Genomic DNA, 144,179 nt, shown 5'->3' on the forward strand with positions numbered 1-144,179 from the left:
AGGTACACTACATATGCGACACACTTTAAATAATAGATCTTAAGTTTATAAAATTTCTGTGATTTTAGTTTAGGTATAAAATTATTTTATAATTTTCAGAAACCGAAAGCCCCCATTTTCACATAAATTTGGATCGTCCCATACTACTAATATTTGTCATGAAAATATTAACTACGAACATGAGCGATATTTATAGTGTGCTGTTAACTACATCGGAATCCGTAAAGAAAGTGTTGCACTAAATTATATTATTTTCTTTCATATATGGATTAGAATTGAAAACAGAAATATATTGTTGATTATATGGTGTCACATTACGTTGATTATCATGCATGAGTTCTATTTAGAAGCAAACAGTAAAATTTATACCTAATTAAAATAAGGTTTCCTTGGAGGTAAGAAAAATAGCTGGATCGAAATATTTCGGAGAGTGTCAGATTATATAAATGCAATATACTGAACTGCATCCAAAACTAAGCTTTGAAATTCATCACACAAAAATATGAATATCGTTAAATATCCTTGTATTCTACATATGGTGTGGTTTTTCTTGAGTAGTAAACCGTGGTTGTGCTTTGTTCGATCTCCAGAAATGAGTGTTCTGAATATTCTCGCATCTCAAAGCACATCTTTCGCACATCATTACAAAAACGAAAACAGCGATGTTCAGGTTCAGATGTTGCTACCTGTACTACACCAAACCGGTGACTTGTTTCCCATCTTCTATCGTGAAAGAGACACATGGAAGGTATAACTAAGTAAATAACTAACATTAGAGTAAAAGCTAAGTAGAGTGTTAAGGGAAATAGTGATAATGATTCAGTTGTAAGTAAAACAAGTCAGCAGTAGTATAATAAGGAAATGTTTTTTGTCCAACGAGGAAAGTGTTTGTAAGATGGCTTTACTGTGTGTACTGATATGCTTCTCAAGTGCATGCGATCCACATGAGACCGAACTAACGAGGTACTTCGGGCATGCGCAGAAATTCGCAAGCAGATGATAGCAATTTATTTTACTTGCAGCGTAATCAAATGGAAATGTTGAAAAACGTATGCTTGCAGAGTCTTGAAGAAGGCGCTTATTACCTAGCACAAAGGTAGGCAGAAAATTTAATGACGCGATTTTCGTGGCAGGGTACACGCATATTCCTCTGTCCTTTATGTGTCGTTCCCACAGAGGCCTTGAGGGTAAGATTAGACTGATAAAAGCAGGCACAGCAATATATAAGCAGTCTCCATGCCTGAACGAAACGGAAGAAACTTCAGTATATAAAAACTCAGCACATTGCACATACCGTTTAGCTGAGGAGGTATGTAGATACAGATTCAGTACCGGCTTGAATGATACCTTCGTAAGCAGTCTTTCGCATAGATGTGGTCACCTTCTCAGAACTATTCTAGCGTCTTGCATCTTAGCGTTTATGCACCTCATCCTACTTCACTGTGACATGTGTTGCACTTAAGATATTTGCACTTAAGTCATTATTGATGCTAGATATTTGCCATGGTTAGAGAGACTATTTGCTCCAGTTTCTACACGTTAACGTACATTCATTTATATTGAGTGTCGACTGGAAATCTGTGCAAATAACGTCGCTTTACTCCAGATTTTACTGATGGTATTATCACTTTCTACTAACCAATTATGAACACTTCCTAATGGTACATCACATGCCACATTCTCACGATCAGTTACGACATAAGCGATTCTGTGGACAGCAGTACTCGGTATAATCTAATGCTGCATGAATCTTCCAGAAGAACGTACGAACGCAGTTAGACATTCTTCCTGCAGTACACAATTCGCGCAACTGAGAATATGTTAATATGGTAGTACGCGTCCTTCGAGGAGTGTTGTAAGAAAACAGAGCGATTTATGCAAAAATAAGTAACCAGTACACTTCGAACACACAATACTTTTACGTCATAAACTGTTTTATATATAACACTTAAGACAACAATAGTGCTGTCATAAAATATTGTGCTTATCGAATAATATATCATTTTCATATGTAAACTATATGCCCGACAGTCGTTCTAACTTTAACATTATATGCACTACATTTTGAGTTTCCTCAAGAACGTTGATTCCAACGCACTGCATCGCTGCAAAACATAGTTTCTAAACCACAGGAATATTCATGAACGCCAAGGCAATGAACTATTTTTAAAGACTGAAAACAGTCTGTTCCTCTAATATAGTAATTGAATGCACCTCTCAGATATATCAATAAATTTTTTACAAACAGAAGAAAGCGTACAACAAGTACCTGTTTTGTCTTCGGATTTCCCGGTATTATACTATATTTTACAGTCTAGAATAGTGGAACTCCACCTAATTTAAAAATAGTTCTAGATTTCGTGCCGGTAAATATTACAACGAGGCTGGCGAGACACAAAAAATCGGAGAAGCACGGGTAGAGCTTGCGCTCTGAGGGTTCCGTGCAAACTTAATTATGTATACAGATAATAATAATATTTTCGTGTGGCTCAATGGCCTGGTGCAAGTGTTCGTAGTGGACGTCACTTGAGCGCGACTTGCGTGTCCCTAAACTACCCTAGTTATCCAACCGGGGAAAGGGGCCCTACATTTTAACGTGGGATCCGAACCACGTGTCGTTTCTGGCGACTTCTCGCATCGTTCAGAGGTGAGGGTTCCGTTAAAACAAAGGTCAAAAAATCTTTTTTCTGATCGTGATTCGTTCCTGTGAACTCTCAGTTTGCAGGCACGCGCTTTATCGCTGTTACACCACCCCCGGTATGTATGTACCTGCTTCATCTATAGGTTTTGAAGAGTGAGTTTGCGAGTATCAAGGTTTATGACGTAAATGGACGCATCTTCTGATTTCGTTGACGTAGACGCTTAAATTTTCACGAGACCGAGGGACAGCAGACTTTAATATGTGAGATAAATTTCAAGTAGATACCACTATCTGTTCCAGAGAAAAAAAGTCTTAACTGTCGGACAGACAAATGACAAACGGGCAATCAAGTGATGCTATAAGGTTTCCGTTTTTAGCGATTGAGATAAGGAACCCTAAAAAGTCTCTTACCAATTTTGTCTGTTAAGCGAAGCCTTAGTCTGAAAAAGAACCTCCGTATTACCTACTTGAAAAGTTCTGCGAAAATTGTGCTCTGAGGTGCGAAAATATTCGGCAATGCCTTCTATGAAGATAAAGCGACAAGGAGAAACAACCGCACCCGTGTTATAGGTTCAGGATCGAATAAAGCATTACTTAAAGAGTCATTCTTTGACTTTCCAGCTTAACAGAAAGGCCTTATACACGTATAGAACTAAGATATTTATTTTTCTTTGTAATTTATTACATAGCCTTCTGCTAGGTGTATTTCAATATTTTGTATTAATATAAACTGATACTGACCGAAAAACTTCAATCCTAACCTTTTCTTCCTCATGAAAAGCATGGTTTAATTAACTTACTATCTGACTTACAGTTAGAATCCGTGAATGGTTACCGCCGTCTATGACAGCACACATTCAGCTGTCCATTTCAGATTCAACCATTCAACAATATAACAAATAAAACATTTGAAACAAGAAAAAAGTTATGATTTGGTGCAGAAAACGCTACAGAAATTTCGAGGTAGCGTTTAGTTAACACCACAGGAAAATTATTTGAACCTTTATATATATAATCTGTCGATGACAAAAATTCCCGGAAAGAGAAGGTCAGAATTTAAGACAAAATTGGGGTGTCGGTTTCTAATAAAAATATAGTAAACTTATATCAAAGGAAACATCACATGAACTTTAGGTATGAAAGATCGAATATTTAATGTGCGTCGGTTGACAGAGTGGCCACGATATGATACAATGAATAAATTCACTCGTTTTTGAGTTAAATACACCGTTTATCACAGGAACTTAGGCGCGGAGCGTTTCTTCATTTTGTAGTTCCAATAACAAATCTTACGGCCAACCAAACTTAGGGCGAGAGGAAGAGAAGAAAAACAGAACCATAAAGAGACTCACGTGAAGTAACAAAAGAAGATAGGGAACTAAAACGCAACTACACGTCTTGGAACCGGTCTTGAGATTTCAAGGTGTGACATACAGGAAGTAAGTGAGAAATTAAGGTAGTGGTACCATAACGCCAACAGGTAACCCATTACATTATTTATGAAGGTGGGGATATAAATAGGTTCTCTAATGGGAAATGTTATTACATAGTTGAGTGCTGAAAACACAGAAAGCTTTGTAGTAGTCACTAATGAAATGAGAACAAGGTCTACGTAGTTAAACATTTAGGAACAAAGTATTTCACGAACGTTGTTGTCGCAGGATTTCTAGGGCAGTTATGTGCGGGTGATTACCTCGGAGTAGACTGGGCAAACGTGGCGGCTTGCCATCGCAGTTTGGGAGAGTACTTTAATATTTATAGAATGGAATATTCAGATTTTCTAAAGACAAAACGAAAACTATGAGAAGAGCGAAGGTGACATTGCTCAACTGCCAGACTGCTTTTCCCACTGATTTGTATCTAATAGATGTACACAGGATGATTGAAAAGCCATCACCCATTAGAAAAAGTCTGCACTGGTGTTTAAATAGTCTTAGACCATACGACTTATCCGTGGACAAGACAACGATTATTCGAAGCACAAAATTATAGTAAAAATGGGCTCTGAAATGCATACCTTAAGAGTTATGACACTTTATCTTCGATACCGTGAAACGAATCTCTTTTGCTGCAAGCTTCTTGTTTTCTATATTTTGGTTAACGGTTGTATGGACCAAAACAAGAAAATATTTTCTGGTAAAAGCAAACTCTAAAATGCGTATCTTAAGAACTATGAGCACTTATTCACTGGAAGAGATGTGTTTCACAGTAGCGAATATGAAGTGGTTCTTAAGTTATGCATTTAAGAGCCGATATTTCCTGCACAAATTTTTGATTGTTTGGATCCGTACTACCAATCCTGAAAATGTGGAAAATAAACAGTTTACAGTAGAATAGATTGTTTTACGTTATCGATGATGAAGAAATTCCCATAGGTCTTCCGGTGCGCATTTTAGAGCTCATGTTTACTCTAGTCGAGACAGCGTAAGATGGTCCCTGATAGCTCTCAGTACTGTCGCCAGCTTGAACTAAAGAGCGCTAACGGCTGCAAGTGAAAATAATAGCAGTCTACAGAGCTGTGACAACAATGAGGCGTTGTCATAGAGACCTTCACAAAGTCCCATTACGTTATCGGTTGAGGAAGGACGTCGGGGACCAACGTAGGCCGACTCAACTACAGACCTTCTTGCTTCTAACGATTGTTCTGTCATATCGCTGAATACGATATTGTCCTATGGGCCAAGAGTATTGAATTACACTGCAGATTTTGTCCACATATATACACGAACTCTGCAAGTATTTAGTAATGTATAAGTAAAGTATTTTCAGAATATCTTAATATTTCAACTTTAATATTAACATCTTCGGAACTTAATGGAAGTACGTACAGTAAATATACAAGGATGTATTTACCTTCAAATATATATATATATATATATATATATATATATATATATATATATATATATATATATATATATATAGAGAGAGAGAGAGAGAGAGAGAGAGAGGGGGGGGAGAGAGAAACTTTCCAACTAACATAACTCTACGAACCTTGGGGCATACATAGAAAGAACTGCAACAGAATAGTACAAAAAGACAACTGAAAGGCATACGCAGTGAGAGGAACAGAAATGACCCTTTTATTCATAGGCAACCATTACAAAGAAGAGCCTGTAATTGATGATGGTGTTCTGGACATTACAAAAGGCGAAACATATTTCTTAATAGGATGTGAGACCACCACGGACGACAATGTACGATCTGCAATGTTCTCCCATGTTGTCCTCAAGCTTGGTAAGCAGCTCTTGTGGTCGGGCGTTCCCACCAGCGCAGTTGACCACTGCTGGTGGACTGGATTTAAGTCTGGGGAACGGGTAGGTCACTCCATTCGACGAATACCTTCTCTTTCCAAGAGCTCCTTCACCTGCGCATTTTCAACCACGAAAACGAAGACAGGGCCGAATGAACATCTGGAGTACAGTGTCTCAATAGCAATGACCAGTGAGTACCGTGTTCAGAGATTTAGATGTTGATACGTCAATGCAACATTCCTCCCTACACCATAGCACCTGGACCACGTTTGTCAACGTTCCTGGGTGCGTTACGTCTTCCCACCTTTAGTAATATGAGGCCACGTTCAGCATTGTCGAACATGGTCATTTTGGTGGTCCTGGTGTAATGATGTGGAGAGGCATAATGTTATAAGAGCGAGGTGACATACATTTGGGATTCATGTCCTTAACAATGCACCGTTCTGTAATTGCCACCATGTTCTCTTCTCTGTCTCACCTGTGGAATTAAAGCATCCACCCAAAATTAGGCGTTGTACTCAAATAGTTCTTTTTGGATTATGCTGCTAGACACTGTCTCAAGTAACTCCAAAAACTCGTACATGCAGATTCTCTACCCAAAATTAGGCTTTGTACTCAAACAGTTCTTTTTGGATTATGCTGCTAGACACTGTCCCAAGTAATTCCAAACACTTGTACATGCAAATTCTCTATGCCTTATTAATTTAATTCAGTCCACTTGATGATATAGGCATACTAATCGGAAGAAAGTAGTCGGAACAACAATAAATGTGACATCTTGGATATTCGGGAATCCAGCCGTATGTTCGCGTCGTTCTCGCACGATATTTCAACAGCGTGCCTCGCTGTCTTCTTCAGGTGCTACCTGACACTGGTCCTTTGGTCGATTGAGTCCAGATGTCAACAGATCGCCGGGAAAGCATGAAGAATTACAACAATAAATGTAATTGGTTGCAGTGATTTGTATTTTTAATTGATCAGTATATGTTCCGTAGTCTTTAGCAAGTAGTAAGAAGATTTTGTTTCTAACTGTGCATCTACTAAAAACTGTGTAGCTGAAAAAGAGAAAGAACGAATTGACTGTAGACGTGAGTAGGCACACGAGTATACCGTAGAGCACAAATAAATTTCAAACGCAGCTTCGCAAAACCTGTAGCAATGGCATGTACGTCATCATAGCGAGTACCGTCAATATGATACATAGAACCAAGTAACTGAATTTTTGTCTTCAACGTTAATGTCTGTCAGTTTATAGTAATTTAGACAACAAAACTTGCAGAAATTAAGCTGCCAAGCAACATACATAGATTTCATCGACATTTTTCAGTGAGAAAATGTCCCACGATAAGTATCGTATATTGTTAAATCTGTACACGTTACCTCAAATAGAGAAAAGCTCCCGTTAGTTTCAATGATCTGATGAAACTCAGAACTCATGAACAACATGAATAAAAAAGCAACAAAAATATAAAATATGTAGCAATCCGCAAATACATCTCCACGAAACGTGTTGATTCATTTTTACTTACTCTGGGTAGTAATTCATAAAAATTAAACGAGCTAATGTTGTATCCAGTTAAGTATTTAGTAATGTATAAGTAAAGTATCTTCAGAATATCTTAATATTTCAACTGCAATATTAACATCTTTGGAACTTAATGGAAGTACATACAGTAAATATACAAGGATGTATTTACCTTCAAATTTGTATTGCACTGAGATTTCCTGCCCATTAGCACTACGAAAAACACCTTCTTCACATGTAAAAATAGTTCCTTAAACAGAGAACACTAAAACTACATGCCACTTTAAGATGTTCTGGATTCACTTTGACGTGATCTATAATTTCGTGCCATTGCCACACAGGTCAAATTCAGTAATAATAAAATAAGTAAATAGGCAAAAATCTCAAATTTACCTGGAAATAAGTATACATGAAAGTCTGTACTGGAGTTATCATTTGAGAAACCGAAAGGCGGGTAGGATAATGTAACAACACTTATATTTTCGTAGCAAGTCAATTCTGTTTAAATATTTTATTTTATTAAGAAGAATAAGGTGGTGAAACATGCTCCAAAAATTGACGAGGTGTACTTTTTAAACGTCTTACCGACGGATAGGTCATCATACGGGGAGTACTAGTTGAGCAACGCATAGTGGGTGAAGGAATCGACCATGGACCTCACGAGGGGGCCATCCCAGCAGTCGCCTGAGTGAAACAGTAGAGCCTCCATCAGTATGGGCACCATATTTCGCTCAGTCCGGCGCCTTTTAGACTTTGGTTCACGAAAGTCGTTAAATAATAAAATTATGGGTGGCTAAAACATTATCCGATGAGCCAGCTACACACAGCTGAATGCTGGTTATGGAAATCGACCAAATCGCGTAAGTCGGGCATAGCTGTCCCTGAATCTCTATTCAACATCAATGGAAACTTAAAACAGGCTACACTTGGATTATCGTTCGTAATAAATATTTGATAGACCAACATATGTGATTTATCAGCTTGTAATAACTGCAAATCTGACCACAATGACAAATGACCATTTAGCTGTCATTGTACTGTCTTAGTTGTTAAAGGAGACACGGATTGCACGTTTCTCCTTCTGATTGTTTACCCACGTATATAATTTAAATAAGAAATTACGTTAATGAGAGTAGCAACAGAGATACTAACTAATTTGTGTCATATAAGACATAGAACAGAAGGTGATGGGGGAGTCATCTTACCATCAACAGCCCATACACAAGTCACCTGAAACGGCTTACTATGGTCAAGCCGAAGTAAACACAACCAACCAATGTAAGTACATCTACATAGCTGCAAATGTAACTTGCATTAAGTTAGGATTCATCGAACCACTTCCAGACTAAGTCTCTACAGTTCTACTCTCGAACAGCAGGCGGCAAAAACGAACGCTTAAATCTTTGAGATCTGATTGTACCAGACTGACCATTTATCCCTAGGTATTCGTAGATGAGCATAAATAAAATATTTTGGCATTCGAAGAAGAAAGTTGAAGATTTATATTTAATGAAAATAACTCGCGGCAAGGAAAACCATCTTTTTTTTTTTAAGGATTGTCGGTCCAACTTGTACATCGTACGTTATATCCGTGACACTGCCTCCCCTGTTTCGCGATAATACAAAACGAGTTGTCCTTCCATAAATTTTTCGACGTCCTTCGTCAATACTATCTGATACTGTTCCCAAAGAGCGCACCAATACTCAAGGGAAGGATGGACAAGCGTACTCAGAGTCTTTAGTAGACCTGTCGCATACTCTAGGTCTTCCGCCAATAAAAAACAGCCTTTAAATTTGGGCGATTTATCGTGTAACCGATTTTAACGGATTCGTTTTAGTATTCATGTGGGTGACCTCATACTTTTGTTTACATTCATTGCTACTTTTCACACCATACGGATATCTTGTCTAAGTTATTTTGCAATTGGTTTTGATCTTTTGATGACTTTAACAGACGGTATACGACTACGTCATCAACAAAAAATTTAAGAGGGCTACTCCTATTGTCTTCTAAATCGTCTATATAGATAGGGAACAGCAGAGGGCCTCTAACTCGTCATTCGGGAACGACAGATGTCGCCTGTGTTTTACTCGATGACTTTTCATCATCTAATACGAACATTTCAAGAGAAACACAGTTTCTTCTTATTTCTTAAGACATACCAAAATAAAAATGTAGATGAATGTTCGTTTGCAGCTGAACTAGCTTTTTTTTCATACTGTATGTTTCCCATTTATTGGCAGAAAATGTCATTGCAAAACGTTGTTTCCTGTACTTCCGTTGCGGGCCTGGTGGCCGAGCGATTCTAGGCGCTTCAGTCTGGAATCGCGCGACCGCTACGGTCGCAGGTTCGAATCCTGCCTCGGGCATGGATGTGTGTGATGTCCTTAGGTTAGTTAGGTTTAAGTAGTTCTAAGTTCTAGAGGACTGATGACCTCAGAAGTTAAGTCCCATAGTGCTCAGAGCCATTTGAACCATTTTGTACTTCCGTTACTCTCAAAACGTGTTTCGACGTAACAGTGACACATTAAGAGTATTCTCTTTTCTTACTGACTTATCGTTTCCAGAAATAGTACATAAGACAAAAACTTGCTCGATTACGCATTAAGATTAAATAAAGTTTTTAACTTAAACTTTGAATAAGAAGCATCAAGTTTGGCTGGTAGCCTGTTGTAAGTTTCATCAGATTTCCTTTCAAATTTAAGCGCAGTATTTGAAACCACGACGAATTATTTACGCTCTTCATAGAGAGCCTAATGCACCTTTAATAAATAATATACGAAGCGTAAGGAAATAGAAACATCGTAGAAAGATAGCTTCCAGCTCATTGGTGACTTATCTGAGTAGTATACGACGACTTAATGAATTATTGTGTCGTCCCTCCCATCCGCAGTTCTTTCCAAATGTCTGCAGAAGCACAATAACTGATGAAACTTCCTGGCAGATTAAAACTGTGTGTAAAGCTTGGAAGGTAGGAGAGGAGATACTGGCAGAAGTACAGCTGTGATGACGGGGTGTGAGTGGTGTTTGGGTAGCTCAGATGGTAGAGCACTTGCCCGCCAAAGGCAATGGTCCCGAGTTCGAGTCTCGGTCCGCCACACAGTTAAAATGTGCCAGGAAGTTTCATATCAGCGCACACTTCGCTGCAGAATGAAAATTTCATTATGTAGACAATAACTGATGTAAGACACAAAGTTTTAATACATGTAGCTTCTCACCTCCACAGCAGTTATTTCTATACGCGGATGCCGTGGAGGAATTCGGCAATGTTAAGCTTAAATAAACAAATAAACCTCAACGCATGACATAAAGTAAAATGTTGTAAAAGCGTAGATAAGGAAATAAACTCCCCATTTTATATTAACCATTATTATAATCTCTGCATGACCATTCAGAACTGGATAGTCATGGGTTATCAAGGCCTTTTTGTCTTTCAGTCTGTCAGTACATGAAGCTTTTACACTATCAGACCGTACTAATGATTTCTTCCACTTCGTTTGCTCTACGAGCAAGCTGTAATGTTTATGTTTCCGGCACGATTTTCGCATCTACACCTACACGGATGCCACTTTGAAGAGTGCGAGGAAAGCTTTTAGTTACGTTATGTAGTGATGTAGACATAAAATAAGCTAAAAAATAATGCTGCTCAGAATAAAATAAAGTAATGTGGATCGATTTTAATTGGATAGCATTGATGTCCTGTGCTAGAAAAGGAGGAGCCCAACCGGTGATTAATAGGGAGAAATGAACGTGGCTCATGCCGCTCGGATAGCAGTCAGTATCTGTAGAAGTGTGTGGTATACGCTCGCCACCCTGGCAGTTAGATCAGCTAGATGTTTAAAAAAAACCGCACAGGTTCTGAAGCGAAAAAAATATCGACTAAAAAAGGTGTGTGAAAGCTGTGGGCCGCTTTGTTATGCAAAGAGCACATTGTGGCCGCAAACGTGGGGAACGAGGTTTCGCCGGGGTCCGCAGTTCGACTCCCCTCCACTGCACTTTTGCGCGCCGCCATGTTTCTACAGCCGCGTTCACAATTTGCTGCCACAAACTGCACTCGCGCTCACGCCCTTTTTTCCTACCCCTCCGACCCCACCCTCCCCTCCTCGTGCAGTAGTGCAACAAGCTACTGCAGTAGCTACAAATACTCCATTGCAAAAAAAAAAAAAAAAAAGTCGCATATGAAAAGCAAAAAAATTATTCTCGCGGGAAACATTGTTCATTAATTTTGTATAGACAGACCGCTGAATATAGTTTTATTGATTCGCTGCACTGGTACCTGGTGACTACGTGCCCTTCAATTACGGCATAAACGAAGAACAGTTGTTCGATAAGAGACGACAAGTTCTCCATCCACGTCTGGTATCAAACATAATTTTACCACATATTTCACAGGAATTGGGCAAACGGACGACAGCAGGATATCGTACTTTACCACAGTGTGCGTCACATTAACGTATAGTCGATACGCAACACATACACCGAGGAAATCATTTAGTAGATATATTTTAATCACATAGGACGCACATCGAGAAACTTTGCCTAGATTCTATCTCACTTCCAAAAAAATCTCTGAGGTGGACTTGCAACGTTTTCTTAGTGTGACAATCAAGTCTGGGCTACTTCTTTATTACAGTGCGGACATGACGAGCCTTTAAGCCTTAAGCATTCCGTTTCTCGAAAAGTATTCGTTTGTCTCTGAGCAGGCTTCCTTTCAAGGAAGCATCAGAAGCCTACACATAGAAAGAGTGGTGACGTCACGGCCACGTGGACGCTCTGCAGCACACGTGCTACGAGGGTGATGCTGAGAAGCCAGCCAGCGAGTAGTGTCTATTCTATCTTTCTCAGAGGAGCACAAACTGCGAATAGACTCTCGCTGCATTAATACGTGGTAAAAAAGACAATCTTCACGAAACGTGATCAAATTCTTACGCGCACTACCTCTCAGAACATATCATGTCCCACCGAACGAAGTGGTTGTAACATTTTCCTTAACTCTTCCCGCCTAATACTTTTTCCCCCTTTCAGTATTTTTATGTCATCTGCTTGTCTTGCTTAGTCTATCAATGCGTTGTATATTGACTTTATACGGTTCTTTTCTAAGTATAACTTCTACCACAGCACGCAGAAAAAATTCATTCTTACCGCTTTAGCATTATTCTCATTTTTTGCTATCTGATTTCAGGTATAAATTGTTTGTATCCCCTAGAGATGATTCCTGACTTGTATCGTCGTTATCATTATTGTTGATTTTTGTATAGTAATACAATTATAATTCGATTTAACTCTTTTTTTTTTACTTTCACCAGCAAGCTACGCATACCCGGATCCGGCTTTCATGACAAAATAGCAGCATCAGCCAATATTTCATCGGTTTCACTGAATGAAAAGTTTGTTTTTCGCTAGTAGATGTACTTTTGTCGTCTTTGGTTTGAGGAACCGTTTGATGCAGCTCGCCACGGAAGTCTATTCTGTTCAAGCCTTTACTTTTATGCAAGATCACTGCAACACTCATTTGAATCTTCCTGCAGTCAGGACTGTAGTCAGGTCTTGGCCACTCACTACAACAATTTTTACTACCCCCCCCCCCCCCCCCCAATCATTACCATATGGCAAGCACTTGTTGCCCCAGGATGAATTGTGAACCGATCGCTTACTTTAGTTAAGGTGCACCACAAATTTCTTTTCTCTGTCAGTTTCGATTCAGTGCCTCTTACTTAGTAATTCGATCTATCCACATGAATTTCAGCACTTTTCTGTAGCACCACATTTCAAAAACATCTGTTGTGTTTCTGACTGATCTCTTTACTATCCACTTTTCACTTCTATACACGGCTACACTCTAAAGAAATAAAATTCAGGAAAGACTTCCAAACACATGTATATTCAGTATGACAACTTCCTCTTTTACGGAAACCTTTTTCTCGCTTTTACTATTCCACGTCTTATATCCTCTTCGTTTAGACCGTAGTCAGTCATGTCGCTCCAATATTGTAAAATACATATACTACTTCTACCGCCTTTTTTCCTAAGTAACTCTTCTCATCATCTTGCGACATTCAACAGCACGTAGAAATTTAAAAGTTGCATAACACTGTACTATCTGTAACAATATTATTTTTTTATTGCAGACAGCACAGTATTGTGCATTTTTTTAAACAAATAACTCTTCTCAGTATAGCAAGGTTTGACTCCACTACATTAAGTTACCTTTTTTTCTTTTTCTGATGGTCATCTTTTAATTTCTTTTCAAGACATAGTCCAGCCTGTCCAACTGATCATCTACGTCCTTTGCCGCCTCTAACAGAATTACAATAAAATCGTCAGACTTTAGCCGTTTCGAAATTTCTCCTCGGCTTTCTTTACTGCTTGCTCAGTGTACCGATTGACTAACACTCGAGAAAGGCTACAGATCTGTCACAATCCCTTCTCAACTACTACTTCCTTTTCACATTCTCGAACATTATAATTCCAGCTGATATCTGTACAAGATGTACATAAGCCAGTCTGAATAGTTGATCAGGTTGCAGTACACTGAATGTAAGTTTCGACACGGAAACACCAGACAACAGGTACGTATGTAGTCGAATCAAAACAGTCAACAAGTGACGACAGACATATCTTCGAAGAGGACAGCAACGCACAATTAAAACATAACTCGAAATATGTTTTCCTCGTTTTGCCAAATATAATTCATTGATAAAATTTCCCCTCTCCTAAAGTGATGCAAATGCTTAGACATGTTGTAGCTTCCTGACAGGAGATTGGATCAGACAGAGAATCTCCTGGAACAGTTTTTTATGGTTTTAAAACGCTGTTCTTGCGACAGCGAGATTTCAGATGATAAAAATCACTACTTCTTTTCAGTTGATTGGTACTTAAAACACATCGTTATATGAATGTCAACATTCATTCATTGTTTCATGAATTTTAAAGAACAAATATCGTTAGGTACCCTTCCCTTTTCTGTATGTAGAGTCTGCTGCGAGACGTAGATCATAAAAATATAGCGACTAAAGACCGCTGCGACGATGTACACCTATTATGTTGCGTATTCCAGAAGTTAGCGTCATTTCTCTGTACTTAGAGAGCATAAAATCTTAATATTTTTATGTGCTTTTCAGTGAACCTTAACTTGCAGGTCATAGAGCCTTCTCTGTTTTAGGAATTTTCAGGACTTTACAGGTTAAGGTTATATTTGTTAAAAAATTCCATATTTATTTTTAAAATTAGTACACAAGTATATTATTTTGATGAAGAGAATTGCCGAATCAATGGATGATGGGTGATGGTATCTGTTAAACTGCTCTAAGAAATTTGTTATTTTTCTTTTGCCTATATACAAAGATAAGTTGGTTTGTATGTGCATTCTTTACCGCGTAATATTTACAGTAAGAGGTATGTAGTACAAGCATTCGCTGAAGATGGCTAAGGAATGATACGTGACAAAATCTCATGCGAGCTATAAACTGTTTATTTGCTTTAAATGCGTGGAACCAAGACTTTGAGGGGAAGTTCGGCTGTCGGTAATATTTCTCTATACTATGTTTCGATACTTGATATTCGTCTTATTCTGATAGAGGTAGAGTGATATTTTCAAATGATCCGTTCCGAGCGGCGGTTTTTGCTAAATTTCTACTGTTTAATTTATTTAGTGTTATTTGTCCCTTGATACATGTCGTCTTCTGCAACAGTTCAAAACACGTCTATGATCACGTTAATTTAAACGGTTTTTTGCTGTCATCGTCGCCTTCGTTCTCCTTTCATCCAGGGTTAGGTTGGGTTGTCTCATTTATGGTATTCCTCTTTTGCCCTCTACAATTCGTTATATTTTTGCATTAGGATTATATTGCCTGTTTATATTTCTGCTGCGTTAAGGTCAAAATTAAAACCCGTGAAGTGAACGTCATTGTTGTTAACTTACAACATTCTGTCTGCGAGATTACTCTGTAGACTTGTACTGAATTGATTTCTTACTTGCAAAGAAATTAATCATCGCGTTCTGCTGTGATGACTCCCTGAGTATTTTTGGACAGATCGTACGTTATGTGGGCATCGGTATCATTATCTAAATGGTTTTTGATACGGAAACAAAGTTTCAGACAAACTAGAGCTCTATCTTGATGTTAAAGTAATATTTTTGGGCTAAGCAGAACGATCGATACTTTTTACGATATTCAAGTGCACCAGAAACGATGTAGTAATGAACATCAGTTATTGTTTGAAACTAAATTTTCTTTGGAAAGAGCCGTGACATATTGCAAAAGTAAGAACAACAGTACACTTTTCCATCCAGCACTACGCAACTAACACAGAGCTATTACAGGAACAATACTTTGTGTCCCATGTTTCGCACATTTCCCGTACAACTTTGTGAACTTCGTATTTTTGTTATATATCCACTTAGTGACACAGTTTTCGAGGTCACAAAACGACATGGTACACTGAGAAATGAATATCCACTTATTTTTTGCCAACTATTGTGGATGATATATCGGAAGCGTGAACCTCAGAAGAAAAAGTTGCTTCTAGTACATTGCGCTTGCGTAGTAAATTATTGGACGCCTTCGGGAGCATAAACCTTTGATAGAGTATCAGACAAATTTTCTAGACAATGAGCAGTCGTTGCACTAAAAGAGCATATCTGAAAATAAATTAATAACTGTGGTATGTATGTAGTCCAATGATAATATAAGATTTAAAACAGTGTACATATGTTTTGACTAGATCAAGCGATAACAGAAGGCATTAGATAAGCACAAAAATTTGTTAATAATCCACGGTAAAGAAGTATCTGAAATTAGCGCAAAAGTAAAATGTGCAACCGTTACTTTTTATTCTGCATGAATGTTACCACTTGTGCCACAAGAAATCATACATAAGAAACCAATGAATACTGACTCACCAACTGTTCGTAGAGTGACAGCGCACATACTGACAGATTATCTCACCGTAACTAAATTACTGATAGTCAAAATGTCGTTGATTGTTTATGCAGTGCATTACAAAACTAATGAGTTATATGGTGATATGAGCAGACCGAAGGCTAAAATAATGCTTGTACAAAGATTCTCTTACCTGTATCTACTGTAACTTCTGTACCCTTACCTTGCTGTAATTATGTCATTTTTCTACCTTCTCAATTCCAACCGATAGAAGGTATTGCGCTGTAAGGGATGCAATGCCATGACAGTTCCATTTAGGTATTCTCGCATTAATTTTCATGTTTTCATCACTTTTTTCCTCACAGTCGTTCTGTACTGGCAATGAGATGACAAACACCTGTCTAGAACACAAGACACCACACACAGTTAACCCTTAAGTAGAAAATTGCTGAAAAAAGATTCATACCACTACATTTTGGATTATTTATGTTAACAATAGAAAATTATTCATAGTTGAGTGACTAACTGTTATTTAATATTATTCTTAAAATAGATATACTGTGAAAATAAGGCATGATTACGAATCACAATTTCAAAATCAGTTGTCATATGTTCTTTTTTGTCTGTTAGGATATACGTTCTTTCTGTTCATCTGTACTCTGATATCTCTTTACTGATGACGTTACACTAAAATGCATTCTTTTCAAGAACAAAAACTCAGGATGATTGGTCTCAGTATTTCAAATATTCTGACTCTCACAGATTTATGCAAACAAATAGAAAGACACAGAACCGTATTGTTTTTTCAAAACATTCCTGCGTGAACGTATATGAATGGAAACACATGTCGTATGAAATTTCCGACGTAATAAGATAACTATTGAATATTTAAATATTGTGTGCAATCTATTTCTCCAGTTTCCTGTTCGGAAACAATTCATTTTTCTGTCTAGAATATCGTACATTTCCATCCGTTGGATTTAAAAAACGTTTACATGGAATGATACCTACGATTTATGTCTGCTAATATTATACTGAAAACGTCAGATGGTAGATAACTCCAAAACATTAAAAGGAGGCAAATACGAAGATGAAGAATAGGAAACCAGAACCAACCAATTCACTGTGTGGTTCACGTCGCTAAGTTAGCGCAAAACAACTCGACCTGTATGAAAAAAAAAAGAAAACCAAGACCTGGCACTTTCTTCGCTCAATAATTTCACAATGTGAGCCCTGTCATTAATTATTAAGTAAAACGAGATATTCTTTTTAATTTAATAATGTGGAATTATGTATGAGACCTGCCATCTAGCGGCTATCGCAAGCCGTACTAACTACTAAGAAATAAATGTGTACTGTAATTTTATTATATATTTCTATTGTTTGTTTAATTGTAGAACAACTTAAATAGCACTAAGTGACTCATTTTGCTACCACGTGCAGATTAAAAATTTGCGTTTCCTAAGACATTAGAATAAGCAATTACAAACATTTTGACTATTTTACCTTAACACACTAATCTGAGTAAAATAACTGCACGAAAATCAAAATGTCTTTTACTGATTGCATGTAGCCACCAGGCATTGTGCACATTCTAACAGTGTTAGCTGACTACCGGCAGCCGTAGTTTTGTTCCACAGTTTTCTCGGTGCAGTAAGAAACGTGCAGCACAGTGTGTGCCTCAACTTCATACTGTCTTTTGATTAACTTGTATTAGCTTTCACAGCAACGTCGGGCTGCATGAAGACTTGCAGTCGCTAGCCCCAGTCAGTCATCTTATAGGAGACTCGACGAAATGTTCACTCCCAGCACGCTTCGACGCAGCCATATGTTATATAATAGAGTTACGTATTTATTTAGTTTGCTAATGTAACGCCATTCTACATTTACTCGAACAACATTTCCTATTTTTGTGGAAATATTGATAAGGATTAATCAGTCTGAACCAGTACAGCCATTAAAGAGCTTATCTGAGCGCTGACTGAAATAACTTTATAATTTTACGTCCACATCCTTACACAATCCGAACCTGTATTCCACGTTTAATAACTTAGGTACTGACGAAAAGCTAAACTTTTAATGACTTGGGTGCTGACGGAAAGATAAACTCTTAATTCCTTCCTTCTAGCTCAATTTGCTGACACGTGTTGAGTGCATTACTTTAAAAACATAATTAACAAAAATAGAGGACCTATTCAGGTCGACAGCTACTTTTTATTCAAATAAGTAAATGAACTAAGAACGTATAGATCGCAGGATAATTTCAGTCAACGTATCCTGTATTTGTAGCCTACTGTCCTGAAATTGTAGTTGCTAGAGTAAAATTTCAGACGTCGCGTTACAATCTTGAATTATGCCACGTATATAATCCACAATTGTGTCAACGAGATAAGAGATAGAAGGAAACACAAAACCTGTTTCAAAGAGTATATTTGCGTACATAGTTTTGGATACTTCGTTTTTATTACCGTGAAGTATTTTGTTATTGTGTTTTTCCGGTTAGGGAATATTGAGCATTCTTCACTTATCACGCATTATAAGACTATGCTTTTATTTAATAAAGAATGTGAATCCAAATAAGTGTGTAAGATGTTGCCACTTTTTTACTTGTCTATATATTTGGTATCAGAAGTAACGTACTCATAAACTCGAAGGCTGTTATAGCAGACATACGGATTGGGTTCCTACTGGGTCGGCTAAACGCGGATAGGATTCTCCGGCTGAACTATCTACCGTTTGTCTAGTGTGCTACACTGGATGAATGTAGACTTCAAGTGGTATCTCACAATAGTGTAGGGTAATTATGGTTTCTCACATGCACCTTAACTTCATAAAACGCAAGCCGTCTAAGTAGGAAACACAACTTAGTCATTCAGAAGGAGATATAACTTCCAGTACGGTCTTTGATTAAAGTGGTGTTGAAATTACAAGATTGGCAACCGGCTATAGAAGTATGATCATGCAAAGTCGAAACTACGTAAAAGGAAACTAGAGAGAGGACTTATCAACTAGAAATGAAATACTGAGCTATCTTGCCTTTTTGTACTAAATATAGAAGTTGAAAACAGATCTGGACGGGAAAACAGTGTCTTTTTCTCTTTGATTTTTTTAGTGCTACTAAATTTTGTCTAAATTTATAAATACTGCATATATCAGTTACTTTGTTGTCTTCATTTTTATTCCGAAGACTGGTCTGACGCAGCTCTCCATGATTGTCAATCCTGTGCAAGCCTCTTTATCTCTGCATTACTACCTCAACCCACACCCATTTGAACATGTTTAGAGTATTCAAGTTTTGGCCTTCCTTTACAATGTACACTTCCCCCTTCAACCTCCCCCCTCTAACCATCCATATTCAGCATTCTTCTATAGCACCATATTTCAGAAGCTTCTATTCTCCTCTTGTCTCAGTTGCTGATCGTCTAGGTTTCACTTCCATATAAGGCTACAGACAAATATCTTCAAAAAGGAGTTCCTAACACGTAAATTTAAGTTAGCTGTTAACAAATTACTCTTTTTCAGAAATACTTTTCGGTCTGCATTTCATATCCTCTGTTTTTTATTTTGTCATGTCAGCCTTGTGGAGTGGCACTTAATATTCTGTTCATAAAACATTTTTGTTAACCTCACCGTAGTTACTCGTTAATATAAGCAAGTCAGTACCAAAGTATCGCAGCCTGTAAATGGTCGAGGCAATGCGTCTGTGTTACTTCAAAGTGAGAACCTGAAAGTTGATGTGTGTGTGTGTGTGTGTGTGTGTGTGTGTGTGTGTGTGTGTGTATTTGTTGGGTTGTGAATCCTTCAGCATCAGAATCTAACTCGTCATCTGTCAGAAACAAAATACTGTCAAAACGAAAACGAAACTCATGTTAGGGATATTAAAAATATAGATAACGAATCTTTGGATTTGCAGCCAAATCTCTTACAGAACATGGTTTTTACTGCACGGGAGTGGTGCATTCTCTGTGGTATACTCCTTGATGCGGGTTACACAGATGCCGAAGTTAGGTACTTCATGACTTCTACGTATCAACAGGGATGGAAAAGTCAACATTACAGATGCTAACATAGATATGTATCTTATTGTATGGTTACGAGAGAACAGATAATTGTTAGAATAAATAGAGATTCTATCACTAAAGAGAAAAAATAGAAAATAGAGAAATAGTTGTTTTTCGGTGCGTTTGACGTTGAAGTAACAAGCATACTAGGGAAAAAAATAATATTTTTGTTAATAACATACATAGAATGAGAGAGAAAATAGTTTCAGATTTATAGAGAAAAATAACAGAAGAAGTCAGTAGTTCCATCTAGTGATCGGCAAGCGATAGGCTTTCCAAAACGTATGGCATTTCCCATCTCTTTGCAATTCAGAAAGAACTTTCTTGGTCCACAAACCGTCTATTCGCTTCACTACATGTCCCACCTTTCTCTATTACACCTTAATTGCCGTCGCAGTTACGTCTTCCTCATCAGTCCGTTCCCTCATCGATTAAATTGTTTTAAATATTGGATGAACTATTTGACGATATGAAATTTTTATAGTCACTAAGGATCAAGATTCTGAAGTTTACTGTTGTAATGTCATTACTGTACACGAAATAGGCAATGACGAGTAATAGGTTTCAGTGGATACAACGTGTGTAGAATGTAAAAAAAGAGGAAGTGTGTTATTAAGACAAGAGGCTGGTGCAGTAAACATTAAATTTTCATACGACCTAGAAAGAAACTGTTTGAACTGAAATTAATGGAGAGACGAGTGTGAAATACGAGAAAGTAAACCATATCTGCCAATGCTATCAAGTGTGCAAGCTATTTCGCGTAGAAATAGTATACGACCGCATTTCTGCTGAATGTTCCACAGAAAAAGAAAAGGTGGATGCTGGACAGAAACACAGTAGCTGCTGCTGATTATTATTATTAGCAGTTGCAAGCTACGTAAGCTCCTTGCTGCTGATTTAGGAATATTTAGCTAAACTTGTCTGTCATAAGGTGTTTCTCCAATTCTTAATTTGCAAAAAAATTTGGTCCTTTCCACATCAACTAACAATCTCATATTCGACTGTCCTGAAGGCATCCTTCCTTCTGAGAATTCTTCTCCCACAGTCTTGATGAAATGGCGATCTCATAACATGATCAATCGAATTATGACTTTTTCATCCCTTACATTATTTATAGTACTGAGGAAAGTTCTTTATCTTGGCTCGGAAGGTACGAAAAAAAATTTTCTATTGACATTTTAATTGGAAACCAGTTCCTCTAAAGGCTTCGGTTAACTACGATTTGACAGCTGTAATTTCTTTTATCGTCTTCTAAGAGAACTCTGTCATCAGTTTGGTAACAGCTGTCCCTACTCCGCAAAATTAGTGTGGACGCGATCGGACACAGGGCATATTTGCAAATCTCCCGTTTTCTTAATTGGTTTTTTAGTCACTCGGTGCTCACTAACTCTCCTAATATGTAAAGTATCTATCACCATTCCACAATGCAACATAACACCTGATACATCCAGCATTTGGGCTGCACTTATGCATAGCGCTAAGTCTTTCTGCACTCCATTTTCTTCCTTCCACTCCACCTGCTAACTTCACTTTATTATTATTCCTAGTTCTTCTCCAGATTTGATTCCTGCTGTACTGCTGCCACACAGTTACGGTAGTACGCTATTACTCAAATTCGGCAGGAGATGACTTACAAAGTGTTCAGGAAACTGACATTACTGAAACACCACCTAAAAACTACTGTATCCACTCAAATCTCCCTTATTTCAAGGACCCAGGAGAGAAAAACCACAATGAAAAACGCACCACATTGTAGACTTGTAGAGCATCTCCAAGAATTTATATTCCCGCATCATAAGTGCCAAGTATCGTCGCCAGAGTGCAATATGGTCGCATGAAGTGAAAATGGCGACTCCACTGCAGCGCATGCAAGCAGTATTGTGGTTTGCAGAAACAAATTCGCCCATCACTGAGCAAAGAAATTATTGTCGTGTGTATGAATGTGATCCACCTGATGAGAAAACAATTAAGGAATGGTATAGTAAGTTTCTGGCAACAGGAAGTGCCCTGAAACATTCTGACAGAGTACGTTACGAAGTTTTAGAAAAGACAATGGAGGACATCAGACAAACGTTTCTCAGAAACCCACGTAAATCAATACGTCATGCACCTAGGCAACTTTATGTACCTCAGTCAACACTGCATCGTGTAGTTCACCAGCATCTTAGTATGTGTGCTTACAAAGTGCAAATTCTGCAACATCTGAAGCCGAACGACAAACCACGCCGACAACAATTTGCTGCAGATATGCTACATTGATATGGATGCCACCTTCATGAAAGATGTTTATTATTAGATGAGGCAGCCTTCTATCAGGAAGGGTTCATGGGCGTAATGTTCGGATTTGGGGTTCGAAAAATCCGCACGTTGTCATTGAAGATGTTTGTGATGCCCTAAAGTGAATATCTTGTGTGGGCTAATGCATGACAGGATTGTTGGACCATTCTTCTTTGCGGAACAAACAGTAAATGGGTCAGTGTATCTGGACACGTTGGAGTAGTTTGTGTACCCTCAGATCAAGACATGCAACCCACCATTTTTCAACAAGATGGAGCTCCGCCGCATTGGTCAACGGCTGTTCGTAAGTTCCTGGATAGGAAATTTCCCAATCGTTGGATCAAACGCGGAGGACCCATTGCCTGGCCACCGCGTGCACCTGTCATTATGCCTCTTGATTTCTTCATGTGGGGATTCGTGAAGGACCGCGTGTATGCGACCAAAGTGGTTCATATTCCTTGCGACTTCATATCACTAATGCGATTGCAACAGTAACATAGGAAATGTTACAAAGAACTTGGCAAGAAACTGAATATAGACTGGATATTCTTCGTGCTACAAATGGTTCACATGTAGAGGAGTACTGATCATAAACAAATAAATTCTTTCACATGCTATACAATGTGGTGCATTTTTCACTGTCGTATCTATTATTGTTTTTCTTGCATGGGTCTTCAAAATCAGGGAGGTTTGAGTGGGACACCCTATATTATCATCATTTTTATTGTTAATAATATTAGTATTATGTACAGCTCATGTACCATGCATACCGTAATTTTAGCTGGTTAAGGATATCTGGATATAAGACGCGAAATAAATGCATAAATAAATATTGGATTATGTAGTTTTTTATTTTATGCCTTCTTTTAACTACATTTAACAGCTAGGAAAATCTTCTTCTACCAGTCATAATTCCTTGATGTGTTAAACATATTTTGTTTAACCCATGTGCACACCGGCTTTTTCACTGATAATGTCACGACTGACTCATGCAGAAAAACTCATGGAACATGGTATTAACCAGCCCTTGAGGCATTTGTGTGGTCATCTCTGGTCAGCTAAGATGGAAGATACGAGAATGTCTCATATAATGCAAGAATTATATTCGAAGCTGACAGTGAGAACCACTGGGACTTCACTTTCCGTTAAGCATAAGCAACAATGGGAATGATAAGTAATAACAAATTTGATTGCATGACCTTACTGACACACAGTTAAACAGTAAAGAAAGACAGCTGTTGGAAAAAGAATAAAAATACATTGCAAATTCAGAAATACATGAAGGTTACTTAGAAAATCTAATTATAGAAACAGAAAGTGTTTTGACAGGGGAAGATAAGAATGAGGACAACAATACCAACACTGCACTAACTAGAGAACTAGCAAAAAAAGAAATCCACACTATAATGACCAGCATAAAGACACAACAACAGAAAAACAACGAAAACACAAAATCTGCAACACTCAGAAAACTTAGGAGAAAACTTCAAAGTGAAAATGTTATAATTTCAAAAGCAGACAACGGCAACACGGTAGTACTGCTAGACAAAGAACAATACATTGCAAAAAAAAACATAAGAGTTCATCTCACAAAATAACATTACAAAATTAAACTCAGACCCAACAAACAGATTCCAGGAAAAAAAAACACTGAGAAATATTGCCACGTACTGGATAACACAGAGAAAAGAAAATCGACATAGATCAATCCCAATGATCATCTCCACCGAAGCCAACCAAAAATGCACAAACCGAATCTTCCTGCAAGGCCAACAGTAGATTTCAGAAAGTACCCCACAAACAAGCTTGCAGGATACATGTTAAAATTACTGTCTGAAAATTTCAAAGTACAAGAAGACAGAACCATTAAAAACACTACACAGCCAATACTACAAATAAAAGACATAAAAAACCCATACACAGCAACACTCCTCCCATTTGATATAGAAAGCATGTACCCCCACATACCAGTACCAGCAACAATAGAAATCATAGATAAGAACTTGAAAACTTATAGTCAATTCCCCAATGAATAGATTGAGGAAATGTGCACATTAATAAAGCTCTTAACAGAGCAAAATTACTTCCAATTCAGTAATGACAGTAATGAATTTTATTTACAAGAAGATGGATTGCCAATGGGGACCCTTCCCCCCTCCCTTTCTGGAGCCTTAGCAAATATTTTTGTAAACCACATTGAACAGATAATTTTCGCAAATATAGCAGCAACATAATACAACAAATTATATTGGTTCAGGTATATGGATGACATCCTTTGCTTAGTAGATGAACCGCAAACAAAATGCATAAAAATATAAAATTTACAATTGAAAGAGAAGAGAGCAACCAAATTAACTTTCTGGATATAACAATCAAGAAACAAAACAATAAGCAAATGTTTGAAATTTACAATAAACCCACAGCAACAGACATTATCATTCCCCAATCCTCGAACCACCCACACTCACAAAAGCAAGTAGCAGTTCGACACATGCTCCATAGACTCAACACAGTGTCACTTACCAAAGAAGGCTACCAAAAAGAACTGGACGTAATAATGTAGGTAGCACAAAATAATGGTTACAATAATGACATTGTCACAAAGCTAAACAACAAAATTAAAAATAAAATCAAATCAGAAAGCACCAAACCATAGACAACAACACAACAGAACCAAACACAAACATACAGTCCCACAACAGCTACGCAGGATAATCAGAGAAAGATGAAAGAAAACACAAGATGGTAAACAACGACATACAAACACAATCTCACCCATAAAATCAACAACACTTTCAAAAGACAGGGCATAAACATAGCATATACAACAGACAATTCCATACAAAAATACATCCGAAAACTGACAAAAAACAGACATATACCAGAAAGCAGGTATATGTCAACTCCATTGTAACACTTATGAAGGTAGATACATAGGACAAACAGGTAGAACGTTTGATGTCAGAAACAAAGAACACGTGAGGGCCTGGAAATACGGGACAAACCACTCCACATTTGCAGAACATCTAAGAGAACAACACTAGAGAAGATGACATGAAAATAGTTAGAATCAACAATAAAAAACACTTCCTAACCCTGCAAGAAAATTACCACATACAGAAAACCAAAGCCGAAAGGAAACCCTGTTTGAATGATCAAGTACACGTGCCAAGCAATTCATTATTTACACACTAATAGATAAAATAATAGAATAGCGCTCCCAAAGAGGATTAATATAATAATACTATCCAATATAATAATAATACCACCCAACATGTTTACACTCACTTATCCATGAACCCCTCGACAGAATATTAAAACGAAAAGTCAAATCAGATGTCACCAAAGCTTTGAACCACTCGCTAACAACTAGTAGAACACCATACAATTCAAACCACCAACTTCCCCCCCCCCCAAAAAAAACAACCTCTTCAGCTCTAACTCTCTCTCTCTCTCTCTCTCTCTCTCTCTCTCTCTCTCTCATAAACACACATGATATAAACATCATGAATAGAAGTTAATTTTGAAATTATACTTCTTTAGGTTGAAAACAAGTAGGTAAACATGCTAAAGGGGAGGAATCACGTGATAGAGTTGCAATATTTACGTTGTGAAAAGCAGTGTCCGACGAGATAGTTATATCGAGTGGCAAAGGAACAATAGTACGCCAGAAAAAAGAAGGAGAAACATGGCGAACAGTGTGAAGAAAGTCAGAACGCAAAATTTTGCTTATATGTCAGTAACAAAGTGGTAGTGCGACCGCCAAACCAGATGAGAGGAAACGCAGATTAGAAAATCTTAATTAATTACCGTTTGATATAAAAATCGTGATGTGAAGTGTTTAATAATCTAAAACTAACAAAGTTGCATCGTTATAGATCCCACTGATAATGAAAGGCGAAACGCGTCTGGGATAAATAAATCTAGTGGCAGCAGGAAAATGCGGTTTTATTTACAAAACAAGAAATAATTTTGAATAAAACATTTCTCAAGTCATAAATACAATAAGTTTGACGCCAGTCCCGGCATTTCTTAGCATGCAGTAATTCCTGCTGTGTAGCTGTATTTGCCGGTAGCGAAAGAATGCATCCATTTCACAAGCCCGCAGGAAGGAGCGGTGTATGCGATGGGATACTCGGAGAAGGAGTAGGGTTAGTGGGGAGGGGGGGGGGTGAGGGAAAAGGGTGGGGGGGGGAAGGAGGAGGGGGAAGTGTGACAACGAAGATACATGGCTTCAGCAGACATGTGGGCGAATGTATGGCTAATATAGCGTCTGACAAAGTCTGCAGGGAGGATGTGGCATGTGGGATATCGTCAGTTTACTAGAAGGTTAGTGGGTGGCATCTAGTCTGGTTTTCTATGGATTCAAGAAAGACTTTTCAGTAGGCACAAGAGTAGTTGTGGATAACGTTTGGATGTAGACTGGGAGCAGGTGCATGAGGATGAAGTAGAATGTAGGAAATATGTAAAACAAGTGGGCCACTTCCAACTGGACCGAGGACTTCTGCAGTGAGGTGTCCATGGAAACTGGGAGATGCTAGGACGATATCTGGAGTGGTGGTATTTTCAGGACAGGTGTGCTGCTGGATCAGGTCAGTGTCACCTTGGAGAGTGTTTGTAAACTGAAGTCACTACTGGATATCTCCAGGGGATCTACTATGGATGTTGAGGTCAGAAGCAATATTATAGGTGGAAAAGGTCAAATCGATGTGGGTTAGGAAGTGATAAGGGATGGGGTCATTGGGTGAGATGTAGATGGTGGCATCAGTAACAGTTACGGTTCTGAAGAAGAGGGTAAAGATATGATGTTTGGTGGGAATATTGGCTAAAGTTTGTAACTGAATAGGGATGTTCTTGTGGTGGCTTAAAGCAACTTCACTTTAGGCTAGGTAAAGGGGATTAGCTGTACAGTAGAGGGTATATGGAAAGTCTCGAATATTGTGATAGGGTTGGATGAATGTCTCATTAAGGATGGAGGTATGGACATTATTCTGGGACAGAACATGCCTTAAAAGAGATATGTTTGTGGATAGTTAACAAGTGTTGTGGTACACGATCTGTAATGCTATCACAGATGAGAGGCTTGGCAGTGGGTTGTGTGGGTGAGAGGTGGAGAGATTTTTAAACAAGAATGGCGATATGGGTTAATACGAAGTGGAAGTTCTTTCGGAAGTAGGTGGCTTGGATAGTAACGCAGAATACAGAGTGGGCGGCAAGAGAAATTTGTAGGAGGGGGTGCAGTAGTTGGAAGGGGTAGATATTTTGGAGGACCATGGTGATGCATCTGATGACATCTTCGGCAGTGGGAGGTGGGCGGTGGTAGTTATTGGGATGGTCACGATTATAAGTAGATCGGAAGGCCGCAGTCAATTCTGATTTGAAGGATGGGGCTTGGCTATGCGTTTGGCTGAGCAAGTGCGATAGGTGTCTTGCAGGTGTTGCTTGCGGAAGGTGAGACGAGGCTTGGACTTTGTTTGAGGAAATGCGAGGCTTTACAATAAGAACAGTTGGGAGAGGTATTTGCAATTGGGAGTGGGGTGGTTATTATAACTGAGGCACTTTTGGCAACGGTAGGACTGTGGAAGGGATTTGGAGGGTTTGACTTTGTGGCAGCGACTGTAAATCAGACACTCTTCTGTAACGAGGTAATCGATGGAGGGAGCAGACTCACTTAAAACGTGCAGGAGGAAGATGGTGCCTAAGTCGTTGTAGACGCAGAGGGCTGTGCGCATTTTTGTTGCAGGGCGGGAATTGGGTTCGGAGATCACCTCCTCTGCCGTAATCTCAGGGCCAACCTTCGTTACCATCGCATTGTGGGTGGGGAGACGGTGATGAGGTTGGAGTTGTTTGGCTTAGGAGGTAGTGCTGAAGGGGCTAAGGGAGGCATGTGGGACGAAGTTGATTCGTGAAATTTTGAGGAGGAGGTTTGTGTGGAAGTTGGTGTTTATGAATTTAATAGGGACTGAATTTTTGTGGGGGAGGTGTGAGACATATTTCTTGATTTTAAGAGTGAAGGATTTGGCATTACGGATTCTGGCACCAGGCTGGGGTAGATGCGAACAGCTAACAGCCAAGGAAGGGAAAGACGGTGTGGAGCAGGTGTCCATGTGTTCAGTGGAAAAGGGTGTTCTTCATTCCACAACTAGATTCAGCTTTTTAAACAATTATCACACCGTCGGGTCAAAAGTATCTTGACTAGGTCTGTTGATAAAATACCGATATAACGATATACCGATATTTTCTCCAGAAAAAAACTAAATACTTCGGCGATATTTTCTTCCCCAATATATCGATATCAAAATGGCGATATCGAGTGGCGATATTTTTGTTTCATATTACACTTTCCCCGCAACTGTCGGTATATATTTCAAATGCTTCTTTTGAAATTGTAATAGAATATAATTTCACTTTCACTATGTGGAGGAGGCTCACTACTTTTTGAGCTTTCATCACGTCCACTATTTCTCTTTGACTGTATGAAGCAAGTATAGTAGTAAAAAAAAAAAAGAAATAAAAGGTCCACAAAAATCCAAATGACAAGATGGTCCTTGCGGCGGGTAGAGATATGTGGGGAAATGCTGGCGTAATCGACGCTCCGCGCCACCATCAGAAACTGCAACGTTAAGCTTCACTACGCAATATTCCTACACCAGCGTCAAAAAAGTTTGTTTCGACGCGTAACCAATGAAAAATTAAGAAAATCCCGTATGAGATATTACCTGGAATGAAATATTACATAGCAATGCACGATGTACTAAAATGTTAATTAACAACACAACAGTCGACCAAAAAAGTATTCAAATATAGTAAATTTCATCATCACGAAGTCCCCTTATTGACTTACAAATTTTTAAGTTAAGTGATGTTCCTTCAAGTCTTGCTCTAAGGGGGATAGACAGACTGCTAGCTTTTTGGTGTACAGCATATCTAATAATAAATCAGTACTTAAACAGACAACTCTAAAAGCCGCAGTATATTTATGATGTGCAGCCGATATTGTTATAGGCCGATATGTCGATGTATTTCCCTCGATATATCGAACTGTTTGTCGGGGGCCAATATTGATATTTTTTAAATATCGGTATATCGGATTCCTGATATTTTTAAAAATATCAACAGTCCTATTATGGACACCACTATATGTCACGAGAGGCGGATATGACAGTATAGACGTGAGCGGGGAGTATTGTGTTCCCAGTAGAGACGCAGTAACCTCAGAATGGTTCGGTCGGGAGAGCTTAGTGAATTAGAAGAACGTGACTAGTCATTGGATGCCACCTGAGTAACAGTCCTTCAGGAACATTTCAACACTTCTAATGCTACCCAGGCCGACTGCTGATGATTTGGTTTTTAAGAGGAAACGCGAAGATGCAAGCAAAGCTAAACCCAGACCACGTGAACTTCATTAGTGACGGAGAGGGACCATCGAGCGTTGCGATGGATGATTGTAAAAAAATCGTATGAAGTTGGCAGATGGAACCACTCCTGAGGAACAAAGAGGTACCAACAGTCCAGTGTGTAGGGAGCAACTTGGCATAAGCTGCACTTTTCTCCTGCCCAGAGTCCCTACCATAATCCAATGGGCGACTCCGCTTCAGCTCCCAGCGTCCAAACCTCCACAGACTTTCAGCCGCCTCACTAAAAGTATCCCCAGCAGAGTTCAAATCTCATAAAGACGAAAAGTGAACACACACCGCATTTTAATGTCCACTAACAGTCGTCCGGGTAGTACTGATGAGAATTTAAAACTGAGTCTTCATAAATAGCTCAGTTTTGTCTCTTTTGCGCCTGATGATTCCGCAAAGTTTGGAGAGGAATCTGTCAGCAGCTTAACATACTTCACTTATTTTCATTCGGTAATGCCATATGAATTATTTTTAGGGTATTTTATCTCCAAGAAAGGTTTCCTGCTAGGCATGCCATAAGAATAACATATTGTACTAACCCATGACTGGCTTGCAGACAACTGTATGACTTAAAACGTATTATAACACTAGCGTCATTATATACATATTCTCTACGTAAATTAGTTGTAAGTGATTTATTACGACTCAGATGAAATAATATCGCCCATAATCAGAATACTATAAAAAATACTGACCGCCATTAATCTCGATAAGAACTTACTTTAGCTTAGAAAGGGGAGAATAAATTTGCTTCCAAAATCTGTTCATTTACCCAGTGACATTCAAGGCTTACAGAGGAAACCTAAATAGTACCGTGAAAGTATATAGCTTCTTATGATCATCTCCCTCTATTCCGACAAAAAATTTCTCATCCCAATTCACTCTTCACGTATCGATCAGTATGTAAATACGTATGCCATAATGCCAGTGAAGGAAATCTTAATATGTTCACGTGAAGTATTCGATAAGATCACAGAATGAGGTGAGGATATATTTTCAGATCATATATCGTAATACTGGAGACAATAGCACGCTCAACCTGTGCTGCAATTACTGAACTAAATTTAGTCTGTGTTCGATATTCGATAACAGCGGTGCAATTTAGATGAAGCTGCCATTTGCAGCGTGAATTTCCAGAATTTTAATCTAAAACGGGAATATACGCTTAATAATTATTCAGTAATGTTATAACACTTAATAAATTCAAATTCTTTCACATTTTGTACCATCTTCGACATTAAAATTAAATGAAACAAATATTTTTTTTAAAATTTTTTGTCTATTGGAGTATTATTTTTTCAGTTGTGCGGAAATGTTACGATCGACTACGATCATATGCTCTTCCTGTGCTGGTTAAAATCTGAAATTCCCGTTAGACGGCATGTGTGGGTTGCAGCATAGTATCAGAATGTTTATGTGATGTAAATTCTACTGTAACTTTTTAATTTTCAGAGTAATCTGTAAATTCACAATTCATCACTGCTAGTTTCCGTATTTGTGGCAACCTGTTAAATGTGCGTGCCAAAGCCCTGTAGCTTCGCAGTCTCGTGGCAAATGTACCTAAATTTTCTAAAACACCGTTCGGAAAGGGTGTCGCCCTGGGCATAAAAATATCCCTGAACTATGATATCATCATAGAAGGGAGGAAGTATAGAGACGTTGCTAGGCTGTATTTTATCCTGTGGAAAATTTCGCCGATAGTGACAAGATCGCTCACCGACGACCCCTTCAGTAGCGGACAATGTAAATTATGATGTTAGCACGTACCGGAATCTGAAAAAGAAAATGTGTGCGTGAAGGCCTGAAATCAAATGTTCTTGCATAAGTGGTATCTCTGGTAAGTGCCATGGTTTAATACCGCATATGTATGGACTATTTTCAAATAAAAGATTGTAAAGAGGTTTTAAATTGAGAAAGCGAAAAGAAACAGTTCAAGAAAGCAACATTTCTGTTTACACAAGGAATAGGCCCACCATATCTTTCATAATAAAGTTATCTGACGAAGAAGACAGTGTGACGTATCTCAAGCAGCGAGGTAATCCTCTCGAAAGACAGCTGTACATGTTACTCTATCGCCTGCCATTCTCTTATAGTGGAAAATACTTGTACTGCAACATATTTTTCCTAACAGTTGCGACAATACTGATACAGCTTTGGAGAAACAGAGTTTACATAACTGTCTGGCCACCCTTATTCTAGGTTAGCTTGTGTTCACTAGCTCGCGAGTTCTGACAATATTTCTTGAGATATCCTAGTGAAACAAAGCTAGTGCACATACGAAATAACATAGATGGTTGCGTTGCGTTACGTTACCCTTGGTTGTCAACTATCTTTTAATTTTGTTAAACACCAGAGCAACTAAATGGTCGATGGACACTGTTTCATAAAAAATCTTTTTCATTCAGGCTACATATACCGTATCCTAGGTACAATCTGTTACTTGAGCCGTGTCGTGTATTACTGTAGAAAATGTATAATAATTTGAGGTAAATAATCATTTTTGATGCAATTATTAGTATCATATACTTTTTTACATTAGTCTTACACATTAAGATCATAAAATTTTGTTGTATTAATGTTACTCGCTGCTGTCCAGTAAAGGACTTTACTAGAAATAAACATATAAGTAAATGTGTGTGAACTAACTGCGGTCAATGGTGACTCTCCTAAACAAAATAAAATCAAAAACTTTTACTATACGTTAAATAATTCTAGAAACTTTACATTTCTTCAGAGTGGAGAACGATCCTTTTTTTAAGTATTGTAATTTGATTTTATCGTCCTTCACATTGTTTAAAATTGAAGACAGGCTCCACGTGTACACGAAAGCAGGACAAAACGCTTATCACGCTTTGAATGAAGTGGGAAGCTATGCAGTCGTCAGAAGAAAGATCTGATTATCTTAATTTTATTACAAAAAATTCCTACAAACCGATGGAAGAAAGCAAGACTAGTGTTTATGTCAGTGCGGCGTCATTGTCATTAGAGACGGAGAATGAACTTGTATTAGAAATCTTTGGGGAAGGCAAATGACTTTAACTGTTTCGAAAGAACTATAGTGGCTTTTTCCCTTTCTCAAACTGCAGAAAACCTAAACCAAATTGTTCGAAGTGGAATTGAATCCTATTGTTCATGTACCTGAGTAGGTGCCTATCAATTTGCGAAATTGGAGTGCCATGAAATCAGCACTCTACTCGTCTTATCGTCAGTGCCAGCATTCTAAACGGAAGCGACACTTCTTTTCAAAGAGCAGCTCATTTTTCCACACGAAGCTAAATGAATCCCTCTTCCGTTTGTCCACCGAGGAAATATCTGTGACAGTGGTGGTGATCGAAGTCTGGTTTTCCACGCGCTCCTAAGGAATCGGGGTGCTCAGTTACCGAAGAAGTTTTCTTCCGTAATGTCCATACTACAGTCCAGAAACTTGTACAACATCCTAAATACTTTTATCGCTACAAGTTTCTTCTGCAGATTCTTGGTGTTATTTTTCACCTGCTGAAAATAATTGGAGCGACTCTTTAAAGATGGACGACTTTGAAGGTATTCTTTACAGCCGATTTCAAAGTTTTGGAATTGATGGCATGTCTACGCATATCTCAAATTCAGGTTACCAATTCGATGAGGCAGATGAGCTAGGGCTTTTATGGAAAAGCAGTATGCAGTGTTTTTACTATCAACACGTACCCGGAATCGACTCGACTGCCTGTGGTTGTCTTCTAGGGATACATCTCATGTAATTTTTAATTTTACTGGAGAATCATAAAATTGCTAATTTGTAACTATATCATATAAAATGATTTTTTCCCCATTTGCTGTCAGTCTGTCTGTACGTCCGTCTGTTAAGACCCTTTTCTCTCAGAAGCGAACAGAGGTAGACAGTTGAAATTTATATCAAATGTGTAAGGCCCGTTGACAGTGTAAAACATTTAAGCGTCTACGAAGTCATTGCAGTCACAAAATACGGCCATCTATTAAGATACCTTTCTCTCAGCACTGGGTAAATGTATCAAATTGAAATTCATGTCAAATACTGGGGTCTACTGCAGCTCGCTGGTGTAAAAAATTTGAGCTTGTAAGTCAACGCAGTTAAAATATACGGCCATTTTTGCCATGTATTTTGATAAATGTACAATCACGCATCAGAAACTAGAGATGAACTGTCTACATACATAATTAAGTTCGTACAGAACCCTAAGAGCGCGAGTTCAACTTGCAAGTATCCTGTTTTATTGGTTTTATATTGACTACTCGGATTGTTACAGGCTCATTGTGTGCGATACATCTACTTTGTGTTTTCATTTAGCTGGAAAATTTAATGTGTCTCTTTATCACAGTCTTCGTCTCTGATTGTTTTACTGTTGGTTTTATTTACTGAGTATAACTGTGTTTCCTTCGTACGTTGCACATGTTGTTGAATGATTCGCTGATGGGCTTTGAGATTTACTATGGGATCCATTTATTCTGAATTTTGTAAACATTCAGATGGCATAGATTATTTTTATATTTACTTATTGCAATACCTAAAAGAAAAATATGCGTTTATTCTTTCCATTGGCAGCTCTTAACTCTGCGTTGTCGCAGACCCTGTTTTTGATATTCTGAACGCTTTTGTAATTTTTTTACATATTATTCTGCCTATATCTCATAGACTAATCCATACCAACTTTTCTTTGAAGGTGATTTATGGTATTATAATTACGAAAGAGACCAAGAGATGAATACACGAAGCAGATGCAGAAGGATGTAGGTTGCAGTAGCTACTGGGAGATGAAGGAACTTGCACAGGATAGAGTAGCATGGAGAGCTGCATCAAACCAGTCTCAGGACTGAAGACCACAACAACAACAACAATTATGAAAGTATTAGAAAGAAATGTAGCACTTGCGGAGATCTGGCACTAGACTGTTTATTGCTGATAGGTGAGCAGTTAAGATATGTTAGTGATTTTCGTGAAATAGTTATTGTTACGCCTGTGTTATAAAAATTCTCTTTGGTGTGTGGATTCTGGCCCATCGTCTGCTTTAAACAAAGGTGAATTGTTTGCTTCGTTAGTCTATCATTTTTAACGTAAAGTATAGACGCACGTGAAAAAAAAATGAAACACTGAAGGTAGAAAATCTGTACCCTACTCTCCTTATAAATTTCTGACAACTTTGGACAAATATCAATTGACGGTGAACCCTCTATAACATGGAATATTTTTAAGATATGAGGTTATATATTAGCTATTCGAACGAAACATGCAGAAGCTATCTAACATAAAAGGTGTAAGCGTGTAAACAAACTCGTACTGTAGAGCAGGTAAGCTAAACATTTCATTTTACCATATTGTACAGCAATTACTACCGTAATAGAAACAAATCAAAGCCATCTCTGATCTATGTCACGAAAGTTTCACGTTGCTCTTGTTCTTTTAACCGTTTATAGTCTCACGGTTTGTGCTGGGAGTAAATTTATCATTTTTTCACAGAAATACGGTGTAATTACTACCGTGAGTATCCCTCTTAACCGTGCTGTCAGGCTGCAGCATTTTCAGCTAAGCCATTTTCTGTACACTCGACACATTCTAGGTCGCCCGGCAACTGCATATAAACCGTAGTTTTTAATATCTGTCATAGGCATACGAATACTTGGGAATGAATTCATCATATCTACTTATTTCAGTATTTTGTAAAGAATTAGAGGAAACATTCTGTAAGAATTTGGTAAATGTACTGAGTATTTTTCTGTTGTTAATACAATATGACAGTGAATCAGCTTCACATAGACCCTGTGGGCATGCGTTTGTTACAGCTTATTCTCTCCTTAGTAAGAGTAGCCTGCTTAGTTCTGTAATCCGCCTTGAGAAAAAGAGTGGCTGTCAGGACAGAAGAAGTTATTATTGCAAGACATTACGTACGAAGATGCAAGAGTAAGAAAAATAAAGCACAACCATTACAATTAGCTCTCGGCCGTAAAACACAAAGCATTTAAAAATATTTCACACTTATTTGTGTACGAACACACGTTCATTCTGTCAGTGAAACCGAAAATTTGAGATTGGTTTTAAATATATCTCCCGGCCAATGACGGTCTTGAAAGTCGAAAACCTGTTCACAAGATAAATAAGTATTGCATAATTTTCAGTTCAGGTTTGCACTGACAAAAGCATATAAATTTATGAAATCTGGAGCTGTCGACAATCTATACTATGTAAAGAATTTAACCTATTACGCTATTTCCATTTACACGAAGAATACATATGTACCCCATTTTAAAACAAGAAATATACCAGGAGGCTAAAGGTACCCTGGAATACGTTACTGAACACAACAAGTAAAGAAGTGACACGAAAGTCAAAATAATTAGTGAAGAAGTTCCGACAGAAGAACAAGGTGGTTTACAAGAAGCCATTATGCATTTGTGCCAGATTTACTGACCCAAAAAAAGAAGGAATTATAAACAGCCAACATTTTTATAATTCACTGATCATGAGGAGACGATGTAAGCGTGGTATGTCAGATCCCTTAATCGGGTAGAGAGGTTAGAAAATTTAAAACAGGAAATGGATAGGTTAAAGTCAGATATAGTGGGAAATAGTGAAGTTCGGTGGCAGGGGGAATAAGACTTCTGGTCAGGTGAATTCAGGGTTATAAATACAAAATCAAATAAAGGTAATGCAGGAGTAGGTTTAATAATGAATAAAAAATACGAACGCGGATAAGCTACTACGAACAGCACAGTGAAGGCATTATTGCAGCCTAGATAGACACGAAGCCAATACTCACCACATCAGTACAAGTTTATATGCTAACTAGCTCCGCAGGTGGGGAGGAGGTTGAGGATATGTATGATGAGATAAAAGAAATTGTTCAGATAGTTAAGGGAGCCGAAATTTTAATAGTCAAAGGAGAGTTGAATTCGATAGCAGGAAAAGGAAGAAAAGGGAAAGTAGTAGGTGAATATTGGGGAAAGGAACGAATGAGGAAGCCGCCTCCTACCACAATTTAGTGGTTATGAACTGTTTATTAAAACTGAAGAAACTGCAAAAAGACTGGAATTTAAGGAGGTGGGACGTGCATAAACTGAAAGAACCAGATGTTGTAGAGGGTTTCAGAGGGAGTATTAGGAAACGGTTGACAAGAATATGACAAAGGAATACAGTAGAAGAAGAATGGGTAGCTTTGACAGATGAAATAGTGAAGACTGCAGGGGATCAAGTAGGTAAAAAGACGAGTGCTAGTAGAAATCCTTGGGTAACACAAGAGCTATTGAATTTAATTGATAAAAGGAGTAAACATGAAAATGCAATAAATGATGCCGGTGAAAGGGAATGTAAACGTCTAAGAAATGAGATCGACAGGAGGTGCAAAACGGCTAGGCAGAAATGGCTAGAGGACAAATGTAAGGAAGCAGAAGCATATACCACTAGGGGTAAGATAGATACTGCCTAAAGGAAAATTAAAGAGACCTTTGGAGAAAAGAGAACCATCTGTAGGAAAATCAAAAACTCATATGGAGAACCAGTCCTAAGCAAAGAAAGGAAAGCAAAAAGTGGAAGGAGTATATAGACAGTCTATACAAGGGAGACGTACTTGAAGAAAATATCATGGAAATGGAAGAGGACATAGAAGAAGACGAGAAGGGACGTATCTTATTGCGTAAAGAATTTGACAAAGCACTTGGACACGGGAGAAGACAACATTCAGTTAGAGCTACTGATAGCCTTGGGAGAGCCAGCCATGACAAAACTCTTCCATTTGGTGAGCAAGATGTATGAGACAGACGAAATACCCTCACACTTCAAGAATACAGTAATCACAATTCCTAAGAAAGCAGGTGCGGACTGGTGTGAAAATTACCGAACTATCAGTTTAATAAGTCACGGCTGCAAAATACTAACACAAATCCTTTACAGAAGAATGGAAAAACTGGGATAAGCCGACCTCACGGAAGATCAGTTTGGATTCCGGAAAAAACGGAGGAACACGCTAGGCAAAACTGACTCTACGTCTTCTCATAGACGATAGGTTAAGGAAAGGAAAACCTATGTTTAGAGCATTTGTAGACTTAGGGAAAGCTTTTTACAGTGTTGACTGAAACACTCTCTTTCAAATTATAAGGATGGCAGGGGTAAAATACAGGGAGTGAAAGACTATTTACAATATGTACAGAAACCAGATGGCAACCATAAGAGTACAGGGGCACGAAATGGAAGCAGCAGTTGAGAAGGGAGTGAGAAGGGTTGTAGCCTATCCCTGGTATCATTCAATCTGTATATTGCACAAGCAATAAAGGAAAGAAAATAAGAATTTGGAATAGGAATTGAAGTCCAGGGAGAGGAAATAAAAACTTTGAGGTCTATTGACGATGTATTTGTGTGAGAGACAGCAAAAGACTTGGAAGAGCAGTTGGACGGAATGGACAGTATCTTCAAAGGAAAATATGAGATGAACATCAACAAAAGCAAAACGACGATAATGGAATGTTGTCGAACTAAATCAGGTGGTGCTGAGGGAATTACTTAAAGTAGGAAATGAGTTGTGGTATTTGGCAAGCAGAATGATGATTGTAGAAGCAGGAAGTATATAAAATTAAGACTGGCATTGGCAAGAAAAGCGTTTCTGAAGAAGAAAAGTTTGTTAACATCGAGTATAGATTTAAGTGTCAGGATGTCATTTCTGAAAGTATTTGTATGGAGTGTAGTCATGTATGGAAGTGCAACATGGACGATAAACAGTTTAGACAAGAAGAGAATAGAAGCTTTTGAATCTTGCTGCTACAGAAGAATGCAGAAGATTAGATGGGTAGATTGCGTAACTAATGAGGAGGTACTGAATAGAATTGGGGAGAAGAAAAATTTGTGGTACAACCTACCTATAAGAAGGGATCGGTTGGTATACTTCCTTAGACAAGAAGGAATCACCAATTTAGCACCGGAGGGAAGCGTGGGCGGTAAAAATCGTAGAGGGAGACCAAGAGATGAATACAGTAAGCAGATTCAGACAGATGTAGGTTGCAGTACCTACTCGGAGATGAAGAAGCCTGTGCAGTACAGAGTAACATCGAACGCTACATCAGATCAGTCTCTGGACCGAATAACATAACAACGACGAGACGGCATTTTAATACAAGTAAATTAAAGGGTGTTAAAGGCTGCCACAAATATCTGGTTAAAATAATTGAAAGGTTATACAGTAACAAGACAGGAAAAGCTGAGACTGAGAAACTAGCAGCATGAAGACGGTAGTCGCAGATCACGGAGTAAAACAAGGATTATCAGTGTCATCATAGTATTTACTATATACGTATGATCAGTCACAAGGCAGTGGTAAGGTACTCTTGACAAATAATTTTAAACATGGCAAAGTGAGTTCAAATATCCTTTTATTTGCAGGTAACCCGTTTATTTTTAGTGTTTTTAGCTATTCTGTGATAGATTGGAAATTAAGAATAAAATAAGGAAATTTCGAAGATATGTAACAAGGAGTGTTCAAGAAAAGGAGATCATGTGTACGACAAGTTGTAAACTTAAAGCACACCTAGAAAGTAAGAAAATCTGAAGCCTGAAACATGTGGTAACATTTGTAGACTTTAAGAAGGCGAACGATTCTATTAGTAGAAGTAGAGTATACTACATTTCAAGAAAGTTTGAAGTAAGCAGAAAAACAACAGACATAATGAAAAGAACTTTAAACAACACAACATCAAAAGCACAATTTACAGGAGAACTGTGAGTTTGGAATAAAATCAGAAATAAGACAATGAGATGTCGCCCCTTTTTTTTAACAGTGCGTTAGAGAAAATTGTTAGAGAATAGGGGAAGGCCATAAATACTATGGGTATACAACTAGGAAAAAAACCCAGAAAGATCACAGTAGATTATCTGGCATTTCCATTTGTGCAACCCCTTCAGTACTGTCTCGTAATATTTAAGTAACTCCGTCGTTCATCGGCCAGTGAAATTAGTTTTAGTCAGTAATTATAATCCACATCACTTTCTGCCTTCTTTCTTAGATTACACCAGTTTAAATTATAAGGGCCGAAAAATTCCGTATATGAAATGTTACTTTCGAATGTTTTCCCTTACGTAGAATATTCTCGTACATCTTGATACATCTTTTACTTTAGAATCAGCAGCAGTTCTTTTTTTAAATTTCGAATAATTCTTTTGGAAACTACGATAAATCAGTGTTGTTGCTGTTTTTTTTGTTTTCAGCCTACACTTTTGGGCCGACATTTCTTTCACTCTTCGAGAATGTTGTTCCTTCCCTTCTTCTGTTCACTCTTTCCAGTTCTTGATTTTTTTATGCCTGAAAGCCTGCCTTTTTTATTTCTGCTCTGAAAAGTATTCTACTTCGTACTGTGTGCAAGTAGAGACCGACATTTTCGGTATCTCCTCCTACTCCTCTTACTCATTTGATTTTGAATTTACAATTGTTTAACAAGTTAAACAGTTGTTTATTTATTCTCTCATTATTTATCCTTCATGCGTCTCCATAGAATTGAATCTCCTTTTGTCCTCGTAAATATCGTTTACTAAAACTTACCTCTGATTAATGACAACCTACAGCACTTTCCCAGCATCGGAACAAACTGCCACAATTTCGCCATTCACGAAGACTTCTTTGGTTACTTCAGACAGACCTATGCGGTGCTGGACAAATGGATTGTGGAATAAAGGAGCTAGACGAACGTTCCCTCGCTGTAATTAATGTGGCGAAATTCTATTAACCCGCAGCGGACGAATATGTGGCTACTGCGGTCGTTGGTTGCCCAAACGACGGGGCAATCACAGGCAGCAGTGTCAATATGTAGTTCGTTTGCACTCGTTGATACTTCAGTTACGAAAGATGTGGAAATAAATAAAATGTAAATAAATGCCGAAAGAATAATAAATGTACCAGGGAGGGCTGAGAAGATGAAGCTAATGACAATACTTTTTCCCTTACTGAATTGCATTTCGAACGAAAGTAAGCAAATTAAAAAAAATACGTAACATAAAAAAATTCAACAAAGAGTGAAGGTAAGTACACCAGAGCAAATATAATAACCCTTAGATTTCTTATCTCTTCCAAAGGCTACGAATTATATGTGACACACATACTACGTTCTTAGAAGAAACTGTATAAACAGCTTCCCTTTGAAATACGAGAAATGCTTCATAGGCTTCAGAAGCTCACGGTGAAATGGTACAAATAGTAATTTAGCTGTTTAACTCGTGAAAACAGTGTCGCAAACTATTGCAGCTGATAGTTATGAAGTAAGTTCTGTGAACTGGAAACAGAAATCAATACTGTCAGACAAGGCCACCCTTTAGAAACATTTCCTGTACTTGAAACAGGAAAAAAAGTGGGCAGTGTTAAATATACTTAATCCTTGTCCTTTTGTCTCGTATAGTTCAGATATTCGTGTAAAGCAGGAATGCTTAAGGTTTCCCATCACGCGAGAATCTTCATCAAGTCTTATCTTACCAAATTTAAGGACATAACTAATCGAAATTAATCAAACGTTAAGCAGTCGCTTTAAAGGTGTACAAAATTGAGAAAATTTTAGGTAGTGAAGGAATGTGAGGAGTAGTGCACGAAGTGGTGATGTCATCTTTGATGACATCATTGTCGGATCCGACATCTGTTCAGCAGTTTTGTTCCCATTAACAGGGAACACCTAAGACTTACAGATGTGCTTACCTGTTGGTGCTATAGTCACTTGTCGGAGGTTTTCTACGAAGTCGCAAGTGTCTTCATATTATTAACAAAACGAGTCTCTGCTGTCGTTCGCTGGTACTGAATAACTATTCTCTCAATGTTTTTTACACGACGCACTTATTTTAACAATGTAAAGTAAACATTTTCTCGAAAAATAACACGGCTGTATCTGTATGATCGCATGGTTTTATAGCCCCTAATACCCCTTCTGTCACCAAAATTACAATAAAAATTCTCGTGATGATTGAAAATTGAGATGAGAGCCGTAGATACTAGGTAATACTCAAAGTAAACATTACACGCAAAACTTACTACCAATCTGCTGCACACATTCTCCTACAGTTCCGCTTTTAACGTAAATAATCGTGAAACGTTGAGGTCAAATGTTTCATTATTCAAGACCTTAAATCGGTGTAACTAATTTGCTCGTTTTAGTCATTCAGGATGGTAAAAGGGATAACATGCTTAGATTATAATAATGATGAAATATCCCACCCCTGTTTCAGAATATAAACACCTGCAATGAAACAGTTTATAGTATAAATCATGACGCATCACAAAATCCTCCGTTGTTTGTAAATGTATTTGCAGAATTTTCCGTGTGCGATTTAGTTGCCTTTGAAAGAAGGCAAGAATACTGTTCTTCAGTTTCCAAAGAAACAGCAGACTAGCTGCCAGAAGATTATTATCGCACAAGCACGCGTTGATAAGAAGAAAAATGTGTGACCATTATTTCGAAACGTGGAACACAGGGAATGATTTTCTTAAAAAATATAATGATAAATATTCTGATTTTTTGTACAACCTATAATGAAAACAAAAATGCTCATCTACATCGTACCTGCTCACACCCCGAAATTAATTTACCGTACATCATTAGATATTTTTATTTTTGTATGCTGAAAAAGCCAGTACGATTGTAGTAAAAATATCAATTAAAACTACAATTGGTTGGGTCTATACAAGTGTTAAGTGAATGTACTACAGTTGGCTACTGAAAGGCCAATCCTGTATTTTAAATGTGGACTTGCTGTACACTGAACTTCTTTCGCATCCTACAGCAACACTTCCGAATCGCGTGCAAGCGATCGCTTTTGGAAGATAATGTACTATTTTTTGTTACCGTTGAACTAGAAAGTAGATATACCAAAAGGAAAACTTTATCACGAGAAGCGTTGTTTTTCTCATACAGATAAGTATTGGGAGAATGGCGACGGCAGTGATATTCTGAGAAAGTGTTCCGAAGCTCGTTTTTCCATCCGAACTGGCCGCGGAATGCACAACGGTACCAACCGACCGGCGTGTCGTCCTCAGACGACAGACATCACTGGATACGGTTATGGAAGAGTATATGGTCAGCACACTTCTCTCCGGGATGCTGCTGGTTTTCGTGACCGGAGCCGCTACTTCTCAGTCAAATAGCTCCTCAATTCGCCTCACAAGAGCAGAGAGCAGCCCGCTAGCCAACAGCGCTGGCAAACAAGGACTGCCATCCATCCAAGTGATAGTCAAGCCCGATAGCGTTTAACTTCGGTGATCTGACGGGAACAGGAGTTACCACTGTGCTGAAGCCGTTAGCAAGAAGCTCGTTTAATACGCCTTTACATCAAAATCCCAGCGATAGCATGCACAAATCAGTTTGCTTCCGCAAGCATCACTCTCTCTACTGACGAAACGTCACGACGATAGCGGATCATTGGAGACAGAGGGTAGGAAATGTGTAATGACGACAGGATGAATATATTCGCTGTCGTTTCTGGAAATAACGTGCAGAAAAACTTAACTTTGAACAGGTACGGACACTTCTATCAGTCAAATCCGAGGAACTCCATGAGTTACATTGTATATGTACTCCTGGGCCACCATTATTATAAAGGTTTGTACACGCTTCAGGGTACTATTAACGAACCCCGATATGGATCGCAAACACATACAACAATATTTTGATAATGATACACCAAGATTGTCTTTTTGTAAGGGAATTGCACATTCCGATTAGCTTACAATGAACCAGAGCTCTCTGATCATTCCATTTCAGATTTTTATGGCTTGATTGACAACAGTTGTGATGCATTAATTCTATAGTTGTTATATAACTTAACATTTCGTACATTCAGAACGAGTTGTCAGTTTGTAAGTGAGACTGGAATCTTCTAAACATTATGGTTTCACACCCTTTTTTGATTCTCTATGCGTTTAAGATTAATCAACACACAGAGCTACATGAACACCTGGATAGGTCAAAATCGTTATTCTAACATTTTAAAATCTGTAAAATGTAGCTCTCGTTAAATGCGCTGAAGAAAGATAGGCAAGATGTAAGAATTAGAGTAAGTCCAGAGGCTAGATTTTGAGATCTTCTGAAGCAGAATTGAGCTACAGACAACCGCAAAAAAAGCCCAAGAATCATTCTAGCGTTTATCTAAAGAGATCTGACTTCAGGAAATTTCTACTCAAGCCACAGAGGATTCTTAATTCACTTTATAGGAAGTACCAGAAATTAGTTTCATGTGGTGATTTCAACATTTTGTATTTGATGGTGCAAGAAAAACGATGCCGATAGATTTCCTAAATTCATATGATCTGATGCAAACTGTGTTTTTTCTAACTAGGGTGCAGGGAAACAGTAGCACAGCAGCCATAGACAATATTTTTATTCATTCTTCATTAGTAGATGGGCATTCTGTTAGTAAAAGGATGAATGGTCTTTCAAACCATGCTGCACAAATTTTAACACTAAAAGCGTTTTTTACTAAAAAAAATGTCACATGTAATGGCAAACTATGTAGGAAAGTTAATCCAACAGCAACTGAGAGTTTTTTAAACCTCGTCAAGGAACAAGAGTGGCAAGATGTTTATAGTGCCGATAGTATAGATGACAAATATAGTGCTTTCCTCAACACATTTCTTATGCTCTTTGGGAGTTCCTTTCCATTATAACACTCCAAACGAGGTACTAGCAGTAAAAGGCAGCTTTCGTGACTGATGAGTGGGATAAGGATATCATGTAGAACAAAGCGGAAATTACATCAAAATGTCAAAAGTGCTAACAATCAACCTACAGTAGCTCATTACAAGCAGTACTGTAAGGTGCTTAAAATGTTATCAGGAAGGCAAAGAGCATGAGGTACTCAAATAGAATAGCTATTTCACGGGATAAAGTTAAAACCTTATGGTCAGTTGTGAAGCAAGTGTCTGCTCACCAGCACAAGGTGGACAATATAAAGTCAGTTCGTAGTAAAAATATTTCTGTTACTTATAAATCAGATATATGTACAGTATTTAACAATCATTATCTGAGCACTGTTGGTGAATTGAATAAAAATATAGTTTCTACAGCGACTCATGTAACTCTCTTGACAAATACCTTTCCGAGATTGATGTCTGAAATACTCCTCTGTGACACAGACAACGGGGAGATTGAGTCCATAAATAAATCACTGGAGACTAAGGACTCTCAATGATATGATGGAGTGCCTAGCACAACACTAAAGTACTGTGCTGCACATGTTAGCCCTTTATTTAGCAATATTTGTAATTTTTTCTTTAGGAGTGGTCAGTTTCCTGAACGATTAAAGTACTCAGTAGTAAAGCAACTTTATAAAAAGGGAGAAAGGGATAATGTAGATAACTTTAGACCTATTTCTATGCCATCAGTGTTTGCTTACGTTATTGAAAAGGCTGTATATGTAAGGATAATTAATCATTTTGTATCACACGATTTGCTATCATATGTACAATTCAGTTTAGAAGTCGTTTAACAACAAAAAAGGCTATATTCTATTTTCTCTTTGAGGTTTCGACCGCTAGGCATATTTTTCGTTTTAACCAAGGCGTTTGATTGTGTTCATCACAAAACATTGCTCCAGAAGTTGGACTATTACGGAATACGGGGAGTAGCTCACAGCTGATTCACCTCTTACTTTCGCAACAGACAGCAAAAGGTCATTATTCACAATGTTGAGAATGGTTGTGATGTGTCGTCTGAGTGGGATACGGCCAAATGGGAGTGCCACAGGGATCAGTGTTGGTGCCACTCCTGTTCCTTACTTATGTAAATCACATGCCCTCTATTATTACAGGTACCTCTAAAATATTTCTGTTTACTGATGACACTAGCTTGGTAGTAAAGGATGTTGTGTGCAACATTGGCTCGGTTTCAAATAGTGTAGTTCATGACCTAAGTGCATGGCTTGTAGAAAATAAACTAACGCTAAATCACAGTAGCACTTAGTTTTTAAAGTTTCCAACACAACATTCAACAAAACCCGATGTTTTAGTTTCACAGAATGGGCATATGATTAGTGAACCCAAACAGTTCAGATTTTTAGATGTTCAGATAGACAGTAAACTGTCGTGGAAAGCCCACGTTGAGGATTTTGTTCAAATATTTAATGTTGCCATTGTTACTATTCTAACGGTATCTGAAGTAAGTGATCGTTCGACACGAAAATTAGTCTACTATGCTTATTTTCACTCGCTTATGTCATATGGCATTATATGTGGGATAACCTTTCCAATTCTGAAATATATGTTTGGCTCAGAAACGGGCAGTTCGGGCAATAACTGGTGTAAGTTCGCGAACCTCTTGTTGACCCATGTTTACCAGTCTGGGTATTCTGATATTGACCACTCAATACATATATTCTTTACTGTCGTTTCCCGTTAACAATATCAGCTTGTTGCAAGAATTAGCACCGTTCACTGAGTTAATCAAATGGTTCAAATGGCTCTGAGCACTATGGGACTTAACATCTGAGGTCATCAGTCCCATAGAACTTAGAACTACTTAAACCTTACTAACGTAAGGACATCACACACATCCATGCCCGAGGCAGGATTCGAACCTGCGACCGTAGCGGTCTCGCGGTTTCAGACTGAAGCACCTAGAACCGCTCGGTCACCCCGACCGCCCCACTCAGTTAATCCTATGCAGAAATCTAATCTGCATTTGTATCGCACTTCATTAATTTTTGTGCAGTATATTGCTGCATCCATTTTCAATAATCTGCCACACGAATTAAAAAATCTTAGCAATAACCCACGCTCTTTCAAATCGAAACTGAAGACTTTCCTCGTAGTTCACTCCTTCTATTCTGTCGAGGAGTTCCTTGAAAAATTAAGCTGATTCTTATTGTATTGTCGATTGCGTTTACTTAAACTTATGGCTTGACTATTTTCGGGTTCATAAACATTTTATTTTTTGTGTTATTACTTTTAAGTTGTAATTGGATGTACTGACACGTTCCATGACCTTGGAGATTTGCTCCTCAATTTGGTCCTACGGAAGCTGACGGGTAAACAAATAAATACAATATGAGTATGGGAAACTGAAGCACGACATTCTCCGAAACAGGCGATCGGCATCTTCATCACTACGCCCGTCTGTCACTAGAAGTGTTCGGGACAAAATGACGAAAGAAGAATCACACCATCATACGTGATTATCATTGCAAAGCCTATGTGCCTTGTTACCTTTAATTACCAACATTCAGTAGCTGGTCTCCTTATTTGTCGTCGATGGCTTCCAAAGTCACGTATTATATCTCACACAAACTGCTCAGAGAAAGTTTTGCAGCGCCCTCATGATTGGCATGGCTTCTATTTTTTATGTCGGAAACATCTTTCTCGCTAGCCTTTTCCGCATAGGAAACTACTACATAGAGCCACCTGTGTTATGGGAGAAAAAGTAAACGTTTATTTTCCGTTCAAATTTACTAGAATTTTCAATCGTGAAAGATACAATGTGGCTTGTGAGCACAGTTCATATTGTGTGTAGGCCTCGAAGGATCACTTCAAGCCTGCACTGTGCGCCCATTTTGAGGTAATGTCGTTAGCACCCAAGTTGCCCGCTGAATTGCCATACACCACATGGACGTCAGTCGAACATTCATTCGCTACCGCCAGAAACAAATTATTGAGGATCTTCTTCGCAGTGGTCGCACGGTCACCAACACCAGGTAGTGAACGCTACCTTCAACTTATGGCTAATAGACAGCACGAAGAGAGAACATAAGAACTGCGCGGTGACATTTTGGAGGTAGCTGGGACAACTGCAACCCACGCACTACACAACCTTCTCCACGCTCAGTTTGGCCCCTGTACGTCCATTATGAAATCAGAACAAGCCCCACCATCGCGAACGAGATGGGCCAGGCAACGCCTCGAACTCGATCTGGCTCAATAACGTCCGTTTCTCTTCATCGATGAGGGCAGGATCTGTCGGACACCTGATCATCATGCTAGAAGACTGCAGAGGTGATTAGTTACCAATGCACACCTCAGGCATCCAATGCACGTCTCAGGCATGTAGTACTACGAGTTCAACAGGAGGCTGTTCAGTCAGCTTTTGGTCCGACTTCGGATTCTCCTCTTCGTTATCGACATTAATCTGACGGCTGTGCATTATCCGCACCGGATCCTCCAACTTACTGTCCATGCCTATAGCCAACATTTAGGCAACTCGTTCTTCTTTTGAGACGACAACGTACGAATACACCGAGACCACCCCATGAATACCTTCCTCTAGGAGACAGCCGACTGTAATAGCCTGGGTATTTGCTAGCACAAACCTGACTGACCTACTGGAGGTTGCAGTGCGCGTCATCGCAAATCCATCCTCGTAAGTGGATGATGACCTCATGAAGGCCGCCGATGAAAGGTGGGGGGGGGGGGGGGGGGGGGAGTGGGGCACTGTTTCAGAGCAAACGTCTCAACCACCAAGGATGTTATAACTATAACACACAGGCTACTGCACGTTTTTATGTCACAGATATCAAAGATGTGCACTTCCTAAAACAATGTCCTTATTTGGTTTCATGAATTCTATCCGTCATTCCCTAGTCCCAGTGAATCGAAACAATAGACATTCGCCACTATGCACCTGGTGATAAGCTCCTTGTTTTGCGCAAGTTATGTACCAATATTCAGCGTGAACGTTGTAAAATTGCTGAGGTTACGGTTTTCAGAAGTCACGTAATTAACAGTTATTGAAGTAGTCTAAAACAGAAAGTAGTCTTAGAACACATTAATATGATACAAGTTACATAAAATTGTTTCCATACGTCAACTTTACGGAAAATATGACAGTTATCTCGTTTACGCCTTATATAACGAGATCTCCACGGATTGTACCCCAAATTCCGTCTTACAAGAAATTAACCATGATTAAGATTCATGTTAAAATGCTAGGACGTGGATGGTACCATCTTACACAACACTTCGAAACAGTATCATCGGTCATCACCATTCAAAGTAATTTTTCACGTTTTATGACATAAATAGAACACATCGGTGAAGGATAGCGTTAATAAATTATGACGAATTTTATTTATTCAAAGACTATGATGGTCCTCAAACAACACTGCCTTCCAAAGCTATAATCTATAGTCACAAATATTACTTGTTCTGGGAACAGCTTATATTCACACTGAAATGGCTCTGAGCACTATGGGACTTAACATCTATGGTCATCAGTACCCTAGAGCTTAGAACTACTTAAACCTAACTCACCTAAGGACATCACACAACACCCAGCCATCACGAGGCAGAGAAAATCCTTGACCCCGCCGGGAATCGAACCCGGGCGTGGGAAGCGAGAACGCTACCGCACGACCACGAGCTGTGGACATTCACACTGAACAGCGAACCGAATAGGAATCATAAAGTTAACTATAGGTAGCTTAAAATGACTCGTCTGCCCTGTTCATTATTATTTTTTGTTTGGGAAACTACATTCACAGCAGATGGTGTATTTTTGGTAGAACAAATATGGATGAGCTGCATTTTACTTTGTGTAAAGCTAGGTAATTTGAGCAAAACCAGATGATAACATTAACAACTTCATTTGTTATTTTTCAAGTGGATGTTTCTCTAATAAGCTTCAAAAGAATGCGTGTATCGTCCGCTGCAAGAACTAATTTCAACCCTTGTTTAAAATAAAATGATGCATCATCATCACAGAGCAAAAACAGTAATGGGCCCATGATTGCATTCTGTGGGACGCCCATTGTGATTTCTACATGCGGAGATGATTTGACATCACTGTTTTTAAAGTGATGTACGATAACCAAAACCAAATTTGTCTAACGTGGAGCTTATATCAGGTCCTCCAGAATACTGCTCAAACGTCTTACCACTGCACCACTTCATTTTCCCCTACTTATTCAGAAGTAGGAAATTGGACGACGGAACGCACAGCTTGTACTCAGTCCTCTCAAATACTGTTCAGATATATTAGCCACTCTTATCACTTGCTCCTAATGATCCAGAACCCGGAAATTATGATTATGACTCTCGCATATGACGTAAATTCCGGAAATGAGTGACAGTTTAAAGCTACCAAGCGTCTTAGATTTATTCCAGGATGTAATCACACATTTCAGGACCGCATCAGTAGCGGATAGGAAGTTCTCCTTTGGATATTAAGCATTCTGTGCCATTCTTAGCACTACAAATAATTCTCCGCGAGGTATGTATCATCTGTAGTAGAAGTATCGCTCTGTGTTTGCATGACACTTTGTACATCATAAATTGAGTGACCGTGAGGACGGACGTGAGATGACGGCCCATACTCCCTAGCTTTCCGACGGGACAGTGAACGTGTTTAATAGGATACGCGGAGTGTATAGTCGAAAGCCACATCGTCCTTGGCCCGCCCTTCGTGAAAAATTGACTCATTGGATGGATCGGACGGCAGTCCCCAGTAGAAGCTGATCCAGTGGCACGTGATGAGTGATTCATAAGTACCAGGGGAGTCCACAGCGACAGTAAACTGTCACAAGCCTTTCGCCTCGAAATGGATCCATGCCTGTTTCGTCTATTTCGTATTCAGGATTCGCACTTCGTGCTAGCGCAGCAGCACTCGAACCACGTCACGATGATTTTACTCGATTTTAACCATTAGCCAAATGAGAAGTTAAAGAAATGTTTATCTGAAAAAATCCTAGCAATTTTTGCACTGTAAAAAGGCCTAAAATAATTGGTGTAGAATGACGAGCCGTGCAGTCTTCTCTAGAGGAACGCGGAAAACAAACCCACGTCAAGGGCAAGTGTTGTCTCTATCGGAGCTATGACTGTTTTTTTCTACTTTTATCTGCTATGTAACTTACAGTACTCCTTCATATTTAACACAACCAACTTCAAAATTTTATCTGAAGTGAATAAAATGAAATACACAAAGACATGAAATGGCTGATTTCTTGTTGTTGTTGTTGTCGTCTTCAGTCCAGAGACTGATTTGATGCAGCTCTCTTTATCGAATCATGACATCGCTATAGTATGCTCAACAGAAATTTATCAAATGTTGCTGTACCCCGGAGGAAACTACTATTACACTTGCAAACTGTTGGTCATGAACCGCGAGTGTGGTAATATACCGCTATCCACTTGCACGTTTAGTCCCTACGTACAGTAATGCGGCAATAGAATCATTTCACGAGTTACAGTGTCTAAACCGCTTGACGAGAACGATTGGAAGGTCAACAGAAGAAATAAACAGATTGATTTTGTTAAAAACAACAGCATTCTCGAAACTAAGCTTCTGAAGTTTGTCAAACGGGAAATTCACAATCAGTTCTAACTTCCTGCAACAAAACAACAATTTTCAAAGCGGAAAACATTAACCTAATGCTTTCTCAGGAAGCGGTGGTGGGAAGTAACTAGGACAGATAGGTAGAAATAAGTAATAGACTAGGGAACGGACTGGAGTGAAAATGAAATGGAAATAACAACGAATGATTGATAGATGGAGGCAGTAAGTACTTTCTTGGATTCTAAGAGATACGGATACACCGAGGCGACGACCTATTGAATATAAGGTGCAAAACATGAATGAACAACGTAAATGCATATGGCTGAAAGCAGTGACGTCTGGAGCACTCTGGAGGAGTGTTGATCCAGCAGGTATGTCACATGGTTGATTCTGATGAAACTGCTGATAATAACGACTGTGACGTTTACATGCACCTTGCTTGACGGCACTGCCCTGCCCGTTGGACTCTTGCACAGAAACGTCTGCCTGTATGCCTCCATATGTGCCCTTGCCTTAATTTTATCTTTATGCAGAGAAATATTCGTGTGTAAAGTGTAGTAATGTGAGTAACACCTCTACGAAGACGGATAGAATTTAAAAGTAGCGAATTAACAGAACCCTCCAAGCGTCTCCAGTTGTTGTGTCACAGGAGTAATGAAGAGTCTGAATGGTTGTGGTTCATACCCGAATCCCGCCATCCAGATTTAGACTTCCCACAAACCCACGAATGCAAAGTCTGGGACAATTCTTCTGAAGAGGGCACTTAAGATTTGCTTCCCCATTCTTGCATCGCGCGTGCTATCTTTTCCAAATGCCGTTTGTCAACCATCTGCGCAACACCCTCCCACTGGCTAACTCTATCCATTGTTAATTAGGCAGATATATGTCTTTTTAAGCCTTTAAGTGTTACTGTCATTTTCAGTTGGCAGTCAGCCGAGTAAACCAACAAAAGTGAAGATCGTGTGTCTTGTATGCAAACTGTTAAGGGAAATTTTAATTTTTATAAAGCAGTTTCCTCATACTATATCGTATCGTGATATCGCGGGCACAATGCGTGGAAAAGGAAAACAACTAAGGAGCTGCATTAATAACTAAAAACACACACAGCACTGCTATCGTATCCGCGAAATTGTTGCAATGCTTTTTTTAATGATTTTGTTGCGAATTTTTGACTTTCGTAACAACGCAAAAATATCTCAGAGCCGCCATTTAGTATTGCTAAGCCAAAAACCAGCCGAACACGAAAGTTTACATTAATCATTTATGTCATACAACTGAGACTGTAAAACTAAAATTTTCTTGAAATGTATACATCTGTGTTATCTCTCGGGCGAAATGCTACCCATTATGGTGCTATAGGATTTATTATGGAATTCTAGTTCATCTGTCGATCTCTTTACTTGTCTTACGCCTTTGTAAAAGTGCCGCACATCTCCCATAATTTTACAATTGCTACTGTGCATCTCTCTCATACTTTTGAGCGTTGAGACAGCCATGTTTCTTGCATATAAAACTAAATCTTTCATACAGAATGAAATGTAGGACAAGAAAATGTCATATTTGTAGGACTATTTCCACATTTTTGGGCAACGTCTGTTTATGTAACGACTATATGTATCTTCTTTAGATATGTATATGTTTAATTTTGTTCTGTTTTAGGTCAAATGAGGGAAGTATAGATTTATGATAGCGTATTGTAATAAGAACGTCGGGTGAGACGCGTCGTGTATAAGGTAAATTGTTTAAATAAAATTGTGACTGGCAGTTGAGAAACTGTATTACGCTGAAAACAAAGCCATGTTTTCCCAGCCGCAGGTTTACAATAATAATAATATTGTAATGGATAAAACACAAAGACAACACAAAATCCGACGTACACTGAAATTGTTGAACTATCGTCGTTCCAACTCCTAGAAATTTCCTTCGGTAATGTTTCTATTGATGGGACAGCTCTGTAGTGAGGTCAGTCACATAACATTAGCAAATATTGGAGAACCTCCATAATAGGCTTTTGTGTCACCTGGCGGAAAAAGTACGTTGGTCTACACAAACAAAAAAATTAATACGAATAGATGTAGTTATCGTCCTACTTCACTTTATTTTCGTTGTTGATCCGGTTTATAGAACTGTACTAAATTAGCAACCGAGGAATTTCTTTAGGCGTATGACATGTGGATGGTGGGAATTTTTCGAGGGGTTTATGTTATATTTATCGATCAAGTAACGAAAAATCGTATCAGGCAAGAGATAACAGCTGTCGAAACAGATGACATAGCCATGGCTCCCTACTACTTGTTTCGAACTGGTCTGAGAAGACACTTGTCTTGCATAAAACAGTCCCACTTTTGTTCTATACCAATGAATATTAAATGCAGTTTCAGGACTAATCAGATGACGTGACAAATCATTAGAATAGATGCAATACGAATGTTCTTGAACATAGGATTTACTATGCAGTTCAGCCCGTACTAATCGGTACTTATCAACGGATTATTCTTCACACACTTGAGATTGTTGATGTAGCTGCAAGTTGTGAGCAAAAATTACTGTTTATTTATAATATTGTCATTATTAATATTAGTTGATAAGTCATAAGCCCATGAATGTTATGAAAATCGCTACTTGTTTGTACTATTTAATGCGCATGCGCTTTTTTGTGTGTTATCAGTCTTCTGACTTGCTGGATACGGTCCGTCACGAATTCCTCTCCTGCGACAACGTCTTCATCTCAGAGGAGCACTTGCACCCTTGCACCCTACGTCCTCGGTTATTTGTTGTATATATTCCAATCTCTGTCTTCCCTACAATTTTTATCCTCTACAGGTCACTCTAATACCATGCACGTTATTCCCTGATATCTTAACACATGTCCTATCATACTGTCCCTTTTTCTCGTCAAATTCCTTCTTCGCAGATTATGCAGAGAAGCTTCCATTCCTTACCTTATCAGTGCACCTAATTTTGAACATCCTTCTGTAGCACCAAATCTCAAGCGCTTCGATTCTGTATTGTTTCCGTTTAATGTTACCAATTACGAACATACAGGGTGTTCCAGGAGGAATTTTCAATTTATTGTGCGTTTTTCTGTTATCAGATCTTGTGTACATTCAAAACACAAATCAATTATTTGTAAATGTAAAATGACACAAGTACCTATGATAATGTACAGTGCGTCAATTCTTCCATTGTCACGGATGGAAGAAAATCCGGAGTTTGCTGGGAGGAGCAGGAATGTCAAGGAAGTGCAAAGTCCACAGGATCTCAGCAACTCTTTATGGTGTTCGTTTCTGACGTCGTTAAGAGCCCATTCTATTGCCTCTGATTCTTCACAGTCGCAAGACGATAACTATGTCTCACATGTTAACTTTTATTTAACCCTTATTTCTTAATATTCGTCTAGTACACAGATCGACACATCAAATTAGCGCTATTTAGATGCTACGACGTCTCATTTACGACGGCATTTTAGTTCGTGGTGCGGCATTAAGCTACTGTGCAACGATACTGTATTAGCTTAGAAACTAACTGCTGTGATTAGACAATCATTTAGAATGCACATGCTTCACTAGTTTTACAGAGAACGCTGTAGGTGACTCAACTCCATATCTACACGTCTCACACAGGCTGTAAACAGTGAGAAATTTATTCATAGATACAATCCATCCACTACAAAAAGCTTTAAACGCCGAGTAACGTAGAATAATAATAATAATAATAATAATTTGTGACGAGTAGAACTAAAATACAAATAAATAACTGTTTATTTTACACTTTTCCAAGTTGAAAATTCAATGCAGGTCTTTTATGGAAAAGAAACATTTCTAATAAGCAATAATATCTGTTTGTGCTGTCGTATGAAAGACTTTTTCAAACTATGCGAGCTTCACTTATCGAGTAGCAACACGAAACATTTTTAGAAAGTATCCATTACCGAGTGCTCCCTCCCTCGTGCACCGTTTGCGTGGTGTAAAATTTTAGAATAAGCCCGTAATCAACATGCATGATTTTGGGGAAAAAACATACGAAATATGGAATAGCAGTTAGTTATCAATCTGTAGTCTTGAAATGGTGGAATCAATGACAGTTGTATCCAATAGACGTCATCGTGAAGTTACCAATAAGGTAATATGAAACCTATCATAGTGGTAATTAGAAATATTCCGAAGTAATGTACCATAACAAATTACACAATTCTGTAACACATGAATTTCAATTTAATGACTAACGCACGTTTCATTAATCACTCACTAACTAGTGGCGATTATCATGACGTTGCCAATTCACAATAGAAATGGTGCTTTCCAACCTAATCTAGGTGTTAACAGATGCATCAATCGGTGATATTAAAAAAAAGATATGGACGCAGAATAATCATTTTCAGCATTGTATTCACTTTCGAATTATTTTTTGCTCCGAGACAGAACCGTATCATAAATAGACTATCTTGAATTTTCCTTATGATGCGCTACAAGTGCCCCAAAGGAGAATTGCCAACATTCCTTCCCTCCGGACTAATGCTAACGGTTAGCCCAACTTTAACCAGAAAAAATCTGAAGAACGGTACTTACATATTGCAGAGACGGGCACGATGTGAGGTTTATCGAGAGCTAAAGCCGTTTTTGTAGCAAATGTGCAGTGGCACAACGTTTTATGGCACTCGAGTGGGGCAGAATTTATGATTTAATCTACTAGTTGCAATGTCACACAAAAATGTACAGGTCGAAACTTAGAAAGCAAATCTTTGACGATCACATTGCAAATATTCACACGCCACAAGTGTTTCAGAACTCGACTCCGAGCATGCAGACAGTACGGATGCAACTTACCGCTAACAACCCTTGTAATCTTGACACCAGACAGTGGAAACAATGGTGTAATCAGTAACATTTTTACAATGAAAATATTTTGTTATTTCTACGATTTGACTGAGCGGGATGACACGAGGAGACTGATTGGGAAAGTGTCGAGGGGCAACAGCCGGCTTGGGGGCTCTGTCTCGAAGGGGAGGCGCGCACAGCTGCTGCGGACTCGAACCCGGTACCGCGACAACCGGTTGGACTGGCTGCACTCCTCGTGCCCGGGGTTCGAAGCGAGGGCCGCAACCAGCTGCTCGCAGTTCCCGCCCTGTCACCACGTGTCGTGCTAAACGGTCATACTAAACGTTGCGGCATCCGTAATTCCTTTCACTCTAACGGAACTAAGTAAGAAACGACACATTTAATTATGTACAGTGACTAGAGTTGTATGGGATCATTTATGATTACACTTACATGTCTAACGACAGTTTTTTTCTTTTTTTTTCTCAACCAGATTTACAGTGAAAAGAACAACAGACAACTTAAGTGCAGAAATTTGCAGTTAGCGTTGGAAACAAGAAATTTTGCTTATCCTTCAAGCTTCGAAGTGCCTAGCTGCTCATCTCACATGTTGTAAGTTATTGTAAAACGCAGACTTACTTGCACAGCAGTGACTTTTCTTGTTCGTTGGTACAGCGCGATATAGTTACAGCCTCTTTTCCCGGAAGTGATCGGAGTTTGTTACTGATTTTCAGTACGATGTGTATGCAGATATGTCAATCTAATATGGGCTCCCTAAAATTTCCACTACTACTGCAGATATCGAAAATTTTCTGATAAGTGTGTACACGGACGGGTATTTTTCTCTAGCTTAACACTGGAAATGTATTATTTCCTGTTATGCAAAACCATTTTTTTTAAAAAAAAAGGCGACAAATTACGTTTTAACGTCATTCGATTTCTTGTACTAAGAGCAATACTGTGTTTGTAATTTTTTTATTTTCTGAAATATTAAAGCACCTGCACTTATTTTTGGTGGATCGATGTCAATTTTATAACGCATTCTAGGGCTGTTGAAAATAGGAATGAGTGATATGATACTTTTTAAAGTTTGCATTGAAACTGTTTCGAGAAACAGACGGCCAATATGCGGAATGGATGGTACGTAACGACACGTTCCTCGATACCCTCGGCCTCACGCTTAGAAAGTGTTCAGGCTGTCTTCCGCAAACTTTCAACTTCTCACATAAAGCAGCATCGTGCCACTGCACTTACATTTCTAATAGTAATCGGATGCCATAAATAGCTCAGATGGTTCCATCAAGAAAAAAGAACAAACCTTCAGTATGCAGTTAAATTTAATCATTAATTGTCCAAAACCCTGTTACCATACTGTGAACTGTTGATGACATATTAACGAGCCCGTGTCAAGTGGTACATACTATGGGCAGCTATAGATTGGAGACTGAGACAGTTAACGCCAAATTATTTTAATAGATTGCCTAACAAAAATTTGAAATCATGATGAAAGCTACAGCGTATTACACCTAACGATTCAATTCCTCACAAAACGGATTCGGAATTATTATCAGCCTCAGTTAGCGAAATACGTCTATTATTACACTGTGTCGACGTACACTCTCTATGTTTCTCCTAAATTACCACAAGAAATATGAAAAAGTGTTAAAGTGTTTATTAAAATCATTTTATTAGGTAAACCGTTATGGAATTCTACTGCCAACACAAATAAATATAATAACTGTTTACTAGATTAAGAGTACGACAGAGAGAAGATTTGAACATTCGAGATACTTCATCCATGCTACGTCACTCACCTGCAACAGGCACACCTCTTTACAATTTATAGACGTTGTGCAGCACTGAAGTGCATGCGTACAAGCGCCCAGCATCCGAAATAATTTCTTCTCATAGTTATCAACCGTTGCAGATAAGTTCTGTTATTTGCTGTTATTCTGCAGTCGGCTATCGGAATTCATTGTGGACTTGTTTTCCTTTTGGCATTCGTAGAGTCAGCAAAAACATTTAATAAAACCAAATTTACTGTTTGAAAATAGTGCACTTCAATTACTCTGCAAATTAAGGAAGTATCACTCAGTATTTTATATGGAGGAAGTGTATTCTTTAACTGTGACGCAGACAACCTTTTTAAAAGATAATGCTTTTAACCATTACTATAGCGGCCATTAGTAATTTGGAATTATGAGACGATGTAGCTTCAAGATTTAAACAGAGTATCCCATGGTAAGATACCATGTTGTTAAAATACTTCAGCATCCCGTATGCAGTTACACACTGCTCAAACACGAGATAAACATGTAGGAGAGTGATGCTGTCGTACAGCTCTTTTGACGATTAAATATCGCCCTGTACGTTGGTGTCGTTGTTTGAGTGAAAAACTAAGAATTTCCTGTCGATAACGACCATACCACTTATGAGCATGCAACACATAATAAGAAATATAGGAGAGATATTGTCTGTAAGACTATATCTTAAAACACAATAACATATGCTCATTTCATTTGAATGACATGATCTTAAAAAGTAGACAAAGGAAAGGAGTCTCTGAAGACAGTGTTTACATAGGAAAAAAAAAGAAATATGGAACCTCGAACACAAATTCTTCTCATTCTAAGTGATAATTCCCTTTTACTCTCCAGAATCATGTCGCAAGAAGATAAGCTGAACATACACCGTTCGTAAAATGTGTTTATGACAAATAATGAATGCCGTGGGGAATGTTATACGGGGTGAGTCAGGAGGAAAGGTTCATGCTTTGAGGGGTGATAATATTTGTGATTCTGAACGAAGATGTCAAACGAACATAACCCCTTTTCTTAACCGTATCCGACATACAGCTGTTTGAGGCTGCCAGTCGCATGTCCTTCTTCACCGGCACTCAAATACGGAAACAACGGAAGCAACATTAGGCTAGGTACTGTTGCCTTTACTGGTCATTTCAATGAGCACTTCACTTACGTGTGGCGGGGCGACGAGTCGTGCAAGCGTACACGCTGTTTACCCCACATCTCAGTCCTGCAGTCGCTGCACCAGTGTACTACAGTGATGTGTATCGTCAAAACAGTACGGAGCTGCCGCACATTCCGCACGGCCAGTGACAAGCTACTCTCTGAAACGTATCCTAGGCGGTGGATCGGTCGCTGTGAATCATTTGTTGGACGCGGATTTTACACGATTTTACTCCATTTGATTACTGTTTGTGGGGTTGGCTTAAGAGCGAAGTCTACAAGCGCAAAGTGGACACGAAGGAGAAGCTTCTGGCTCGTATTTTAAAAGCGTGTGCTCGCCGTACGAATAAGCTCAGGTCAGGAACACAGCAGCTGTCTACAAGAGCTGAAAAGTACACTGCAGCCGACGGTGGTCTTCTTGAACGTCTTTTGTGAGGAAATGTGGAAATTAAAACATAAGATCACAATGTTTCTTTTATTATCACCTGCATTCTTGCTGTTTCCCATTATTTTCATTAGTTTCCTCGGAAACTGTTAAGAACAGGATATATGTTCATATGGAATTTTTTGTTCAGAATAACTAATACTATCATCCTTCAAAGCATGTACTTTACCTCCTGCCTGAACCTGCAGTGCGCAACCACCCTGTACTCGAAGTTAGTGGCAGTATTATACATGTTTAGTTATATTCAACGTGCTATTATCTTCGAACCATGAGCAATAAAAGTAGATTGCACACAGTGCGTAATGTTGTGTTCCCTTGATTACATAAATTAATAAATATTTCGTTCAATTTTTCAAAAATTCTTGCTGATGCCAGACGCACTAAATAAAGACAAACGTACAAAAGCTAGAGGATCTTGTAACTGATTAAATTAATAAGTTTTTTGAGTAGTGGCTGTCACCAAATTTTCTGCATTATTCGCAGAATATGGCGATATAAATGTCAATTTTTCAAAATTTTTATTATACCTTAGCGTGGAGACTGATATGTGGTATTTACATTTTGATGTTGTAGACGGTCGCGTTAAGTTCTCTGGTGTCAACTTTGCAAACATCAACACATAGTCGTCCTCAGTCGGTTTCACACGCTGTGTACTTATGAACTGGCGATAATAATACCAGAATTGCTGTAATCTGTAACAAAATATTACCATAAACAACATAAATTCGACAGCAATGTTTATCAACAGGAAGACGTACGTACTCCCCTCGTAGAGATAGTTTTCGTTCCAGATGATGGTTTTAAAAACTAAGATGCTAAGTTTTTGTTTTCTTTATAATTTCTTTTACTAATTTCTGCAGAAAACAAGTTATATAGATATGAAACTACTATACTGTTTTAGAATCAGGTTGCAGCAGATCATTAAGACAAATATACGGTACATAGGAAAATTTTTAAAAAAATTAAATCTACTGTGATTTTTAAGATTACACACTGTTTACTCTAATTGTGCCTGTCATTCAAGGTTTGTGTAAGTTTCCAAATCACACCATTAGGTACGGCTTCTTAGATATTCACCGATATCCTGCCTATTGGAAATATTTTGAACATGAAGAAGTGTGATATGACACTAACATTATGAAATTTGACTGCTTGCTGTCTACATTTTAATTCTATGTAGGGGATGGACGGTAGTATGCATCGTAAGACAGCTCGTGATATAAAATACTCATTCGTTCAATCAGTTCAATAACAATATCTTGTTTTCTTTGTACCGGTTTTGGCAGAAGAATGGAGCAATCTTTTCAAAGTGAAAATGTATATTACCTCTACACATATTGACACATTTCATATCATAGCGAGTTGTCACGAATATGATTAACGAAACATGTTAATAATTAAATTAAACGCTGCATGGTCTTACAGAATATTTATCGGAACTAACAGGACTGCTCAGAGTGGACGAAATGTTGTAGTTGATTCCTCTCGAATGGGAGCGCGTAGGAGGAAAGAACGCACTTAAAATACGCTTTCTGTACAAATTAAAAATGTTCAGAGACAGATGTTCGCGTACTACTAATCATGCAGGAAGTTTGTGAGAATAACAGAGAAAACTTTTGACTGTACATTTCTTAACACGCACAGCTATGAATGGAAACTTCTCTTCATGATTTGCCTGTTTAACCTTTGTCCCTCGATCGCTGTAATACACAGGATCTGCAATTTTTTGCGTTGCGGGAGAAATCTTCAGAAATGATCCATTTCATAACTCCCAGAGATGCTCATAAGAAAGTTGCCGACAGACAAACGAGTTTCCCTTTACCTGTCTCACGTTTCAGCAATACTGACATTTCAGGGGAAATATTTTCTTACACACCTCGATGAAGATCGCTTCCAGCAGTCTCCGAAATTTGGTACCTTTTTATAGCGATGCGGTCAACAACGCAAAAAAGGTTCACGAAAGAATCTTAGTTTATTTCAAAATAGTGTTAATAATCCGTATCAAAATACCGTTCAGTGGCGAAGAAGGATTTGATACGCAGAAAATTGTGTAAATTAATTGAGTATGCCAACTATACCGCCATAAAAGAGATAATATGCCCTGGCAAGTACTTGTAAACACGCAAGCCTAAGTAATTTCAGTGATTATACTCGTATAATTAGTGGACGTTAATATGAGGTGTGACTATTTTTTTTGCCTTTATGACCGGCTTAACTCCGCTGGGATACTTTCAGTGAGGAGTTTGAAAGTCTGTGGAAGACTGGCAGCCCATTCTTCCTCAAGAACCGAAACCAGATAATGAAGTGATGTTGATCGGTGGAGTCTGGAGCGAATTGGGCGTTCTGACTCTTCCCACAGGTGTTGTATTGGATTCAGATCGGTATTGTGGGCGGGCCAGTTCACTTCAGGAATGTCATTGTCCACAAACCTTTGCTGCTTTATGACAGGGTTCATGGTCACGCTGGTACAGTCGTCGTCTCTGAAATGTCCCTCTACTTTACGCAGAACACAAAGCTGTAAAACGTGTCCATATCCCTCTGCATTTAGCGTTTTCTTAACGAAATAAGGAGACCACACTGCAACCACGAAAGAAATAACCCCATACCGTAACACCACTTCCTCTATACTTCCTTCAGACTGCCGGAGGGTACACAGCACGATTCCCCACTCCAGATCACTTGCTTCCAGTCATCCACCGCTCAGTGGCGTCGGTCTTTCACCGCCTCAAACAAACAAAGTACTGATTACACAAATGTGTGGCTTACTAGGAGCTGCTCGACCGCTCTATCCTATTCTTCTTTACTTCCTAGGCACAGTCTGCGTAGTAGCTCGACTACAGGTAGCGTTCTTTAACTCACGAGTGATTCTTTCTGCTGATTTCATACGAATTTTCACAACCACTGAATAGCCAACGTTCTAAGTCTCTGAGCTCTCCTGTCCGATCCGCTCTGTTGTTACTGCTGCTCTATTAAGAACAGAAAACCTAGTCTTGTTTTATATTGGAGGGTTTGCCTTTTGTGACATCTAATGATCGTTTCCGCATGACATCACTGTGTCAAGTTACTTTTGATAAGATGGGAAACAACTATAAAAACGAGAAGTTGTTTACAAATACATCACCGCAGGACTTTCTAAGATACCAGACACATTTCTGTCTTCTGTAGTTTTTATCTCAGTTTTCATAACTCGGTAGTGAGTGGAATGCACAGAAAAAAACATGGCTCTTAGTATTTAAGTCACGTGTTCCAAATAAGCTGAAGCTAAGTACTTAACCAATAATAAGGATGGCGTTTTTAAATTTAGATCATCATCTGTTTGCAGTCTAAAACTACACGCTGTTTCCTTATTTCAATAAATTGTAATTTCAGATTCTGAGATTTCTTGGGATGTAGTAAACTGTATCCAGTGAATACTGACAAAATTTAGCGACATCCGTTTATTGGAATTTTCGAATACTGAAATAGTCAAACTTTCCATAAGAGGAGCAGAATCTCTTTGTAAACGTTTATTATTGCGCCAAATCACCTGAAACACTTTCTGATATGCCTAAATAATAAAAGCGCACTACTGAAACGATTCTTGTTAGTCGATAAACTATGTGTGCCTCAGAAAACACATGTTTTCTCAGTGACACACGAGAATTTGCTATCACTGTACGCCATTCACATTCACAGGTCTGTTTCACTTTAGACCTTTTTTTAAAGAGCATTATGGATTACAACTGCATCAGCTTACTTAAGAGTGAACAAAACTGTGTCTGTATGCTCAGTATACCAGTTCAATAGTGTGTTATCATCCATCCCAGAAGTTTTCTATTTCGAATTGAGAAGCATAGATTTTACTAAAATTGTATTCTGTAACGGTTAATCCCCAAGTAGCTTCACTGTTTTTTTCCGTTGGATAAATTTTTCATCCATAACATGATCCATATGTTTCTGAATATTCCCCAATATGCTGGGCTAACATGGTGTGCTATAAAAAACTGACATAGTTCCAAAACTTGAGAACAACTGAACTACACAGGGAATCCTCAGTATTTCTTCCAGTTCTGTTTTAGTGTTATCTGAAAAGGAAATATAACTCTTGCTCAGCACTAGTAAAGTCGAATACAGGAAGGCATTTACAGCTGCATGACTCTCAGCAAATATAAACAGAAATCTAACGAAGCAGTACACCATCAGAGAAAAAGGGTTATAAGATTTGATGGAAATTTAAATTTACTACGTAGTTTATTAATAAATTTCGAAAAAGCCACCATCGTTATGAAACTGATACTCGACGATATTTAAGGCAAAGTCAAAGAGAACCTAAGGTGAAGTTGTACCTCGTTGCAGTATAGATATGGCAAAAATCAATGTGTAAACATATGTTCTATTTTTCAAACTCAGAAGCATATCCTAGTTCCTAAAAATATTACTTTCACTACGAAACCATATAGTACTTACAATGCAACATTCCAGCTGATTCAATAAAAATTGATGGAATACTACACCGAGGAAAATTTCAGTACACCGACACGACTTTAAAGTGACTAAAATTATTTAACCATTCACAATTGAGTTAATTAATTAGATACGACGTCTTTAGAGGTATTAACACTCTTAGACATGTAATTTTTTTCTAATCATGGTCTACAGCTTCTAGGTAGGTGTACATTAGAGTGATCTTATTGTGTTGCTCCCGGAAGACACTTCACTATCAGCAGTATGTGCTAAAGCTAGGCAGACTTATTTAAGGGATCAAATTCATATTCTCTGCTGGCATCTTTGTGAATGATTTGGAAATTAATGTACTTGAACCACGCCATCTCTTTATTCAAAATATTGTAAGTTCTTACCGACGTATTTATAACATAATTATTTTAATAGTGGCACAAAATATGACATGAATGAATTAAATAATTTCTTCAATTAGTAATTACTTTGTAACAAGAAATTAATTACTGCATTACTTTACCGGATCTCAGAATTACATTTAAGGGTAACCAGTTCAACATTCGAAATTCAACAGATCTCTCACGACCGTATGCAGCATATCTTGTCATCTGTTGGTCCAAAATTTGGCAGAACTAAATTTCTTTATCAACAGAACTTACCAGATACCACTAACGACACGTGGGCGTGAGGAAAAAAGTTAATATAATTAAATAGATCGCTCATGAAATTGAATTCCATTCACCTTTTGAAAGCTGAGTAAATACATCGATGGCATCCAACGAAACAAACATAACGAAACAATATAATGAAAGAAAAATACCCCACACATTCCCATTTGTAGGTAAAATATTCTATCAAAAGCATCTCTATATACAACGCATACAGAATGTACAATAAAGAGGATTTACACATTAGTACACAACCCAATAAATAACGCAAACAGCTGTCTGTGGATTCGCATGTACAGACAGAGTCTGATTTTAGAATCCTTTGAAATCAAGTACAAAGAACACACGGCTTTACTAAAGATTAAAAACAACACATTTCATCAGTCATCATGATAAATGCCACCATAATGACAATGCTGCCCACAGTTACTAATACACGCATCCAAATGTCAGAAAACGTGGGATTCTTGAAACATTAGAAATAAACAAACACGAGAACAGATTCATATATGTTAATTGAAATGATAATTTTAACAATAGACAATGCGGCTCAGCTATCGAGTAAAACAGAAGTAATATCCGGCCTTCCCCAAGGAAGTGTTATAGGACCTTTATTGTTCCTGAACTATATTAACGACAAAGGAGACAATCTGAGTAGCCATATTAGATTTTTTTGCAGATGATAATGTCTTTTACCGTCTTGTAAAGTCATCAGTTGATCGAAACGACTTGAAAAATGATTTATGTAAGATATTTGTATGGTAAGAAATGTGGCAGTTGGCCCTGAATAAAGAAGTGTGTGAAGTTGTTCACATGAGTACGAAAGGAAATCAGTTAAATTTCGATTACGCGATAAGTCACACAAATCTGAAGGCTGCAAATTCAGCTAATTACTTAAGGATTACAATTAAAAATAACTTAATTGGAACTATCACATAGACAATATTGTGGGTAGAGCAGACCAAAGACGGCGATTCATTGGCAGAACACTTAGAAGGTGCAATAGGTCTACTAAAGAGACTGCTTACACAGCCCTTGTCCGCCGTATTCTGGAGTATTGATGTGTGGTGTTGGATCCGCATAAGGTGGGTTTAAAAATAGTTCAAATGGCTCTGAGCACTATGGGACTTACCTGAGGTCATCAGTCCCCTAGAACGTAGAACTACTTAAACCTAACTAACCTAAGGACATCACACACATCCATGCCCGAGACACGATTCGAACCTGTGACCGCAGCGATCGCGCGGTTCCAGACTTTAGCGCCTACAACCGCTCGGCCAGCCCGGCGGCCGCATCAGGTGGGACTGACGGATGACATCGAAAAAGTACAAAGAAGGGCAGTTCGTTTTGTATTACCATGAAATAGGGGAGATAGTGTCACAGACATGATACGTCTGTTGGAGTGGCCATCATTAAATCAAAGGCGTTTTTCGTGGCGACGGGATCTTCTCATGAAATTCGAATCATCCGTTTTCTCCTCAGATTGCGAAAACATTCTGTTGGCACCCACCTAGGTAGGGAGAAATGATCGTCACGATAAAATAAGAGAAATCAGGGATCGCACAGAAAAATTGAAGTGCTCGTTTTTCCAGCGTGTAGTTCAAGAGTGGAACGATAGACAACCTGAAGGCGGTTCATTGAACCCTCTGCCAGGCACTTTATTGTGAATAGCAGAGTAATCACGTATATGTAGATGTAGATCTAAGCAATTCAGCCCAAATATTTACGAAACTCTTTAAAATAACGTAATTCTGTTTTCACGTAGATGAATAGCCAGAAATGTAACTGCAGAAATTTCTGCTGCTAATGTCGTACTTCTAAGGAAGAAAATTCAACGGCAATTCACTCTTCAGAATACGATTAATAGCTTCACATTAGTAACGATATTTAGAGCTTAGGATTAATTTGTTTTGAAATTGAACGTGCTGCTGACTTATGCAGATGTCATAATATCATACCCAGACGAGGAAATGCATTATTTCGGATAAGGAAGGAACAGTGTTGTATCACCTTGATACTGGTGTAAAAGGGCACAGAAAATCTAGGTTTCATTTTATTTATTTACTTATTTACACGCCAAGTTCCGTAACATCAAGTTGAGGAGGAAATCTCCAAGGTCATGGAACGTGTCAGTAAATGAAATTACAACGTGAAAATAATAACAGATAAAAATAAAATGTTTATGAAACCGAAAACAGCCCAGCCATAAGGTTAAGTAAACGCAATCAACAATACAACAAGAATCATCTTAATTTTTCAGGGAACTCCTGGAGAGAATAGAAGGAGAGACCCACGAGGAAACTCTTCAGTTTAGAGCTAATGAAGTCCGATCCAAATGCAGGTTTGATATCTGCCGAGTATAAACTGAGTAAAAGTTGCTTATTGTTGGGAATACAGTGATATTATTGACAGAAAGGACATTAAGGAATGAATACATTGAGAGGCCAACGTCAAAATACCCAGACGCGTGAACAGTGGTCGGCAAGATGATCGGGACTTACACCACTTATTACACGAACTGCCTGTTTCTGAGCGAAAATCCTTTTAGAATGGGAAGAGTTATCCCAAAATATAATACCATACGACATAAGCGAATGAAATACGCAAAGTAGATTAATTTTCGTGTCGAATGATCAGTTACTTCAAATACAGTTCGAATAGTAAAAATGGCAGCATTAAGTCTTTGAACAAGATCTTAAACGTAGGCTTTCCACGACAGTTTACAACCTATCTGAACACCTAGAAATTTGAACTGTTCGGTTTCACTAATCATATGCACATTCTGTCAAATTAAAACGTCGGGTTTTGTTTAATTTTTTGTGTGTTAGAAACTGTAAAAACTTCGTCTTAGTGCGATTTAGCGTTAGTTTATTTTCTGCAAGCCATGAACTTAGTTCATGTACTGCACAATTTGAAACCGAGCCAATGTTGCACACAACATCCTTTGCTATCAAGCTAGTGTCATCAGCAAACAGAAATATTTTAGAGTTACATGAAATAAGAGGCTATATCATTTATAAAAAATAAGGAACAGGAATGGCCCCAAGAGTAATCCCTGGGGCAGCCGACATTTGACAGTGTCCCACTCAAACGCCACAACACAGCCATTCTCAACACTATGAATGATGACCTTTTGCTGTCTGTTGCGAAAGTAAGAGGTGACCCAATTGTGACCTACTCCCCGTATTCCGTAATGGTTCAACTTCTGGAGCAATATTTTGTCATCAAGACAATCAAACGCCTTAGTTAAAAAATATCCCTAGATTTAGAAACCTTTGTTTAACTCATCCAGTACCTCCCAGAGAAAAGGGAATAAAGCATTTGGAGTTGTTAAACGACTTCTAAAGCCGAATTGTATATTTGATAGCAAATCGTATGATATAAAATGATGAATTATCCTACATGAACAGCCTTTAGCAAACAATGATGGTATAGAAATAGGTCGAAAATTGTCTAAATTATCCCTTTCTCCCTCTTTATAAAGCGGCTTTACTACTCAGTACTTTAATCGTTCAGGAAACTGACCACTCCTAAAGGAAAAATTTCAGATATGGCTAAATACAGGGCTAACTTGTGCAGCACTGTACTTTTATATTCTGTTAGGCACTCCATCGTATCCTTGAGAGTCCTTAGTCTTCAGTGATTTATTACGGACTCAATCTCCCCGTTGTCTGTATCACAGAGGAGTATTTCAGACATCAATCTCGGAAAGGTATTTACCAAGAGAGTTATATGAGTCGCTGTGGAAACTATATTTTTATTTAATTCACCAGCAATGCTCAGAAAACGATTGTTAAATATTGTACATATATCTGAGTTATCAGTAACAGAAACATTTTTTCCAAGAACTGACTTTATATCTTCAACCTTGTGCTCCTGATCAGACACTTTCTTCACAACTGACCATTTGGTTTTAATTTTATCCTGTGAATTAACTGTTCTATTTGAGTACCACATACTCTTTGCCTTCCTAATAACATTTTAAGCACCTTACTGTACCGTTTGCAGTGGACTACTGTAGCTTGATTGTGAGCACTTCTGACATTTGGATATAATTCCCGCTTTGTTCTTCATGATATCCTTATCCTACTGGACGGCCACGCAGGCTGCCTACTACTGCTAGTACCCCGTTTATTGCGTTCTAAATGAAATCAGCTCTCAAAGATCATGAGAAACGTGTTAAGGAAAGAATTATGTTTGTCATCTATGTTATCGGCACTCTTGTTCCTTAACGAGGTTTAAAAAACTCTCTATTTCTGTTGGATTAACTTCCTTACATAGTTTGTAATTATCTGTGACATTTGTTTGAATAAAAAGCCTTTTAGTGTTAAAATTTGTGCATCATGGTGTGAATGACCATTCACCCTTTTACTAAAAGAATGCCAATCTAGTAATGAAGAATGAATAAAAATATTGTCTATGGCTGTGGCACTGTTCTCCTGAACCCCAGTTAGAAAAAACACGGCCTGCATCAGATCGTATGAATTTAGGAGATCTACCAACATCCATCATATAGTAAATTAATGTTAAGTCAGGGAATATAACTAATTTCTGGTACTTGCGATTAAGTGAATCAAGTACCCTCTCTATCTTGAGCAGAAATGCTCTGAAGTCAGAGTTAGTGAACCTATAAACAACAACAATTAGAAGTTTTGTCCAATAAATTGAACTGCCCCTTCACAGCATTAAAATATCTGTTCAGTGCAGTGCCGTGTTACTTCTTCGGACTCAAATGGAATACTGTTTTTTACGTACACGGCCACTCCCCACCCCACAAGGAAAGTTCTGAAAAAAGCCAGCTAACCTGTATCCTGGTTAAGGAAGCCTCTGAATTGTCAAGTTATTTAAATGGTACTCCGATGTACCAATAATTTCAGAGTCAACATCTATAAGCAGTTGACTAACGTTATCTCTAATACCTCTAATATTTTGATGAAATATGCTAATTTCTTTTCTTTCTCATTCTGTCTGTGTAGTGTGCGTGTGTTCAGTGCTGGTTATCTTGAAATCATAATTGTCTTTCATAAACTAAGACAAACTATACATGCTACTTCTTTACAGAGAACGCAGACGGAACAGTTGAGCGGTATACGCGAAAGGTATACCGACATACAGTGTCCAACATGAATGATAATTCGATGAATGTGCAGATAATTGTTATTGTAAGGGCAGTGGAAGACAGCGCAAAAGTTAAGGAGCAAGCTTGCAACGAGCCGGGCAAACGAAATAGACGTTCTGGCAGCTGTTGCTCAAAATCCACGTGACGTCCAGAGAGACTGTGAGGGCCTCTGGAATAAGTCAGCCCGGGTTGCTCGCAGCTTCCATCCGTATCATGCGTCACTTCACCACCAGACAGACCACAAAAGACCCTGGAATTCGGCCGTTCGTCTCTGATGTGACATCAGGGCAGTAGGTTCTTTCTTCATGAGCCGCTGATAATTCAGACGGCTGAGGCACGTTGAGCATAAGAGACCGTAGAGTGTGAACATTTCGTGCTGAGTTATTGGAGACTACTTACTTCACTGAAGAAACCTTAAATGGTAAAAGATATGCTCGATTTCATACTGAAATGCTACCGGCTCTCCTATAGAGAAAGTATCACCTGAAATACGTACCTGTATGTAGTACCAGTAGGGTGGGTGACAGGCTCACTACCCTCTTGTGGCTAGGAAGGCTCTAACCTAGTTCTTTCCTGGTCGCTAGATAGGACGTGAAGGTGTTATCAACTGACCTGCATGATCACCTAATTTGAAGTCAATGGAATTTTTATTTGCTGATGCAAATTCAAAGATGAAATCGATGCACAAGTGTCGAAGAGCCAGAAGGATTAAAAGCAACACGTTGTTGCAGCACGTGCAGTGATATCTAAGGGATCTCTTCAGTCTACCCAAAATTCCTTGCATCACCGACTGCAAACTCGTATTGCAGTCGACGGTAGGCATATTGAAGACTTGATGAATTTTAACTAAGTGTTTATAACCACATGTAAGCGTGTATTTCGACATTAAATTTATGATGCGAAGTTATTATTTAACAGGCTTTATACCTCAGTTCCCTGTGATACATACCTGTTAAGGTTTTGACTTGCACCTTTTCTTCTAGGCACTGGTAGAAGAAAGAGCAGACCTTGTTACCATATTAAATGGTCAATAATCCTTATATGCCAAGCTCTTTGCCTTCCAGTTGGTATCTCGGTTCAGCTACTTGTAGCCAAGTATGATTAATAACAATTTCAAACTAAACTTTTCTCCACTGTACCGCTTTTTGAGTAAACTCTCTTAGTTGCAACAAATTGGAGCGTCCCAGCATTCGGGCGTAACAGTTACGTATAAAAACAAGAGCGTACGCATAAAACAGGAATTGGTCTCATGTTCAGAACAAATAAATTTTAAGTTCTAAATGTTCAATTTCTCCGTCACTACTAATCAGATTTTGGAGGGTGAATCGTCGTTGAATTCTGTAAAGCAGAAGAAATTACAAACACGTCATTCAGTGACGACTTTTTCACAATTCATGCAAGTGGAAACAGAATTACGATGTCTTAAATATTTCAGAATGTATCTGAGGCGAAAAGCGTAGCTCAGACACTCTGAGTGTTGCAATATTGTATCACTCTTCGGCAACATTTTATGCTGTTGGTACTTTTTCGCAGTATTTCCCATTTCTCCGCCAACCCCGCATCCTCCCTTCATTAATCCTTGACTATGACTATCTTTCTGCACACACAAAAACACACACACACACACACACACACACACACACACACACACACACACACAGAGAGAGAGAGAGAGAGAGAGATAACAACAACAACGACTTACAGGTCTTTTAAAAAATTAAAACCAAAGTAGTTTGATACAGATATTAGTGTATTTCAATTTTTAGTACGACTGAATTTCTAGTTTCACATGTTCCTAAATCTAAATTTACTGCAGGACCAAGAATTATCTTTAAAATGTATAACTATTAATGTTAGTTCATACAATCTTATAGCCATTTACCTCTCGTTATAATGATCTTTCTTAAGGCCTATATGATCTTTGTTCATAAAGTGTTGCGACGACAGACCTCAGAATTCAGATTATTGAGTGTTTCGTAGCACTTAACTTAAGATTTGTATATTATATTTCAACTGAATTTCAAACGTACTTGAAGTGATATTTTAACTTATATTTGTTAATTTAATGACGATTAATTATATTGTTAGTGACGAATATGTTTTTTTACACAGTCACATTAGGTATAACCTAAAAATGTTTTCTGTCAAACGGTACCTACTCACAGTTGCTTATTTATGTTACTTGATTACGATGTTCATTTAGTTGTTTTAGGTTCTGTCGAACAGTAGCAGAAGCTTACGAATTTCGTTATTCAGATGGTTAAGACAAGTTCGAAGCCTCTCGTAACATATTATGAAACGATCATCTACATTATTATTTTTATTGTTCGCATGCCGCCACACACAAAATCCGATGGTAGTATCCGATTAATAACACAACAGAAAAGTTGGAGGAGCATTCATCTGAAGGATTTTTTTAGCGCAATGTAAATTTCTCTTGAGAAAAGATTTTGGCATCAGAAAATTCCCTCCTCATCCACCATTTGGATTCTACAGCAATTCGCAGCTTTTTGCTGCAAATGTTTGGGATACCTTGTATACAGATTAGAGAAAGACGTTTCCGTTACTACTACATCCAACAATCCACTAACATGACTTCTGGACTTGGGTAAATGTCATAAGAAAAATTTTGGAAATTTGTGATAAGTTCTTATGGGACCAAACTCCTGAGGTCTTCAGTCCCTAAACTTACACACTACTTAATCTAACTTAAATTAAATTACGCTAAGGACAACACACACACCCATGCCCGAGGGAGGATTCGAACGTCCGACGGGGGAAGCCGCACGAACCGTGGCAAGACGCCGTAGACCGCAGGGCTACCCTGCCCGGCAGTGTCATAAGAAACGAGCGTCTGTTCTCTAGGAGCAAAACACTCAACATTTATTTGAGGGTATGTACAAATCACAAGGAAATTAAATTAACTGCAATCTACTGATACACTAAGGTGAACTGTTTAAGAAAGCAAGTCGGGCAATGTAACACATAACACGACAGCAGTCATGTCAACTAAAACAATGGTGGAAGCCGACGTACGTGCCCAGAGTTTCTCGCCATTTAGCTACGTCAAATTTTCATCCGAAGAGTGCTGAAAAATCGTTTTGACATAAATATACAACAACTAAAACGGCTACATTTGCAATTCGCATAATTACAGTAATAAGTGATTTGAGAATGGAGAGATAAGTTTATTTTGTATATTTCAATTCATTAATGGATTGAAGAATCAGCTTTTGCTGAAATGAAACTTACGCCAGGTAAGTTTCAGAATACCGTAACGTATTGAAACAATTGTGTGTTGCGAATATTAGATCATCATACGGAGGGCTTTTCAAAAGATCTGATAACTGCTTCCTTCCTGTTACAGATATGGAAAATTATAATAGTGCTGACAACAACTTCTACAAAGACTTCAAGGGCATTAGTACAGGACGCGGCAACATACAAAGGGTACACAGGTATTCAACAACTTAACGGAGCGTATTAAACGAGTTATGGAAAACAGGGTGTAGTGTAACATAAGTAGGATAGGATAATTTTCTGCTAGATAACGCCTCCCACTTCATTTAAAGGTATATTCAACGAAACAATTAAAATTAATGTTCTACATTGCAACATAGTCAATATTAGCTCTGTAATACAATAATATTTCATAATGTTAACTATTTCATAATAATAAATAAAGGTACATCGTTGACCTTTTTCCACAGCCCAGAGATCACTATGTAAGTTACCCATGCGCTCTATAAGTTAACCATGGATCACGGATAATTTAATGTGATTTAAAATCAAGTAGAAATTGTTTGTTTCAGTTTTTATGTAAGCCGTTCTTGAAAATGTAATGCATCATGTGAGTGTGGAACAACTAGTGTTGAATTCGAGAACTGAAGAAACTACTAACAAATTACAAGCGTTTACCAATGATTTTACTTCTGTTCGTATAATGAACTGACGAATACTCGAAGATAGACGCTCAGGAACTTTCATTATTCCAGGATCCGATAATATCCTTCAGTCCACTACATACCACATCCATAAAGTCAGGTATATAAACGCCGACTAAATGTAGTTCGCACAGAGGCATATAATTTTTCATTCTTCTCACGCTGCATCCGTGACAGAAATGGAGAGAGACCTCTGTATGTTGTACGTAGGATATACCCATAGCTGCAGAATTCCTACTGACAATCAATATATTTAAGTAGACTACATTTTTCAGTTTTATTCTCTCGTACAGATCAACGGAGAAGCATCCACATTAAACAAAAGTCAGTAACGACAAAAAGTTTCACCGTTTCGTAGACTGTTATCGGGTAAAATTCTTTTCTTTTTCACTCTTGAACAAGTAAACGGCCATGCTTTCTAAGTGTGTAAATTGAAATAATGGAGCAGAAATGATGAAAAACGTAAGCGCAGGGCCAACAAAAAGACGAATAATAAAGAACGGTAAACGTAATTATGCGAAAGTATGGTCGGATAATTCATTTACGGTAGTTGTTTTCACAGTCGAGTAGCATTTACGCGACAGGTATGGTAATGGCACGGTAATTACTGCAAGAACCCACACACGCGATGGCCTCTCAGGTTACGTCATTTCGTAACATGCGTGTCATAATACCCTTTTCACGGATAACTGTCATTTGCAAAACTGCACTAACTATGTTACCTCATTTTTTACGCTGTTTTCCCTCTATTTACTCTAATCGCTGAGTGGGAAAACGTAACATATTTAACGCTTTTGCAAACATGTTTCTATCAAAACCTTGTGCTGAAACCACTAGTCATTTTGTCGATGAAGCCGCATGGCCAAGCAACATGTTTCTATCGCGGTTACAAATATTTGTTGCAACATAACCATTGTTTTAAAACGTAAGCGCAAAGGTACACAAACTTTTTTTCTCCCTATGAAACGAAAAACAGTTATTTCCTTCCTGGGTTAAAAGAAATGTATGACTTCTTCCGTGAAATGTGGCTTATTGCAGAAATGTGAGAGCTGTTTGTGTTAGCTGTAGAGCAGATAGATGTAATACGCACCACTCAGTCCTTCACATGGCAAGATACAATTTCCTGTGGATTAGCTCGTATTATTTGCAAACTACATGGCCTCTTAGTATGTAGTTTACCGTGGAACGCGCTAGTTTGAGTGGGGAGGTGAGCCAGACCCAGATCTACTCCGAGTGGCGGATACATGATAGTTGGTGCAATAGAGCAACTTTCTTGAGTGTCGTTTTTAAGTGGTTCTCCACGCTATTTTCGGCGAATACTGGGATGGTCCATAGTCTTTACACCAAAAAATACGGTAACATACAGAACAAAGTTTATACAGGTATCGCACGCACCCTCCGTCCCTTAGGTTAACTGACGACTGAGGTGACAGGAAATGCATCCGTCCAGAAACCGAAAATAAAATAAATTCTTCAAATCATGAAAACAAAAGACCTCGTTACAGGCGAAAAACGCTAGGAAAGACAGAGAATAAATCACAAATGAATGAGCAAATTACCGTCGAGAGAAAGTACGATTTAGATGCGATGGCTTATTTGTACCCTTTAGTTAGTGTTGAGTATTTGTGACATACTACTATTACGTGCTCAGTCCCCGACTGTTGCCGGCCATGCTTTATCATTCTCGTTATCACAACCCCCTTCACCGACCTACTCAAGCTCCAATGTGCTACTAGCTCTTCTCGATATTTTTCTATGCATATAGGCCTGCGCTTGTGGAAAGTATATAGCTCAGAAGTGCACTAAACTACGGGCTCTGAGATATTACTGGCCGTCTCAGTGACCACATATACAAGCTCCGCCACTTGCTATCAGTCTCGCTGAAGAAGTAAGACTGTTCTTCGGGTTCAAAGATAATATTTTTAGTTCTTTGGGGTGCAGCAAGTCTTAAACGTATACTGCAGTGACCTTGCCTGCTTGCACAGGATATGCTTTACTGATATCGCCCTATCATTTTGCGAAGACTTTCATTCTTCTCCTTGCATTTTCACCTTTTGTTATTTACTCCGTTGCCGAAGTGAATAGTTCTGGACACGTTTTTCTCTTTTTGTCCGAGAAGTTTACGGAGCAATCTATACAACGCATAGTCTTTACAACATTACTTTTTGATTTAAATTATATTTTTATCCGCTAATGCGTTGGGAGAGAATATTTTTCTTTCTTTTCTAGATTACTAATCCTCTTTCTCCTCTTTACAGGCATCATTCCAAACTATATTCAGCATGGTAAGGGTTACAACATATGTTCCTCGCCAAATATCGATGAAACTTAATTTAGTGTAACACTCGTTTCTGGCCAACGTCCTATGCTTTTTTATGCACCATCCACTGGGGATGTTCGGCGAGTCGCCTTATCGTTTCTCCTGTAACCAAATTTATCGATTTTTTTATATTTCATGTTTACATGCAAGAACTTTACGTAAAAGAATTGGAAATTTGGAAATTTCTGGTAAGGTCTTATGGGAGCAAACTGCTGAGGTCATCGGTCCCTAAGCTCACACACTACTTAATCTAACTTGAAATAAATTACGCTAAGGACAACACACCCACCTATGCCTGAGGGAGGATTCGAACCGACTGGGGGAGCCGCACGAACCGTGACAAGGCGCCCTAGACCGTGCGGCTACCCCGTGAGACCGTAAGAGAATTCCGCAGGTTACGACCATTGTTCTAACTTATCTCTTGGACCTCGCAAATTCCCTATCTTTATTTTTATCTGTACAACTTTATTTTTTAATTTTTTATTTATTTTTATGATCTAAAAACATTTACATATATAGAACTGGCACCTCGTGCTACCTTGTATCTATCTCACTGTCATGCAATAGCCTAATTGTTCACCCTTTTCAGTAACTTTACCCACAATTGAACTATTTATCACTACATCCTCTAGGTTTTTTCTTTTCAAATAGCTTTTTCTCATTCCAGTCATGCTTTTCCCGTTATCTCCTTCTTGCCCGACCATTTCGGGAAATTATTCCCACTTTCAAGAGCGTTTTTTTGTGTTATGACACTTTTAGGCCTATGTTTCCGAAGTCGTTTGAGATTGTGAATTGTTGTGCTGCCTTTCTGTAATATATAAACAAGTGCAAATTTATGCTGGACTTTTTATATATACTGTATTTAATCGAGAATTTGGAAAAACTTTTCTACTTACGGTTTTCTTGTAACCCTTTTATGCAGGAACTTATACATAAATGCCATAATACGCGAAAACACAGGCTTGTAATGAGAACCATTCGTTGAAATGCATCGTGCGAGAAGTAAATGAAAGAAGCTAGTGGAAGTTATTTTATAACAAACAAACAAACGAACTGCTTTTACAGTTGCAGTATTTTACCAATCACTGCTAACGAGTATAGCATTTAAAAGTAATAACAAAACAAATAACGGAAAACAGTAGGAGCTACAGTGACAAAGCATAATTTATGCTAGTTCGCGAAATACAGAACAGAAACATTAAACCCAGGCAAATTTGAATTGAGGGCACTGCTAGTGTCCGTCGTGCGAGGAGAACATGTTTTACTTTGTAGTTTGTGAAAAACTGTCCATCTATCTTAATTTTTAGGTACAGTTATGAATTTGACGAAAGGAAGCGCTTAAGCTTTTTATTAAATGCAACAGAACATTAATTCTTGCACAGAGTGCAAGGTACTTAGTTGCAGAGACGAATATCAGCATCGCAGATACATGCGTAGCCAAAGAAATAGATAAGCGAGACTTGGTCTTGCGATTATGATGAAGTGACTGCTACTTGATCTTTGATGTGGAGCACTCATGTGTATGCATACTGAGGTGCCGATCAAGTCGTTTATAAATTCGCTTGGTTGCTTTTCCTAAAGCCAGAGTTATCCTTCTGATACGTAGTTGTGATTTCCTTCAGGGTGTAAAAATGATCACTTCCAAGACGCGCGTTAGAAAATTTCACCATAGACGGTTTCAAATGTTGATTCGAGAAACCGGATGCAGATTTTCTGTGATTTTTCTAAAATAATCTACTCTTCCGACAAAACCACGAGTGATTCATTCCCAGACACTAGTGCTCTAACATTAATTTTCTACCTGTCAGCTGTATCATAAACGGAAAAAAGTGCACTACGTTGCATTTTGTTCTCCAACACACTATTTCTCAAAGCGCCTAAAAGAATTAAATTATTAGACCCCAGTAGGCGACCTCGGAAGTGCTAGAGTAATGAGTACGGAACTCCATTAACACTGGTCTTTGTTTTTCTATTTTCTGTACCTGAGATTATCTGTTTAACAGTTACTTCAGCCTTGACATACACGTTTCTTGTGTCTGTGAGTAACTGCGTAATCATCTATGCCACACAATTTACGTTTTAGACCACTATTTTTTGTTGTATACAAGGTAGCTACACGTGTACTAGTGTACGTGTGAAGGGATGCCATTTTCTAGGTGAGATTAAGCAGAAGGACTTGTTCTTTCTGACAGATCAGTGCAAAGGTAGCATTCGCATGCTAGTAATAAATGGACGAATGATTTGCGGTAGTTCTGTAAAACTGAGATAATTTATTAATAACAAAATTTAATGTGCAAGATTAGCAGAATTTTTCACTAAATTCATAAGGTGCCTTTTGACAACATACTGCAGAGATGTATATCTGTCCTATACCTCTACTGTCAGTGGAACCTACTTATGTAGCTATTGCGCAACCGTTTCATACATTTAGTGGATCATAAAATTCTTCCTAAAGTGATATCTTATCTAAAGGCAGATTCATATACACACGCCATTAACGATGTAAGAAAAGACATAAATTTGATCCGAGCTTTAACGCTAATGATAACTGTATAAGTATCTAATACAAACCAAAGGTGAAACATGATATATAAAACTAGTTGCACCCGATCGATAGCCGAAAATACCACGGTGTTGTATATTAATCCAATTAGTACAGTTTCAGTTTTAACAAAGCTCCAACTAGTCCTTCAGGTGGAGATACCATAGTATTTTACTATTAACAGATAATTTTGGATACACACAACTTTTATTTTAGACAATTATTTATAGCTATAACCGGATTCGGCTGTACTTTGGCCATCTTGAGATTAAATAAGTATAGGTGGTATTCGACGAAGAAAGCGTTCACGCCAAGTGCCGCCAATGACGCGCAGAATTTGAAAATGGACAATAGATAGAGGAAGCTGATATTATCGCAATCATATTATGTGATCGTTTCTAAAATAAAAAGAAGTCAATAATACGCCAGTCATTTTCCCCGTAAACACTATCTACTTCTCTTCCACAGTTTTGAATAAGACAGTGACGATAGTAATACAGTAATCAACTGTTACACAGTATCTTAACGTCGGAAATCTGCTTCATTGCGAGGAATTCTCCAGGGAGCGATTTACAAATATTTTGTGCAACTTTTATTTTCACTTCACAGCAATGCATTGCGACTAAAATCTCCTCGAAACGTGTTTTCCACAGGGTCAGACACAAAATATCTTAGGAATTCGTTATCTATACAATTTCTTCGAGGCACTCCACTGAAGTTGCCAGTATTTTGAAACTTCTGACGGTATTATATCCTCACACGTCCGATGAGATTTGCGGAGAACAACAAATCAGCAGCCATAAAGTTACTGCGACACATTAGTTAGCAAAATTGTTTACTTATTTTGAAATAAGCAGCAAAACTTAACTTACGTACCGTATGTCAGTTGGAGAATTAGCAGGTATTTCTATCTAGCAATGTCACGAAGCTACTGTTAAGACCAAGTTAGAAGCCCATTAACAAAAAGTTAAATGAAAATGTTTCACGACTAGGAAAGCTATTCCCGTTATTTTCAACGAATTTTAGAGCAACTTCTTTGTACAAGATCATCGAATATTAATCAATAATAGTAACGTTTGATTTGAATTAAAATCACTTAACATATACCAGGCTTATATACAGTACTTAGCAAATAATGGGGAAAAGTTACATTGTACTCGTCATAAATTGCTAGGGTAAACAGCTGTAACGTCGAAAGGGAACGGATTCCAGGAACAGAATCGCTACTCGCTGCTTTCTTTCACGGTGTCCAGAACTGCGTATAATGAGTGTAAGAAGTATCTGGAAAACTTGATAACTGGATGTTAATTGAGTTCGTACAAAAAACAAATCGCCGTCCAAACAGAGTCGTAGACTAGCAAATTCAGATGTTTTATGTTTTTTGTTTTTTGAGTATGGTTTGAAATGTTGAAAATGCAATATGTATTGCTTTCATTGTAATTATGAGTATCCGTCTACTTTGAGTCCACAGCACACAAGCACTTACAAGAATGAAGTAGAAACGTCTTGAATTTAGATCTGAATGTTGTTTTTGGATATATTATTGGAGCTAACGTGTACAAACATATTTTCGAAAAGCGTGATATTTAGGAGCTGAAGACTGCATGTGGATGAATAGTTATGTTGAATGTGAGTTAAGACGAAAGACCGAAAATTTCAGTTGCTGTAGCGTTGTATCTTACCTTCAGTAAAAAATTAGTTTTACTGCTTCAATGTAGTCACAGTCACAAACAACTGTGTTCATGTACATATAAGGGGCGGTCAAGAAGTTTTCAATACCGTACAGTCCAGGAATGGTATGCCAATCAGGCAAAATTGGCGTGAACACTGAGGCAGTCACCCCACCGACGCACCAGGCTGAAGATATCCGTTTGGTAAAACACCGTGTCCTGTTGCGGTAAGAAGTCCGTAACTGTCTGCTGCACACCCTCGTCCAACAGTACTCGTCGACTATTCAAAAACTTTTTTAAGGAAGGCTCGATAATGGTATGGGGAGAGATCAGGGCTATAAGGCGGGTGCTCCAATCTCTCCCACTTCAGTAGGCGTAAATTTTGCGTTACCACATTTGCAATATGGGGACGTACGAAAACGTGAACTTCGTGCACCATTCCACATTGCTGATTTTCGACGGACATGCTCCCCCATTCTCTCCGATGGATGTCTACCGGTGTTTGTCCTTGGCAGTCAAGAAGAGAACAAGAGCACATTGGCTCTATTTGGAAGCATTTGGTAACAACGTCCCCATATTCAGTGTTTCCGCATTTTCCGTAGGCACGTCGGGAAGACACGAACGCCACAGTAAGCCCTTCCCCACGTGCCGGTGGCTGAATACCCGTATCGCAGTCGCGCTACGTTGCATACATGCTGTAACGCCCTCAAACGGAAACGTTTTGATCGACCCTTGTAATAAAGGCATACTTATACATAACGGAGCATTTGATAACGTAATAAGCGGATGATGCGATTTCTGCCTCTATTAGTCTCCTCAAGTGCTACACACTGCTGAGATTACGTTGTGATTACATAGCCTGCTGCTTACTAGCTACTTAGTCAACTGCCTAATTCATATTTTTACCAATTAAATAGTTATTTGACACGTCTACAAATTACGATTTGTTTTATAACCGCACACATGTTTATTTAGTGGATGCGACATTTTTCTTCTCTTAGGCTGCTATTTTTTATTTTCACTGGCGCTTTGGGCTTATGAAGCCATTGGCTAGTGAACATCACTACATAAAAGCATACTTAAGTTACCGATATGAAATGAGAACACAATGGTGCGAAGTTAAATTAGCGGAAAAAATATTTACCTTTAGATTTGCCACATGGCGAAACTATCAGCGTCTTCACACTCTGTGTCCCACTTCGTTTCCTTGTACAAACTGTTCTAGGTGTTTTGTCAATTTCGACATCTTTTTGTGCATATAAGGCTGAAAATGTGCACAGATATAATGTTGAATAAAGAATAAAACGTCTACCAAATAATAAACAATAACAATAAATAACAAAGAAACGAATATTAAAACTGTGAAAATAACTAGAACAGTTTGTAAACGAATATAGAGTGAGACAGAGATTGTGAAGACTCTGCAAATTTCAACATTGGGCAGTTTTAAAAATAAATTTGTCCTCTGCTAACTTACCTTCACACCGCTGTGTACTTATTTCGTATCGGTAACGTAAGTATGCCTTTGTCCATACATATTCGCTAGACTATGGCTTCATAATCTGAAACCGGCAGTGAAAAATACAAATAACAGCCTAAGTGAAGAAAAAGCTCCGTATTCACATAATAAATATTTGGCTGTGGTACGCTACGTGAAGAAGATGCTAAATGTTTATATCTTCTTACTATTTCTTAAACGTCTAAAATAGTTGTAAGTGCAGAGAAAGTAACACAACTGACAGCCGTATGGTACTAATGGTAAGGTATCATTGAGACAAATAACTGACAGAGAACAGAGATTAACACAGCGAAAATACATACCCATTAAACGTGTAACTCGCAGCAAATCGTTACTGATTCGAATGCCAAGTGCGTCTTTCGCGAAGTGAAGCAAATAATGCGCCTTCAGGGCCTCGGTGTCTTCCCATCACGAAACTTACAGAAGGTTTCGATTATTGAGCATATCTCATGATAGGGATCTAGATTTTCGGCTGTCAAGAAAGGTTTGCCAATCTTCTTGGCAGTGGAATTCCAGGTTTCAGTATTGCCTTAAGGAGTTTAGCCTGTTGAATGGTGAAACGGGAAGAACCTAACAGTATGTGAATGAGCTGTACCAGATTTGAAGGGTGGTTTTAGCAATTTGGAGAGGTTAAAATTTTGATTCTACGTTAATGTGTCGGGTAACGTTTGGCATTCTTCTTGTTGATGTTATATAGCGTCTATCAGGTTTAGCTCCGTAGTACGAAAGGTGTACCAAAAAAGTTGTTCCTTGAAATGGGCTGAATAAACACAGTTTGCAACTTCAAAGATAAAAAATAAAAAATTGGTAATTTTAAAACTAAATATGAAACTAAAATTATATGGGATTCTAGGAATTAGTTTTGGGACCTAGCTCATGCTTTTATAATATAAAAGAAATAGATACTTGGCGTTTCTGTTGTCTCCATTGAGGCGGTGGAGTGTGTGAATAGAGCAGCAGTTATAATCTTATTATTTCTTTATGTATTGGTCTTTGGGGTGAGTAGGAACGTGTCAAAACCCGCTTTGAATTTGGGTGAACAAGGAAAAAACTTATCTGGTTTAAAAAAGCGTTATTCAGTTTTGTATAAATTGTAGTTCTTTGGGTGGTTGTAAAAAACAAATTTTTGTATCTCTAATTACCATACTGTAACTTTAAAATGATGTACCTGGTTTGTTTGTTAATACATTCAGTGACATGTTTAAAAATGATTTCTTCGAATCCACAAGTCGTGGCCGCAGAAGTAACGAAGAGCTTGCGAACAAAAACTGCTTGACTAAAAAATGTCTCCTAGCCATTCAGAACAAAAGTCTTTCATTCGCATTATTTTTTCAAATAAAGTCAGCATAACCTTTACCTTAAAAGAAACTTGGTATTTCTACGCACCGTTTAAAGAGGGGCGAATAGAATAGCAGTGTTAGTCTTATTATTTTTTCTGTGTATCGGTTTTGGATTGAATACAGAGGTGTCTAAATATGTTTTGGATCTAGGGGAGTAACGAAAAACATTATCTGGTTCAAGAAATGTTTTATTCAATATAAAAAACTAAAAATATTGCATGAATTTTGGTTTTTTATTCTGTTGTCCAAAACGAATTGCTATATCTATAACTAGTTTTTTATAACTTTAACCAGATGCGCTTGGTTTCTTTATTGATACATCCATGAAGTCACTGGAGTATTTAAAAATGAAGTTTCTGAATCAATAAGATATGCATTCATAAGAAGACAATGTATCTCCCCCATTTTCTTATAGATTTACGAAGACATCACATATTCAGTTATGGGATGTATCGTCAGCGATCAAAAACTAACCATCTGGAGCATATTGTGTCTCCTTAATGAATGTGGACTTATCTGAGTAATTTCCCACATAATCAGAGGACTACTTGTGACCATAAGAGAAACAAAAAGCCTACAGAAAGAATTCGTGATAAGCCAAAATGGCGCAAAAGGAGCAGTAGAGATGAAAGGAAATGCATTACAGCGATGAAATGGATTGTGCGTTTTGCATTCGCTACTGAACAACGCAGCCATACTGAAGTTTTGATAAAATTGCATTAGTTTGGAGACAAAGGAAGATTAAATATTTTCGGATCTGATGGACGTACTCTGTATTGCGCAATATGGATGCAGAGTTGCAGCCCACGCATTGATTAGGACAGCTTCTGCGATGGTTACGTGTTGTGTGGAAGCAACAAAAGTAGAAAAGCTGCAGGTAATTGAAGATGTTGTAGAGGGCGTACAGAAGACAGAGCTACCACAGAGTTTACAAAATAGGCTTGAGACATGGCAATGAGCGAAAGCATGTGTTCCTATAAACAAATATTTCATTCGTAACTTTTGGCACCATGCTGGAACTACTTGAGAAAAAACTAAAAATTAACTGTCCAAATAGAAATTTATTTTCGTTCTATAGCAGGTAACCGGTTTTAGTATAAAAATATCGTCAGATCAAGATTCCTCACCACATGAAGAGCCGCTGCCTAGAGCCGCTGTATAAGACCTTAATTGTTGACGGTCACCTTATGGGATTACACAGCGATTCTGACCAACAACTTCCCGCTTGGACTGGGAACTTGGTTTAATGATGGATGAATTTAGATTTGGACTGTTCCTTTTTATTTTAAAATTTTTGCTGTTCACAATGCTGTGAAGAATAAAAAAATTCAGCTAAGGTTGTCTAACACACAACTGAAAATTTAAGAAACACATATTAACTATTAGAGTTTATTTAAAATATGCCGGGAGTAGGTACTTCGCACAGTCCTAGCGAAAAGATGTGCAGTATGTACACCTTTAGAATCAAATAGAGGTAAAACACAGTACAAACATTTTTCATACTGTTAGCCTGAATGTATGCTTATTGCTTTTCATTTTTAATGCCGAGTGCATTTGGTTCACCCTAAAACGATAATTCGTTCGGAGCCAGTTTTCAGAGACGGTATCGATGCCCGAATACCTTTCATGTACTTGGATTAAGAAACAAGTGAATGTTCCGTAACTTATTACTATTTATTTTGAGACATTTCATATTGTGCGTTCTTGTGTATCTCTTTCTTTTTAAATTTTGTATATGTGACTGAAAAATCGGGCACAACAGCTTGTGAGGTTGACTATTTACGTCAGTTTCCGAGCAGTAGCTAGTATTCTGGAAAATTTTTACACTCATCGTAGGCGGTTTTCGTCATATTCACATTCACTTAAAGGAATATGACCAGAAATGGTACCGGGTTGAAGGCTACTCTAAGCGGAGACCTGAGTGGGCGTCATGCACGTGTAGTGTCATGTAGGTTACAAATGCATACGTGGATGCAAATAACACTCTGTCATCATTTAGCTTTTCACGTGGCAGTGGCCAGCTTTCTGTATTTTCTTCTGTTAACAAGCTTTTGTAGTCCTTCGATGATCTAAGGAAAGTTCTCAGGAAATGAATAACTTAATTTGCGGTTTCATGACCCGGTCACTGCAGAACCATTCACTTTATGGGATTAAAGAAACCTACTAAAAATCCGAAAGAAGTGTGTCTGGAGCCCCCTACTCCGGAATAGAAGTCATATGGTTTTCTGTTTTCTGTCAAAGCTGTAATTATTTCACCAGATTGCGTTCTACATTACTTTTACCAAAGTGACCTCACTTTCTTTCACATGGGACTTTCAGTGCATCAAATTTTATTTTCCTCGTTGAATCTATGCACGATTTGACATATTTAGCGTCAAAACATTAAAAGTTTAATGATAGAAATGATGTTTTCATTTGCAGCCTGTTCCCCTCAATTACGTTTGTGGAAGTGTTCGAGAGTTGGTATAAGTCTGTGCTGGTATAGTTACTTTACTAGGGCAGGACATAATTTCTCCTTTGATTCTAATTAAGTCTTCGTGGCTTCTTAGTCTTCAACGATCTCTTGACGATAAGACACAGACACTAGTCTGCTGTATCACTGTCACGACCCGTCTATCGTGCCAAAGGAACAAAATCCAGTCTATCGATTCCACATGGAAGTCACGAAGAATAATTAATTCATCAAGCTGCTTCGTAGGTAGTCAGACTATGATTATTTGGCAAACAGCATCACGGAAATATCTAGACTTACTGTAAGCTCACATTCTGCTATTGTTAGTATCTACCGAAAGTGACGGAAACGAATAACTAACTTTTACATGCTTTTCAGCCTTTGAGCCAAGTATGCAATGGCGTGCACGTTGACTTACTCTCGTCTCAACTAAACGATACATCTCATGTATTACCCAACTCCATATTCTGTAATTATAATTGCAAAATATAAAGTGTGTGGTCAGTGCCTTCATGTAAAACTGCTGCTGTAGTTCACGGAACCATAATTGTACCCAGGCGGGCATCTGTTCGTCCAAAGCACATCTACGACCACGAGTGTCTTTATTAAGGGCTCCAAAAGTATGGAATCCGTGTGAAGCATGTGTAAGGATGTCCCTGTGAAACTTCTGCGGAGTACAACCTTGGCAACATGTGGGCCCGCCATATAGTTCCGGTCTCTCCCCATGCAATTTGCTTCGGGCGAAGAGGTGCACGTCTGGGTGCAATCGTGGTTCCGTAAGCAACCGTGAAGATTTTTCCATGAACGCAATGTCCTTCTTGTTTCACAGTGGGATAAATGTATTAACAGTTATGGCAATTGATTTTGAAATAATAAACAGTTTACTTACCTTTTCACCATCTGTCCCATTTTGTTTTACCGTCCCTTATATGTCCTTAGGAACGAGAAACCACAGATCGCCCAAAGCGTTATGGTACACAAACAGGACAAGCGTACATAATAAAAGATCTGCTGGTAGTACCTAAAACAGCTCGTACTGGATGGATGTTGTATAAGACAATTAAAATAAGTATATAGAGTATTATGACGAAGGAAACATTTGTCTCGGCCCCCGTTGTCGTTAAAGAAAACAATGCATAGTTTTGGATTTATTTATTAATAATTTTATGGGTGGCTTCTTCCATACCAGTTATTGTATTGTCTAGAAAGGCCAGCATTACGGACTGAAGGGCACAATGACGCAAACCACAATGACCAAGCCGAAACTCACTTCAGGTCAGCTACGTCGTTAATATCGTGGCTGTCATAGTGTGCCGAACCACACACTACAAAAATTATATAACATTACCGTGGACCTCTGACGTGTTATACGCACTAAAAGCTTGGTTCATTCATGTCACGACGAAGTGCACGCTACAAGGTGGCTAAGTATAATACTCTGACCGGCAGTGTGCATTATTTTAATAAAATATTTCTGGAACCGTTGCAGATATAGAAAAACGCTTTGAAAAAATGATACTACTTAAAAGGGTGACGGTCGATATTTGCTGCGTTTTTATCTGCCGAGGTACTGACTTAAATACAGGATTTTACTGAACTGAATCTTCTTTTTAACGACGTTCATGAGGACCGGGAAGTACGAATCCGGAGGAATTTGCACTTACTATGGTATATAGCCATACATTTCGCAATTGGAGACGATGGTATGTCAAATGTTGAGGGAGCATACTCCACGAAGAGCTCATGTTTCGCTGACTCATACTGAAGTAGAAAAGCAGTATATTCCGTGTCTATTTTGGCAAAAATAGTTACAGTACTGCATCTCATTTGCGTCTAATCCACAAGACATAGTTCTTTTCAAGTGTTGTGTCGCACACTTCAAGGAAAGAAGACTCGGTTTTATCATCCCGTCGACAGCATCATCATTAGAGAGAAAACTAAAGCTCGTTTGGGCGCTGAAAATCTCTGATTACCTCTTCAAAGGAGTCATTCCGGAATTTCCCCGAAATGATTCATTAGAGAGAGAACAAAAGCTCGGTTGTGCGCTGGAAATCTCCGATTACCTGTTCAAAGCGGTCATTCTGGAATTTCCCCGAAATGACTTTGGGGATGGCTGAACCGCTGTCCTAAGGAGACAGAGTTCAGCACTTCATGATTGCGCCATATCGTCCGATCATTCTTTTGAATATTTGTGCACATACTACAGAATGCAACTAAACGTACAGTCATTTACAGCAACAGGAAAGACTGTGTATACAAGGTGAACCAGAACTCAACTGACAAACTATCAGTGGCACCAATATCGACCAAATCAATAAAAAAAATCCACCAAACAATGGCGTTAAGCTGCATTCCTTAATAGATATGGGCGTCTTCGCTGCCGTGAAACATATATCTCCTACTGAACAAGTGAGTACAGCTTTTAAGGTAGACACTTTAGAACCCATATTTACTGGACTTTTTTTCTAGTCTTGGTCCAGACCACCACCTCTCAGAATAACGAGAGCAAAGAGTTATCAGTAAATGAACTGTGTCTCACAGTAGCAAAAATTAACAAGTGTTTATACTCACTTATGACATCAGCTGGTTTTGCGCCCTAAAACAAAAAATGCTTATATTCTTGAGGCAGGCATTTTAGGGCCGATGCTTACCAGATACTTTTATAGTATTTCGGTCCATACTACCGCCTCTGAAAGTTTGTCGTTAGAGTTCTGGTTCACCTAGAACATAATATCTATAGAATGAGAACAATGACACATAGGTTAATAGCAAATAAATAGCATTCTCGAAGTTCTTTCTGGACCCAGAGGAAACGGCCCACTATAAATGAAATTCTATTGAGAAAGACATCACTTTGTTGGTAATGTTTTCTAATGAAGGCAGAAAAATTACTATCTTACACGTATTGAACTGTTCATATATTGAAAATACCTCTATAATAAATCCGCATGCTCTCTTTCTACGTGTAAGTACACTACTTATACAGGGGGTGGACAAGAACTTGGGATCACCAAAAGCGCAACACATTATCATGCCTAATACGGTGTAGGAAAACAGTTGGCATTCAAAACATCTTCTCAGAATGGATAAATACTTCCAGAAATGGCTATGAGCACTATGGGACTTAACATCTGTGGTCATCAGTCCCATAGAACATAGAACTACTTAAACCTAACTAACCTAAGGACATCACACACATCCATGCCCGAGGCAGGATTCGTACCTGCGACCGTAGCGGGCGGGCGGTTCCAGACTGAAACGCCTAGAACCGCTCGGATAAATACTGGTCCTGTATGGTTTTAAAGGTAGTTTTGTACCATTCTTCCTGCTAAATATTGGCAATTTCAGGTAACGATGATGGAGGAGGGAAACCATACCGGACACTTCTTTCTAAAGTAGACCGAAAAGGCTGAATAATATTGTGACCTGGTGACTGGTGACCACAAGGATGCGACAGTTCATCCTCGTGTTCACGAAACCAGCCTTGGGCGATGCGAGTTGTCCTCTTGGAACACAGCATGACCATCGGAGAAGTAAAGTTGTACTATTGGTTCAGTCTGATCAGCCAAAATTGTCACAAAATCACTGCAAGTAATCTCAAATTGCAGAGTAACGATACGTAGCATGGAATACCATATGGTTGCCCAAATCAACAGCGAACTCCCACCATAAAAAAATGGTTCAAAATGCTCTGAGCACTAGGGGACTTAACTTCTGAGGTCATCAGTCCTCTAGAACTTAGAACTACTTAAACCTAACTAACCGAAGGACATCACACACATCCATGCCCGAGGCAGGATTCGAACCTGTGACCGTAGCGGTCGCGCGATTCCAGACTGTAGCGTCTAGAACCGCTCGGCCACTCTGACCGGCGGACCCCCACCATACTTCACTCTTGGGATGAAAACTCGGAAAGTTGGAAACAATGTGCAACAAGTTTCATCCATCCAAATTATTTTCTTCCATTGCTACATAGCTCAGATTTTACGGCTTCGGTACCAAATTATCTTATTACTGGCAAATTCCATCGCAGATGAGCAGTTTTGGAATTTCACCTCATCCTGCAATTCCCTCTTATGGAGCTCCCTTCGTGTTGTTTTGTTACTGAGGCTCACGAGTGCAACATTCAATGGTGCAATGCCTTTTGCGGCTGTCGTTCTCTTATTTTTCATCACAATCCTCTTCAGCGGCGTCTGTCACTACCACGTAACACATATTTTCGTCCACGTTATGCTTATCGGATGATGTTTTTCCACTTTCTCTGTATACGGTATAAATCTTCGATACGGTGCCCCTTGAAACACCAATCACTTTGGCTCCCTTGCTTACGGAAGCATCCACCATATGAGCACCAACAATTTTCCCACGTTAGAATTTATTTATCTCCGACATGAGGCACTCATAAGTACACAGAACACTGTTGGGATCATGACCTGCACTTGGAACATACTGAGAAGACATTGCAAACGTGCCGTTCGTGGTCAGATACAACAGCTCAACTTGGAGGCTTGGTTGGCTAGCATCTGCATTTGTGTTCAAGCATACATTTCTGGCTGTTTTTCCATATTTTTGGCCAACCCCGTAATTGTACAGTTACATCTGGTTAACGGTAGCTACTAATACCTGTCAAAGATTAAAAAATCAAAGAAAATCATCCTAATTCTTTATGTGCATAACACACAGACGCCCATATATGGGTTGTCTTATGCGTTTTGTTTTTCAAATTCTCTGTGGTTTACCTTCCGAAATTACCAGTCAGTACGCTATAACATAATAATTCAGTTACGATAAGGATGAAAATGGGATGTATGTAATGATGGTAATATCTGTCTCATTCAGAGTAAGAATCAAAATGCAAGAAACAAAGAGTGAAGGAACGTAGAAGACTGTCTTCTGACTGTGGTACGTTTAGCGGCGACAACTCATTGTGAAATATCGCATGTTGGTCATCTTGGTACGTTACTGACATAATACAAATGTTCGTGTATTTTTTGCACATAATTAAATTACTTTATTCTGACAGTATGCTCTCTTATTTACTTGTTAATCAGAAATATAACTTTTTTGAATAGTAAAGTTCGTAATTCCTCTTTGCTTTTCTAAAAAATTATTTGCTTATTTTAGATGTATCTAGATTATTGTTGGTGAAGTACGCTGGTGTGCCATCGCTTGTAAATCATATTGCATGAAATGAGTGACACGGTAAAAGTTACTTCAGGTTGGACTCCGAACTGTTCAGAGAATAGAGGATCCGTTATGATCTTAATATATTAGTATAAGAAAAACTGCGTCAACACGATGTGAATAAACTGATCACATTTCAGTAACATATCATGGTATGACTGTGAAACGAAATTACAATGAAAATAATGTATTTAATATCCATGGAGTCTGTAGTGCCTCCCAAAATATCAAACATTAGTCAGCGGTGGATTAATCATACGTTATGGCTTCTTTTCGCGTATTTACGTGCACTAAATTACATTTGACAATGAAGAGGTGCAAGTGCTCCAAACGTCATTCATCTGCAGATTCTCCTCCTTTTTGCAGAAAGTTTCTGATGTCAGGCGCATCAGGTGTCGGCTACGGTCGTGAACCATGTTTCAGAAGTTAATGGTTATTGACAGTGTGACAGATCGTACACTATCAGGAGTAACAGTCCGTTGCTGTTTATTATGGCATGGGTTACGTGTGCGTCGTCCACTTCTCTGCCTACCTTATGTGCAGAAACATGCTAGACAGCAATGCTGTATAGAATGACGTCACTGGGGACAGGAATGGTATCAGATAGCGTTTTCGGACGAATCCAGGTTATCTTTGTTTCAAAGTGATGATCGCATTTAGGTTCGCAACCGAAAATGGGAGCGGTATCACAGTGACTCATTCGCACAAGACACACAGCGCCAACTTAAGAGCTAACGGTGTGAGTGCTGTTGGGTACAATCACAAATCAGAGTTGGTGCATGTCCGCTCCACTTTGACGACTGTGACCTACACTTTCTGCACAACACTCCAGACGCCAGTTTTCAGCAAGACAATGCACATGTTGCTCCACGAGTACGTGCCTTCTTGGTGTCACCGGGTGTCAGCTTTTTGCCCTGGTCTGCAAGATCACCATACTTGTCGCCAATCGAAAATGTATGGGATATGGTGAAACGACGGTTGCAGCGTTGACACCCAGTGCCAACCACCACAGATGAACTTTGGAAGTAAATGAATGCTGCGTGGATGGCTACACTACAGGAAGCCATTCACGCCTTATACGTGTCGATGCCATCACGCAAGGAACAAGTTATCAGGGCCCATGCCAGACCCCGTACCTACTAGGCAACAGGACACACGCGGAACCGATGTGACTGGAACGCTAATCATTTCTGCACAACGTACTAATGTACATGTCTTCTGAATATGAACGTCCTTTCTCTAGTCGTTCACGGTGTTCGTAAGTTTCAGAAAATTGTTATAGATAACAAATGTGCACTCCAGTCACATAATTGGTATGCTGTTCTCTACGTAACAACTCTATATTTTGTAATCGTACCCCACTGGATATGCACTCCTGTTTTGGTGCATTGGTTGCAACTTAGTGTGTGACATTAGTTATCTAAAGGTCCAGTGTTTCATCCACAATTTCATCTACGATTCTTTTGCGGCACTTAACAAGAGAATCACTCTCTGCAATTGTTTGAAAACTTAGACAACTGGCGAGTCACATCGTGTTCGAATTCTCGTTGAGTCCCTCACAATAGGTTGGATGGAGATGGGAAGGGAATACGTTTTGTAATACCGTTACCCATACTACACACTGTAGCTTTCAAATCAGAATTACGGTTGATGTTTTTATTTAGATTTGTGGTGAATTGCCACTAGATCAGGCTTTGTGGATGGTGATTTTGGATTTTGGCCTACAGTAATTCTTTATGAACAACATCATTAAATGTCACCAACCTTATCAGGAGTTTTTGACTTGTTTCTAAATTTCATCTGCACCGAATTTCGAAAATGTAGATGCATTTTCTTAATTAAGTAACAATTTTGTGATACCTATTAAGTAGCTCAGAATTGAACGTGTCACTGCTATGCGGAGGACCTGAGTTCGATTCCTTGTACTGCCAGGGATATTTTCCTTGTAGGAGGTCTGGAACAGGGTGCACTCAGGCTCGTTATAAGAACTGAGGAGATACTTGAGTGAGAAGTTGCAGCTCCAAGGTCAAGAAAGCCAGCAACGGCCGGGAGATCGTTGTGATGACTCCACGCCCCTCCATACCACATTCAATGCCGGCACTCACAGGGGATGACACGGCGGTCGGTCGATCCTGATTGGCCTAACAGGCCGAAAACGCAGATCTTTTCTTTGCTTTGCAATGTTTAACTTATAAGAATGAAAATATTTAAATAGTAGTTCACACAACAATGCGGCTAGTACGTCTGCTTTCAGATAGCAATTAGTCACAATCACTTTATACGTACGTGAAGTACACGATGTAGTACAACAATAGAATGTAAGTACGGAATGTGTCTCTTTATCAAATTTAAGATTTGTTCCAGATCAATAAAATAGTGCCTGAAGTTGCACTGTAATTGTAATATTTTTGTGGAGAAGTTTGAGGCTTCAGGTCCGATGGGTCCCTGTCAGTTTTTGCACAAAATCTGAAGCTGAGTTAGCTTCCGTTTTAGCAACAGAAAGCCTATACCGTTAATCCTTTGAACAACACACTCTGCCATTATTGGAAGAAACAAGAGATCACACCTGTCTGTTTACAAGAAGGGTAACAGAGGTTACTCACAGAACCACTGTCTAATCTCACTGATAAGCGTCTGTTTTCTGAAGTCAACATTATTAAGTGTGCCGAACAGAATGGAGTCAGTCCTGCAAACCATTATGATTCCGAAAAAAGTTCGTGAAAAACACAACTCGCCTTTTTCTTTCATGAAATCCTGAAAACCAAGGATCAACAGTTAGGTAAATGCATTTGACTCAGTAGCCCGCATACGGTTTTTGCTAAGTTACGATCGAACGGAGTATCAAATGAAATGTTGTGGAATTAGGATTTCTTCGTAGGGAGGACACAGCATGCTATCTTGAATGAAGTGCCGTCGGCAGATGTGGAAATACTTCAGGTGTGCCCAGGAGAAGTGTGCTGGAACCCTTGCCGTTCATGTAGTTTATTGATGATCTAGCACGTAGTATTAGTAGTAACCTCAAATTTTTACAGATGGTGCACTTATCGTAATGAATTACTGTTTGAGAAAAGATGAACAAAATTTTCATTAAGTCTTTATAAGATTCCGAAGTTGTGCAAAGACTGGTAACTTACCTTAAATTGAGCGAAATGTAAAATTATGCTCTTCATAATACGAAGCAATGCATAATATCAGTGAGTCACAACTGGGATCGGTGATCTCATGAAAACAAGAGGATGAAACAATTTCTGAGGATATAAACTGGAATGATCACATTGGCTCAGTCGTGGGAAAGGGAGACGAGAGACTTCGATTGGCTTTGCAAGATACTTGGAAAATGTACTCAATCTGCACAGACGACTGCTTGTAAATAACTTGTACATCCCATCTTAGGAAACTGCTCAACTGTGTCGGACCCATACCAGATAGGACTAAAAGGGGGTATTGAACATATTTCAAGTAGGGCAGACAAATGCTGACATGTTTGTTTGACTGACGGAAGAGGGCCACGGAAATGTAGAAAAACCTAGATTAGCAGACGCTTGAAGACAGACGCAAGTTATCCAGCGAAGTCTCTTCACAAAATATCCAGAACCAATAATGATTGAAGAATCCAGAGGTATAATCTACAGTCCCCTTCGTATCACTCCGCTAGGGATAGTGATGATAAAATTAGACAAATTACAGTACGCACAGATTTGTTTAAGCATTCATTCTGCTTATGGTCCGTACTCCAGTGGCACGATGCTAACTACCCTCTGACACTCTGCCATGCTCTTCACATTGGTTTACTGCGTTTATACAGAGTGTGGCAATGGAAAATGTTCCAAGAGCAATTTTTTCACAAAACGCAGTTGTCCATGCTGCTATCTTGTCGGTACTCTGTTGCATGTTTCTAGACTCAATCCATGTCCTAAAGCATGGGAAAGGCATTCAAATATGCGTTAGTATATGGCGCTTGGTATTCGTTTCAAGCTGTGCTTCTCTATGGAGTTCCAAAATTTTAAAGATATGGTAAATGGTTTTTGATCACAACAGTCTACTAGTGAGAAATCCAATGCCGTTCTTATATACTTGCATTAACACAAATAAAACGTAGTTCCTCAGTATCAATGGCGTTTGGAACAAAAACGTTCTTCCTGATATTTTGTCGAAAAGTGACATTTCTGAGATCGTGTCTGTGTAGAAAACACAAGTTTATTCTTGCAAAGAAGAAAACGGCAACCAGCCACTGTTAATAACGCTATTTACGTAAATAGTCCCATCACAGGTTTGGAACCGAGGGGTTCATCTTCAGACGGCTAATCACGCTAATGTTACATCTATTGTTGTTAACATTAGTTGTTTGCTGTTAACAACAAATGTAAACAACAGATGTATTAGTTGTTGGCTGTTTACAACTAATGTAAACAACAAGAGATGTATAATTATAGTAAATAGCCGTCTGACGATGAACCTGTCATTTTTACAAACTCTCATAACGTTTAGAGGACGTTCGGTGGATAATGGTTTGAATAGGAGCCCACATTCAGATAGAATGTGTTTCCATTCGACTGTACCAAATCTATAAACATTGTGGTTCCCTCTGTCGTGTCTGTTGGGTGGAAGAGCGATAGTGGTAAGAATGCCCAGGGTTGAACTCTGTCGTAACTGTGAAGTAGGTGAGCATAAAATGTTACCCGCTAATATTGAACATTTCGTGTACATTTCAGCACTGAACATTGCCATATTAATTTGTCGCAACTGTCCGGTCTGTCACTCTAAAATTCTATGAATTCACACTGCATACGCATACATATTTGTTTCTGTGATACGGAAATAGTACGTCTGTGGGTAAGGCTTCGAACTCAAAATATTGAACATTATTCACCGCTAAAATCTTTCCTACTCGTCGCCCTATGCAGCCCTACAAATTCTTAAGATTATTTTGTGAATTTCAGTTTTGTTTATAACGCACACAAAACATGAAAAAAAAATTGGCTCCGGGAGCTTTGCAAAGCAGTTTCGTATCTGAGTTCTAAGGTGCAGTGACTTAAACTTTGTCAATTAGGAACGTGCCTTGGAATGAGAACCGGAACAAATTTTGCTAAATACTTGTTTCTTACTTCATTTTTTGTGCACAAACGTTCTAAAAACGTTTTGAAGCTTTTCACTGAAAATCAAATAGCGCAGTTTTTATTGTCTTTGTATCTTCTTCCCGTAATTGAAACCCTTAACTAGATACCTATGTCTTGTGTAAATTATTATTTCTTTAATCACAGTCTACAGGGACATAACATTATTACAAGAAAATTTGGCATAGGGGTGAATTTGGACGTACTGTAGAACTGATTTGGAATTCTGTATCTACGTCTACATCTACATAACTGCTCTGAAATTATGCGTAAATACTTGGCTGAGGGTTCATCGAACCAATTTCAATCAGTTTCTTTACCCTTCCACTCTCAAATACTACGTGCGAAAAATAACTCTTAAATCATCCCTTTCGAACTCTGATTCCCGTTATTGTATTACGATAGTCATTCCTCCTTATGCAGGTGGAATTCTACAAAAAAAAAAAAATCCCATTCGGAGGAGAAAGCTGGTGACTGAAATTTCGTGAAAAGTTCTAGTCGCAACGAGAAACGCCTTCCTTTCAATAACGGACACCTCAACTCGTGTATCATACCCGTGACAATCTCTTCTGTTTTCAGCGATAGTAAAAAAACGAGCTGCCCTTGTTACTGTCTGATAAGAATCCCACACTGCCCTGCAATACTACAGAAGATAACCGACAAACGTAATCGAGATAGTCAACTTAATTGACTTGGTGCTTCTAATTGTTCTGTCAATAAAACACAGTCTTAGGGTAGCGTTCCCCACAATATTTTCTAAGTGATCGTTCCAATTTCAATTGTTAGTAATTGTAATCCCTATATCTTTAGTTGAATTTACAGACTTTAAATTTGTTATATTTATCGTGTAACAAAAAATTAAAGTATAGCTTTTAGTACAAATATGGATAACATTACACTTTTTATTGTTCGGTGTCAGTTGCCACTTTTCGCACAACACCGATATCTCGTCTAAGTAAATTTGAAAGTATTTTTGATCTTCTCATGACTTTACTAGATAGTAAACGACAGCATCTGCAAACAATCTAAGAGAGCGGCTCAGATTGCCTCCACCATCGTTATACTCATATTAGAAACAGCAGGGAACCTATACATTTCCTTTGGGAACACCAGATATCATTTTTGTTTTACTTATAATGCTAGTAAAGGAGACTACGTTTGTTAGAAACATCTTTGTCAAATAACACACAGCCAGATTTACCTCGTGTTCGTGCGTATCTTGCACTAAGTTAGCAAACAATTATCCAGTTTTTTGACATAAAGTACGGAGTAAAATTAAACCCTCAGTCACATATGGCGAATTTTCTGAAGGTGCACTACGCATTTCATGTCCTGGGTGCTCAGCGACAAGTTATTATACCGCCTTTTCAGTGATACAATTTTCAACTTTGCCGTTAATTAGGTTGGTCAGAATAATGTTGTCGGCATTTCTTGACAATGTTTTCTAAATGGCGAAGACACGGTTAGACAGATGTTGCCAGAAGCTTCTGTAAACGGCAGTTCTTCTGTTCCTTAACTAGAGCAGTTTACATCTGCATCTATACTTTGCAAACACCCTGACTATGTGTGGCAGAAGGTACGCCTAGTATCGTTATCTGATCCCCCCTTCACTGTTGGACTAGCGAATGACGCTTATAAAGAATGACTCCCTGTAAACCCCTTTATTAGACCAAATTATTCTATTTCAGTCATCTCGCCAAACGTATGTGCATGGGATGCAGTCTCTCGGAATATCAGAAGTAAACCTCTCCGTGATGCACCACGCCTCTCTTGTAGCATCTGCCAGTGAAAATTGTTGAGGATCTCCGTAACGCTCTCGTGTCGACTAAACAATCCCGCTCTTTGTTGGATGTCGACCTCTTCTCTTAAGCCAACCAAGTAGGGTCCCAGAGTGATGAGAAATACTCAAGAAACGTTCGAACAACTGTTTTGTACGCCACTTCTTTCTTGGATGAATTACATTCAGTCTGAATTATTCCTATGAATCTCAGTCTGGCATCTACTACTTGTTTTATGTGGGCATTCCACTTAATGCCCCTCCACATGGTTTCTGCTTGATATGTCATCGTTGTTACTGTTTCCAGCAATATGTCAACAAATTATTTCGTGTTAGAAAACCCTTTCTGTGCTAGTTTTAATTTAGGCATCACGTACGTAAACAAGTTAACTATATGATTGTAGAGTTACCTCCAGAATAATTCTTGTTAGCGGAAGCCACTTATTGGTTCCAGTAGTGATTACATATATTGTTGGAACAGAAAACTGAAAGTGCATTAAGATGGTTTTGCTTGTTCTTCTGCTACACGCGGAGACATGTACGTTTTATCAGTTTTAAAAATTAAATCATACCAAAGCGTATCTAGGTACTGGATGTCCTTATCCTTATGAAAACAGGAGCGAAGACGTATGTCACCGTCGCTCAGACACAGCAGTCTCCATTAAAATCCATACGCAGTGAAGGAGCTGAACTTCAGGAACCGCTCAACAATACATGACCACTGAAAAAGATTTGAAAATTAAGAGGTTCAGATTGACTTTTGTGACTGAATTATCTGACCACTACAAGGAGCAGATAGTTGACGCCCGCTGTGCTTTGGTGACACAATTTCCGGATGACGTGTCTCATTTAGGAGTTTTATTTTCTGGTGAATGTGCAACATGTCGCAGTTCATACACGAGGAATGCGGTGTTTGGTTTTATGACTATTGTCCGCGATGTTCTCACTGTTCCTACGCGGACTTCCGTAATACAGATATCTGGTTGTGGTTAATGATCATCTGTCATGTTGGTCAGCGTCGGTACAAAACTAATGACGAATTTCGTGAAAGCCTCGCGGAAGCTTTCCAAAGCATAACGCTCCGTGAGATGCTGCGCAAGAAGTCAAGTAGAATACGGGGTGTCCCAGGAGCAATGGTCAACATGCAGGGATACGACAGGAATGATCAATCGAAACAAAAAAGTCTAGTAAACATGGGCTCTAAAGTCCTTATCTTAAGAGATATGAGAATCTGTCCGTCTTCGCTACATAGCTCTTAAGGTATGCATTTTAAAGTCCACGTTTAGAAGACTTTTTTTATGGTCCTCCCTGTCATATCTCTGAATTATGACCACTCCTGCTGGGACTCTCTGTAGATATCTCTGTAAGGCACGATGCTGCACATGCTCATCCGTAGGATGCGTGATTTTTAAAGTCTATGTGTTACAATATTCGATATACAACATACTGTTTGATCTAGAGGTACAGGAACTGCTCGAACAAACTGTATAAGAACACTGCATTTTTGTTTCTGCTACAACTTATGAGGGTGATTCTATGATTATGTTACAGATTTTCAGGAATGATGGAGAAGGGTAAATGTGTCAGTTTCAGGTAAGGGACCCTGGTCCAGAAAATACCGAGTCGAAAGCTGGTACCTCGGAATGCTATATACATGTCGACAGTCTTTTTGCTAGGATTTTAGCGTAGAAGTTACTATGGACTAAATCAAGAAAGAAATACGTTACAAGCTATGACTACTTGTTCACTTTCGATACGGTGAAAGATATCTCTTCTACTGAAGAAGCGTCCATAGGTCTTAAGGTACACAGTTTTGGGCCACAGAACCACCGCTGCAAACTGAAATAACAGCACCGGTACAAGTATTCCACTGTCAGAGTTACCAGAACGGTATTCGCTTCTAACTACCGACTCGGTCGTTTCCGGACCAGGTTCCCTTACCTTAAATTGATACATTCAACTTTCTCCATCAACCCTGAAAGTTTGTATCATCATCACGAAATCACCTCTGTATGATGCGTTGCTGTGAATTGGAATATTTGATTGTTGTAAGAACAAAATAAGTACATTGTCTCCTCAAATAATTCTGTCTGATGGATTCGGTTTGTCCGTTTGACGTGTGTTCTGGGAATTATATTTTGTGCACACGTTAAGTTACTGTAACACATTTAATTATTCATCTTTAGCTTGCCTTTGAAGAGCTGCCAATCTATTCATGGGTTACCTATCATGGAATTTTTTAATGCATCGAAGATTTGACGCGCTGCGATGAAACGTCCCAAAAAAATTGGTTTGGAAATTCTAAAAAGCAGTTGGTTGTTACCGTAAAACTGGGCAGCTCGGGATACTTTATCACGTTTTGCAACACAATCGTACGCAAATATGTTGTACGACATTTAATTTCCACGTATAAGGAATTTCATAACTTTCATATTTTAATTTTAATAGAAATAAAATTGTTATTTGTAACGACGTTTTCGGAGTACGGAATATTAACTATCATAGAATTTTCCCTTATCTCAGAACAAAATTGTGACATACACCTCTACATCGCCATCTACTTGATTACTCTGCAATCCACAATTAAATGCCTGGCAGAGGGTTCATCGAACCAACTTCAAGCTATTTCTCTACCGTTCCACCATCGAACAGCGGGTGGAAACGACGAACACTGAAATCTTTCCGTGCAAGCTCTTGTTTGTGTTATTTTATTATTGTGATCATTTCTCCTTATCAAGGTGAGCGATGATAAAATATTTTCACATTTGGAGGAGGAAGCAGGTGGCTGAAATTCAAGTGAAGGTCCTGCCGCATCGAAAAACTCCTTGGTTCTAATGATCGCCACCCCAAGTTCCGTATCATTCTCTCCCCTAATTTCCGATAATACAAAATGAGCTGACCTTCTTCGAACTTTTCCGTTGTCCTTCGTCAATTCTATCTGATACAGATCCACCATCGCGCAGCAATACTCCACAGGCGAAATGCGGCAGTCCCTGTACTATACCTGTTGCGTTTTATAATTGCTCTGCTAATAAATCTAGGGTTTGGATCGCTTTCCTCACAACATGTGGTCATTCCATATTAAGATTTTCGTAATTGTAAACCCTAAGTATTTAGTTGAATTCAAAACTTTTAAGTTTATGTGATTTATCGTTTAACCGTAATTTAGCGGTTTTCTTATAGTATTTACGTGGATGACTTCGCACTTTTCATTATGCAGAGTAAATTTTCACTTTTCGCACCATACAGATATATTGTCTGTGCAATTTTGCAATTGGTTTTGTTCATCTGATAACTTTACAAGATGGTAAATGACAATACCATCTGCACTCTAGTAGCACACTCAGACGATGCTCCGTAAGCACGCAAGTTGCTTGTGAGGAACGATGTCGAAATGTCTTCTGGAAAACTAAAAATATGGAATCAATGTGAAATCTCCTGTCGATACCACTCATTGCTTCGTGAAATTAAAGACCTCGTTGTGTTTCAGAAGAACGATATTTTCTGAATCCGTGTTGGCTATATATCAATACATCGTTTTCTGTGACGTAGTTCATAGTGTTCGAAGACAATATACGTTCAGAGACCCTACTGCAGTTCAATGTTAGTGATATGGGTCTGCATTTCACTAGATTATTCCTGTTTCCTTTCTTTAGTATTGGTATCACATGTGCAACATGCCAATCCTTAGGTTCGCACCTTTCGGCGATATGCGATTGTATATTATTGCTAAGTGTGGAGGCCTTGTCTTTATTAAGTGATTTAAGCTGTTTCGTTACACCGAGAATATCTCGTTCTAAGTTATTCACGTTGGCAGCAATTCTTGAGTCGAATTGTGGAATGTTTACTTCGTCTTCTTTGGTGAACGAATTTTGGAAAACCACACTTGGTAACTCTGCTATAGTGGCACTGTTATCAGTAACATTACTATTGCTGTAGTGATGGTACCGACTGTGTCTTGCCGCTGATGTACTTTACATACAACTAGAACGTCTGTGGATTTTCCGCCAGAATTCACGACGGAGTTTCGTTGTGAAAACTATTAAAAGCATATCGCATTGAACTTCGCGCTAAATTTTGAGCTTCTGTAAAACTTCACCTACCGTGGAGACTTTGCGATCTTTTAAATTTGGCATGTTTTTTTTTTTTTTTTTTTTTTTTTTTTTTTTTTTTTTTTTTTTTTTTTTGTAGCTTCTGCAACAGTGTTCTGACTTGTTTTGTGTACCATGGGAGATCAATACACGCTTACAGATTCACATTGGAAGGAGTGGAGACTGTCCTTTAGGAAGTGGTCAATTTTGATCTGCTTTTTTAAACAGATATATTTTGCGATTATTCTTGGTGGATTTGGATGTTGCAGTATTCATTCTTGCTACCGCGACCTTGTGGCCACTAATCTCAGTATCCGTCATGATGTTCCCTCTTTGCTCAATACCGGTTTTTGCTAAGAGGTCAAATATGTTTTTGCAGCCATTTATATTTCGAGTGGGCTCCTGAACTAATTGTTCAAAATAATTTTCGGAGAAAGCATTCAGTACGATTTCGAACGACGTTTAATGCCTACCACCGACGTTAAACATGTATTTTCGCCAACATATTGAGGGTGAATTGAAGTCACCACCAAGTTTAACTGTACGAGTGGGGTACCTATTGGAAATGAGACTCAGGTTTTCTTTGAACTGTTCAGCATAGAGAGGTCTGTAAAAGCAACCAATTAATAATTTATTGCGGTTCTCGAACATAGCCACCACCCACACTAACTTACAGGAACTATCTACTTCAATTTCACCACAAGGTAAATTACTGCTGACAGTAATAAACACACCACCACCATCAAGGGTATTTAATCTATACTTTATGAATAGTGTTAGGTTCTTCGTAAAAATTTCGGCTGAACCTATATCCAGCTTTAGGCAGCTTGATATTAGGTGTAACACAGGAAAGTAGGGTGAAATTCATCTGCTGTAAAATGGGCTCATTTAGTACTTCTTTATGACACACAGTTACATTTTAGTTCCAGATATTCCCGGTTTTATAAGTTTTATTTTATACATACACAGAGAAACATTAGCCATTAAGTTCCCCAATTTGGAGATATTTATTTTCCAATTTTTTAAAAATCTAAATAATCATATGCATATTCTCTTTGAAACAAAATAAAAATGAAAAAAGTAAACTGCACTAAACAAGTCAATTAATTAAATTTTGATACATTTATTACGTATCTGTTTAGTGGTACATTAAATGTAATATCCTCTGAAACAAGGTAATTAGTTCAAGCTGTTAGACACTTTCTTACAAGTTCAATGTTGAAAAAAAAAAAAAAACAGTCATGATACGTTAAATACATTATTATGTGCAACTGTATGTTATATTTAGAACCAAAGTTAAAATGCGAAATAAATCATTCACAAGTCTCCCAAATGTCATTAATGCTACTCATTTCTACAATTTTCAATACCAGGCTTGTTTCTGCAGGTGTGCGCTGCCACAAAGTTACCTCTATGAACTGCAGAAATAACGTTTTTCGCTCTCCAGTGGCTGAATAACATTTTTGTGAAACACAACTCTTATGCAAAATGTTGTGCAGATATAACTTGCTTATATCAACTTACCTTCAGTTAATCAGCTCATAAGAGCTAACATCAGTAGCAAGCAGAAAGTTTACCAGAACTCTACAAACAAGTTTTTCAAACTCCCAACAAAACAGCTTTGCGACCAGCTTAAGAGTAATGCATGCACTTACAGATTCCGACACAAATGGCAGTACTAAGGAAATACACACTCCATTTGAGTTGTAACTTGAATGTTGACCCGAATTACAGTGTTTAAGAATGAAAAGCTGCAAGGCGTTATGGTCTCAAAGTTATACCTCAGCCACAAGGCAGACCAATTTTTCCTTATTATAGTTTCTTGTGATTGTGTTACTCAAGTAATTTGACCAAAGAATACTTTCAGCTCTGCTGTTGGTCCACTACCGTTAAGCAGCATGTGACAGTCAACTTAGTTCATGCGTTATACATTATTACGTGAAGTGGTGACCGCAGTACGGAAATAACAGGAAAGGCGATGCCCATTTATATGCGCCTCTTTAGAGTTCGCTAAAATAGCATAACCACGTTAGAATACCGCACGCAGTGAATCTTCCCTGAGTTATTTATGTCATAGAATCAGTTGGTGAATAGTTTCAAAGCCCCGTCTAAAACTAGTTCTTTCTTAAGCGGAAAACTTGTCAGTCAAGCAGTATAGTAGACTATTCATAGTAAGTGCCACAGTCTGGAAAAGCTTTGGAAACCAAGCTATCAAACACAGTGGAATGCATAGACAAAATTTCTGCAGAATCTATAAAATTAATGGGGAAAGTAGCAACCAAGCGTCTATTCAAGTAATTCACAGATAACATTTTCGATTTCTACTGGGCACAGAATTCATTTCTGATAGCAACATTTGCTAAGAAGCACTGAGGATATCAGTTGAACACTCTCAGAGTAGGGTGTTAGTGAACAACTTTATGGTGTACATAAAAGGTAATTTGCAATTTGTGGCTTCCGTGTCGACGAAACTATTTTAAACATTCCTGTTTATTCCGTCGTTCCTACTGGAGAATGAACCACAGGAGTGAATTATAAGACGTGTTTGGCACAAGAGCTGCATCTCACGCGAATTCTCCCAGTGAGTATTGGCCTGATATTTTCCTTTCAGGAAGCTGGAGCTGTTTTCCAGCGAAAGTTTGAGCGGTTCTATGAAATGAAGATATTTTCATTTTATAAAATAACGTATACGACAAAGAAATCAGAGGTATCGGTTTGCAGAATGAGGTGAAAGTTCCAAGTTCGTCTAGTAAGGTTTCGAACTTAAAAAAATTAACCGAAAAAAGGGATGATACGGTAAAGAAAGCAATTAGTTGGCACGCCAGATATTAAATAGACATCCAGGATTGAAATTCTGGTCTGCAAAGCGGATTCGGCTATTTAACCACACGGGAGCTTCGTTATTATGAAGTGCAGTAAACATCAGAATAATTCACGTATGTGGGTATATATGACAACGATGGAATGATGGGATCCCGATGCGCTGTCTATACTATTTAGTCGAGTCCCATGCACCCTATCAACATTATTTTTTTCCACTCGACGAGTAAGCGTGCCGAGTCATTCCTTTTCATTGAAGAACCAATATGCCCCTGTGTATTACGCCCCACTCCTACATATATAACCCTACAAGATACTTACACTGCGTGACGGAAAGCGCTAATACGATTACCTGAGTGAGAGAAATAATGACTTCTGTATCACTCAACATGGAACCTAGTCTTCCTTAACTTATTAACATCGTCGCTATGCGATAAATACCATGGTAGCAGCAGTATAGTCGCAGGGTCTTCCTCAAGTACTTTAAATTCACCCTACACGATTTCACGACCTCTTTTTTTTTTCAAAGATTCCTATTTCAGTTCCCTGAAAGACTGCGATATCCTTACGCATTTTTATTCTGGCCTGTAACGAACTTCGCAGTGTTTCTCTGAAGGCTTTTGATCTTTATAGCTTTGTCTACTTGATAAGAACTGCAAGAGCTGGTGAGATATACTTAATTTGGTTCCACTAGCATCTTGTGTGCTATGTTCTTTACAGATGCACAACACTTTGACACTACCATTCCAAACAGAAATCTTTCATTCAACTTTCCATTTCATATTGCTTCTAAGTATTATCCCAAAATATTTAAATGAAGTGGTGTACAAAAGATGATCTCCACTAATCCCGAGACCAGATACTATCGTGTTCTTTCTAGGTATTATCTGGGATTTATCGATATTTGAAGTACGCTGCCATTCATTGCACCAAATGGAAATCTTTTCCACGTCTTCGTGCATCTACTTACGATCATCCAACGACAATAATTTCGTTGACAGCAGCAAGGTTAGGGGGAAAATGTGATAGTGCTGCTCACCCTGTCTGCTAAATCGTTTATGTAAATTAAGAATCTACCATTCTCTTGAAGTATCTCTTGGACGAAGGTCTCATGAAAATATAATGTTTTCAGTTGACCCAGTGACTACTGCTGCTTTGTCGGCAAAGAGTAATTTCACTTCAGGAACGGTAACACACGTACGCTAGTCCATTCGATATTGTATAACTTGAAATAAACGACGACTGCTATGTAGATTACCATGGTGTTCGTAAGTATGTCGGAATTTTGGTAAAAGTATACATGTTACGTTTGTTATTGTGTAACATGTTTCTTGCACCTGCGTTTTCCGCATTAACTATAGAACTTACATTTTCTTCTGTAATAAACAAAATGAAATTATCTCTTGCAGTAAAATACTATACCCTGGTTAACCGAAGCGCTTTTGTTTGCGCTGTTAGTGGCTGTGAATGTTACTGAAAGACATCAAGACGTGTAAATGAAGATAACATTAATTCCAACTACTCAAGATACCTTTTAAATACAAGCGAAAAATTGCTAACACGAATTTGCTAGGAGTATATTACAATACTCAGAAGAAAGTTTGTTCATTGTAATGAAACATTTTGAACATGGCTGCACTACAGTAACGGTTACGGAACATCAGGTGTAATTGACAGCCAATCAATTCCAATAAATGGTTGTTTTCACTTAACCTTTACCATAGTTTCAGCATCAGTAAAAACATTTGATTTTAGGGGTTTAATATTTACATATGGACAAATAGACCGTTGCCGACACATTTCAAGTGAAGATAGCATTACTGATTGATTGCTAATGTAAAGTTTGTTTCTTGTCCTTCTGAGGAAGACGGGTTTAAATCCGTTGAAACTATGGTAAAGCTTAACTGAAAACCACGATTTATTGCAACTGATTCGCTGTCTATTACACCTGCTCTAATTAGATACTTCTAATATCCATACTATCAGTTGCACAATGAGGCAGGTACATAGCACCTAACCAACTTGTTCCACGACAGATTTCTAGAGGTATTTCATAATTACCTCCATTTCCAGTCACATTTCACTTACACTGTTCTTGGTTTTACCAATTTCACTTCCACCTTTAGCCCGCTATGATCTAACGTCACCTGTCCGCTAAATAGTTGGACAGACAGAGACCAAATAAATAAAAGAAACCGGACAAATATTAAAACTGTGTAATATGTTGCAAAATATTTATCCAAAGACATGAGTTTTCTTGTTACATCCTTAAATAATTTAATCATCACTCAACGCAGTTTTTCTTATTGTGCAAATACATATTTTCCTCGAGTACTGTCTTGCCCATTTCTTCTGTCTAAATCGTATAAATAAATGGGAAAAGTGGACGAAACGTAACGACAATTCTATGTTAAACTGGTACTAACGTTCAAATTTCTACAACATCTACCAGCTGTTACGGTATTTACCCCTTACTCAGCACGAACTGTTCAAGGTCATGATCATGTAGCTACATAACAGAGATTACGAAAAGAAGGTAAGCTGTGGTCATAGAGTAGTACGCCTTTTTATACAATGTCATCCAGAGTGAAATGTAAATAAACCTTCAGAATTTTATAGAAGCATTCTACTCTTTTTCACAGCTTTCTCCGTGTTTTCTAGACATTGTGGTTACGTCAATGCGTAAGCCCATGTCCATGGGTAAGTGGAAACCATGTTGGCTAGTACAGTCGCTGAGGGAGAAAACAGTACTACTCTGCCGTCAATAGCTGACAGTGAGCGGAGCGTACCGCACAGGGCAAAAACTGTAGGGGAACACAGATATTGGAATATATTCAACAAATAATCGTGGCGTGTCGCATCACACAAGTCAGAAGGCTGATAAAAAGGAAACTATCACCTGACACCCGGCAAGCGACCTTACTCCAGATATTCCTTGACAAAATACGAGTGCACCGTAAGCAGCGGAGGGGAGGTGCGTGCAGACAACATTTTATATATTCGTTGGCCATATAATAAATGTAGCTGCTCAGAAACCAGACATTGTTTCCACACGTTACGTGTTTGGAGGGACAATTAATACACCGTCTGTTGATTAGTAATGAATATAAAATATTATCAGGAATATGTCTGTCTTAACGGGTGAAAACGCCGGAGTGTGTGTATATCATGGGCCTGTAATCTCGACTGAGGCCAGATTCGCGAACCAGCGTAGCATCCTGTTCAGCTGGCTTTTACAGGAGCTTAAGTATAATCAGTTGTTGCAAGTTTGACCTCTGCCAAAATAAACTATTCTAACAAAATAAAGATTAGTAGTAAATGAAATTTATGCACAGGATCTAGTAACTGTGGTAAATAAGGGAACACCTTATGCTGCAGAGGCTCCAGAAATCTCCCGGGCTACTTTTAACTTTACTAGTTAATAACTCACTGTCTGGTCACGTAACGTGGCTATTCACTTGGAAAACTCTCAATCTATTTTACTCAGCTTGTATACAAATCTGAGCAGTCAACGGATCGTGTTAAAAACCTTATTTACAATATACGTAATGCATTTCATAAAAATCTTAACTGACATATGTAAAACATCAGTATCGTGTGTTAGATTTGTTTGCAACTCCTTCATTAACCTAAATAAATAAAAATGGGAAGCAAAGAGTTGGGATTATTTTTCAACTAACGACACTCCGCGAGCGTGCAGAGTCATTACGTTTTAAGGACAAGTAACCTCAAGTGTCTGTCAACTAGCTGACAATGGAAGCGCCGCTAAGCTTTCTCCTAATGGAGCACTGGACATACTTATGAATGGGTACGTTCCTCTCAGAATAGGATCCTGTAAATTTTTTAGTCATTTATCTAAGTGACTGGCTCAATTGATGAGAAACTACAACAATAATCTGGATCAATGATGAAAGATCGACTAATATTCTGAGCTGGTGCGTACCTTTGCAATTATATCAAAATGAAGTAATGTGGTATCTTTGATACAGTTATTCATAAAATTCTGTTTTTTTTAAATTATGGAATTAACGAATCGAATCTGGTACTAGTCATGTCGTAAGAATACCTGCGATAAAGAGAACCTAGGATAGTTAGAAGTGACTAGCACCTGGAATCAGTGGAAAACAGCATGCTCATAACAATTCCTGTAAGATGGGTAGTGGAATGACCTATTGATTCAGTTTGTCAGATACATGTAGGATTGCACTGATAAGGGATGTTGAGCGCACGTAAGAAATCTCTGAACGGAGACGTTAGCAACAATATTTCGGTTATAGGTGTCTGTGATGAATCTACTGACCTGCTGATGTCCACGCACACGGATTTTGTAGTTGTCACAGAGACAAATATGAAGTGTTTTCTGTTGGGTTTTAAGATTACATATTGTCTAACACAATATCAGAGTTGTTAGAAACAATCTTTCAGTAATTTTTTCCAAATTAGCGAACAGCATGACAGAAAGCAAAACAGTTTTTACCCACTGCACTGAAAGCGATCTAGCAGACTCACTTAACAATGGGAGAGGATAACTGTTACACAACAGACAACCCTAGAGTTGAAACACACATAGGAATCTTGTTTTACAAGCCTTATGATGCGTTAAGTTTACTTTCAAGAGGGCTATACATTTATACTACTAAGAAAACAGTTATCTCCTATCTTTCATGATTTGAGAAACTGGTAATACGACGACGTGAACGTATTTATGCAGTTACTTTGGGAGGGATATGAATAACTGTGTGCTATACAAAACTCACAAATATCTCAAAAGAGTAGATGTTACCATGGAAGCTTTTAATTCGGCATCGCTTGGTTTTTGTGAATGAATCATACGAATTTCATGTTCCCTGTCAACAAAAACGTAGAATGTTTCCTAGTTCAAAGTTTTGTCGTTGCTTCTTTGTGGATGGTGAACTATCCAGTGGGTGATTAATCGAAGCGTGAGTGTCATTGTAGCAGGCCCTTCCATTTATATCCAACATATTATCAGCGACTGAATATAATGTGTATCGTCGTTTGGTGAACAAGTTATCGTTGTTCGAACTTAGGTTATACTGCAGTTAAATACAGAAAATTTTTTCTGTCTTTTGAAACAGCTGCTCTTCCTGCCCGACAGCAGCCGGTGGAAACTGCGTTTAGGAACAAAGTCGTTCCGAATATTTATTGATTTCAAGAGCCTGTGATCGATGCAAGAAGCTATGTCAAGTAATGCTTACAGACTTTGTCCCTCAGTTATTTAATTTTTGCTACAAGTGAGCTAGTGACGTAATGAAGTACCCTGGGCTCAGAAGAAACTCGTCTTTTCATGGCCATAGCTCGTCCTCGAGTACCCGGCCGTCCAGGACATAATATGCATCTGGTTAAGCGCTGCAGATAACATCAGATAAAGGAAAAGCAATGTTAATTCTATGGCTGCTGAGGAGACTTTTGCTTCTGAACGAGAGTACTTGTTTGCCATTTGAAAAGTATTCCGTATGTCTATGTCGTGGTTTCTGGTGAGGACCACATATCAATATTAGAAACGTTCTATACCCACAGAGACAGAGTTTGATTATCACCTAAGCAATGAAATGGTACGCCATCAAGGAAGAAAAACATTCCTTTTACATCAAGGATAGAGTCGAGAGTCAAAAGATGTGTTGGTTTCCACTTAGATGAAAGTAGAAGACAGATGTGTCACCTTAACCAGAACTGCGAGAAGTCGCTGCCTAAAAGAACTTTATGTCAGTGCGTAGATGGAGGAGAGAGAATCTCAGTACCGTAGTGATGCGATAAAGAATATCAAATGCCGTAATGTCAAAGCAGCTGTTCAGTTAACTTAAACAATAGTGTATCTTCACTCACAAAAGAATACTTTATCTATGCAATCTGATGTTTTCGTGAATTTTTTCCTGATCAAAATGGCTCTGAACGTCCCTTCCACTAGGCTGTAATCTGATAAAGAACACAAGCTGATGTTGGAAAACAAGACGAAAGAGCATGTTTGAGCTTGTTGAAGGAAATATCGATGTTTCTACGGCTGAAGGCAGTCGCAGACTGGTGGCCGGTGCCTGTTGAACAAAAGCACATTGTTTACCGGTGCACATGTTCTCCGTATACTCTGAACACTGTACATGACTTATTTTACCGTCAGCACTGTAAGAGAAAGAAAGAAATTAGCCAATGGCCGTTGGTTTACCCGGTATGGCAGGGATAAAACATAATAGGAAAAGAATATGTATGTGACATTATTTCTTAGATGAAAGTGGGTAATAAATATCTCATGTGCGTCTGTTAAAAATGATAAAAATTCTTGAATTTTGATTCTCAGGATAAGAGAAGTGCACTTACACATGTTGCGCGTGTTTCTGTGAAAACAGTTATCAAAAAATTTTAGTTGGGTTCCAACGATTCTAAAAGAATGGATGAAATGATTCGAACCAGGATAGCAGTTCCTTGAAACCTTCTCCATGGAAATCACATAAATATGTGCACTGATGGGATGAATGGAATAATTTTGAATAGGCTTTTTTTAAAATGTTGTGGGTTTAGGCCTACTGATTATCTTCGTTTCACAGGAAAAAAAACCGTCTCTTATGACCTCGTTATCGAAGGAACATTAAACACTAATCTCCTCCTTCACAGAAAAGTCAACTAAATCAGCAAAGAAAACATAGTGAACTACATGTCAGAGATTCAATCAACGATCTACAGTTTGCAAGCATGTCAGCTACACAGACGATTCAACAATGTCTTTTGCAAGGACACAGCACAAAATATGTCGCTACGGTTTTCTAGAAAAATGTCTAAGGAGACTGATTGTGTGTGTGTGTGTGGATGAGTACTTGAAGTTCTGCGACATCAAAAGTACGCACTAACAGCATTATAACGAACTGCAACTAACTTCTTGACGTATTCAAATTCCTTGAATCGTTCCCTTTCTTTATTATGACGCCTAAGTACACGTATTTCAAACAAAGAGTCTTTTTAAAGACAAAGAGGACATGTAGAAACTTTTAAGAATGCCAGCACAAGTAATAATAACAAATATGTAGAATAAGACTCTAACTCAAATTGCAAAGCTTAAAGATGGTTAAAATGTCAGAATTACACAATCAGTAGGAATTTATGAGATAATCCCCACGAATAATTTCGAAAATCTAAATTATGACGAAAGAATTACGTAAACAAGTGTGAATCGTCTTCACAATATGACTAACTTCCATCGACCACTATTGCTGGCTATGCACTACTGCTCAATTCGTGCTGGTGCAGTGACTCCATGGGAAGATGTATATTACCTCACTAGGCTGAGATTTACAAAAATTGAATATTTTGTCACTGATGAAGGAAACTTTCTCGGGATGTTAAATGATGTTCGTAAATTTTGGATCTGCGGCAAATATCCGATGAAATCATATACCAAAAAGATTCTGACAGGAAAATTGTTCGTAAGTACTTGGTACTGTCGATCGTAGTATGGGAAGCATTGCTGCTGTGAAAAGTCTGATTCTTATTCGGTGTGACGTCGAATGGGTATCTCATGTCAGAGAAACACCAATGGACTATTCCCTCAAGTCGCAAAGTTTGGCTGTAATAAGCAAAAAATAGCTCTCAATTTGTGTGAGTTTAAGTGTAACTATACGCCTTATTCTAAACTGTCTGCTGGGTCCAGATATAGGAACTATTTTCGAAGTGTCGCGGTACTGATGATCCAGGGGATAGATAATTTCGTGAGTGGATTTTCATTTTATTATGCTGTAGACGGATTGTTCATTTAGTGATGATTGTTTGGCATGTACCGGTTGATGTCAGCTATGGAACGACAGCCGCTTATACGAAGCGACTGCATCTTTTCGAAATATTTTGTATCGCAGATTAGCTGTCTGTATATGCATCATACAGCAACTGACCACTGTAGTGTTAAGGAGCATAACCATGGGGTAGAAGACATTGCAAAGTTTAGTGGGAGCGTTGTTAATCAAGTTTCAGTATGTTGATTTGCCAACAAGCCAAACGCCTTAATTCGCGGACTCCCTGAGACAGTCTATTTTAAGTTCTACCAGGAAATGGAATTGACTTTTCAGATGGACGAAGGGCGTATGGTTGTCACAACTTGGGAGATTTTGAAGCAGATGATCATAATATTAACATGTTCTTGCAATTTCATGGCTATAAAACTAAAACTGCAGCTACGTTCAGTGTTTAGCAAACTGGATCCAAAATCTAGTAGTCATCGTCTCGTTTACAAGTACAGGTCTTTCTGCACCTCATATGTGCAGGATGATTTTGCTAAATGGGAAGAGACTGCAAGAAACGATTCCTGAGCAGATAAAGAGCACAAAAGGTCACATGGACGTAAGGCAAGGGAAGTACACTCACTTAAAGGTGGCGGAAAAAGATCTTTGACAGTATAGGTTTCGTAATTGAAAGCATACATAAGACGACATGATGCAGGTGAAAATGTTTTGTCTGTACTACACACAGAGAGGACCATCCTGTAGTAGCCACATTACCCTTTGTACCACCGAAGGCACGTCTTCCAGCACGAGAAGCAGGGTCACGCAGAGAAGTGCAGATACGCCTCCCATTTGAGGCGTAATGGAAGGATTACTGGTTCCACGATGCGGTCGCCAATAATCTGCGCCCACACGTTAAAGCTGAACCGATGCCGATGTTTCGGTGCCACCATACCGTGGAGATTCTCCCTACCCCACAGGTACAGCTTGACGATAACGCCCGTCGTAAAGGTAGCCTGTGAATAGTATGGATGACAAGAAATCGCAGGACAGTGGTAACCTGTTCGACGGACCAGTGAGATACTCGTCACCGCGGAGGTCAGTCAGTACGTAATGATGCCCGCACGCGTTATATGTGATAAGGATTGTGACAGTTGCTGTGGAGAATGTTCAAGGTCGTCTGGTTGTGGCGAAAAGAGCGCTGTATCACTGTGAAGGATTGAGAGGCAAGTGGATATGCTAGGACTTACCCCAGTTCACTACTACCAGAGCCATGTAATCATAAGCCACCTGACCTTAGCATACAAAGGATTGCACCTTAATCCAAGAGTGAAATTAGAAATTAAAATAGCATTTCCAAACTTTGTCAGAGTATTCTTCAGTATATTAACGTTAACATGATGAAGCCTCTGAATTATCTAATAAATATGTTTCGTTAAATGTATTAATTTAAGAAAAAAAGAAGTGGCGCTAAATAATTAAGCTAGAAAGCTAAAAGCTGTTCAGAACGTGCAGATGTCACACTCAAAAGCTACTACAGGTCTCAATTTGATCGGAGGAATATTTTGGTCAAAATCGGCGTTTTTACGAAAATCTGAAGGAGCTAAATATTAGACTCAGAGAGATGAAAATGCGTGTGTAGCCTCAGATACAAGTAAAAATGCTATACATGAGACACCGATAAGCTACCTCTATTAGTTTTCAAGTTATTTACTAAAAACTAAATTTGGACCACAAACATCCTTATTCATAATAGATAAAGTATAATTTTTATTTGTTATAGTATGTTCTAAGAACAGCACTCAGTTACATTGATGAAATAATACAGCTGTACCAAGTTTCAAGACTTTATTACAAATAACAACCATTACAAGGATTCTTAGAAAGGCAGATCAGAGGTCATGTTCAACTGTCGGTTCCGTTCTAAAAATTGTAGCCGCAAAGTTTAAATGCAGTCGATGTAAACATGTTCAGTGACTAAAGCCAACTTAAATTCAATTCCTACAGAAATTAAGGAGATTGTTAATTACTAAACAACAGAGATATTAATTAATACATGTCCGAGAAAGGAGCCATCTAGATGCTGCTACCTGTGCTTAGAGCGGTTGATAGTAGATGTTCAGGTCGGCTGTACGCTGTACCCATATATATTGTAAATACAGCCACAGAGGCAATGGAACAGACACTTCGCACCGAGATATCAACCTGTTCACGTCAGTCAAATGCCACGGATGACGTCACAACCGGATAGCTACCAAAAGCGTTTTCAGTAAAAGTAAGAAATGAACTCGCGAAGACTGTATACTGTCCTGGATTGCATAGATTTCACAGAAGTAACGGTTTGTGTGCCGCCCGTAATGCTGACAAAACCGCGTGGCAAGCGGGGAGATTGTTTTCCACTTTCAAGGCGAGCAATTGACTTTGATGATTAAAAGTCAGGATCTATAGATATTTTACTTGGAACTTCCCGTACAGGTCACTTCTGAACTGTCAATATTGCTGTTTCCGGTAGGGCCATTACTATTGTTATTATTATTATTATTATTATTATTATTATTATTATCATCAGGAATGTCATTATATTTTGTGTTTGTGAACCTTTACCGAATATACTAATCCATTGGAACTTTTGTTTATAGTCGTAATTCCTGATCCTGCTCAGTAAATACCAAGTAGGAACATTTTCTGTCAGTGAGTACGAAGAGTAATGAGGACTTGCAGACTGGAAATTGTGGTCAGTATGTTCTCTATCGCTTTCTGGCTGACCGCAAAATAATAATTTTCAGGCTCTCGTAAACGGCGAAGTAATTTTATACGCCGCCCCTATGGTGTACTCCACGCTGATGGGGCAGCTGCTTAGTTTTGATATCGGGGTCACTGTCAAAGATCTATTATCTCCACCTTCAAGTGGATGTACCTACCTTGAAACACATTTTCGGTCCTATGACCGTTTTTGCTCCTATCCTCTGAGGAATCGCTTTCTGCATTTTGTCCCCATTTAACAAAATCATCCTGTAGTATACAAATCATAAATCGGAAAAAGAGTTAGTAGAATCTATGTTCACGTGATCTTGTCCGCTTCTTTTGGTGTACTTGGGAAATAAACGAGAAGAATAAGCCTGGACAGGCAGCAGAATGAAATATCGGTCACGGTGCATCGAGATATTTAAACTTTGCTGTTATAATTTTTAGAACGGAACCGACAGCATAACATGACATCTGAGAAGTCAACAAATCATTCTGAACATTCAACCTATTTCATATCGCAGATGCAACACATACGAAGATTTTTTTTTCTTAAAAAAGGATCTATAGAAGAACCGATTAACACATGAAAAGAGAGGGCACATGTAAACTGAATTTGGTTAGATGATACTGTTTTTACGGAGTTAGAAACAGTGTGGAAAGCTTGCTGAGAATATTAACAACCGCACTGAAACAGTATAAATTAAATACAAACATTTACAAAAGGGAGCTGTTAGTAGTATGCAAAATTATCAGCAAACCACAGCAGTCAAGACACTCGGAATATTAAAATTCTGCGGATAAAGCAAGCTAACTACACAGTGAGCATCATTTCTCATTGTGTGATTCAAAATGATTCAGAAATCTTCTAGAAAGATAACAAATGTACTTCGGGAATTATAAAACGATTAGACCTTGTTAATCATGCGCCCCAGGACAAGAGAGTTTTTAACGATCAAATCAGTGAACATCATGCATGTCTTTTTCTATGTCTGTTATTTGTAGTGCGCTGCTAATATAGATATAGGTGACACAGGTGGCAGCTAGCGGTCGCTATAGCGTGGATATGAATGAGTCACCAGAACGTTGGGCCCAAAGAAAAACAAATCAGGAGGTCGTGAAACAAATAAACCGAGAATGACGAAAAACGAAGGAGAAATAAGCAGACTGTAGACCTGTATATCAGGGGACAAAAAGAATAAATAAATTTTCTCGCGGCTGGTAGACGCAAAACGTAATTCTTGTGTGATAATTTTCTGACGTGATAGGAGATAGGGGGCCTGTGACTGTACAATGAAAAATAATATTTTAATATTCCTATACCGACTCACAATTCAAACATAACTTCATGCTACGAGCATGTTATTATAACGTAAATCATCACGTGTACATTTAGAGCTATGGCTCAGAGGCAACGGCCATTATAACACACATTTCAGTACTACAACACGTTTAATCTGAATGCTTTTACGTTAGCAATGTGACATACTGTGTATTGCTGCCGATGTCTTTTTCCTGAAAATGATGGAGCTTTTGTTGTTACTACTTGCATATGTCTAAGTCATTCAGTTTTCTTTGCTAAAGTATACTCTGCTATATACTCTTTTAGTCACTTGGTATGAAGAGCAGAAGCAGCTGTGACGACAAATTTCGATTGGTGAAAACCGCAACAGATGCGTCAAAATGGTTAATTGATCACGACTAATGTCGTAACGTTAGTCACATGTTCAGGTGTCGTACTGTTGATCTCTCAGTACATATTGTCCTTAAACTCCGTAAGGGTAAATCATCGCAAAGTACGTAGCCGTCATGAATGAAATAATCAGAGAGAGACAAAAGGAGACGTCGCCCAGATCTGTATGGGACGTTTCCTCAGGCAGTGGGCAGATACACTAGTGTCACATAGGTCAACAGCTTGTTACCTGAAGATGTGACTGTAACGTTACGAAACTAATCGTGGTCAATAAAGCAATGGCGCAGCTGTTGCCATTTTCATCAATCGAAACACTCTTTAATGTTTCAAGTTTGGTTACAGCACATGACAGATTACCTTCATACAACCTCTGTATGTCCGTGTCACACGAAACCTTTACTCCTTACAGATTCACATATTACCTGACAAGCGGAATTTCCGTACCGTCTCGAAGTGTGATGCTGTATTTGGCAAAGGGATCATAATGTGTCATATTAGTCTCTTCCTGGTTGATTTACGAATAGTTCTCGGGAAGAAGAGTGCATTTCTGCACAAGTCAGAATTTCCACTTCTCGCTATGGACATTAGTCGAGAGTTATGCGGCTACTGGCTATTACCTAATTATTGATATCTGTGTATTAGAACTGACCTATAAGGGACACTCTAATCCATTCCTGTAACTTCTCCGTCTAAAGACTTCTGACAGACTAAATAGGCTGTGGATGCACCAGGCAGGTCTTCCTTGAGAACATAATAATTGTGAGAGCAATCATATACCGACTAGACAGTTGTTTCTACGCGACCTCTTCCACGAATGAATTACAATTGCTTATCATTTTTGTAAGTCTGGAACCTGTCATCCACACAACTACGTTAACATTTTAAGTCGTTTCAATGGATGTCCCTAGACAGTTGACGATTATGGCTGAGTCAAACTACTGGTCGGTGATTCTGCAATCACTTCCACCTTTTTACGCGTTCAATGACCGGCCACTTTCATGACGTCCTCTCATAGTCACTGCTCCCTGCATGCTGAATCATGCAGATGTCATTATTCATGCAGAGCGACATTTGACTGTTCAGCCATCTAGTAACATAGGAAGTGTGCGTGCAATGACTGAGCTTTTGGATTTTCAAAAGTGTGCTCAAGATGGGTCCCCGACCACATGTTTAAAAGAAAAGCCATTTCATCTGAAATGTTGGAGGAGTTGGACGCCAATGGGGATGGCTTTCTGCCACGGATCTTTACAAGTTTTGAAACCCAGGCGCATCACTTTGAACATTTACGAACAAGGAAAAAATGCTCTTACACAATGCTGGGATAAAGCCATGGAACGTGATGGAGACTATGTAAAAATGTAGTCCATGTAAAACAAGTGTTTGTTGACTCAGTCGCCAATTTGTAACTCGTAAAAATAAATAAATTCCGAGGGAAAAAATAATTTACTGAGCTAGTGCGCTTCTGCCTGGGAATATCTAAGTTTCACCTGACATTATAAAAAGGGCATTCAAAATGTACCTTGTCACACGAGGTAGCATGGCGTTTGCTTTACCTAATCAGATATAATCTGCCTTTAACAATCTCAGAGTGCAGGCCCTGAAAACTGTAGGTAAGTTCGAGACAAATCTGAAGAAAGTTCATATGTTAAGAAAAAATCGTAATGTTAGCAGCAATTGTTTTGTCTTGTATACCGAGAGCCTTTGTTTTTAAAGCAGCAGACATTTGTTGTTGGAAGGTAATGGATAAAGGTAAATTATTGCAGCGTGCACCAGACCCCTCCAGAATATAATGGTCTATAACAGCGATTGCCTAAATACGTTCGCTGAGAACTGGGGACTTCTTTTCAACCCATAAGGTGTGCAAGACGGCAATTCAGTGCGTGAACAATAATCATCAAGAAACTGTTCTGAAATTAGTCTTTGTTATTTTACTCTGATTTCTGTCGTTTGTGGAAGAATATGTTCGTAGGACTAGTTCTGCACTAGGAAAATTAGAGAACTAGATATGTTCCACAAAGTAATAAGTGAGCATTTGTTCGTCAGATGCAAGCGTTTGTAAGATGATCCAGTGCCTTCTGTCGAGTGCTCAATTTTTTGAATATAGATTATTTCATAAGCACTCTCGATGATTGTTCTACATTGCAGCAAACTGTTTTGTTACTTAAACTACGTTTCTGTACTGTATACGAGAATTGTATGGCTTCAGAATCTTGATAGATTAGCTAAATTCATTAGACACAGTGATAGAATGCCAAAATGTAGCAGGCAATGTAAAGACATCCAGCAGTTCACATTAGTAAAATACTTAATAATGATGTGGTAAGGATACATTTATGTAAAAATATTGAGTATTGTTTGTTTGTTTGTTTGTTTGTGTGTGTGTGTGTGTGTGTGTGTGTGTGTGTGTGTGTGTGTGTGTGTGAGTAGAATACCTCTTATGAAAAGCAAGACACTTACTGGCGATGCAAATAGAAGACTGTTAAACCTGTGGCCAGAGTACAGTTAGTATATTTCCGACAATGTTTGTCTAATTTGTTACACACCGCAGTTTATGCTCAAAAGTTACACAATCTTTTTATAAAGTAATATCCACATCCTAATAGTTAGTTCAGTCGATTCTTTAATGCTGCATGAAAACAGCAGACAATATTCGGCACTGTCAATGACTGCACAGCTAATTACTTCTGCTTCTTCATTTTGTTATGGCGAGGGGATCCGTTATTTTCTGCAGCCTTAGCTTTGTAAACTTGTTCAGCACTGAAAGCAGCGTCCGAGCAGGTAAAGAACGGGGAAGTCACTGTTCCATCTCTGCACAGCAGGCGTATGAGGGCGTCCTGTAATCCATAAAACAGCGTTGTGAAAGACGCTAGAAGGAATCCAGGAATCCTTTATGGTGCGATAAAAACCTGAAAGGCAAATGAAGCACACACAACATGCTACCACGGGACTGGCATTGTTTGTGCTATACTACGAAGGAATGCTCGCTTAGTATTCTGATTGTCTCACAGTAATTGTTTGGGCATATAGAGCATTTTTTCGCACGTGTCTTACGTACAAAGCCTTTGGTTGTCTGGGATTGGAAACTTGTCATGGAGCGGAGAGATTTCCTGCCTTCCTTCCTGCGTCACACCAACACTAGTTGACCACGACAAAATCTGTAAAAGTGGGAATTTGTTAAACTTGTTTCCATATTATTATTGGTTGGAACTCACAATGTCTGCTTTGGTTGTCAGGTTTGATTCTTAAGCTGGCAGAACCAGCTATTTTTTTTGGAGAAGAAAGTCTGAGCACACTTTCTTCAGGCCCAACGTCGAGAACGCACGTCACCATAGACAGACAGGGAGAGCGAGAGAGATGGCTCTGACTCAGAGCAGAATACAGACCTCGAGTTCATTTCGAATCTCCAGCTGCCACTACAGCCACCTTCAACATTCATTCCCTTCAAGAATGATAAGCTTGAGCTGGCGGCGCAATCACTAAACCAACGGCGATTCAAAGGTATTTATTTTGCATCAAGGTTTTATTGCATGGCTTTAACATTCTCACCCAGGTAGTTTCACCCATTAGGTACTTTGGTGAATCTATCGGTGTTTTTGCACTTACTTTTCCCGGATTCTTACTTCAAATTACAAGCCATTTTCACATTCATTGGCCATATCCAAGATATAGTTTCACAATATGCTTTCATGTGTCCAGCAACCTGTGACAACACTATAGTTCACGATTACAAAAATTCTGCACATTTATTAACTGTTTATATGATTGATTTAGTGGCTAAATCATTTTATTTGAGATCTTATGATATTAAAACAAATTGTTTACAGTGACCCTTAGTTTCCTTTGGTAGTTAAATTACAACCTTCATTAATATGTCTGTGTGAGAAGTAGTACCCATATTTTCATGATTAACTGGGCCACCACTACTGGTTTTCGGTCAATAACACATTATTTGTTGTGCGACATTGTTTCTCTTAAATTTGCATGATTCTGTGCAAAGCTTCCCTTCCCTGTAGGTGACACAGGATTAGACATATTGCATCTTAGAGGAACGCTAAATAGTTCAAGTGACACTTCACGAATTCCATTATTAATTTGATTAAATTTCCTGATGACAGAGTCTAACTTCCGAGTAGGCTAAAACATTAAGCACTTTCCACAGTGGAATGGAAATTTCTAGAACAGAAACTCACAGTTTCAAAACATTTTTCATTTATTAGATAGGTGCTCCAAACTGAAAATCGTTTCTTTCCTCTAAGACATAAGGGAAATGTATGAAGTAAGTCTTGCCAGCTCGTAATGCAGCACAGAACTGTAAACCTATACGTACGATTTGGCTTACGTATTACTATTTTGACAGAGAAGAAATATTCACAGAAAGATATATGAACACCATCAAGGAATATATTTTACTGATCTACGAGAAGAAGCTGAATTCTGCAAGCTGAATTCAGTGATGTGAAAGAAGGGATTGTTTTTCAGTCATTTATAACAAGATGTACAGGTGCTTATAGAATTTAATTGTTTCCAAAGTTATTATTTAATTGGTAAATAACTAAATGAATTTTCACTGTGCACCGGAGATTTATAACCATGGCAGATTAAAACTGTGTGCCGGATCGGGAATCGAACCTGGGACCTTTGCCTTCTGCGGACAAGTGCTCTGCCGACCGATCTATCCAAGCATGACTCACCAGCTACTCTCACAGTTTACACCCGCCGGTACCTCATCTTCTAACTTCCTAATTTCACAGTTCTCCTCCATAACTTGCGATATCATCACTCCTGGAAGAAACAAATCACGGAGACATGGCTTAGCCACGACCTGGAGCACTGTTTTCAGAATGAATTTTCATTGCGTAGTGGAGTGTGCGCTCATCTGAAACTTCCTGGCAGAGTAAAGCGGTGTGCGAGAACGGGACTCAAACCTGGGACATTTGCCTTTCGCCGAGAGTCAACTCATACATAGTAGAGCAAACTTAGTGCTGTTCTCAGGCAGCTGTGACAGAAAGTGGAAGTTAACTGCTACTATCCTACGTGAAAGGAAGCAGGTGGAAAACGCCAGAAACGCGACTGCAGAATGCAGAAATGACAGGGAAAGGCGATCACTTCCCTTAAGAGGGGACTGACTGCGGTACATTGTTTCAAGTGGTATCGAAAGAGCATGAATAATCCTGTAAACGTAGCCTGGTTTATGTGGTAAGAAAACGTTATGTCCAAACTTTCACGAAACATTCCCCACACATAGAAGAATGAAATGTGTTGTGTGACTATGGCTTCACAAACGCTTAATTTCCATTTTAGAACTCATTTTATACTTCTCTTTGTAATCAAATTAATCATGGGAAACACACAGGAAAAGAACGTACCAGCTTTACATGAAACTTTTTCTTACGTGAAATGTTCAAAATGCCCTCTTAGTTACGTTTTGTTAGAATGCACAGTGTGCTGTAATCATTAGGTTCACCACCAATGTTTGTTGTTCCAATGGAACAGGTTTCGACATGTGACTCACTTCATTGCTTGTGCTGACATGCGATTAATTTCATCGCCATACCATCATCAGGCACGTAGCATAAGCTGTTCAGTGTTCATCACGGGCACTACAAGAAGATTCGATGACAGATGGCCAGGTGGAGGTGGACCAGTTTCTTTGGCCTCCACACGCTCCGACATTAAACGCGCTAGACTTATTTGGCTGGCTCTCAGCACTATGGGACTTAACATCTATGGTCATCAGTCCCCTAGAACTTAGAACTACTTAAACCTAACTAACCTAAGGACATCACACAACACCCAGTCATCACGAGACTTTTATTTGTTGGATCATTTGAAAACACATGTACGAAACGCCGCTACGAGATGTAAACAGTTTTCGTGTCCGTACTGTGGGAGGCTGTGAAACAACACACAATTCTCCAGGGATTCATCAACGCATCAGGGATTCCATGCGAGAGCCTCTAGTCTGGCTACAATAGTTTAGCTTACAATTTAATCAACAATGACCAAATATCAGTGAGCGGTTTCGGCAGTAAGGACGGCTACCAACTGAAGCTTACACGAAACCTTGACGAACCGAGTACAACGCTTTGTTTTTGCAAGAAAAGCAGAAACTCAAGGACAGAAATACATATACTTTGAAGAAAATAATGCATCTGAAGTTATAGAAAGATAGAAAGCAATGTATAATTCACTAAGATAGATCTAACCCAGGGCCGGCTCCAGGGATTTTGCCTCCCCCGTTCAGAAATTTAAAGCGCTCTCCCCGTCCTCGCCCTCCTCCCCCCAGTTCTTGAGTTTTCTGATATAGTCAAGCTATTTAACAAACTCATTCACCCATGATACCTGATTTTCACGTATCACGCCTACTCATACATCTCTCTGGCGTGAATACATCTTTAAGGCAAGAGGCAGCTATGGGGCACAAGTTAGTGAAACAGAGGCGAAAAGTTTACAGTGCATATTTTACTTATTCTTCAGTTATTTGTTACAAAGTGTTATCATCAGCGATACTACTATAGGTATTTAAGGTTTCTGTGTAGGAACTCTTAGGCCATCGTGTGCTGACATTTATCGTTATTTATTTATTACTAGGGCGAATCGAAAGGAATGCTTACGAATTTCTTATGTGAAAATTGTTAAAGCTTTTTAAATAAAACGTACTTTATTAACACTGTACATCTTTATATTCATGCCTGCATATTTATTTTCCAAAATAGTCACCACGGCGACGAACACATTTCTCCCAACGAGAGACCAGTTTGTTGGTACCATTACTGGATCACGTTTCACTTTGTTGACGAAGCCACAGACTCACCTACGCTTCACCGCTTCATCACTATCAAAGTGAAGTTTTCTAAGCTGTTCATTAATTCTTGGAAAAAGATGAAAATCGGGTGCGGCCAAGTCGATGTAGGACGATCGATGACAGTGAATCCAAGACGTTGGATTGTTGCGATGTCGCAGTGTGTGGTCTAGCATTGACGCACGGAAGGAGAGGTTGCTGCGGACGAAGTTTCTGCGGTTAGAAACCCGATTACAGCACGCTGTTTCCAACACACCGACTTACATACGTTTCGCAACGCCATGTAACACACCACACTTCGGAAATCTCTAGCGGCGAAGCGAGAAAGTTGACCAAGTAATATTCATGACGTGTAACACCTCGACCGATACTGAGGACAGAGTAATGATTTCGGAGGCATTGGAATTACTTTTCAGCACGCCCTTGTACAAAGTTTCTCACCTGCGTAGAGGCTTTCATACTGATACAGGTAAATTTCAATTGTTGTGTAGGCTCATGGTAGAAATTCAGTTGGCAACATTGCCACTAACAATCTTTGCTATTCTAATAGAAGCACCCGAGGTGACCAAGTAAGGCATTTTCCATCTGTTTCACAATTCCGTAGATAATTTCCGGTAAGACACTAGATTTGTGAATAATCTCTACTTCCAACTTACTCTCAGACTTCTTCGTGTATATACAAAGTTTCATTGTCGTGTTTAATTCAACCTTTTGGATCGTTACTAAATTTACGATTTCTCCGCCCCCAAATATTTGCCACCCTTGGCATTGTCATGGGTCGCCCATCTCTAGAACCAGCCCGGAATGTACTGTATACATAATCCCAAAGACATGTACACATAACAACCGGAAAAGCACTGGGACAACAGGAAAAATAAGCAAGGAAGAAATAGTAAACACATGCTGTATTAGTTTTCAAACGGTAATATGCAATGAAAGGAAAAGTAGAATGAAATATTGCCTTGATTCATCCCAGAGTATACACTATAGAATACCGGTTTTTCCAAACTCTTTTGTCTGTGTACCGCAGGTTACAATAACAACGTTATGAAAATTACCTTACCAAACTAACAGCCAGTGCCTTTGATGGCACTGAGATGAGATATTCGTGTTTTCGTGCGCTTCGTATAAACAATATTTATGCAAGTAGGATTAACCACGTGTGGAAGAAAACAGTAAAATTTTCGTATAAATTCGCCACAATTTTAGTGCGTCACTAGCTTTAGCTTTACAAATACGTAGGTATTTCAGAAAGTAAGTTGCAGAGACGGTTCTGCTACGGTCGGATAAGAGGTGAATCACATTGTGTCGGTGAAATGGTGCGGCATCTTGAGATGTACTCTAAAGTTGAAATAAGTGAAACTGTAGGATTCTTGTGGACAGATCGTCTAAATTTTACACAGATTCGTCACGAAGTTTTGCAATATATGGACCAAATGCAAAGTCGTGTGCAGCTGTAGTGAAATGATGCATACAGTTTGACCAAGGCCGCAAAGACGTGGATGACGAATAGCCGCTAATCAGTCCAGATCTTCTACCATGGAATTTTCGACAAGTTGGAAGAACATCTGTGGTGAAAGAGATTTTCCAGCTATAGGAATGTTCACATGGCGGTTCTCGAATGGCTCCGTTACCAAGGAGAGGAAATACATCGTCAAGGGACAGAACGATTAGTAGAATGCTCCAACCGTTGTTTACAGAAACTTGGCGACTATCTTGAAAAATAGCGTCATGTATCTGTGTCACTTTGAAGTGTAGTTTAGGGTTCAATAAATGTCACTTAGGTTGCCACAATAGTGTGTGCTCTCGTACATATGCATAATTTGTCTTGAGTTCCAGTAATTGGATTTCGTGTGTGAAGAATACCTTGTAACTGTTTCTAAAAGAAATTTAAGTCTTCTCGAAATATCTTAGGATCTGTTACAGTGAGACAGTAATAAAAGTTATCTCAAATACAAATTACACGGCGGTATACAAATTCGGTAAGGGATTTTAAGTTCCTTAGTCGGTCTCGGAGGTCCCGCATAAATTGATATTCTTCATAATTCTGGCTGAATAGGTGTAATTATTTTTAATATGTTACGGGTAAAGAATGTTTTCTGAAAGCTGGTAGAATATTTCTTGCAACACATTCTTCCTTTGTGAACAGAAATTTTTTCTTTGTTAGGTAAAGAAAATTTCAAAAAATCTAAAAAAAAAATGGTTCAAATGGCTCTGAGCACTATGGGACTCGACTGCTCTGGTCATTAGTCCCCTAGAACTTAGAACTACTTAAACCTAACTAACCTAAGGACATCACACACATCCATGCCCGAGGCAGGATTCGAACCTGCGACCGTAGCAGACGCACGGTTCCGGACTGCGCGCCTAGAACGCGAGACCACCGCGGCCGGCCAAAAAATCTAAATTAATATGCATATGCCCTTCGCTATGCACCGTTCATTGGTTTGTGGGTTGTACACAGAAAAGTACCCTCAAATAGATCAGCAGTCAGTACATATATCAAAACTTGTCTTCCCCTATGCCAATGGATTTCAAACTTTTTGGGTCTCCCTTGACCTGAAAACAAACACCCACGGCTCCTTTCGCGTGATATCCGACTCGACGTGCGTGGTAAATAACTGTTGACATAACACATTTAATCAGCTTGTAATGTTATTACCTTCTATTCTTGCAAAGAAGTCAATTGGAAACATTTACTTGATACTGGATCGCCAGTTTTTCAAATCTCGGCACAAGACCATTCTTTCTATTTCTCAACATTATTCCGATCTGTATTTCGTATTGATGACTGCCAATGTTGAAAAGCCTACCTCACATACGTAGGATGTTACCCATTTGTATTACGTACTTGCTGATACTAACCAACCATAAGACAAATTGTTAATGAATAAAAATTATCGAGTCACTTAGTGCGATTTGACTAGCATCTACCACGATGCCCTAGTAACACCACTTACTTGCCGGGCAGCTAGACATCATCACTAGAGCACGCATAGCTTCTTTACTCCGAAAGCAAATAAACCAAATTACTATTACTATGAAACGTCCGTGACGTGCGTCAGAGCCACGACGCACAGTTTTCAAACCCTTACTCTAAACTACAGCGAACAGAGTGACATATGGAAGAATTTATTTACGTTTGTAGCTGCAATGTTATGAGACCGAATTTGTTTTTGTCTATGGAACCATACACTTTTTTCTGTGGCACTGGGAACAGAAATATTCAACGATATAACTCGTATGAAAGTTGCTGTAATAGTAGCAAGTAAAAGACGTCACAAAACGTTATGCCGTCCTTAAGAGAGTTTTCATGGATGCCTACGCTACTGCTCTAAAAGAAGGTATAGACGTAATTCACCTGGCGTTCAGAGACATTGTGCGTGAAGCTGTTCACACTATTACAATGTATACGGCACACGAAAAGGTGTATGTGGCTTTCGTTTGTGACGAATGTCACCCAACTGTTTGAGCAGCGATGCGGTTGTTTGCTGATAGGTATACTGACCGTGCCAAGCACTATAGATCTGATTTTGCAAACATAATAAAATACTTCAAGAAACTGAAAGAGTGAAAAATAAAAACGCGATTGAAGAAGTACAGCAACTTGTGAGAGAAATGCTGCTAACATTTTAACAAGTAGACACACAATCATCATGTCAGAACGAGGCGGGGTGGATATGCGAATGGGCTCACGCAATGGAGTGTCCTGCCAACATTACATTTCAACGAGTATCGCACTTCCAATGTTTCGTTCCTTTATCAGCTACATGTCGATGACTTTCAAAATCGGTTATATTTCTCTGAATGGCCTCTATAAAACTGCAATGTAATGCAGCGTTTCTTCGCTCAGTTTTTTTATTCTTTTAATTACTTTATTTTTTATGCATCAGGCATCGTCTTGAAACCAGGGGAAGATCAAATTTCGCAACATTCACTACTGGTCAGTCAAAAATCCACGTTGTCTGCGAGAAACGGATACACAACGACCGCGCTCTGCCAACGTGTGATACGGGCATTTCAGGAATTGCGTCACTCGTTCCTATTTTATTAATAGGCTCTATAAACAGTCATAAATATCTACAGTTCCCAACAGATATATTGCCATAGTTATTTCACCACATCCGCCCAGACGTAAGGCAATCCATGACCATGTGCTGCTCGTTACACGCAAATAAAATAATTACAGACCTTCTTCACAGAACTTCTTCAGATCGCTGGAACGCAGAAATCAGAAAATATCACCAATGTAAGTTTACCTGTGGGTAAGATTAAAACAACAGGTCTACAGGGAAACAGATTACTCCTGAAGACGTGAAATACAGTGAAAAAAGGGACAAGTACAGATACAATTGAACGTGCGGTATTATGTATGAGAATTGCTGTATAGCTTGTGTCAGTTTACAAGGGCAACATTTTGAGCACTTGGTAGACATTCATAACAATGACACTATCCTCACCTGACACAAGTGTTTGCTTACATTTGGTGCACTAGGAAAGACGTTTGTGCTCGCTCTTCTCCTGACGGCGGGACATCTGTCTGTGGCGCTGTTACCTCATTACTATTTGATGGAGCTCCACACACGATTATGTCATTGAAGTCCTCTGCGGATGCTCTTTCAAATGTCCCAGGTAAAAATAAATGCTTCAATTTAAGAAAAAAAAATGTCGCTTTCATGATTCGGCAGCTATGAGGTTAATAGTTATTTGGGCATGTCGGATAAACCGCCACGTTGTCCATAATAGCTTCGATACATTTACTCGTTCTGGATATGTATGGCGTGGCCTGTCTTATTTGCCTTACCATGCCTGTTACTGGGAGAAATCAGAACGTGGGAACTGTGCACTCATTACAGAATCAGTGTGTTCCGCTTTCTAGTAAAATGGTCCCCAGAAGAATTAACGTGTTGGAATTGGAGGAATCATTGTGACAAACATCATTTCTGTAAGATATTTTTTCTGACCTTACTGCCGGCAGACGGAATTTTAGGTGCATGCTCATTATTATAGAGAAAGTAATTTTCGCTTGAAAATGACCTAAAAAATGATATAACAGTTGGAGCATGCTAAAACTTTCTCGTGAACGTGTTACTGGCATATGTGGAACTCACTAGATCATACGCATTGTGTCTCAACAAATGAATGGTTACCAAGTGTTGATGAGTGGAAAGAAGGCTACCATTAAAGAGATAGTGGCACATGCACGTAAGAAAATCAGAATGGTAGAAGTAATTCCAAAAATCTGTCAGTTCTAAGTATTCCACGGAAACAACACTTAGAACTGTTATTCCACAACGAATCAGGAATGAGCATTGTAGTTTTGCTGGAGTGAGCTCGTAATGCGCGGTTGCTAAATAATAATAATTAGATTGTAGGGACCATTTTCGGCGAAATAAAACGTACTTCTGAGGTTCACCATATTATATTCATGAATATTGTGACATATACTGGTAATATGATACATCTAGTTGTAGCAAACATGATTCGCATAGTAGCCCCGTCATGAGTAGTTTTACTTCTTATTTTATAAGATTTTACCACTCTGTAAATTATTTTGTAGGTTTGTTATGACTTATGCTTCTGGACGTAAAACATAACTTAAATTCGTATCTAATTTTAAGTGCTACTGCCTCTTGTACTGCCTACTCGCTTTATTACAGCCACAGCGTACAGGGGATGGACAAAAATATTGGTCCCATGGAATACCCTGATACGGCTGTCCAGATCATCAAAGAACCGCCGCAATGTTTCACTCCAGGGACGTAAATTCGGCCACAAGTTGGAAGCAGCGTCCAACAAGACTCATACGTCCAAGTTACTTTCTTCCATTGCTCCATAGCACAGGTTTTATAGCTTCGGCTCCATGTTACCTGTTACGTGAAATTTCAACATCGATGAGTGGTTTGTAATTCCAGCACGCCCTACAATTTACTGCTCATGAAGCTCCCTCCGTTTTGCTTTGGTGCTGACAGTGTTCGCGAGAGCGACATTCAGACTTTTTCAGCTGTCGTCCTTTTGTTTTCCGCCACAGTCCTCTTCAATGACCGTCTGTCACGACCACTCACCACACATTCTTGTCCGCATTCTGACATAGTGCATGATGTTTTTCCGCTTTCCTTGTAGGCGGACTAATTCCTCTTGGAACATCAAACACTTCGGCTTCCTTGGTTACGGAAGAACCTGCCATACGGGCATCAGCAATTTTCCCAAATTTGAATTTACTTAGCTCCGACATACGGTGCTCACAAGAACACAGAACCCTGTTCTGACCACGATTGTCCATATTAAACGGACATTACAGAAGCGCCATTCGTGTTCAAGTACAATAGCGTAACCTGCAGACCTGGCTAGCATCTGCATTTATGTTCAAGCATGCATTTCTCGTAGTGTTTCCATATTTTTTTCCAACCCCTGTATTTGCCTCTGACTTGGATTTTCCGTCTTGTTTCTTAAAAAACTGTTTACATTAGGCTCGACAGTATTTCGTAATACTAATGCGGAACATTAGAAAAACCAAGATAATGGCTTGCTATATCTATACAGGGTTCGTTCTGTTGTAAGGAAAATCGTAATCATAGAAATGATCAGGAGAACACTGTAGAGTAACGACACTTCGAACGAGGCAGTGTAATTATTAAGACACTGATTTCATATTCGAGACGCTGGTATTTGCTCTGACCGGCCATCCTGATTTACATTTTCCGTAGTTTTCGTAAATCATTTCAGGCAAATTCCAGGATAATAGACTACCCGTTTTATGCTCAGAAATTTACTAACATACTCTGCGTATGTGTATTTTGGAGCTATTTATTGTCATAAAACATCTCTGACTCTTATCTGGTACAGAAGCCTTGTAAATATCAGTTTTGGTTTCGCAACCGAGAACTTTTTTACTAAAAAATAATTAATTTTCATTGTATTATCATGACAAATCCCATGTAATTGTGAGATGATCCTTGAATGATTGGTTGGTTAATTTGGGGGCCGGGACCAAACAGCGAGGTCATCAGTCCCATTGGTTGAGGGAAAGATGGGGAAGGAAATCGGCTGTGCCCTTTCAAAGGAACCGTCCCGGCATTTTCTGGGAGTGATTTAGGCAAATCACGGAAAACTTAAATCAGGATGGCCAGACTTGGGTTTGAACAGTTGTCCTTCTGGATGCGAGCAGTGTGCTAACTACTGCGCCACTTCGCTCGGTTAGCCTCGAATGAATGAATATGTATACAACAGTATTTTTAATCAAGTTCTTTCTTTAATCTGAATGAATAGTTGAATAAATGTGTTAGAATTCGGATTTTATTTTTTGTAAACGTCAGCTGTCTGTGATAAATAAATGTGTTTCATCAAGTTTGTGTGTGTAATTCTGTATGCAATGTGGTGTAGGCCCTCCACTGTAGGATACTATATGCTCTTCATTTTTTGTGCTATGTGTTTTCTGACAAAATCTATTCAATGTGTATTGTTTGTGGATGAGTAAACTAGTTATTGTTGTAGTAGCAGTAAATATGCATCAAACTTCACTTTAGCGATTTTTAAAGAGCATCACAAAATTTCCCATTTTAGGGGATGTTTGTAATTAAACTAAAAGGCAATAATAACGGTTATTCACTAGAGGAGGTAGATTAAAAAAATCACATCATCGCCTCCACGTTTCGTTTGATGAAATAGTGTCAGCTATAGAACAGAGTAGCTGGATATTATGTTTTTAATACTGATATCTTATACCGATATTATGGAAATTAGAATACTTAGACGGAACATACGGTTCTCAGACTGTCTACTACACAGTATCGTGCAGGCGTTATTCGTCGTACGCAGACGAGAAATTACTACTTTTCAAGACTTTTTACCTCTGAGTGAGTGCTACAACAAGATACAGTCTTATAGACGTCCTCTCCTATTCACGTGTATCACAAACTTTAGCCATGGACTGTGTTCACAGTAAAACGTCTTACTTATCCCATCATTTTCAGACTAGACCTGTGAATACGTAAATTTTGTATATATGAATTATTCTTTGTGCAGCTGAAATACCATGACATGTTCAATATCCCTGTAAAAGTGATCCACGAATGGATGAAACAACTGCTACTACTAGTAATATGGTAATGCAGGAAGTACCAGTTAATTCTTATTTCGATGCTTCTGTTTGATCTGTATCTTGGTTATTCATACATTGCACTCCAGAATGCAAGTAATTATCCACACTTATTTGAGCTGATCTCACAGGCGATAACTCCTGCTCACAATGTTGAAGTTCTCGAATATATTTGTCGCATTACAAATGGCAAGCATTACAACAAACTGAATCATTTTTGATGACGCAGTCCCACGTAAACTATTTGGTAATAATCATTTCAGATGAGTACTCTCTATATCAGGGATGCCCAAACTTTTCGGAAAGTGGGTCAAAGTTTTGAGAAGGGATATCCCCGCGGGCCGTAATACCCATTTTTCTTTTGTGAATCAAAACAATCAAGAAATGTTAATTTATTTTTTAAAGAAAATAAAACAAATATGAGGAAAGAACATTTATTACACAATGTAGTGAAATACAATGTTAGTGGGATGTCTGGCTCTGTCTGACTGTTGCTACGCGCAAAGAGTTTTCCACATGAACATCAGTAATTCGTGTTCTCATTTATGATCTGATGTAATTCATCCGACTAAAAATCTGTTCACACACGTTTTCGAAATAATGAAATCATATTTAAAGTATTTCTGTAAAAAGCTGGATATTTTTCTTCTCCAGGAATGATTTATAGAACTCTTGCAAACCAGTGGGATTAAATTCCTCTTGTAACTGTGCATCACAACGCATTTCGCAGCATTCTATTTGTAAATGTCCCGGTAGTGAACTCATGTCTACGGAGAATGGCTCGCAAATACAGAAAAAAGCAGACGATTTTTCTTAAAATCTTGAAATCGGTTTTCGAATTCGTATTTCAAGTCAGATATAAAAGAGAAGTTTTTTGTTCGTAACTGTGATTCCCAAAGCCCAAGTTTCATTTGAAATGCGAAAATAAGATCATGTATGACATTAATAAGCCGACGTTTTCCTTGGAGTCGGGTATTAACATAATTTTGTTGGTTATTTATATCGACCAAGAACACGAAGTCGGAAAGCCATTCTTTATCTTCGAACACCGCGAGTTCTTTGACTTGTTTTCAAAAAATGATTCTATTTTTGCTAAATTTTTGCACGGGTTAGCCATCTTACTTCTCTATGATACGAAATGTTACCATGCTCTCGATTCAAAGACTTCAGAAATTCTTGGAACTGGCGGAGATTCAGTCTTTTCAACTTAATAAAGTTCACTGTTTTGACAACTACCTTCATGACATGGTCCATGTTTAAGGACCTGCACATAAATTCTCTTGACGGATAATACAATGAAAGCTTAGCATCGCCGTATTGTCACCTTTGCGGTCCCTGTTTTCAACTAGCTGAACTAAACATTCGTGTTTCGCATCCACTGCTGGAGCACCATCCGTTGTTAGCTCCGATTGGCTGTTCAGTTTTAACGCAAAGCGACTTCATGTCGATATAACTGATTTCTTTTTTTTCTTTTTTTGCCAGTATCTGAGCTGTTGCATAACTCGCTGAATTCGCTCTTGTAAATATCTGCTGTTGAGCAGAAAGATTCCTTTTTAAGTCGTTTAACTGATCTTGTCGAAATGGTCCCTTGTAGTTATCAAATATAACTGCGTGTTTAGTCTCGAAATGCCATTTCATATTATATTCTTTTGGAACAGAGACAGATTCTTTCCATATCAGACATACGGATTTGTTTTATACTCCGCAAAAAATATTTTAAAATCCACTTGTCTTGAGAAGTTCTTCACTCCTCTGTAACTTTCCTCTTCTTAGGTCCTATTTGTTTACTAGTTGAGGCCATAACAAGTTTGCGTCTTAACTGAAACAGACAGTTTTTACTATAAGTCGGAAACTGACATAGAGACAACAGTGTAATTGGAGTTTTGTAATTTTTTATATATATGCTTCGTGAAGTTCAGAATCAAACATCACTTACAAAAGTAGCTCGATGCAACTCTCAAAAATTCCCTACAAAATCTACTTTGAAGTTCTCCCAAGTTTTTAACACCGCAAAGAAAGTTGACTGCTTTGATGGGCTGTGTGGATCTGTGGTACGACGGCCAACTGCCGCATGGGTGTCCTCCGATTCCCAGGTCTGTTATATTTTAAAGGTAGGTACATGTAGGTACGGGTATTTTCGTGAGACGTAGGTTACATGAAGATAAAAAAAATTCTTGAAATGTTTTTCTTTTTTTTAAACAACCTTATATGTAAAGGATCGATGATTTGTGATTTATATCTGCAATGAAAACTGAACTTTTGTATATGATACGTAATGAGAAATATGAAGACGCGCATTTTTCATAAAAATGACATATATGTGCTAATTAGCATATATTTATATGACGCAGGTATTCGAACTGGAGGGAAAAAATTAAAAAAGTAATAACCGAAACCAGACTCGAACCAGCAATCCAGGAATTACCAGTCTCGAGCGCTATTTTTTTTTTCCTCAAATTTTATATGTATTTCATGCTTCACAGAAATGCTACGACTATGTTTAAAAATATATATCAATCATGCACCTATGTTTAAAAATACAACTCACCTGCGAATCAAACCGTGGCCCTCCACACGGAAGGTTAGCATCGTATCACAGAACAACACTCGTCAATTACCGGTCTTTCATTTTAGTATTATACACACTTGGGAAACTTCATAGTTTGTTTTCTGATGGATTTTTGAAAGTGCTATTCAACTGCTTTAGGAATGTTAAGAACTGCGTGTATCATAAATATAAAAATTACATATGCCCCACTTAAACTAGCAGCCTTAGTTTAAAATTTTGACTTCATTCGTTATGATTGTTTCTTAAAACTATTCTACATTTCAAGTCGATAACATTATTAGTTGCTGTAAATAAGAGAGAAAGACAGGTGGGTGAAATTGCACTAGCAGGGTTCTTGTTCTACCGTTTTCATGTGAAATCCGTAAACGTCGTCATTAAAAACACATTGTTTCAATTAAATATTCATTTATTGTGTACTACTAAAATTAAAAGAAGGTACTGAGGCAGAAACCATTGCTAATGTCGATTTGTGTACGGAATTCATCAAATAAATGCAAGCCTATTAAAATTAAAGACAAGATTAACACATTAACTGCAAAATGATAAAAACTGGCTTTACTTACCTGACGTTATGCTAGGTCTATCGCTATCAAATGTGCACCACATATACCTGTGAAGAGCCGTAACTTTACGGCCAATACTGTTGCGAGCTTGTAGTAAAATTAAATATGGAATGTACGGGCTACATTTGGCACTCATCTCACTCACAAACGTATCCGGTTGCGCAATCCGTACTACTGTTGATTGTTGGTTGAATATTGCCAAGGCAAACTATATTTTCTTCAAGATGGAGCGCAAGTTTTTGAAAATAAATCCAACATAGAGATTTTTTCATACAGGAATATAAACTAAAATCTAACGATAGCTGAATTAATGATCTGAGATATACCTATTGTAACTGGATATGATACAAAAGCCACTCGGCATTTTATGTGAAATAAAAGTAAAATTTTTCTTTCATATGAAACAGCTACGTGGATGAAAAATTAGCGCTCCGCGGGCCGCGGATTGGCCACCCCTGTTCTATACGAAAGAATTACTATATTCGCCGATAAGATATCCAAACACGTAGTCGCAAGGAATTTCAGCAAATATAAGTGCCATGTCCGTTATTCGAATTATAAATGCCTGTGTCAGTAACCGTTGCGTATTAACATGAGATACACAGTTTCTATAGAGTACAAGTAACGTAGGATTGTATTTTACGAGAGCGAATAACCATGGAACGTTTTTCCGTTCGACAAGCACGTGGTAGGGGCCTACATGAGAGACCGATTTGTTATGTGTGAAAGAAACGGTGAACAGGCAAAGGGAAAGCGTTTTCGTGCGGTGTGGCACCGGCGCAGATGCAGGTGAGAATAAAATTACCGGCTGCTGCCATGTTTGTTGGTAACACAATAACGCATGACGTGACAGGGCGCTGCCGTTAATTAACGTGCTGCATTAGGTCGCTAATACTAGTCCAATAATGCTGTAAATCCGTAAAATTTGCTAGAGGTAAACAGTGAATTTATCCTTGGGCTGTTTGTCACACGATCATCAACTGCGAGAAGAAAAAACGGTAACTTCTTCCAGCCGTGGGTGTTGCGCATGCGCAATGGGAAACTTCCCTACCGTCCAGAACTGCACCTACACGAGACGTCAAATATGGCGACCTTTCGTACAGTTCTGAGCGATAGGGTCCTTTCATGGTTGTAATAGTCCAACCTAACTTCAGCCACTCTCGCAGGTAACTCAAGCAAGTAATCCAAATAAGGCCTCGTGCACACTAGTATACAAAGTTCAGTGATTATTTTGTAGCCGGCCGGTGTGGCCGTCCGGTTCTAGGCGCTTCAGTCTGGAACCGTGCGACCGCTACGGTCGCAGGTTCCAATCCTGCCTCGGGCATGGATGTGTGTGATGTCCTTAGGTTAGTTCGGTTTAAGTAGTTCTAAGTTCTAGGGGACTGATAGCCACAGATGTTAATTCTCATAGTGCTCAGAGCCATTTGAACCATTTTTTGATTATTTTGTATCTAGTCAGTGTCTATAGACAATCGAGCTATTTTGTATTATATATACCATTTATGAATAATTCTTGTCTATAGACACATTTTCACAACAAAATCGACTACTGGTTTAAATGCGAAACGTGAGATAAGTCTTAGACAGTTCGTAGTGTGGACGTGTTGGTAGACATGGTCTCCAATTAGTCTCTTTGCGCCGTGGAAAACGCTTTGTCGGGTTTTTATCATTTTCTTTTTTCTTGTTGTTAAACGTCACTTATCATGATGTGGCCAACGGAGAAAATGCCGCAGCTGACTGAAGATTTTCACGCGGCATCATGTTAGTAATCTTTGTATACAAAAGTGAATGACAGACTGACTGACTGACTGACTCATCATTGCCCAACCCAAACCACTAAGGCAAGAAACCAGAAATTTGGAGAGGGAGTTGGTCTCGTACTGTAAGCGTCGTTTAGTAAGGTAATTTTCAAAATTCAATCCCTAAGGGAGCGGAACAGGGGATAAATATTTTATGCAAATATTTTATTATATTAAAACATATTTAAACCTATATTTGCGAAAATTGGTATTCGGCTTCTAAAGAAATATATGTTAGGGGATGAATTTTTTTATATAGCTATATAACTGCAAGAACTCAATAAGCAGCATTAAAAAAGACCTCCTATTCCAACTACCAGAATAGCTTTTATGTCAGAAGTACATTCGGTGAAGATCATGTTCTAAGGCCTTAACTAGCGTTAGAAGTTTAGAAGATGTTACAATTTGTGATCGACACAAAAATTCCATTTAATGAAAAGAAATAAAACCTGTGCTATCCATACAGTCTACGGGAAGCAGCGGGCGCTAATCTAGTTCCGAATGTAAAAATCGCAACAAGAAAAAGTTGGTTCTCGAAGAGCTGGTCAAAAAATATCACGTTTCGGTGAGTGATGTTGAAAAAAAAGTGCTGTCTTCTGCTTCCAAATCCGAAAGTAAATTACAGCCGAAACGAGGTCCCTCTAAAAACGGTTCACGCTTCTAGCAACGTCTGCTCCTTCGATTTCCTTCACTGTCCATTATTATCACTGCACAAGCCGCGATCACAACAAGGTCAGCAATATTAGCAAATTTCGAGGAACAAGACATTCAAGTGTGTTCACGAGACAAAGTATCTAGACTGCGCATATGTATTCTCTAGCTACATGTCTATAGACAGACCCTTTACAATGTCTATATAGACAATCGCTCGATTTTGTATGCAAGTGTGTACTTATTAACCTTCAGAAGAGACAGTATTTTGATCCTGTACTGTGCTTTGTTCTGATTCCAGTGCGATATACAGCACAAAGTGTTCCAAAGGAATAAGGTAAGGAAATGATCGCCACCATGATGAGAAAAGTATGTCGTCATTGATCCGATTAAATCATGGCAGTGACAGAAGTCTGGAGAAGTATGTGCACACATTTATTCTACGTCACAGAGGTTTAGTGTCTGTCCTATGGAACTGTGATACTGCTCATGTAATATGTTAATGATCTAGCTGATAGGTTTAGTTGCGTCACAGGCATCTTGCAAATAATGAGTTAATCTGTGAGGAATTATTGTCCGACAGCAAATGCAGTAAAATCATGTGATACTGATGAAATATCAATCTAAGGCTAATGAAGGGAAATGTAAAATTATGCAGTTAAAAGAAATATCAAAGCATAATGCACATTCATTCACACCTAGATACAGGATGAATTATGAGGAAAGGTTCATGCTTTGGGGGCTGGTACTACTGGTGACGCTGAACAAAGAGTTTCATGTGGACATATGCTCTATTCTGAGTGGTTTCTGAGGTAGAATGCTTTTTGTGTCAGTTTTGTAAGTTTTTTCTTGAATAACTCAAAATCGCGGCCACTAGCGAAAACATGTTGCAGTAGAAAATTAAACTACATTAAATTTCATACATAAAACGTCATGTTCACTTTCTTCTTTACAGATAATAGTTTCCGCTAAGAGAGCAACGGATTGCTGCAAATCTCGCGTGACGTGTATGTGCTTAGCTTAGGTAGTTTTACACGTCAATGTGAGGTAGTTTCTCGACTTGACCGATCACAGGTGACCGATATCAAATTGTTTCTCTCGAGTTTCTCTGCATTGCAGTGGAACGTTATAAACAATGACAATGTGCTGAATAATACAGAAAATAAATAACAACGTACATTAAACATGTACTGGATCTGAAACCATTTTGAATAGGACCCACGTTAATCTGAAGTTTTCAATTCAGCATCACCAATACTATCACCCCTGAAAGCGTGTGCCTTTCCTCCTCTGTTGTTTGGGAAGATATTTACACTTTCGTTTTCTCCACTGTGCCGGCCGCGGTGGTCTAGCGGTTCTAGGCGCTCAGTCCGGAACCGCGCGACTGCTATGGTCGCAGGTTCGAATCCTGCCTCGGGCATGGATGTGTGTGATGTCCTTAGGTTAGTTAGGTTTAAGTAGTTCTAAGTTCTAGGGGACGGGGACTGATGACCTCAGCTGTTAAGTCCCATAGTGCTCAGAGCCATTTGAACCATTTTTTTCTCCACTGTGTAGCCCGACTCATCCTAAACAAATGCTGCTCATCACGAAGCTGCGATGCCCAGCATCGACAGAAATCGTCGGTTTGTTTCCCGTTACAGGCAACATAATTTATAAAGCGGAAATTTATGTGCCCATTCGATAGAGTGGTTCAATATTATCTCAGTGCGATGTTATTTATATCGATATTTATTAACAGGAACAGTGCAACAGTCCTTCAAATGCTACAGCACCGCCTTGTCCGTTCTGACTGCTGCCGCCAAGTGCTTCTCAGTCGTTGCTGGAGTATTTGTTATTCTTCGGGTTAATACCCTATATATCGATAAAACTAATTTTGTACTAGACTAACTTGGGACCGTTCTTTCGAATGAGCACGTGAAATACCGCTTCAAGAAATTTTTGGTTGCAATTCCTATATGAGAAATAACCTGATTGTTTAATGAACTTGGTTCAGTGATCACGAATAGCTCGCTCGAACCAGCTCACAAATGGCTCGTATCGGACACTTATATACGTGATCTACTTGCTAAAGTTAATTAGCAATTCATCTTCATCTCAGTGTCTCCTTTCAGTTAGTCGAAGTACGACTATCAAACTTATTTGAGTGGAGCTGGAGAGCTAGCGAAATGTAAAAATTCTGTTAGTCGAAAGAAAAGTGTAAAATGCCATAAACTTCAGTCACTGAGTTGAAGTTATGACACGGGTTCGAGTTGTGCTTTCGCAGGTGCTGCTTATCACAGACGAATATCACTCCCCATCATTTTAGCCTGTAATTTTTCTGAAACAAAACTAAAGTAGCTATCTGAAATTATCAATCGGAAAAGGTACTGTTTTTGGTCGTCATCTAAGAGTTCTGTAAGAAGCAAATCAAAGTCAGCAATCCATTACTGTACTCAGTTTATCTTCTTTTCATTTTCAGTCTGCTCTTTCATCTCTTGCCGGATAAACCGGGCTGCAAGATTTAGTACTTATATCGCCCTTGCTTTCCGGATTACTTTCGACTCTTGGTCGTCAACAAACTGCTCCTGAACAGATGCTCCACATCTACTGTTTTCATGATTAATAAAGGCAGTGGACTTAACCGCTCGTCCGTTATGTATCAGACGTATGACATCGGTGTACTTCATGTCTGGGTGCAGTATTACTCCCTGTGTTATGAGTGCTTACTTCAGTTATGTATCAGACGTATGGCATCGGTGTACTTCATGTCTGGGTGCAGTATTACTCCCTGTGTTATGAGTGCTTACTTCAGTTCGGATATAATAAACTCCTTGAGACCGATAAACCTCTGTTCATATATCAGTACGGATTTAGAAACCATCACTTGTGCGAAACTCTATTTGCCCTTTTCTAGTAAATATATCCTGCGAAGAATAGATGAAAGGAAAGAAGCAGATTCTATACTCATAGATTTCTAGAAAGCGTCTGACGCGGTGTCCCACTGCAGGCTGTTACCGAATCTACGAAAATACGAAATAGGTTCCCAGATATGTGTGGTTCGACGGTGAGTGTTCATCAGAGACACGGGTTCCTTCAGTGGTGTCCCAGGGAAATCTGATAGGACCTCTGTCACTCTCTCTATATATGAATGATCTGACAGACAAAGCAAACTTCAATATGTGGCTGTTTGCCAAAGGTGTTGTCGTTGAGTAATTGTAGGAGGATAAAAGATGATCTAAACAAATTTTCTAGTTCGTGCGATGTGCTGCAGCAATGTACATGAGCAGGAAAAAGAAACCCGTAATTTTCGAATAAAGCATTAGTAGTGTACTGCTTGACAGAGTTATCGATTAAATAAATACGGGTAACGTTGAAAAAGTGATATAACTCGAACGAATGAGAACGCAAGGACGGTGGTAGAGAAAACGAATGGCCAACTACGGTTTATTGGGAGAATTTTAGGAAAGAATGGTTCATTTGTAAAGGGGACTGCGTATAGAAAACTAGTGCGATCCATCTTGAGTACTGCTCGAATGTTTGGAATCCCGACCAGGTCCGATTAAAGGAAGGCGTCGAAGCAATTTAGAGTCCGACTGTTAGATTTGTTACCAGTACGTCTGATCAACGCATGAGTATTACGGGGATGCTTCGGGGACTCAACTGGGAATCCCTGGAGAGAAGACGATGTTCATTCTCGGAACACTATTGAGAAAAATTAGAGAGGCGGCATTGGAAGTTGACAGCAGAAAGATTCTACTGCCGCCAACGTACGTCTCGCGTAAGGACCACGAAGATAAGGTAAGATAAGAAAAAACAGGGCTCGTACAGAGGCATACAGTCGTTTTTCCCTACCTTTGTTTGCGAGTAGAACAAGGAAGAATAACTGGTAGTTGTACATAGTACACACCGTCAAGCACCATACGGTAGGCTGCACAATGTGTATGTAGATGTAGACGTATTACCCAATACCGTACAATGAGTTGCGAAATATACAGGGTGTTCCTGCTAAGAGTCGCCAGGCGCATGTGCTCTGGTGTTTCGGCAGATATTTGCAACTTTGTTTTTGTAGTGTGTAACTGAAATAAGCTCAAAAAAATACTGCTCATCATGTCTTTAATACATCGACAAGTGTTACGGGCTTGTTTTTCCTGCTCATCTGCATTAACTTACATATTCGTGCATTTAGAGGAAGCTGTAACACTTCACACGAACTAGAAATGTTTTTAAGTCGTCTTGTATACTCCTGCAGTTACTCAGCGACGACACCTTGAGAAAATAGCCGCATAATGAAGCGCACCTTGTCCGTCAGATCGTTTATGTGTACAGAGAATGACAGCAGTCCTTTCAAATTTCCCTTCTTACAAAGATTTCCCTGAGCATTTCTGTTTCACTATCTGATGGGCTGTACTCACGCGTCTCTGAATTCGTTTGACGCCTGTATCATGCCTGCCTCGGAGAGATTCTCAACGACAGAGCACTGGTCTAGAGAGCTGGCGGTATGATTAATGAGCCACTTCATAGAAGTAATGGGAGTAACACTGCACCCGGACATAAAGTAGACGGACATCATACGTCTGATACATAACGGACCAGCAGTATAGTCCGGTACCTTTAATTATTAATTAAAACAGTAGGTATGGAGTATTTGTTCAGGAGCAGTTTGATGGCGACCAAATGCCGAAAGTAATCCGGAAAGTAAGGGTGATACAAGTACTAAATCTTGGAGCCCGGTTTATCTGGGAAGAGCTGAAAGAACAGATTGAAAACGAAAAGAAGATAAACTGAGTATAGGAACGGATTGCTGACTGTAATTTGTTTCTCAGAGAACTCTTAGATGACGACCAAAAACAGTATATTTCCGGATTGATCATTTCAGTCACCTGCTCCAGTTTTCTGTCAGAAAAATTACGGGATAAAACGGTGGGTAGTGATATTCATTTATGATATGCCACACTTGCGAAAACAGAACTGGAAACCATGTCATACCTTCAAGCTACTGACTGAAGTTTAAGGAACTTGACACGTTTCTTTCGACTAACAGAATTTTCACGTTTTACTAGCTCTCAAGTTACAGACAAATAATAAGTTTGACCGTCGTACCCTAACTGGAAGGATACAGTGAGATGAAGACGAATTGCTAATTAACTTCACTAAATAGAGCATGTATATAAGTGTCCGGTGCGAACCATTGGTGAGCTGGTTCGACTGAGATATTCTTGTCACTGAACCAAGCTCATTAAATAATCAGATTATTTCTCGTAAAGAAATAAATTTCTGCCACCAGTCATTTATGAATGTTAGTTTATTTTGACAAGTACGAACCTTTTCTAGAATTTATTCTCGTTTTTAAGTGCTTCTTCTTACAAATCTTTATATATTATCGTCTAGTTGTGTGTCTGGTGCTGAGGTTAGCGTTATGTATTGTCTTTTTTGTACTACAAAGTGGTGTACACGTAATATTTCACTGCTTAAAGCCATGTAAAACTGAAATTCAACAATGGTACTTTTCTCTCCACGTATAATACACGTTTGTCGTTACGATAACTCGTTCTAACAAACCACTGCCGCAGTAAGTAAAATACGTACAGAGAAGCGTAGATATTTAAGAGATAATTCTGTACTTTTACTAGAGAAGGTAATAGGGGTACCACGATGGTGATAGGTTACTTACATAAATATAAAACAAATTTTTCATCAGTGTTAGAATCAGTTTCTCATATATCTACGATGCATTTTTACCACTAGACTATCTATAGAAACTGTACGATCAACCACTTGCACCTGAAATTTGACTTCGTGATAATCAAGATCAAATTGCCTTTTATTCGTACAGCCACAGGATATCCCACAAGAACTGTATAACGAATAAACTGTTTTAAAGACTACATGGCTGTGCTCTGTTAGCAAGAAAAGCCTCAGTGACACGATATTCTGAATCTTTAGTTTTGTGAACGAAAGAGATTACTTATAAATACCTTGTACGGCCTATGAAAAAAGGTTGGGGTCTGAATCAGGTCCTACTGACACTGGGTGACGAGCTTATACAAACAAAGCGGCTGCGAATTTTCATTGGCTGGTCCGATTCCTAAAATAAATTTTGAAATATTTTACCTCTAGCCACATAAAAACTGTGCATAATACATGCTGTTAATCTGTTTACAAAATTTGGAACTAGGTATCAGCTAGCTGTCATCGTCATACATGTTGATATCTACTTGCTATCTAAGAGGCATCTACGAAGGCGCATGAGAAGCTGTTCTGATCACGCGAATTCTGTCAATGGAGCTGAAGAAAATGTGATCTACGGACAATCAGAAAGTACCATCAACCACGAACATTACTGATTGATGGAGGACAGATATACACCTACATCTACATGGCTGTGTCGGCCGTTGTGGCTAAGCGGTTCTAGGTGCTTCAGTCTGCAACCACGCGACCGCTTCGGTCGCAGGTTCGAACCCTGCCTCGGGCATGGATGTGTGTGATGTCCTTAGGTTAGTTATGGTTACGTGTTTATAAGTTCTAGGGGACTGATGACCTCAGATGTTAAGTCCCATAGTGCTCAGAACCATTTGAACTATTTTTTACATGGCTGTTTTGCAAATCAAACTTAAGTGTCTGGCAGAGGGCTCAACGAACCAACTCTGTAATTCCACTCTCGAACAACGAACGGAAAACCCGAACACTTATATCTTCCCGTGCGAGCTCTGATTTCCCTTATTTTATTGTGGTGATCCTTTCTCCCTATCTTAGTCGGCGGAAACAAAATATTTTCTCATCGTGAGGAGAAAGTTGGTGACTGAAAATTCGTGAGAAGATCCCGCCACTACGAGAAACGCCTTTGTTTTAATAATGTCCACCCCAAATACTGTATTCTATACGTGACACTCTCTCCCCTATTTCTCGATAACACAAAACGTACTACGATTTCTTTAACTTTCTCAATGTACTCCGTTAATCCCTTCTGGTAAGGATCCCATATCGCGCAGTAGTACTCCAAAAGAGGACGGACAAGCTTAGGGTAGGCAGTCCCTTTAGCAGATCTGCTGCATCTTCTAAGTGCTATGCCAA

Source organism: Schistocerca gregaria, chromosome X (assembly GCF_023897955.1).
Source record: "Schistocerca gregaria isolate iqSchGreg1 chromosome X, iqSchGreg1.2, whole genome shotgun sequence".
Lineage (NCBI taxonomy): Eukaryota > Metazoa > Arthropoda > Insecta > Orthoptera > Acrididae > Schistocerca > Schistocerca gregaria.